The sequence below is a fragment of the Ictidomys tridecemlineatus genome, chromosome 6 (assembly GCF_052094955.1).
Source record: "Ictidomys tridecemlineatus isolate mIctTri1 chromosome 6, mIctTri1.hap1, whole genome shotgun sequence".
Lineage (NCBI taxonomy): Eukaryota > Metazoa > Chordata > Mammalia > Rodentia > Sciuridae > Ictidomys > Ictidomys tridecemlineatus.
Window position 1 is genome coordinate 165,267,100 of NC_135482.1, and position 144,179 is coordinate 165,411,278.

Consider the following 144,179-nt stretch of genomic DNA (forward strand, 5'->3'; position numbering starts at 1 on the left):
TTCAGTCTCTATGGGTGGGTGACAGTTCCTGGCCAGGTAAATAAAGCTCTCATTGATTTGAATTTGGACTAACTGAAAGAATCCAGAGAGTTTTTGCATCTACTCACCTCTCCTCACTAGTACCCCATTATCTGTCTTCCTCCACCAGATAAACCATTTCGGATCTGATCCTCTTTGGGGCATACCCTCTCCCTTACTCAATGACAAGCAAGATTCCCTTCTCTCATATCTCATCAATTTTTTGGCCTTGATCATTTTCAACAGCATCCTAATATTTCTTTTACTTTAAAAGCAAGCAAACAAATCAAACTTCCTCCCAACTTCACTTCTTTCTACTACCAAGCATTTCTTTGCTCTCCTTTACAGCACAACTCCTCAAATAAATAGTCTGTTTCTTATCTATAATCCATTTCCTCTTTCAATACCAATAAGAGCTTTTCTCCCTCTGTTTCTTTGGACACACTGTTATTAAGGCCGCCAATACCTCCATGTGGTTAAAAGCAGTGGTCAGTTCTCTGTCTACATTACACTTGAGCTGTGAGTCATACTGTATCTCTCCTCCTTTTTCACTTGGCTTCCAGAACACCACATCCTTCCTCACTGGTGACTCCTTCTTGGTCTCCTCTTTTGTGTTAATTTGGTCTAAATTAATATTCCTATGCTCTTTAATGGAAACTACAAAACTTTCATGAATTGTGATTTTCTTTACAAAGCCTCAACCAATCAGGAGAGAAAAAGGCTGGTCACATGATGTGGCGGCCTCCCACACATGCCTATAATCTCAGTGACTGACGAGGCAGGCAGGAGAGGATCAGAAGTTCAAGGACTGCTTCAGCATAGTGAGACCCTTTCCCAAAATAAAAAAAAATAAATAAACAGGGCTGGGATACAGCCCAGTGGTAAGGCACCCCTGGGTTCAATTCCCTATATATATATATATATAAAAAAGTTGTTGGGAATAGCCTCGTTGACAAATTAAAAAAACAAAAATAAAATTTTCAAGTATCAAAAGTTAATGAAAGCAATAATACCAATGTAGCATGGCTAGCTGGCTTGGGAAAAGATCAATTTGCTGCTTGCACAGCATTCTGGTTAAATAATTTCTAAATATGTAATAACTTTACGAAATTAATTACAAAGAGAGAAATATATCAGTTGTGGTAGGACAAAAAAAAATAGATGGTCCATTTGTGATGCAAAACATATAAATGAAATGAGCCAGCACCAAGGGTAAGTTTTTCATGGATAAGTTTTTCATGGTAAATTATGGGGGATCTCTATCTAAATAAATGTTCTCTAGTAATTTTATGAAGTCTGTATTAATATTGTAAATATCTAAATGAAGATGAGAGGAAAAAAAGAGGAGCACAGCTTTGCTTAACATATTGCTTGCGGGTATATTAAAACGATTCGTGCCGTATTCACTTGAGAAAAAAAAAGGTTATTATTTATGCCCTTAATGAACATTGCAACATGCTGGGCACTGATAAGAAAATCGCCACAAGTATGCAGGCATAAAGCACCAAGAGGAAATTCAAGCTGCAATCCGGGGTCAGGGATTAGGACGCTCAGACAGGGTTCCGGAAGGCTATCGGCGGATTGACCGCCAGGGGGCACTCTCCGCACGCCTCCACGTCCCCGGGCGCCCCTCGCAGCCGCGCTGCTCCTTAGGGCGCGGGGCCTGGCCGCACCCCGCTCGCTCCCTTTTTCCCTCCCGGCCTCTGCCCCGCCGGCCGCCAGGGGGCGCCGCAGGCTGCCCGGCGCGCGGCTCGCGGCCCGGGAGCGCCGGCGTTGGCGAGCGGCGGAGGCCGGCCTGGCGGCGGCCATGGACCGCTTCGTGTGGACCAGCGGCCTCCTGGAGATCAACGAGACCCTGGTGATCCAGCAGCGCGGGGTGCGCATCTACGACGGCGAGGAGAAGGTAGGGCGGCAGCCGTGCTTCCCGGTGGGCGCGCGTCCTGGCTGGGCCCGGCCCGACCCCGTTCTCGGCCCGCGGTGTCCCCGGCCTCCCCGTGCGGGGCGCGGCGCCCAGTCCCCTCCCGCCCGCCGCGGCCTGGACTTTGCGCCTCCCCCGCGTTGGCTGCGCGAGACAGTGGAGCGACTCTCGGCGGGTGTGGATGGTGGCCGCTTGCCGCCGCCCCAGCGATACGCTTCGGGGTGCACAGCCGGTGCTGTCCGTCACAGGCGGCGGGCAGGGACGGAGATGCTCGACTTTCTGGCTCGCTTCAGAGCCTTAGTGACACTGTCTCGGGCGTAATCCCCTGGGCAGCCCAGGTCCGCCTTCTGCCAGCAGCGCGGTGGGCGCACGTCCCCCAGCACCCTGGCAGCTCGGCTGCGACCCCAGAGGCGGAGGGCTTATCAGATCTGCGCAGAGGGGTGGATTGCTTTGAAGAGATTTCTGAAAGAGGTAGCGGAGCGTTCCTCTTTGAAACGCCCTTGCCAAAGACTTTTGGGTTTTTGTTTATTTGTTTTTGTAATTACTTTACGGAAGGGAGTTTTGAGCTTAGTCTTATAAAGTGATGTAGTTAGTCAACCTTGCCCTGTAATATAAGCATAAATCTTAGGAGATGGGTTTGCAAATTGAGAAATACAGATGGTAATTAAATATTTTGTTGGTACTTGGGGGAAAACTACAAAATATCCTCTTCCTGGATGAAATGTGCAATTTGGAATTAGGAAAAAAAAAAAAAGTAAACTCATTTACCCATAAGCATTTTTAGTTTCCGGAAGTTTTCACTTGCTACCTCTCTCCTTCCTTGCTATTTCTTAATTAAACTTCCTCCTACTTTGCTATACTTGGTATACTTGACCCACAGCTCTTCCTGGTCCGTGCACACTGCTATCTAGGGGCACAAGTGATGTGAAACCCAAGTCCTCTACTTCCTTTGGGCGATTTCCGTGGACTATGTTTCCTGTTATTAAATCAAGGGTTTTTCCTTAAGTGATTTGCTTGGACTTCATTTACTTCATTAGCACTTTCATTGACTTGATCTCAAATTGGATCTTGCATCGTTTGATTGGAGTGACAAGCAAACTTTACTTTTTCTTCCTTACCGAGTTTACATCTTTGGAACCACTTTGAATGAGAAGCTCAATCAATCCTCTCCTTTATTGGATTTGATTCTGCCCTGGCTTTAAGAACTGTATGCTGACACTGACATATGGTCTTCAGAGACTTTTCCAGTGCCCCTCCCTGAATGAGTACCTGGAAGTCAACACCTTGTTGTCTGTGGGACACCAGTAACAAATTAGGGACGCCTTTGCTGGCAGACTGTGTAGCTATTATATATGTGTGTGTATATATATATGTATATATTTAATTTTTTTTTTAGTTAGGTGGACCCAATACCTTTATTTAATTTATTTATTTGTATGTGATGCTGAGGATTGAACCCAGTTCCTCACATGTCCTAGGCACTCTACCACTGAGCCACAACCCCAGCCCCAGCTATGATATCTTTACAATAATATAAAATCACCGCCATTAGCACCTGTTTGTGGAAAAAATTGTTGAATCAGCAAAATCTAATTTTTCCTTTAAAATCTTGGATGCTTTTTCTTTCTTTCTTTTTTTAAAGCAAATACATAGGTATCAGGCTTAAGAAAAAAGTCCTGGGTAAGGCCCATCTGGAGACCCATTCATTTAGTCAAAAAACTCTTTAACTCTTCTAAAACCTGGGGCTGCCCAGAAGTGAATCAGTATCTTGAAATTAAAGTGGGACCCTACTTATCACTGTGTCCTGGGGGACCTAATCTATCACTTGCTGAGCTATTTGCAGCTGCTTGGGCCCTAGTGTGATTGAAGGCCAGATTGATTCCTGGGAGGAAGTGTTCTGATTTGGCTTACTCCTATCTTCTGGAAGATTTTCGACCTCAAATGATGCTAAAGATTCTAGTAGGCTGTACATGAGCCTTGAGATCTGATCCAGTTAGTCTCCCATTCAGAATCCTTCACAGGCTCCTTTGGTCCCCAACTACAGTGCAGACTGCTCAGCCCTCTTAGCTGTGTATACCAGCAGGTTCCGTAGGCAAATGGGCACATGGTGTTCTTCTAGACCACTTGGATCCTCCTGAAGGGTGGAAAGTGGATTTTAGTCTTCCTTTTACCTACTGGCTCTTTGTGGGTATGAAATCCATTTTAAAAAATCAGAATGAATTACCTATTCTGTGCTAGGACCTTATTAATGATCTCATTTACTCCCCTCAAAATGAGTATTTTGCTGAATGAGAAGATTTTCACTTAGAGTTATAGTGACTTGCCTAAGATGATCAGTTAGAAGGAGAGGATTTTAATCTCTATTGATGGACTCCCAGCCCCGTGCTTCTTTCACTGTGCTGCAGCACTTCAAAGTATAGCAGTCCCTAATGCCACTTTATGTAATGTTCATATAGCTGATCCTTCCAAAGATGAAGAAACTGAGACCCATAGTTGTTAGTTGAGAAAACTGTGAACTGTCCAGGGTCACATATCTAGTAATTGGTGGAACTAGAATTCCAAACCAGATCCAATGGACTATGATCTTTCTACTGCCCAAGTGCCTCTTGTGAATAAATGTGTGCTTGCTTGTTTATACAAGCACAGTTTGCATGGATGCATTATGACTGGATAATGTGTTGTTTTCATAAGCAGGTAGACAGGTCATTTGTTTCATTTCACAGATGCTTCTATAGCCTCAACTAATTTAAAAAACAATGTAAGATTACAAATGTATAAAGTGGTAAATTGGCTCTGCATACCAGAAAATTTACAAAATGTTTATTCTCTCTCAGCTATTTCATTTTATGAATTTACTCTTGGGAAATAATCAAGTATGTATAAAAATATTACACAGAAGGACACTCATCTCAGCATTATATATAATATTATTTAATATATGTTGGGAATTGGAAGCAATCTGAATGTTTATTACAGAGATTAGTTAAATTATTGCTTATCCTAATTAGCAAGAGAAATTGCTAACCATAGAGTGATAAGTGAAAAAAGTTGTAAAACTATAAATATCATGGTCTCATTCATTAAAGAGTATATATATACATAAGTATACACCCTCTGGCTAATGTAATTACAAGTGATTTCATTTTCTTTCATAGATTTAAAAATTTTTTTCCAGAGTTTCAACAATGAAAATGCATTACGTTTATAGTAGAAAAATATAAAAAGGAAAAAAAAGGAAAAGCTTATTCAGCAAGTACCTAAGTTTAACTTTTAAATAGCTAATATAATTCTAGCTCTGAGTACTAGAAGCAAACCAGCCTAAACTTGTCTTTCAGGTTAGATCATAATCCATTGGAACCCCTGAAGGGAACTATTACACAATTTCTTCACTTAGAGCAGCAACATCTTACATTTGCTCATTGTTAATTGACATAGCAATGGAACATACTTTGGCTTGAATTTTAAATTCCTACCCTTATGCTCAGATTTCAGTGAGTAAATGCAGTTGTTTTATTTTTTTTAAGAGAGAGTAAGAGAAAGAATTTTTTAATATTTATTTTTTAGTTTTTGGTGGACACAACATCTTTGTTTGTATGTGGTGCTGAGGATCGAATCCGGGCTGCACGCATGCCAGGCGAGCACGCTACCGCTTGAGCCACATCCCCAGCCCATGAAATGCAGTTTTTTAATCAGAGCTTTTATGTTCTAATGCAGCACCATGTACTCTCAAGTTAATGAAATATTTGCTTTTGGAAAAGAGAAATCTTACTCATTGGTAAAAACGAGATTTTTTAAATATCTTAAATTTAATTATTTGGTTTAGCATACATAAGATTAAACAAAACATTTGAAGCCAGACTGAATTATGTACTGGAAACACCTATGCTTTACTTTTGATTCATAGGAGAACATGGAAACTTATAAGGCTTTTTCCCTGTGTTGGAGTGTTGTGGAATATCTTTCAGAATGTATATAACTAAACTAGACGGTTCAGTAAACCTCTTATTGTTAAAGTTTGTCAACCATGTCATTATTTAATACTTAGCTAATATTACAAAACTTATGCTTTAAAAAGTGTTTAAAAATGTATGGCATAAAATGTGTTGGAGCCAGGGTGTGGTGGCACACACCTGTAATCTCAGCAGCTTGGGAGGCTGAGACAGTAGGGTTTCGATTTCAAAGCCAGCCTCAGCAATTTAGCAAGGGCCTAAGAAACTTAGTGAGAGCCTGTCTCTAAATAAAATACAAAAAGGGATGCAGCTCAGTGGTTAAGCATTCCTGCACTCAATTCCCAGTACCCAAAAAAAAGTTGTGTTTTTTTTTTTTGATACCTATTTCTGTGTGTGCTTGACTTAACAAAAACCAATTTATATATATTTCAGAGTTAAATGAAGTTATATATGTCAGTGATAAATTTTCTAAATTTTATTTGACAAAATTGTTAAATACAACTAAAACCAAAAGAAGAAACTTGGCATGATCTGTAAATCTACCCATAAAAATTACTTTTGGCACATTTTGTGTTTGTGTGATTATATATGTTTGTATATAATCAAGTTATGTATACTACTTTGAAACTTAATTTTTTCCTCTCTTAATAATACCATAGGTATCTTGTAATATATTTTTGACTACATGCATAATTTATGATTATTTCTGTTTAAGAATGATATATAGCTATGGGTGGTGGCCAGCTATCAGGAGGCTGAGGTAGGAGAAAAACAAGTTTGAGTCCAGCCTGGGCAACTTTGTGAGACTTTGTCTTAAAATAAAAACATAAAAAGGACTGGGGATGTAGCTCAGTGGTATAGCCCTTGGGTTTAATCCCCAGTACTGGAAAGAAAAAATAAAATACATATATATATATATGTGTGTGTGTGTGTGTATAGTTCTAATTGGTTATTTATTTGATAAACGTATTATTGTTGTTGTTATTATTATTTATGGTATTGGGGATCAAACCTAGGGCCTCAAGCATGCTAGCCAAGCATTTATACCATTGAGTCACACTTCTAGCTCTTAATCATTTTTTTTAAACTAAGAAGAATTTTAATAATATAAAAATATAATAAGAATTATAATTTAAGAATTATAATATTTAAGAATTATAATAAATTGGAGCCTCACCAAAACTCTTTCCTTAGAGTTTATAATATAAGGTAGACAAGTAACTGGGACTGGCCTTATAACTTCTGATATAACTAAATATTTTTTCATAGGATCTAAGCAAGGTCTAATCATGGCAAATTCTACTTTCTAGTAGAGTTAATAGAAGTTTCCAGTATATTTCTTGATTTTAACAGAAATGAAAGTATCTATCAATTTCTCAGATTCCAGCTCTAAAATTGACTTATTAATATTACTTTCAGGAATAATAACAAATTATGAGTGTTAAAATTTGAAACTAAAGAAGTAGCTGGAGTATTTTTGTGATTATATTATAGTTTTAAAGGACACTTTAAAACATATTATTTTGAGTTGTTGATACAGCCATAATACCCAGAAAGTAGTCTCAGCTCAGACTCCTGTAACAATGCCACAGACTGGGGTGACTTAAATAACTGACATTTATTTCTCACAGTTCTGTGGGCTCGGAAGTCCATGATCAAGGTGCTGGGGGATGTGGGTCTTCCAGGGTCCTTTTCCTGGCTTGCAGACACCACCATCCTGCTGTGTGCACTCAGTGGCCTTTCCTGGGTCCATGCATGTAGAGAGGACTTGTATCTTTTCATTTCTCACAAGGACTCTGATTCATCATAGGACCCCATCTCATGACCTTCTCTACATACACATAAGCACTTCCTAAAGGGCCCCTCCAAACACCATCACAGTGAGGGATAGGCCAGACATTCAGATTTAGTCCAGAACAGTTAGAAGTCTCCTTCCCATTCTGTCTCCCTCAGAGACCACCACTATATAATTCTAGAAAGCATGCATATTTGTCATACATAAGTATTTGTGCGAAGAGTGTTGTTTTTTCCTTTTTAAAATATAAAATTATATTATGTTATATGCAATGTGCTGCAAATTGCTTTTTCCCTATCAATTCTATACTATGTATACTGCTCTGTACCTCACTGATTCTAAGCTTACTTTTTTGTTCACATTTTAACAATTTTGAAATTAGGATGCACGTCACATTCAGTGACATCTTAGATTTTATCAAGTATTACAAGTATGTAAAGAGTTTCCATATTCTTTTTAGTGAAATGCCTATAATCTATTGTATATGTGTGCATTTCCCTGTTGATGGATGTTAGAATTGTCTCTCATCTTTTGCTCTTATAAACAGCAGTGAATAGCCAAGTACTGTATCACCTTGCTCATGTATGAATTCATCTGTGGGGTAAATTCCTACAAGTGCCAAGTATCCTTGGGTCAAGGGATATTTGTATTTCCAATTTGTTGTTGTTGCAGCATGGGAGATTGGACCCTGGGTCTTGCCCATATTAGGAAAGTGCTGTACCACTGAGCCACATCCCCAGCACTTATATTTGTAATTTTGTTAGAAAATAACAAACTGCCTTTTGCAGAGACTGTCCCATCAGGAAATATATTTTCCCAAATACCACCAGTAAAGTGTTACCAAACTTTTGGATCTGTGTCAGTCAAATTAATGAAAAGGGGTATCTTTTTTTAAAAAAAAATTTTAGTTACACATGGACACAGTATCTGTTAATTTTTATGTGGTGCTGAGGATGGAACCTAGTGCCTCTCATGTGGGAGGCAAGTCACTGAGCCACAACCCCAGCTCGAAAAGGAGTATCTTAATGATCTTTTAATTTTCATTTATCTGAGTATCAGTGAGATTATACATCTGTTAATATGTTTAAGAGTCATTTGAACTTCCTGTTTTTGTAAACTTTTCTGTTAATAGTCTTTGTTCATTTTTATAGTGGTTATAGATTATTTTCTCATTGATTTATGAGTGTTCTATATATTAAGGAAATTAGCTCTTTGTCTCTGATGTGAGTTGCAATTCTTTTTCCCATTCTTCTGTTTGTCTCTTGTTTTTGCTGTTGATAGTTTTTCCATGAAGAATTTTTGTGTGTGCATGTGTACAGGTGAAATTATAAGTCTTTTCCTCTAGTGCTAATGGGTTTAATGCTTTTCTCAAGAAGGCTTTCCCCACCCTGAGATTATTTTTATAATCCTTTCATTTTTTTCCTCTGTTTTTATGATTTGCCTCTCTTTCTTTACTTTCTTCTTTCTTTCTTTTCTCTTTAATATTTGACCTATATAGAACTTATTCTGGTGCAGTATATAATCCAACTTTGGTTTTTATCTTACCTGGAAACCCAGTTAGCTCAGTGCCACTGATTAACTCTCCATCCATACCTATTCTTGTATGTGTTTGTGTCTATTTCCGAATTTTCTATTTTAGAAATTAAACAGTTATAAAAGTAGTATACATGAACTCAGTCTCATTGTAAAAATATGCAATCTTTTTTTTTTTTTTTTTTTGAGGGGGTGAGTGGGATCTCACTAAGTTGCTTAGGGCCTGGATAAGTTGCTGAGGCTGGCCTCAAACTTACTCCTCCTGCCTAAACCTTCTGTGTCACAATTATAGGTGTGTGCCACCATGCCCAGCAAATTCAATCAGTTTCTAAAAGGTCCTTTGCTTCTCTTCCTCTTATTCCCCTCACCCTTTTCTTGAAAAAATCCATTATTAACATTTCACTGTGTATTCCTTTTAGAACTTTTTCTGTTACTTATGTATAGATGTGTGTGTATGTGTGTGTGTGTGCGCACACGTGTGTGTATTACAAACATGTCTTTTGAGGATTACATTATATGTTATATGCTGCAAATTGCTTTTTCCTCACCAATTCTCTTAAATTCCATGATAACCATAATGATTCTACATTGTCATTCATTTAACCTCTGCATGGATTCCATAGTATGAATGTGGTTGAATGGATGTGGCACACTTTTTTTTACCACTCGTCTATTATTATACATCTCAATTATTTCCAGTTTTCCCCTAATTATATCATGGCTGTTTTTATAGCTTTTATTTATGAAATGTGTATAGTGTTGATTCTTTTTAATTTGTGATAAGCCTAATTTGAAAATGTTCATGATTTAACTCATATTTTATGATTAAAGAGAAAAAAATCTGGACATTGAATGACATATTATTAATCTTTTATGATGATGGTCTTATCTTTCTAGATAAAATTTGATGCTGGGACCCTGCTCCTTAGTACACACCGACTGATTTGGAGAGATCAGAAAAATCATGTAAGATACAACCTTTAGCATCTGTTCTAGGTTTTAAATCATTCAAGTTTTTCGCTTCTTTTTTGTCTTTCCCCCTTGTCACACACTTTCCTTTTTAGAACATCAGAAGAGTGTGTCCACATGATCTCTTTGAATGGTGTACAGAGAGTGGAGTTGAGGGTGTTTTCTCTCATTCGACTTGGGAAAATGCTGTGTAGTTACTGAAAGGAGAACCATGGCCATTCCTGTGTTTCTAAGCAACAGTCAGGCTGGGTGTTCAGTATTTAGCAGGGGAGTTCTTCTCTCAGTTGTGAAGGATCTTTTTTTTTTTTTTTTTTAAAGAGAGAGTGAGAGAGGAGAGAGAGTGATAGAGAGAGAGAATTTTTAATATTTATTTTTTAGTTCTCGGCGGACACAACATCTTAGTTGGTATGTGGTGCTGAGGATGGAACCCGGGCCGCACGCATGCCAGGCGAGCGTGCTACCGCTTGAGCCACATCCCCAGCCCCTGTGAAGGATCCTTAAGAAAGACTTCAGCTGTCCCCCAAACAACCTGTTCTCCCGGGTTGTTGCTGAGAGTTAGGAGGTGAGACTGTCATGTGCTTCACCTGGACACTGAGGACTACCTCTTTGTCATTCTGAAAGAGAGGAACTCCTCCCAACCTCATTTTTATAATCTCTAAGAAGGGAGAGTAAGTTATATAGAGCTGATATCTTCATTGCAAAGATCTTTAACTTGAAAGTAAATATGTGACATAATAATTTCAGCGTTGTCAGTGAAATAAGCTATCTCATCTGTTTTCATTTTCCTGACCAGTTACTCACAGTGAATTAACTAACTATTTAATTAATTCATTTATTTATTTTGCTGGGGATGAACTCAGGGCCTCACAAATGCTCAGCACATCCTCAACCCCTGAGCTATACCCCAGCACCCATGAAATTGTAATACTACAGATAAACTGTATACTTTGAGAGCTTGTTTGGAGGTTCTTACAGGGGAGTGCAGCTACCCCTATACCTTGATGGAAGAATGGCCCTCCTCTACTGGGGAAGCTCCTCTATCATGAAGCTTCGGGAGGGATGCATGTGGAGCGGTGAGGGAGGAAGGAGACACCTCCCTAGCCATTCAGATCAGCTGAATCAACCCTGGTGATCAGTGGGAGGCAGATGTTGCAGCCAGATCACTCTCACATTCTATACTGTACTCTTTGAAAGGCCACTAACCATTACAATAGCTGACTTTTTTTGCCTTCAAGAACCAGTTTTTGCCCATATTGATAATGTATTCTTTTTTTAAAAAAAAAAGTTATTTTCTAATTTTTTTTTTAAAGAGAGAGAGAGAGAGAATTTTTTTAATATTTATTTTTCAGTACTTGGTGGACACAACATCTTTGTTTGTATGTTTGTGCTGAGGATCCAACCCCAGCCGCACGCATGCCAGGCGAGCGCGCTACCGCTTGAGCCACATCCCCAGCCCTGATAATGTATTCTATAAATGGCTAATGTTGTCTAATTCTTTTAAAATAATTATATATTCAGGAAATCAATGTTTTTAGGGGAAGGTGGGAGTCATTTACCCATGTTTGATAAATTAATGAATCAGTATAATTTTTTTGATCATGATGTAAAGAGGCCAATTTGGAGAAATCCTTAGACGGATTATATACCAGTCACGTAAAATAATTTTTAATCAATCAATCAATCAGTTTATTACAGCACTGGGAATCCAGCCCAGAATCTCATGCACAGTAGGCCAATGTTATACCACTGAGCCACATCCCCAGCTCACTTTATTTATTTTTCAAACAAGGTCTTACTGTTGCCCAGGCTGGCCTCAAACTCTTGGACTCAAGCAATCCTCCTGGCTCAGCCTCCCTATAGCTGGGTCTATAGGTGTGTGTGACTAAACCTGGCATTGAATAATAATTTTAAAATTATATGTACTAATAAAAGGAGGTTACATCAATATTTTGTTTTAGTGTGTGTGTGTGTGTGTGTGTGTGTGTGTGTGTATGAGTAAAGAATGGGAACTTATAAAGAAGAAAAGTCATCCATATAATGCACTCCTTGAAATTGTTTTGTCTATTTTTTCTTTTCTATATAAGAAAAATTACATATAAAAAGTTTTCATATAAGTTACTTTAAGAAACTATCCCCACTATGAAAACAAAGGTATAGTTATGGCTGCTTTTTTTTTTTTAATTTTTTATTTTTTTTATTGGTTGTTCACAACATTACAAAGCTCTTGACATGTTATGGCTGCTTTTGTACCTCTTAGGTTTGCCTAAACAGTAATATGCCACCACAGTATCATTTTCATTTAATCCTTCCTTAAGTTTATTTAAGAAATAAAGCAACATTTTTAAAATTATTAAATCCCTTAGAAATATAGGGCACTGATGTTATAAAACAAGGGTTGCTGACTAGTATTATGGATCTTGTTTCTACTGATTTCCTCCTAGGAGTGCTGCATGGCCATTCCTCTGTCCCACATTGTATTCATTGAGGAACAGGCAGCTGGAATTGGGAAGAGGTGAGGTCTACATGGTATAGCCTTTATTCATAAAAAATTCTTCCTCTCCTACTGTTAGTCAGGAAGCCCCCAAAGAAGGTTATTTTCCTCCTCTTAGACCAATTCTTTAAGTAAAAATTAAGTACTAAGGTTTGCTATGATATTCTTGGTTCATAATAAATAAATGTGGCCCTACTAGCATTGTGTGCATTTCCATAGAGACTTGGCTTTCACATCTGTGCCTGTCATTCAGTACTTGAAATCAGAAATGACCTATCTGAGAAAAATTACTGACTTTGGTACTATTTCTAGCTGATCATTAAATTTATTTTTCAGGTTCAAGTTGTTCAGGTATCAGAATTAAATAGAGCATCATAATAGCTATTTTGCAAAACAGAATATTTGAGCAGTAGGAGGAGGTGCATTTAACAATTAGGGAAATAGCATAATAATGGAACTTTCCCAGGCAGACTAGGAGATGTGGCCACTCTGGTGTGAAATAAGGTTCAGATGTTCTTATTTATTCAAGCATTCCCAAAATTTTGACTTTACATCTTAAGTGCATGTGATTCAGGATACTTAGAACAAATATTCTTGGCATGGGATAATGTTTTCTATCTTGGTCCCTCTTTAGGCTTAGCATAATTAGACTTTTTGATAGACGTTAAAACAATGTTGAACTTCACTGGAAATGTAGTGTATGCCTTAAACAATAATGATATGGCTACTAAAGAAGATTATGTGACATTAAAGAAACAAACTAACATTTTAAAAAAAGTAAGCCATAGATTTTTAGAGTAGATTGTTTCTGTAATTTGAATTTCCTCCTTTGCATGTTTTTCAATCTTATTACATTATAGAAAGTAAAATCGTAGGGATATTCCAGATCATTTGATCTTTCCTCTGCTGTTTTCCAGGGTAATCTACACTATGTAATAAAAATATTTAGAATACCTATGTTCAAAATAGTGTCTTATTTTAAAAAATATCTCCATTGAGGAGGAATTCAGTTACATGCTATGTTAACTTTTCTCAGATATCCCCCTGTAGTTCCCAGTCCCTCTTCTCAAATGATTAGAAGATTACATTGATATAAACACATATATATTTCAGTTTTTTTTTTAAATCAGGGCCTTAGTTAGGCAAGTGCTCTACCATAGAGCTATATACCAGCCCCTAACTTTAGCTCCTGAAATTGGGATTCTTTTTTCATTTCATAGGTTTTAAATTTGATGAAATGTGATAATAGAATGACTCAATAAAAAGATATGAAAAATTGACTTGGGTATTTTATGAAAACTTTGGAATTTTTAAACTTTATTTTGTATCATAATCTTACAGCTTTTGTTGGGTTTCCTTTGACAGAATCTGATAACAGGGCCAAGGGTTTTGAATAAGAGTGTGAAATGCTCTTGCTTAATCACTTTATCATGATTGTCATAGTTTTGTTGCTTTAGTTGATGGCTTATTCCATGTGGTCCAGTGATTCTGCTCACATAGTTTATTTGCTGACCTCGCCTGTCTTTAAAGACATTCACCACAAAGGAAGAGGAAAAGAATCTCATGAGGTTGGCCTCAGTTCACTTACAAAGCTTGTGTTAGTCTGAGGAGGCCCAACTCATGTTATTTTAATTTTATGGTGATATTTAGGCAACCATATGGGCCACACAAAGAAATGTTAAATGGAGTAATAGGCACATCTAGAACATGAGCCTAAAGGGCTCTTAGCTAGGTATCCAGGACATTTTGACTATATGTTTTTTTAAGTTTTGTTCATCTTTATGGGTTGTATATTGAGAAGGTTAAAAATTGGGAGGAAAACAGACTTATAAAGCTGAACAAATATGGTGGTATTTTTAAAAGCATAGAAAGTAATGTTGTAATAAAGATAATAGTAGTTTCTGTTTTACCATTGGATCTTTCTAGATCATGCTGCTCATTGAGTGGCATTTTCCAACAGATGACACTGTAAAATGTTAGTTTTGGATGGAGTTTTAATAAAATATCAGCTGGCCAGTTTTACAGATAAGTTTTCATATTTTGTTTTCAAATGAGTAAGGTAATATGCTTTGGCAGAAATTATAGGCACCCTATGATGACCATGTGGATGGAAAACCTTAAGTCAAAACTACTCAAAAATTTGAAAATTTATTTTGAACTTATTTTTTCAAAACTATACTTTTCTTTAATCTGTATAGCTGTAACTTGAAACTTTTTGGTTTATAGTTTATAAGTTTTAAATAACTGCTTGTAATTTTTTGGTATCAAGGAAAAGTTTCATTGACAATGAATTACTAGGAACTTTAAAAGGATATCTTTCGGGATATTCTTTGTTTCCACATGAATTTAAGAGTGATTTGGAAATATATTAAAAGTTATGAAAATGGAATTAGTCATTTTATTTTTAAAGGTAGTTAAATATGTTACGTTTGCTCTTTCTTCAGTGCCAAAATAGTGGTTCATCTGCACCCAGCTCCTCCTACCAAAGAACCTGGCCCATTCCAGAGTAGTAAAAACTCCTATATCAAACTCTCCTTCAAAGAGCATGGCCAGATTGAGGTAAGCTTCCATATAATAAAATTGAACTAGAAAAGTGTGTGTGTGTGTGGGGGGGGGTGTGGTTTAATATAATGGAAGGCAATATAACAGGTTTCTCCCATATTTTTACAGTAAAATCTTTTTACATCTTAAGCCTTATCGACAGTAGAGAATATGAATTTAGGTTTTAATGGGAATAGAAAGCATGAAGGTGTGGTCACAGGAGGGAGCTGAGGCTGTAAATATGCTAAGTCATGTTACTTGGCTACTAGTAAAGTTTTCAGTGGTGTAGTTTGATTAAAGAGTATGGGGGCTGGGGGTGTAGCTCAGTGGTGGAGTGATTAACTAGTGTGTGCAAGACCATGGGCTTGATCTCCTATACCAGAAAGAGTGAGGGCAGAAGAGAGAGAAAGGAAAGGGAGGGAAAACAGTGTCTTGTGCAGGGAAATGTTAAACTGAGGTAATATCTGAAAGCTCACCAGCCTTAAAGCAGGCTCCACAAAAATCTAATCACTTAAGTACTTATGCTACAGTATAGAGTCTATATATTCTGATTAATGAATTACTGTACAGGTGTTTATTTGCAGGTATGTTTATCTCCTCATGAATGTATATATTTTTTTCTTTTCAGCAGCACATACAGTAGTCACTAAGCAAATATAAGTGAGTGACTGAAGTCCAGTCTCACCATAGTTGAAAAATATATTCAATTTAGTGAGCATGTTTTGTCCCTAATTTTTGGCTTCACATTTTAACTAGACAAATTATTCTCTGTATCCTTCATGGAAAAAGCGTTGTGTATTTTTCCTGGCTCTGCGTTTCTTTCACTCTAGATTGAAAATAATCTATATATGCAGTATTGTTTAAAGTAAGTCTGATTTGTTTCATTGTCACTCATCTCTTTGTTGAAAGTAGTTCGCTTTATATAGAAGGTCAGTAACTTTTTTTTTTTTCCTGTGTGTTTTCTGAAGTTGAGCCAAGAAAAGAACTTCCTTTGATTTCCTTTGATGTCTCTGAGAATTCTAGGCTTGTTGTACAAGGCTGAACAACAGACTTTTATACTAATTTGTCCAAGGATGCCACAACTTTACTGACTCACTTAACGTATATGTCTGTACATAACAGTTTTACAGGCGTTTATCAGAGGAAATGACACAAAGAAGATGGGAGAACATGCCAGTGTCTCAGTCAATACAAACAAATAGAGGACCCCAGGTATTTTTAAAACTATATATTAATCCAGTATTTTCAGCTCTGTTCTTGCATCTTCATTGAGATTGTCCAGCCTGGGCAACTTATCGAGATCCTGTCTCAAAACAAAAATTTTTAAAAAGGCTAGGAATGTAGCTCAATGGTAGAATGCTTACCTAGCATGTGCAAGGCCCTGGATCCAATCCTCAGGATTGAAAAAAAAAAAAATACTCTGTAACTATAGAACTTGCCAAAAACAAAATAGTGTTATTTGGGTAAAAAAATTAATTTTTATAGCATTTAGTCTAAATCACAAACTATGAACAGGCTCTCAAATGTATGAAGTAGTTTGTATAACTGTCAAGTATCAAAAAAATTAGCTATAATTTTTTATACATTTGAGACCCTTTTAAACATTTGACTTAGCTTGCCGAAAAACAAACATGAATAGGAAATTTTTATTTAAATACAGAATAAAATGGTCATTTTTTTGTATATTTGCTTTTTCTTTACCGATTCAAAGACATTATGTACAGTCAGAAACAGAAAAATGTTTTGAAAGGAAGCTAGATGTAATTGTATGTTGTTTTTCTTTGGTTCTTTGTGGTCCTTTCCCGCCATTGAAAACACAATGTGGTTCACAAAAGATTTTGTTTCCTTCCCATTTAGTATGTTTTATGTTCTGTATTTTCTTTTTTTTTTTTCCAGCCAGGAAGAGTAAGAGCTGTAGGAATTGTAGGTATTGAAAGGAAACTGGAAGAAAAAAGAAAAGAAACTGACAAAAATATTTCTGAGGTAACTCTTAATAAGTTCCAGTCAGTCATCTTTTTCAGCTATTTGTGTTTATTCTTTTGGATACAGCTGTGACTAATTCCATTTTGTAATATGAATAATATTTAAATTGCATGCAACTCTGCAGTTTCCTCTTTCCTGTAATGGGTTTACCTCAGGCTGGCATTAAGTTAACCTAAACACATTTTAAAAGCTTTTTCTAAAAATAAAAAAGAAACCCAATTTTGTTTTCTGTTAGAGAACATCATAGAATGTTATATGCAAATTTTAAAGATGTAATTGATTAGAGGATACTCCTAATGAGTTCAAGGTTCTCAGTATAATTATTTGGGAAGTTTGATTAACTTAGTTGAGAGAAAAATGCTGTTCTATGGCCACTGTTCCCGGCTAGCCACCACACAGTTTTATACTGATGACCAATTAAGATGAGATACTAGACAATAAGAATGGCTCCAACCAGCCTATCACTCATACTCAGAGATAATACTGTCTATATATATTATGATGCTTTAAAACCTCATCATAAAAGAGGAAATTCAAGTAAAGGGAAAAGAACTCTAGTTAAGAAAGCCAGTTATGATTAGATTAATATATCTAAACATATCATGATCTTGTTAGTCAGCTTTGTGTTATACTAACAAGATACCTGAAGCAATCAATTTACAAGAAGAAAGGTTTATTTTGGCTTACAGTTTTGGAGATTTCAGTCCATGATTGGTTGCTCCATTGCATTAATCCAAAACAAATAATTTTTGAATACCTATTCTGGGATTGCTAATTGAAAATATATATTATTGTTGAGGAATTAGAACATTTGATCTATTAAATGCCCATGGTATAGTTTTGCTGAATACTTATTTATGATAAAGTTTTGGGTGTTCTTTAGCCATGCAAATTGTATTTTTATTTCCTGCAAATGAGCAGGTAAATCCAACACTCATGTTCAGTCTTTGGCAAGATGAGAGGCGATACTGTGTTCTTTCATCTTAAATTTTGTTGTTGTTATATTAGTAGCTATTAAGGTTCAATATTTCTTAGTTCATGGATGATTACAAATGGTGGTATTCTGTTTATTTTTCATACCTGTTAGTTAGAATATTTTTTATTTAGAGAGCTACTTCTCTTCAACTGCAATTTGGTTTTCCACTGACAGAGTTCATAAAGGAAAGGCAAGATAATTGGTCTTTTTCCTTTATTATCAACAGAATAAGTTAGTTCCTTATCATCCTTTGAAGCTGAGTAGATTTTTTTTAAAATGTCACCATGAATTTTAATGTATTGATGGGGTTCACTCAGTGGCAATTATTTATTCTGTTTGAAGCTGAGATCATTCTATCTTTGGCAAGTAGGAGCCTCTTCAGGTTGGCTCCTGAGTGCTTTTGACATGACCTGGTGGACTTTGGTAGTTTCCTTGATATATGATATAACAGAAGTTCCAGGGCCACCTTATACATTTCCTGCTGTAGATCTCAAATCAACATTTAACTGATAAACTGTTTATTTTATTTTATTTTTAATGATAAATAATATTTGAAAATCACAATCTGTGTCCACAGCTATTGAGTTGATATTTATTTTTCAGCCTTTTCAATAGTCAGAGCTAAGATTTTGTTGTTTATGAAGAGCCTCATGAGATTGTACCAGTTCTTTCAATTCAAATTCAGGGCAACACTGCCAAATAATTACTAAAATAGCAAAAAATAATATTTTTGTATGTGTTCTCCCCATTCTTTTTCCATTAAAAATAGGGGTGCTCCATCCATATCATCTAAGCATTCAGCCCCTGCACACATCCGTCTCCCTCATCCCCAGCTCCCATTTAGTCTCACTTTCAGGAGAATATTTAATACCAACAGTCCTTATGACAACTACCACTGGTCATTTTGGTTATCCCAGATCATTTTCTAGTAGATTTTACAGGAGGTGCTCGTGGGCACAGTATTCCTTGTATCTGTTATGCCTGTGTTCCCTATACTTGACAGCCACTTTTGCTCAATTTAAAATCCTTGACCATGTTTTCTTTTCCTTTAGTGCCTTTAGTATATTTCTTTCACCTTTTTTGTCTGGCATAAGTGTTACCGTCAAAGAGTGAGGATGGGGTTGGGGTTGTGGCTTAGTGGGTAGAACGCTTGTCTAGCATGTGCAAGGCATTAGGTTCGATTCTCAGCACCACATATAAATAAATGAATAAAATAAAGATCCATTAACACCTTAAAAATTAAAAAAACAAAGAATGAGGATAATTAATTTTTTTTCCTTTAAGAGTCATTTCTGTGTCTGGGGTTGTGGTTCAGTGGTAGAATGCTTGCCTCACATGTGTGAGGCACTGGGTTCAATTCTGAGTACTGCATATAAATAAATGAATAAAATAAAGGTCCATCAACAACTAAAAAAAATTTAAAAGGGAGTCATTTATTATTTTTCCTAAATAGACTAAATTTCCTGAAAGATTTCTTTTTTTACTTATTATTAAACCCAATAATAAAATGTGACTGCTATTCTGGATTATTATTCTAAGGTATACAATGTGCTTTTTCAGTATGTAGTTTCAGAAACTTTTTTAATTTCAAGAAGTTTTTCTGTTTAATTTTAAAGATTGCCCGGATGTTTTTCCCTTCTGAAACTCTATTAGCTCTGTATTGCAACATCACTGCCATTTTGAACTGTTTTTGATTATCTTTCAAATGCCTTTTATCTCTTTCTTTATTTTACTTTGATTTAGAAAATTTTCCTTTTTTAGACATGTCTCTTAAATTGTTATCTGTTGTTTTTATTCATTCTTGTGTGTTGTTTAGTGGTAGGCTTTATTTCAAAATGATTTTTCATGTTTAATCCTTTCCTGAACCTCTTCATCTAATTTCTGATTTATTGTCCTTTCATAGCTCATATCAGCTTTTATTAATTTATTATAGACCGACATAGTATCTTTCTTTTATTTATTTTTATGTGCTTCCCTTTTCTGTTTCCTGCCTAGTGCCAACATCATGCAGATCTTGTCACTCTTTATTACCTGCATATTCCTCCTGGGGTTATGCCAATATTGTGGCATTTAGCTTTGTAGTATATATTGCCTGTGTGGGCTCTTGGTTTTGTTTGTTTGTTTTGTGATACTAGGGATTGAACCCACAGGTGCTCTACCACTGAGTTTTATCCCAGCCCTTTTTATTTTATTTTGAGACAGTCTTGCTAAGTTGCTGAGGCTGGCCTTGAACTTGCCATCTTTCTGCCTCAGCCTTCTATGTCAGTAGGATTATAGGCATGTGCCACTATGCCTGGTGATCTCTGGTTTTAAGATGTAGTTGCCTGTCTGCCTTTATGTTGGGATTTAGAGAGATTCACTAACTATGCTGCCCCAGCTTAAATCTCTTCAGAATCCTCTATTCCCATAAAATTCTGACGTTTAACATATAACATTAGAAGAGTTTTTATTATTCAGAGAAGAAATGAGAGTAAGTGGCTAGATCTGGAGCAAGGGGGATGAGTGCCATGGTCTCCTGCCTGGTAGGCAAGGGCACAGTGCCACAGGGCCTCAGAGCATCACTGTTCTCTGGTACGATGCTCTTCTGTCACACTCACTGTCATCTTCTGTGTTAATACGTAAGGAGATGGCATGGAACAGTGAACTACTTTGCATTATTAGTATTCTTTTTTCTGCCATGCTCACTTGGTGTTATGTTCAAAATAAAGTTTTTCTTTTTAAAAAATATTTGGTTTTTAGTTGTAGGTGGACACAAATACCTTTAATTTATTTTTTTATGTGGTGCTGAGGATCAAACCCAGTGCTCCACACATGCTAGGCTAATGCTCTGCCACTGAGCTAAGTCCCAGCCCCTCAAGTTTTTCTTAATTTATGCATAAATTATTCCAGTTCAGTCTAATTTTCATGGAGTCACAAGCTCAAAGGATTCTCCACAAGCATTGTGCCTTGTCATGCAGACCAGAGGTTGGTTTAGCAGATTGTTCTTGCACTCTGCTCTGCTGTGGGCACTGTGGTGGTGCTCCAGGTATGGGCCAAGGGCCAGACAAACAGCAACAAGTGAGAGAGGCCTTGTGCAGAGAAAACAGGCTGCAGCAGGGACACCAGTTGACTCCTAATTTCCCTTGAGGTCAAGGAAGGCTTGTTAATAGCAGGAATATAGGGTTAAAGTCCTAAAAGACAAGGAGGTGCTAACAGTGAGCAGCAGGGAATAGAGGAATCCAGGTTGAGGGAATGGAATACTACTCAAAGGCGCAGAATCAAGGATGTTGATACTGAAAATTCAAGAATATATTGAGTTACTGAAACTAATAACTAAGGTAATGACTAAAAGCCAATAAGAAGGAGCTATAAGTCAGCTTAAGAGGGTACCCATCGTTTTTAAATAGATACAGTTTTTCTCAAAATTGGAGCAGAAATTTGGTTATAGGTACAGTAGATGGAAAGAAAGTTTGGTAAACCGACAAAGTAATAGAATTGGGTATGTGCATTCATCTTGCTTTACTGTGTATTATAATGGCTTTATCATCCCTTGTTTTTGATAATTGGTAATTCCAAATTTCAGAATAATAACAGAAATAGAAGTAAAAAAGCTTTTATTTATGTTTTATATTAAAATATTTTTTAAAAACTCTTATAAGAAACTAAAATATTTTTTATTGATCATTTATAAACAGTAGAGGCAATTGTATGTACTCCGTGTGGTCTCACCATTTTAGTATATTTTTTCTATGAAAATGTAATACAATAAAGTGATTTCAATTCAGATTTTATGTTATTAGTTTCCTTTACACAAGTATAAGAAATTTATTAACACTTTATATACTTAAAAATCTAAGTGTGTAAATGCCTGCTTTATTGTTGAAAACTCAGTTGGTGTGTGATTTGCCCCCATTTAAATGTTAGATTGACTTAGCTTCAGAGCTGGTGCCCAGAGCTTCCCACAGAAGGTTTCCTGCATTTGCTGGCTGTTGCTGATAAGAATTCAGTGTTTAAGCCTTTTGTTTATCTGAGGAAATTCCTGTTAGGTGTGTGCACATTACCCTTTGTTTTCAGTATTAACCTTGGTGCTGGCCATCAGAATCTTATACAACACTCTATTCTTTTAGCAAAATTCTTTTGCAGATGGAGGATACTTTTCTGCAGATGGGCATAAGCTGATCAGAGCCACTATTATATATATCCAGTCACTCTGGACCAATTTTTCAATTAATGACAAGTTGCTTGATTGCTTTTAAAAAGAGAACATCTGTACACGTAAATTCTGCACTGGCAGGATATTTTCAGTAACTTGAAATAATTTATTGGAAACATGTTTGATGAAGTTTGAAGAGTATTTTTGCTGTAGTAAATGAAACAACTGGTAGATTTTATTCAGATACATTTGGTGGCTTTGGAATACTTTTTGTGATATCCACCATATCCAAAGCTACAAGTATAAACATTTAGAAATGGCAGGCTGAGGCTGTTTCAGTTAAATCAAACCTATTATTGCAGCCAAAATACCTGAGCCCAAAAGGGTATTCATGCAGCTGCTGTTCAATGCCATTTTCAACCAGGAAAGCTTTACAAGGCCCTTGATTCTTGACCTCCTATCAAGAAAACCAGTGACAGATTATCTGATTTGTGTCAAGTAATAGTAAATAATATTTTAGACTATAATTTATGTTTCCTTTTGTTTGTTTAATCAATAATTATATTATTTTTGAAAATCTGAAAAGTTTTTGTTGCACTTTATTTTGAAAAATGTATGGCTTCTTAGGTAGAGTGGATGTTATAAGATAAGGTAGATGTACTTATATAATTATTTTATTAACAATTGATATTTCTAAGGAAATTTCATAAATTTGTATTATAGGGAAGAAAATAGAGGATGCTTCATTCATTTTCATTCTTTAGATGGATTCCAGTAAAAATTACATTTCTCATTTCAGGCCTTTGAAGACCTCAGCAAGCTAATGATCAAGGTATATGTCATTTACACCTCCAAAATTCATACCAGCTATGCTGCAATTTTGAAAATATGTTTTGTTAGAAGATACTTTGGGGACATTGTTTCTTTTTAGTCTTTTCTTTTGACAGGCTAAGGAAATGGTGGAGTTATCAAAATCAATTGCTAATAAAATTAAAGAGAAGCAGGGTGACATCACAGAAGATGAGGTAAAGATGCCCTTTAAGGTCTTACAAACCACGTGGCACCAATAATACACCCATATCTTTGTGGCTTTCCAGTTTGCTTGCTTGCTGTCTCTCTTCCTCCCTTCCCTTTCCTTCCTTCCTTTCTCCTCAGGATTGAACCCAAGGTCATCTTACCACTGATCTACAATCCTCAGATTCCCAGTTTACTTTTTAAAGTAACACTTCATTTCCTTTAGAACTTGAGGGTATGTGAAAGTGCTAAAGAAAAAGTGGACCATAAAAATTTTGTTAACTCTAGTAGGATTCAAGTTTGTTCAATGCCTTTTCTTGAAGTATAGAAAACATAATGAAAGATGTGAGGAGTGGCTATTTCATACGCCCCTAAATTTGATGTCTGTTCCATTAAATTTATCTACAATCTGGACACACCTATTTTCCCCAAATTTTCACTTGTATCATTTGGTTGATATTAAATATATTGTCATTATATAAATTTTCTCTCACATCAAACTTGTGATATAAACAGGATGAGAGATAAACATAGAAGGAAGGAGAATAATTCAGATTCCTGCAAGGAACTACTAGAAATCCACTGCCTTTTAGTTCATGGCATAGAAACATAGTGAAGAAATAGGTATATAGAGAAAATTGAGCAGAATTGAATTTCTGATGGAAGGATTTCAAATGTTGGGGTGGAGAAAAGAGTTCTACATTGTCTTCTCATGCATTTTCTCCTCTCATTATAGACCATCAGGTTTAAGTCCTACTTGCTGAGCATGGGAATAGCTAACCCAGTTACCAGAGAAACCTACGGCTCAGGAACACAGTACCACATGCAGCTGGCCAAACAGCTGGCTGGAATATTGCAGGTGCCTTTAGAGGTAAAACCAAACCTAAGTATACTTTAAAAACTATGTTAAGGGGGATAGTAGGGGATAGGAAAGGTAGCAGAACACAACAGTCACTAATATGCCATTATGTAAAAATGTGAGTGTGTAACCCATGTGATTCTGCAATTTGTATTTGGAGTAAAAATGGGAGTTCATAACCCAATTGAGTCAAATGTATGAAAGATGGTATATCATGAGCTTTGTAATGTTTTGAACAACCAATAAAAAAAAACTATGTTAAATTATTTCCATGATATCACAAAGCTTAACAAGAGCCTAACTCCTTTCATGATGTGGTTACTATCAATCAACATACTATTTTTTTTTTCAGGAATATTAAATTAGTCTAGTGTACTTATTAATGAGTCTTTATAATACTCTAAATTGCTTTCAATTTGCATTTCAGATATCTATAACTATAAATCTATTTACTATGCTTTTCTAATTTAAAAATGTATTATATTTTTCTATAGATGTTTCTGTTTATCTATCCATAATGTATATTATACTATTAATAATTCTGTAATGCAGATTCTTCTAGTGTAACAATATTCAGGTGACCAAAACTTTATTAAAGCCTCTGTATCAAGAAGTATTTCAAACATATGCCAAAATCAGTAATATAATGAATCCCCTATGTACCCATCACCCAGCTTCATCTATAAACCAACTTCCAAAGTTATTTTAAAGCAGATCCTAATATCACATCATTTTATCTGTAAATATTTCAGTAACTGTAATGATAGACATCTTTAAATGTAACTAAAATCCCATTTCACACCTAATGATCCTTAATATCAAATAACTAGTTTGTGTTTACATTTTCTCTTATAGTTTGTTTTTTCAAATCAGAATACATTATAATTAATTGATTTGTCTCTCAAGTTTTGGTTCATTCTCTTTAAGTCCATGGGTTTTTCATTGCCCTCTCTCTCTCCCTGCCTTCCACTCCTAAAATGTATTTGTTGAAAAATTGGTAGTTTAGTCCAGAATGTCTCATAGCTTGGCTGACTGTGTAGTTTTAATAAGGCTTCTATTTTACATATTCCCTATTAACTGTTATAAATAGAGCTTTTTTTTTTTTGTTCTGGAAAGAATATTTCATAGAGGGTGCTGTATACTTCAGGAGGCACAGGTTGACTTTTTGTCATGTCAGCAGCCACTGACAGTCATTATTTGGTCTGTCATTTCATTAGGGGCTGCAAAATGACAGTATTCTTATTTAATACTATGTTTCCTATTTATTACTTTATTTCACTTAATAATCATTGCCACTGCACCAGGTATATTCATGAGTATTCTGTGCATCCTAATCTTATACTAAAAACAGTTTAGTAATAACTTATTTTAAAGTAACACTGGCACAAAGTTTTTTAAAAAATAGCTTCACATAGTGATCACATTACAGATTTTTTGCAAAAATATTTGACATGAAATCTTCAAGGATTATGAAGTGACATGATAGGGATAGGTGGAATGACTTTACACATGTAAATGTACTAACATGTGCCTCTCCTTTTAAGTAAGTAAATGCTAAAACAGTAATAACAACATTAAAGTCCAAATACTGAAGGTGAAATGCCTCTTGATACCTGAATAGGCTCTCCTGTGTATAAGTCTAGTTTTTTAAAACTTCTTAAGAATTTTTCCTGATTTGTAATTTCACTCCAATTCATGATTTCTGCTAAGAAATGCTAACTGGTGCTAATTGTAATACTTTTTTTTTTTTAAATTTCATCTTAATAGGAACGAGGCGGAATAATGTCACTCACAGAGGTGTACTGTTTAGTAAACCGGGCTCGAGGAATGGAAGTAAGTACAGAATATTTAGATACTCTCTTAGCCAAATATAGACTTTCTTGATATAATACAAATTCCCCTAGAGTGAATACAATTTGAGGAAGGGTTGTGAATATCTAAGCTATTTTGAGAAATAGTGTAGTGTGGTGAAAATAATACTATGCTGGGATATAGGAGGTATATTTTGTATCTGGGTTTGCCAGTGATTGCTGAGTGACCTTGAGTAGCTTCACAACTTCACTGGGATCCAACTTACCCTTAAGATAAGGGTTTGGAATGAATGATATGTTTCATCTCTAATATTCTGCATTTTTGTTGTGAAGAATGAGGTTGTGCAGGAACCTCTTTCTCTGCAATAGTTAATTTGTTCCTAAGTTACAGTTAGATAGGAGGAAACAGCTCTGGGGTACTATTCGCATATTAACTGTAGACATAAGTATAGTCTGTTTAAAGAACCTAGCAGAAAGGATTTTGAAAGTTTTCTCCACAGAGAATTAATAAATATCTGAGGAGATAAACATGTTTAACTTGATTTAAACATTATGCAATGCATACACATACCAAAAATTACATGGTATCACATAAAGATATGCAATTTTTCTGGGTTTGTTATGTCATTTAAAAAAATAATTAATTAAAAATAAATAAATAAATAAAAGTGGGGGGGAAAAACAGTTAGATACAGATTGCTCCTTAGAGAGTGCAGAGGGAAAGCCACCTTCCTCCTCTGTTTGCCCTGTCACACCCACACATCCTTGGCCTCCAAGGTCCTGTCCAAGTTCCCTTTGTGTCCCAGCAGCCAAACACAGTCACCTCTATGCGGATGATTCTCACACATGTCTTTGCAGCCCTCACCCCAGCCCAGAGCTAAGCCTCCGTTGTGTGTGTGAACAGTCATCATAAGTGGCCTCAGCAAGTGCTCACTACCTGCCAAGGCCCTCTGTATGTGTTGCCTCGTTTATCCTCCCACTCACTCGGTGAGGTAGCTCCTTTACTGTCCCCATCCTAGGGATAATTTAGGGATGAGGAAATTGAGGCTTACATTAAATAACTTGGCCAAGGCCACACCTGGAGACAGTGGTTTGTCAGGGATTTGCACCCAGGCCTCGGGGCTGCCTCTGGAGCCATCCTGTATGATTCAGAGCTGTGCTTGTCCCTGCAACGGTTGTGATCTGTTAAAGCTGCACTAGCCAAAACGGTGCCACTAGCCAGCTACAGGTGATGATTGTGAGCTTGTAACATACTAGAGTTAAAAGAGTAGTACAAAATAAAGAAATGTTAAATGTCAGCATCTCAAAAAAAGGTTTTTTTCAATGCTGGGGATTGAACTCAGGACCTTGGGCACTCCTAAGCTATATTCCCAGCTACTATACCATTTCTTTTTTTTTTTCCTTTACTTTTCATGTTGCTACTACAATTTTAAAGTTATATATAGTATTTCTTTTGGAAGGCACTGCTTTAATGAATTGAAGCATTTGGCTCATTTGTTAGTTCCTTTTGCTTTGTAATGATTAAACCACATAATTTTCTTGATAAATGCTAATTTTTAAATTTCCTATTATGTTTTAGTATCATTACAATTATATAGCATTACACTTATTGACTTGCAGTGTAAACTGGATTTCTTTTCCCCATTAGTTGCTCTCACCAGAAGATTTAGTGAATGCATGCAAGATGCTAGAAGCACTGAAATTGCCTCTCAGGTAAAGGAACTTTCACAGAAGTTTGCCATCTGTAACCATGATTCTGCCCAGGAAAGAACCAAAAGCTCAACCAAGTTTACCATGCTGCAAAATGTTGTCCTCTTGAACTTATATGTTACTAGAGTTCACCTGACACTACAAGCATCTTCTGTCATCCTGGTTTTCATCCTATCATACTGGGTGTGTCCTAATGGGATTCCCAGATTCTTGTTGATTTGAGGGAAGAAGATAAGACTGTGAGTTCCTCCTAGGAACTCTGGATAACCAGCTCTTTCCTTTAGATGGTTTGTGTTTGACGTTCTGGAAATTCAGAAGTTCAGGTGTTCAGCTGTGGAGTTAAAAGAAAGTAGTCAGACATATTTTATTTAGCATGTAGATTCTAGTAATAATGTAGTAATCTTATTACCTGTTAATTCAGGAGCACTTTAGTTCTGTCATAGTTACTTGTGGTCATTCATTATATTTTAAATGTTGTGTGATTATCGTTGTCCTCATTCCTGGGCATAAAAGAAAATAAAAAGTGTGTGCTTCTTACTAGTTGAATATCCCAGATGATTCTTGATTCTGTTCTCACATATCTCGTTTTCAGACTCCGGGTTTTTGACAGTGGTGTCATGGTAATTGAGCTTCAGTCCCACAAGGAAGAGGAAATGGTAGCCGCGGCCCTGGAGACAGTATGTGAAACCAGTTTCCTCCATTCATTAAAACTCACCATGAAGACCCAAATGCTTACTGATCTGAGAACAAGATTTTCTTTTGAATTTAACTTTATTAAAAAATTAACATTCACAGACTCAATGATTTATTATACACAATGAATACATAGTAATCAAAGTCATTCATTAAAAGCTTTTGGAAGCTTATTGGCCCTCTTAAAATCTTGGAAGTAAGGAGAGTTAGAATTAGTGAAGTTCTGGCTTTTCTACTGAAGTTCTAACTTTCTTAATTAGAATGTTACACAAAATTAAACTTTTTTCTTTAAGTTAACACCTACATAAACAGCATTATAAAACATTAGAATTTGTTTTGTGAAATAAGTGCTTCAACAAATTTGAAGAGCGAATACAGTTTAGATGGATTTTAACTGGCCAAACTGCCAAAATTACCCATTAGTATACCTGAAATGCTATTGTTGTTAAGCCTTTAAGATGAACCTGTGTAATTTAATAATTCATAATTATTGTATGTTTCAGTTCAAGCTATATAAAAACCCCAAGACTATAGATATTCTGCCACACATTTTAAACTAAACCTATATATATGGATCCTTTACTAAAGCATATAGTACTAACTTGATTAAAATTTGTTATGTGCTCCTTTCAGAATATCCAGTAACTCTTTCTAGGCTTTAGTATAGTGTTTGGCTCTGTTATGTTATAAGGGCTTCATGTTGATATTTTAGCTTCTGCTCTATTTGTTCTGGGTCCATAATTTTTATAGATTTATGCACTTATTAAGATTTAATTTTAAGTGAACATTCTTTGGATTTTATTAGAAAAATCAGAACATTATTTCCTGTATATACAGTTATATATTCTGCCTAAGGTCAGTACAGAGGTGTACTAAACTAATAACTTTTTTTTTTTTAATCTGTTCTGTGGTTTTGATAGGTTTCAGAAAAAGGATCCCTAACATCAGAAGAGTTTGCCAAGCTCGTGGGAATGTCTGTCCTCCTGGCCAAAGAAAGGTAAGTTAGGCCTTTGCCGTTCTTTATAGTTTGTGTTTGTGTTTCTGAATGGACAGGTAATTAAAGTTTTCTTCTTTTTATTCCTAGGTTACTGCTTGCAGAGAAGATGGGTCATCTTTGCCGAGATGACTCAGTGGAAGGCTTGCGGTTTTACCCAAATTTATTTATGACACAGAGCTAAGGGTTTTGTATTTGAAATACTTTTTGTCCATACTTTTATCTGGTAGATTGTGTGACACTGAGCTAAGAGATAAACCCCGATAAATTGAAGATTTATTAGAATTTCACAGAATGATATAAAACTCTTTTAATCTCTCCCTAAATATTATGGTTCTGAAAACTTATTTAGGATACATAAAGGAAAATACAGAAAAATGAATGCCAATATGAATTTAAAATCATGCTATAGTTGTGCAAAATCCTCCGAGTTTAACTTGAAATACAGTAGATTTTGATTCCCAAAAGTAACCATTTAGTGAAGAAGGGAATTTAAGTCCTTGAAGGAGGAAAAAGATAAGTTGCATGTTTGGATAGGTTAGATTATTAATTTGGTATGACTAAAATTCACTGAATTATGAATGTTTTCCTCTGTGTCTAATGCACCCATTTTGGGGGGTTTTCTTGAAGGAAGTCATAGCTACAGTGCAGTTTAAGAACCTGACAACATTGAAACAAAATATCAAACTTTACTATGCCCCATGAGGCTCTTCCTAAGGGCTTTTTAAAGCAGTCATAGGCATGTCTTCGACAAACCAAACGAAACACCTTTAAAAAAGAAGAGGGCTGGGAGTGAGGCTCTGGAAGAGCTCTTGCCTAGCATGTATGAGGCCCTGGCTCATAGCTCTAGCACAGAAAAAAAAAAATTAAGAAGAAAATCTTATTTGACTTACATTTATATTCTAAATAGGTTTTGCTGTTTGTTTTTTAAGTGATGATTTCATGGCTGGCATTTAAAGAATGCAACTGTGTCATTTTGCCTAAAAAATGCTGTGGGATTTTGAAACTGAATTAAAGAGCTGTATAGACATGCCCAGAGTTACGATTACAAATTTGGAAGGTAGATGGCTTAGGAATTCCCTAGAATTGTTCTGCAGGTGGAAGGGCAATGGGAACCTTTAGCTAATTTCACAGGAACCTTAGTGCTCTATTACCTGGAAGCCAAGGATGGGAAGAGAAAGTGGAAAAGTAATATGCCTCCTTCTCCCTCCCTTAAGGAATCTTAACACTGAACTTAAAAAAAAAATCTTTCTATCATATTTCAGAAATATGTATTTCTTCTTTGCCCTACACATTATAAGTTGTGTGAAGAAACTATCTTGGTAAAAGGTGTTAATACTGAGACAACAATAACTGGCCAATGTTGCCTGTAGAGTGCTTGACTTTTTAAGTAGACTGGCTGACTTCATATGTTACTGCTCTACAGTGTACAGTGTATCAGCATTACCTCCAACTCAGGGACCCCTACGGGACAGGAGACCCCTTTCTGAGACTGAGTTGGACACAGAAGAGTAGCGTTGTTTTAAGCCAATTCTCCAGGGGGGATAGTATACGAATGGGGAAAACCCTTGGCACCAAGAGGAGGGATGCCCAGGTGCACACTCCAGGACTTTCCTACTAGGTGAGGTAGAGGCTACTGCAAATGCCCTCTTGGGAGGTGCCGAGGTCCTCAGCCACAGGTAAGGGGATTCCCTACCTCTAATCCCTTCCTGAAAAGTATCTGTTGCTGCTTGGTGTTTTCCAGTGTCATGGGAATGCTGTGGCCAAGGCATCCTGCTTTAGTCTTTGTTTTCCAAACCTGTCACTGACTCTTCATTGTGGTGACAGATCCCCTAATTACCTCATTGCTCAGCCTCAGGTTTATTTTGGAAGTATAGTGTCTGGCCACCCAAGTCTTTTAGGGGGTTAGTTGGACCATAATGTAAACTTGTTTGTACATCTCCCCTCTGGGTTGCACTCACTCTGTCACATGGCTCTGGCAGACTTGTGTGTACATACATAAGCACACATACACACAAATCACAGTATCTTGTCTGGCTAGGGATCTTAAAAATTAACAGAGATAAATAATAATCTGTTTCACATGTTGGAGTAGTTGCAGATAAGGTTGTTGGAGCTTCTGGATGTAGTTCTAATAGTTGGGATTCATTACAGCAAGCTGACATAATTCAACATACTATTTACTTTAATGTGACAACAGATGAAAAAAATGAAACAATATGAGTTGTTGAGAGTGATCTAAAGAAAAATGAGATGAATATGCTTTTCAGATGTCACATTAACTAAAGAATAAGTACAATTGATTTTATTATTTTATTTTAAAAATGGGCATTTTTCACTTTTTCCAGACCTCCATTTGTATTTTTATTTTTTGCCAAATGAGGTGTTATTTTTGTCTTTTATTGTTAGAGGTTATGTTTAGATACAACCAATCAGGCCCTAAGTGCAAAAAAGTTCTGCCTTGGTGCTTATCACTGGTATAATTATTTTTGTTCTCCTAACTTTGCTCATAGGAGCATGAATCTCTTTGTAGCTTTATGGTAATGGAGTATTTCTAGCATTCAATAAATATCACTTCCTGTCAAGAAAAATTTTTTTACATTGTATAAGTGAAGGTTGTTTTCAGGGTTAAATGACTGATATTAATGTATATATAGTAAAATGATTGCAAAATATTAAAATGATTTTCTTACGTTGGTGTTCTTTTATAAATACTTTGTGAAAATGATAAACTTTTAGTCATACCAAGCCAGTATGTTAAGAATTTTTCTTTTAGATTTTATAATTAAGCATTGCTTATAAATATTTATGACTTCAAGTGCTTACTATTTTAGTTTTCTTTAAACATGAGAAATGAGTCATGAACTGTTTTTTTTTTTCCTCCTCTTAATGCTGGATGTGAATCCCATCGTGTGTAGACCCTGTATGTTTGTGTGAATGTGTAGCTCTAGTTCCCTGTCACCAGACCAAGCTGATCAGAATGTCGATTCATCATTTCATCACTCTCAAACTCATATATTTAAAATGGTTCTCTTTTGCCCACCAATCTCAGCATTTTCAATGGAGTCACAGCTTAAAGGTGGTTAGGTTTTACAGATTTCGCCTAAGGACAAAATAGAGCATGCTCAACATGATCCTTGAAAATCTCTTAAATTGCCAATAAAGTTCTCTTTATAATCTTATAGTTTGAATCCCTGTGGAGTGATATGTAGGTGTGAATATGTCATGCATATAGTAAGTACAATATATAATAAAAACTGCATACCAACAATAGACTTTTATAGCATTAATAAATACACCATTTTAGGGCTAGAAGTATGACTCAGTAATACAGCACCTGCATGTGTGAGACCCTGGGTTCCATCCTCAGCATCACAGGAAAAAAAAATTACACTATTTAAATGTGTGCCTTTTTGCCAATACAAATGGTTGGATTTATGTAAATTTATTACTGATCCCATACCTTATAATAGATGTAGAGTGTAAGCTCCACAAGGGCAGAGATTTTTGTCTGGCTTGTTCGTAAATATATCCCCAGAGCCTAGAACAGGGCCTGGCACACAGTAAGCATTCAATAAATATTTACTGAATGAATTAGCTTTGATGTATATACCTATTTATAATTTGCCTCCACTTTATCCTACTTTAGCTCTCATTCAATTCAATCTAAAAGAATCTTTTTTTAAAAAAAAATACATACAGGTTTTCTGTGAGGAACTTTATGAAGCATTAGGCAAAGGGGTAGGATAATACAAATAATATACTGCCCTGCCTTGAAGAAGAGGGTGGTATTGTTGGAGAAATGGAAACAACTTTTCACTGACGGTGAAGTGCCATGGATAGGGCACAAGTACCATACTGTGGAGGACTGAGGGAGCCTTCAGTTTTTTTGTTTTTTTGAGAAGAGAGAGAGATAATTTTTTAATATTTATTAAAGTTTTCGATGGACACAACATCTTTATTTTATTTTATGTGGTGCTGAGGATCAAATCCAGCACCCTGTGCATGCCGGGAGAGTGCGTTACTGCTTGAGCCACATCCCCAGCCCAGAACCTTCAGTTTTGATGGAGTGCTCTGGGAGGCTTTGTGGGAGAAGAAGAACCTGGTAAACTAGACCCACAAAGACTGAGAGGTTGCCAGTAAGTGGAAGGCACTGGGTCAAGGGAATAGCACGAGGTGTGCCCATTCCCGTTCCTGGACATGTCTCCTTTGTTTGCCCAGATTTCCTTTCTTTAAGTTCAAAGACTGTCATATAGCTTTTTTTTTTTTTTTTTTTTTTTTTTTTGAGTCCTCACTGTCCTAGGCTAGTGACGTTACAAGTAAATTCTCAGTTAAATATTAACTGAATGGGTGGGCTGGGGTGTGACTCATTGGTAATGTGCTTACCAAGCATACATGAGGCCCCCTCAATCCTCAGTACCTAAAACAAAACAAAAAGTATTGAGTGAATTTCAGATAATAGTACCGTGTCTTAAGTTGACTAACAAACCTAAATCTATGTTCTTTACCTCTTTTCCCACAAGGCTTCTCAACCAGACTCGTTATGGGTCAGCCTGAGATTTGCTCTTATTTAAATTTTAAGACATGGGCCATATCCATGATGTGAGAGAGACTCCTAAAAAGTCAGGTTACACACATGTAAGATCTTGTTTTTATAAGCTGTTATTAGAGTGTGAAAATTGGATCATTCATGTTCTTCCTTGTGTGCTGATATGAAATCATGAGTCAGTTATGGCTTTCATCTCAGAGCACTAAGTTGGGAAATAAAACATCTCTCCATTTGTGTACAGGGAGTTACTGAGTCCAGATTTTGTAGTCTGCATAGATCATTAGATTAGTTGCTAGTCTAAAATAATTCAATGTGTGTGTCTTGAGAGCCAGTTTTAGTTCAGTATGATACCACCACACACCAGTGTTTTTTAAAGGCCTTTTTGAGTCTTCACTTTTATTTCAGAAAAGATTAAACTAAATCTTAACTAATAAAGACTGTAATACACTTTGGCAAGGAATTCTAAGTCAAAAATGATCAAACATCTCAATGAAACTATTATTTTAAAAATGACCAAACATATCTATAAAGGCTTGTTTCTGGATTTAGGTCCTCCCACTCTCAAATAGTGGCTTTTTGTGGGAAGAGTGTCTTTTGAAAGATTACCATAGAGCAAGTTATCAGGCATTCCTGCCTAAGAATCTCTTTTGTAGCCTCCAGTTTACTTATTCTTGGAAGTTACATTTAACTATTATTATTATTTAAAATGTCCAGGAATAGCTATGTTTTGGCTTTAGCTGTCTTTGCTAAGTGTTTAAGATGAAGCAAGTCAAAAATGACTTTTGTTTCTATCTATTGTTAACAGTCAGCTGTGTTTCCATGGGAGTCCTGGGGGAACTTTACAGCAGCTTCTCAGTTCCGCTAGTGCCATTTGCGCTAGGATGGATCCAGGCCTTGCTTGACCATGTGGCTTCCCTTGGAAGCATCAGGGATGTCTCCCTCCTCTGATGACCCTCCTCTTCATAGCAAATGCACTGATTGGCTTTCTGTCCTCCAGTGGTCTCATTGACATATTCCTGTGCTGTGGCATTTATTGCTGCATCAATCTGGTCCCAGTACTGATGAATTCTTGTTTCTCTTATAGACCACCCATCTACTCAAATGGCCCTGCAGCCTATTACTTCTCAATCGGACTTCTAACATGGACCACTCGATAGACCCGATTTTTAAAGGGGACTCCAAACTGCTTGCCCAACATCGTCCCTTTCAGCCTGAAGAAGCCAGAATAATCTTAGCCCCGTTTCCTTACAGCAGTAAGGAGTTCCCAAAATTAGAGGGGAGAATGAAGCCAGATTTAAAATTAGGTAGTCAGTGTAGTTAGGTAAATCGGGTCTAATATCGAGTGAAATCTAAATGGAGGCCATGTTGAGAATGAATTCCCAGAAAAGTTGAACTCTCCTGGAATGTTAATGAAGTCCAGGAAAAAGCCCTAGGCCTAAAGTCCATCCCAAAGAAGTGTTAATGAAGTCCTTCCATCCCAGATTACTTCTTGGTGCACCTGTGTCACCAAAAACTATAAAATGGAGAGACAACCGCACTTCCACGGATTCCATCTCTTGGGTCCCCTTCCTCCACCAGGAGGAGTCTTTTCTGCTGTCCTTTAATAAACTTCTAATTTTCCACTCTGACCTTGCCTCCCCATGCTTCTCTGGTGTTATTCTTCAACATTGGGGAAGCAAGGACTCGTCAACAGCGGCAACAATAGCATAAGTGAATAATTGTGCTGCCTTTTAGAAGATGATGAATTAAATGATCTGCAAATGACATGTTTTAAAACGTTTTGAAATTTTAGGTGATATTTACAAACAGTGAGATGCACATGTTAAGTCCCATGGGCTGTGACAAATGGGTAGTAAATCCACCTAACACCCTAACCAATAGAACAATGTATCACACTCCCACCCCAAAGATTCCCTGGTGTTTCCTTCTAATCCCTGGTTCTCCAGGGGCTGTGCTCTGCTATCTATTACCATACAAAATTAATGTTTAAATAATATGTTCTGCATAAAAGAAAACAAATGGTAACCCTCAGTGTACATTATTAATAACCGATGCTGATGTGGAACTCTATCCTCTTCGATTCTTTTAAAAAGACAAATTTAACACTCATCTTTTTTTTTATGCTCAGTTATTTTTAATTTAATTAAAAGCCAAGTCTGGCTCCAGGAGAAGAAAAAGCAATGTGCAATTTATCTGAACTTTTCCTTTGAAATTCTTCAATGACATTTGGGAAAACAAGTTTACAGCCCACACTTTATGCCACTTCAATGGCTTTTCTTTCGGTCTGACCCAGGTAAAGAAGTGATTGTATTTTAAGTGCCTGGAGACGGCTTACCCTTGAAACACTAGGTCTGGGCTGGGGGCTGGGGGTGCAGCGTAGGGGGGGTCTGCGTCTGGGGTGCCCCGCCCCCTCCCCGCAAAACCCTGCCCGGCGCGCACGTTTCCTGCGGGTTTCCTGTCCAGCGGCGGCTAGCCGGAGGGGGCAGGAAAGGATGCGCTGCCCAGAAGTGGCGGGGGCGGACCTCGCTGGGTCCGGAATGACCCCCGCCCTCCGGGTGCCCGCCTCCCCTTGTCGTCCGGGGCGGGTCCGGGCGGGGCTGCGGGAGCGGTGCACCGCGGGGCGCGGGAGCGCAGTCCGGGGTCGCGGGATGCTCCGCGCGCAGCCTCGCGGCCCTTGAGGCCTCCCTGCCGCCTCACCGCCTCTCCGCCTCTCCACCTCTCCCGGCCGGCCTTGAAACCTCCGTCCAGCCTCACCACCCTCGCCAGTCCCCAGAGGTAAGGAGAGCCTTGGGCAGCTGGATGCCCGCGCCCCGGCCGGCGCTCCTGTGCCACGGGGTTCGGGAAGTGCTGCCGGACCTTGCCTCCTCCTGGCAGCCTGAAAGCGCAGATGGATAGTGGCGTTCACTCCACCTACCGCTTTCAGTCCCCGGGGAACAAACTCTTAAAAGGTGTTGATTTTACACCCGGGAGTCTACCCTGAACCCGGCTCTTCCCGACGCTAGTGTGGCCGGTGTAACCAAGATCGGCTGTAGGCGGTATTGAGTCCAGGTGTTTGGGATCTTTGAAAAATCGTAGCTCTGAGACTAAGCGTGGCCGAGTAAGTTTGTTTCTTAACAAAAATCAATCTTTTCTGGGGTACAAATAACATGAGATGTAAGAATTTCAAGACGATCTTCATTAAAAGGGCTTTGTACTGACCGCTCCATGGCTGGAGTTCCTAGCATGAACTTGACCTGCTGCCTTTGGAAGCTGAGTAAACGGGGCTTGCGCAGCCTTCCCAGGGAACCCAGGCACCGCAGCCTCAACTGGATATGTAAACAAAGTCTTCATACAAACGGCTTTGGAATTGGATTTCCTCCTAATAAATATTATTCCTAGATATGTACAAGAGTATATGCATGTTTGTCAGAGGGACAAAAGACACTTTGTTTCTGTTTAATTAAATTAATTAATTAGTTTTTGTAATTTCAACTCTGGAAAGTCAGTAGAGAATTATTATTTTTTTCTTTTTTGGCAGGTGTGAAAGGGAATATAAAAGCGTTTACTTAGCTGTTTTAGCAAAAGCATGGGATCTAAGGTTGAGTGATGCCATTGAGAATATTCACAACTTGTCTTCACCCTCTTACCTCTCAGCAGATGCGTTTAGAATTTGTACTTGAATGCTATGTACAAGTTGTTATTTGGGGAAGTTGTTTTTCCCATTTATTTTTTCCGTGTGGGGATTCAACCCGAGACCTCCAGCATGCTAGGCAAGTATACTACCACAAGCTACATTCCCAACGCCTATACAAATATTTTAAAATGTGTCTTAAATGGACCTAACTTATTTTCTTGACATGATTCTCAAGCCAAACACTGTTAAGTAGTCAGTAGTGGAATTGGGAATAACATGTTGAAAGACAGCAAGGTAGACAAAAAAACACAAGGATGGATTCTGACTGTGAACGGAATACATATTATATTTATAGGTAGGCCAGTTTATTTTATAATTCTATTTCTGTTCAGTCTAAATATAGATTATCACACAATTCTGTGTTTTACTGGTCATTTTCATGAGATGGAAAATGTATTATAATCATAAAATTAGTTAAGATTAATGGCCTACAAAAAAAAAAAAAGCCAGTTCAGCTTTTGGAAGCTTGGTTACTGATTATCAGTGACTTAAATGAAGCATTTTAATTACCCTAAGTGCCCATACTTGCCCCAGAGATTGGATGATGCTGTCTTCCAGGGCCTCACCTACTGTCTTTGGTCAGGTTTCCCAATCTATGTTCAAGGTTAGGATTGGGTCAAATATGTGGCTAATTCCACCAAACCAAAATTTTCTTTTCTTTCTTTCTTTCTTTTTTTTTTTTTTGTGGAAGTTGAGAAAGGGAGGGATCCCTGCCCATTTGTATAGTTACACTTGAGATGTCTGCTTCCCTCACAGGAAGCTCACTTTCTTTTGTTCAACCAATTCTTACCGAAAGAAAGCTAAGGGACACACCAATTTCCTTTCCATTGAATTTTGGCTTATTGCAGCCTGTCTGCTTAATTCCATTAATTTCTGTTCTTATCTTCAGGGAGGTAACATATATTTCAAATGTAATATAATTGTTTTTTAAATATACATTAAATATGGGACTAGGAACGTAGCTCAGTACTAGAGTGCTTGCTTAAGTGTGTGCAAGGTCCTGGGTTCAATACCCAGTACCACAAAACAAAATAAAACAAGACAAAAAAAAAAGGAATAATAGGGAGACTGTAAACATTAAGAAATATGTATTTGGTTATGTTTAATAGATTTGCTAGATTACATAGTTTGCTAGATTACATTGGTTACATAGTTTGCTAGATTCTAATATGAAAAAAATTTGCTATAAATGCCCTGCATCTTTTTCTATAATCTAATGTTCTAGTATTTGTTTATTGGCCTTTTCCCACAAATCATTGTGAGCCACAGGCCAATAAGGTCTTCCCTGCCTTCTTAGGTGGTCTGGAAAGACTGCTGTATGAATCATCTATCTCCCAATATATAGCAGCAACAAGAAATTTTGGAAGACTGACAAGAGATGATAATTGTTATTTATGTTTTCTCCTTAGACTCTCCTAAATAAGGAAAGTTAGGGCCACATGGAGTTCAGATTTCCTATAATATATAAGGTATCTTTCAAAGGTTTGATCTTTTGGATGTAGTTCATAGGAATCAAAGAAATGAAGCAATTCAGATAACACACTCATTATTCAAAGAAATCTTAATAGCCTGTTTGTGGAATCCAGGTAGGGAATTCCACATAGCACTGATAAATGAAAGTTTGACAAATACTTAGTAAACCGATCAGTGAGAAATGCCCAGCATATAAATCATGTGGAAATGTGTTATGCAGATTGGCTATCAGCTTTGATAAAATTAAGCAAGTAACAAAAACTCTCTACTTAAAATGTGCTATAAAGATAAAAGATTTTCACGTTGTGCAAAGATACTCTTGGTGTTAGACATACCTGAATGTTCTGGACAGGTGAGCTCAGTTTATACGATTACAGGTCCTTGCCCCAGGGAAAATTATTGTTCTCTCTGGTTTTCTTTTAATATCATCTAGGAAGTTCAACTTCTTATAATGGCTTTGTCAGTTTATGATTTTATGAGTCACGTTGAATGGAGTCATCATTTTTTTGAGATTCTAATTTCAGGTATTTTTGGAAAAAGAAAATCACAATTCGGATGGGAGAAAGGACATGAGGAGACTAAAGACCTGGGATTTTGCTGATCAGAATGAAACCAATGTTGAAAGACTTTTCAAATCTATTGTTGGTGGTGCTCTGTGACTATGGTGAGTGTTGTGAGTGTACTTGATGCTAAAGGTATCAATAAACAAGCGTCAATGTGAAGATTATAATTTACTGATGTTGGTGAACTTCTATGGAAGAGGCAATAGGGTCAACTGTCTAGAACCTTTTAAATGGTGGCTTTGCAACCCTGGGTTCTCTTAAGGTGCTTCAGGAGTTCAGCATGATGGTTTAAATTGTACTTTAAATATATTTTTAACTCAAACATTTTTTTAAAAAAACTCACTACCATTTCAATAAATTGGAAACAATCTTGTTACCCTGAGTTCTCTTTGATTTCCCAGAAGTTCAGTACTATAAGTCACTTCACACACACACACACACACACACACACACACACACACACACACTGATGTTTTGTATATTGGGGTTCTACATGAGATTTTTCTTGACTTGAACTGGGTTTGTAGGTCAATGGTCAAGCATTTAACCTACAGTGTGCAAGGCCTTGGGTTCTATCCCCAGCGCTGAAAAAAAAAAAAGAGAGAGAGAGAGAGAGAGAGAGATTTCACTGGACAACAGAGTTTTGCCACTGGAGTATCTTTGGAACCAGTCTGAATTTCAGTTGTATGCTTTTAGACAAAGTTCTTAGTTTCTTTCAACCTTATCAATAACACTGACTTCACAGGGTCAGTGTTTTAAAAAATTAAGTATGTGGAACACCTCAAATGTCTGAGCATATAATAGGTGTTTAAAGTTACTTCTTTTTATTGTTTCATCTCAAAATTGAGTTCATTTCTCAATTATTGAAGTGGTTTTATGTATAACTGTTGAACCAATAGCATCAACAATGTGACTTAATCTTCTTTACTTTTGATGATTTCTTAATATTTCTAGACATCTAAGCACTTGATGGTATGAGAGTAAAAACTCTTCCGATTTGATGAAAGAATTGTGTTTCAAGAAACAGGTAACCCTGGCTTGAGTAATGTCAGTAGCAAAGCCAGTTAAATGGACCAGAGCTGGCTGGGGTTATGGCTCAGCGGTAGATCACTTGTCTAGCACGTGCGAGGCCCTGGGTTCGATACTCAGCACCACATAAAAATAAATAAACAATATAAGGGTATTGTGTCCAACTACTTTTAAAAAATAAATATTTAAAAAAAACATCAACAACAACAACAAACCAGAGCATGTAGAGGTCATTTTAGCCAGATCTCCTTTCTCAGACTTTTTTTAAAAAGAAGTTTATTTAAGAAAGATGACACTCGATTTAAGGAAATTTGGGGTTTGTTTCTTTTAAAGTAATTTATCACTACTTTAAACATGTTGCTTTACATGTAACAGCTTCCTACAAAAAACAATTAGTGTCCTTGGTTTCACAGTGATAAATAAGGCATCCAAATTCTCCATTTAAACAAACACAGTGATGTTTTCACAGTGATAAATAAGGCATCCAAATTCTCCATTTAAACAAACACAGTGATGTTTTCACAGTGATAAATAAGGCATCCAAATTCTCCATTTAAACAAACACAGTGATGTTTATTGTAAAGAGCAAAATATCATGCCAGAATATGCAGACGAAAGTTGAATGAGTGGCTGGGTATGGTGGCACGTGTCTTGTAATCACAGCTACTTAGGAGGCTGAGGCAGGAGGATCCCAAGTTTAAGGCCAGCCTGGGCAAGTTAAGTTAGTGAGATCCTGTCTCAAAACACAAAAAACAAACCTGGGGCTGGGGATAGAAATCAGTGATAAAGTGCCCTGTGTTCAATCCCCAGTACAAAAAAAAATGGAGAACAGAAGTTGAATGCACTGGTCACTCATGGAAAAGAAGATACTTTGAGAGATCTAGTTTTTTTCCCTTTAATGTGAATCAAAATACCATCACTGTTTTTTTTTTCTTTTTAGCAACACATTTATATAGAGCAGATCCTTTAAATACAATTAAGAAATGAAGACAGGGGAAATGAAAGAATAGAGAAGTCTACACTAGAGTAAGCAGGATACGCTATAACTAAATTATCGTTTTCTCCATGAAGGAATGGAGTTCATCTCTCTTCAGTGCATACCTCTTATCTGCCGCTGCTGGAACTCATCAGTTGCATCTTTGTTCTCCATTTCCAACTGTGCACGTGGCCTCTTTCCTTGACTGGCTCTAGTTGAATCAGAATCTGATCAGCCCATTGACAACCTTATTGTCATTTATGATAAACTTCCATTAGTTACTAAAGTGGACCACTTTTTTTTTTTTTTAATTGTTGGTCGTTCAAAACATTACACAGTTCTTAATACATCATCTTTCACAGTTTGATTCAAGTGGGTTATGAACTCCCAACTTTACCCCGTATACAGATTGCTGTTTCACATCAGTTACCCTTCCATTGATTGACATATTGCCTTTCTAGTGTCTGATGTATTCTGCTGTCTGTCCTATTCTCTACTATCCCCCCTCCCCTCCCCTCCCCTCCCCTCCCCTCCCCTCCCCTCCCCTTTTCTCATCCCTGTTTAATGTAAATCTTCTTCTCAAGCTCTTCGTCCTTACCCTGTCCTTGTTTTAAAGTGGACCACTTAATTTTTTTCCCATGATTTTACTGGTTCATTATAGTTGTAATAATAACGTTGGGATTTGTTCTCATGTCTTTGTACATGTGCATAATATAATTTGGCCATTATCAATCTCTAGTCTTTCCCCATATCCATACCTCCTCCCTTTCCCTGGTCCCTTTATTCTACTGATCTCCCTTTGATTTTCGTGAGCCCCTACCTCCTCCTTTCTTCTCCTTTTTTCTCTCTAGCTTCCACCTATGAGAGAAAATATACAATCCTTTACCTTTTGGTTTATTTCGCTTAACCTAATACTCTCAAGTTCCATCCTTTTCCTGCAAATGACATAATTTCATTCTTCTTTATGACTGAATAAAACTCCACTGTGTATATATACCACATTTTCTTTATTCATTCATCCACTGATGGACACCTAGGCTGTTTTAATAGTTTGTGTGCCTCTAATTTTAAAATGCACCCTAGAACCAACCTGTCCCTTTGAGATTGAAATTAATGTGACTTCTCTCAGTCTTGACTCCTTCCCTGGGCTATGGTGCATGCTCTTTACCTACTAGTTACAAAAGTTACCAGCTGGGCTCTGAACCAGCATATGACCTGCTCCAGAATCAGTCACCTTCCTTGACCTGAGCTGTTTCCAGACATAAGCAAACATCCTTCAACTTCCATTTTGCCTAAGTGGAAAACAACAAAACAAAACCCACCTTTATCCTAGAATGATTTTCAAGTAAGTGATGATCAAGCATTCAAGTCTATCCAAAATTTATGTATATTATTTCACCTCATCTCAAATAAGAAATAGGTGAAGTGCTGAGCTAATTAAAAAAAATAGTTCTATGTGCTAACATATTTATATGCTAATTCTAAGAATCTTTGATCAAATATATAAGGGTATTGTAAAGACTATAATCCAAATGGAAAACACATGAGCCCCTTTGGACATATAGAATATGTACACAGTATACATGGATGGGATATATATAATAAGAATAATAAACTGATAATTATACTAGTTCTTTTTCAAACCAAAAGGGCACTGAGTTGTTCATTCCCCAGTCATGGGCCAACTGATTGTCTCATTGCCAAATTCTGCCTCTTTGATGTGTATTTGGATGGGGTTCAAAATAGAAACAAGGATTCTTGTGTATCTGTGTTCTTTGTCCTATTCACTTCAACTGCTCTGCTGGATCTCTTTTTAAAAGATATGATTGATCCTAACTGTCTGATACTTGGGAGACTAGAAGTCATCTGTCCTATCTAGACCAATACCAATTGCTGTAATGTCATTAAAATTGCCAAGGACAAGCCTAGTTATTTCATAAATATTCATTCTATCCCTTGGGTGATTCATGCAAAATAAAGTGTCAACATATCTTATCCATCTAAAACATTCTACCTCAGATAAACCAAGAAGACTGGTTCCTTTCCCAAGCCCTTGTCTTGAATACTAGACAATAACAACTATGACATAAAATAGGGTCTTATATTTTAAATAATCTAGAGCAGTTGATTGTGTCAGTTGTATCAAGCTCTTGCTAACTTCACCATCTATTCATTTCCCCCACATACCTAAAAACCAGAACGTGATTAAAATAAGAAATGTGAGTTTTTTGATTTTTAACCTGAGAATTGTCAACTGTTATTCTAGTTTTGTAGAGTTTCACTTCGATATGATGAGAGTTGTGAGTTCAGAGTACTCATCACTAATTCATTATTCTAAATATCGTGAAAGGTGGTGAGAAAACAGAGCCACTTAACATGGCATGAGCTCAATGTCCGGAGCCCAGGAGCTGTCTGTTGTCATTTTACATGCTATTTCATCCTTGGCTGGGTTCCAGCTTCCCTAGTGTCTAAAATGCTGTTTTCATCAGTGTCACTAATAGTGCTGCTCAGATGCACCTTTTTAAACAATTTCCACCCATTTCATTTCAGTCCTTGGAGAAGCCGAGTATCTCCTCTTAGGAGAGCCAGGCCATGTAGCACTAAGCAACAGCACCGTGTCAGTGGATTTCCAGTATGCTGATGGTGCTAACGGGACGTTGAGGAATGTGTCTGTCCTACTGCTGGAGGCCAACACCAATCAGACTCTTACCACCAAGTACCTCCTGACCAACCAGTCCCAGGGAACACTGGAGTTTGAGTGCTTCTACTTCAAAGAGGCTGGCGACTACTGGTTCATGATGACTCCGGAAGTGATAGACAACAGTACTGCAGTCCCCTGGTGGGAGAAAAGTGCTTTTCTGAAGGTGGAATGGCCCGTCTTTCATGTTGACTTGAACAGGACATCCAAGGCAGCAGAAGGCACCTTCCAGGTGGGCCTTTTTACCAATCAGCCACTGTGTCTGTTTCCTGGTGACAAACCTGACATGTTAGTGGATGTCATCTTCACCAACAGTCTTCCTGAGGCTAGGACAAGTCCAGGTCAGCCACTAGAGATAAGAACTACCAAAAGGGCAGAACTCACTCAAAGTCAATGGGTTGAGTTTGGCTGTGCACCTGTGGGGCCAGAGGCCTATGTCACCGTGGTGCTAAAGCTGCGTGGCCAAGACTCGGTCATCACTTCCACAGGACCCATTGACCTGGCTCAGAAATTTGGATATAAATTGGCGATGGTGCCAGAGCTCACGTGTGAGTCTGGAGTGGAGGTGATGGTCCTGCCCCCACCGTGTGTCTTCGTCCAAGGAGTGGTGGCTGTCTTCAAGGAGGCCCCCAGACGCCCTGGAGAGAGGACCATTCAGCTAGCTGAAAACAGCTTGCCCCTGGGAGAGAGGAGAACAGTGTTTAACTGCACTTTGTTTGACATGGGCAAGAATAAATATTGCTTTAACTTTGGAGTTTCAAGGAGAAGCCATTTTTCTGCAAAGGAAAAGGAATGCATGCTCATTCAGAGAAATATAGGTTGGTATTGAGATTTTTAAACATTTAAAAGTCAGATTGGTGTCTCCATTGAATCAAAGTCATTATTTCGTATTTAGGTGAACTTTAGGTAAACTCTACCATCATTTTAATGGTTCATTCCTCAACCAATTGGCATTTTCATCCTTATCTGAAAAATTAAAAGAGTACAGTCACCCACTACCATTGTGGGGGATGAGTTCCAGGATCCCTGCAGATACCAAAAAGCCATAGTGTTTGCATATAAGTTAAGCATATCCTCCTATATATTTAAATTATTTCTAGATTACTTATGATACCTATACTATGTAAATGTATGTAATAAGTTGTTATACTGAATTGTTTAGGGAAGAGTGACAAGAAAAAAGTCTGTACATATTTAGTACAGACACGTTTTTAAATTTTTCTTTTTAGTTATAGATAAACACAATGCCTTTATTTTATTCATTCATTTTTATGTGGTGCTGAGAGTCGAACCCAGTGCCTCAAACATGCTAGGCAAGCGCTCTAACACTGAGCCACAATCATAGCCCCAGACACATTTTTTTTTCCTCTGAATATTCTCCATCCACAGTTAGTTGAATCTGTAGATGTGAAACCTGCAGGGAGTTGGGGGGCAATTGTACTGGTGGAAAACAGACCCACTTAACCTCTTTAAGGTTTCAGTTTCCCCATCAATAAAATAGGGATAATAAAGGTACCTGCCTCAGAGACTTCTAGAGATTTAACCAAGTAAACATAATGTTCTTAGCAAAGTGCCTCATGCATAGGAAGTACTCAATAAATGTTAGCTATTTTGTTTAAATTCATATTATTACATCATACAGAAAAGTCCATGGCAGAGATAATTGGATTTCCAAGCTAAATTCCAATTTGTATTTAGTAACTCCCTCTCTTCTGGTCAAGTCTTTTTTTCTTCATTATTCATTATAGCAATGAATCCTCTTTAGTGAGAAATTAAATCAAGATTTCTGAAAGTGTCTTCAGGTCCTATATTCCTTATGTAGTGCTCTGCTGAATCACTGGGAAATGGGGTTACCACAGTGCCATCCGTTCCTGGTACTGCTTGTCTGTTGTTTGGTGGTGGTACTGGAGATTGAACCAGAGCCTCAGGCATGGTGGGGAGGTACTTCAACTGAGTCACCCTTTACTCCCCTGCAATGCTGCTCTATGCCTTTTATTCCCTTTTCCTGGGGTCAAGCTTGGTCTTAACAAGTGACCTAATTTGGCTGAGATTTTTTTTGGTTCACTCCCTTCTGCTCTTATTTTCATCCCACTGAACCCAAGGCCCCCTGATTGCCCAAGCTTCTGATTGTTCATAACCCCAAGTGTTTCTTATTACAGATATACTCACTTCCTGTCCTTAAGAAGTCCCTTTCCTTGAATTCTTTCCCCTTCCACTGGCCACTTGGCTGCTTATACTCACCTATCTGTTCCACCTAGATTCTGTGAGCCATCCCTTTATCCATCCTCCTACCAATTTTCTGAACTCCTTTGCCCTATTTTCCTCTGGATGCACCTGCTAGGCCACGCCCCCATCTGCGTGGCTGCCCTCTGCACTCAAGCTGCTGAGGCTGCACAAGTTCACACCCAGGTGGACTGATGCCACTGTGGGCGGCTCATCCCTTCACCCTCAGCTGGGCCTCTGAGCTATTCAGCAGGTCACCCTGGCTGGCTCATGCTCCATTCTGTTCTGCACAATGGCTCATTTGTACCTCCTGCACTTTCCTCAGACCTCAACCCTTGCCCTGTGGTTAACTCTCAGAGCTGGCTTGTCTCCTACACACAGGGCAGCTGGAAGCCATTAGATGGGAACTCTGTGCCCCGCCATTAAATGATCTGTCAGATCTTCTGGCTTCAGATCCAGCCTCTCCCCTTCCTTTCCTGTCACCAATGGAAAAAGTGTCATTCCGCCAATATCAGGTCAAACCTGCCCTCCACTGTGGAGCTCAGCTCTTTTACTCATTCCAGGAACCCTCTGTTATCATGACCCGCCTCTCAACTCTTGTCCCTTCTTACAAAGGCTCATTCTCATCAGCTTTGAAATGTACTTAATTTGCTTGTCTAAAAACAACAACAAAAACTATCTGTCACTCAAATTCCTGCTCTCCAGGTATCAGCCTCTTTCTCTCTTCTTCCTTTTATAGCCAGTTTATTGAAAAAAAAAAGTTCCCTACACTTTGGGGTTAATTTCCTGACCTCATAGTCACATGTTAGCCTACTGAAAACTGACTTCTGCCCCCACTCCACTTCTGAAAATACTGTCACTAAAGCAGTTGGTGAATGAGTTTCAGGTCCCCAAATCCAAGTATCCTTTTCAGCCTGTGTGTCTTCATTAACCTTGATTCTGGGACACCACACCTGCCTTGTTTACCTCCCATCTACCTGGCTGCTCCCACACCTTCTCCTTGACCTGCCACTGCTAGCTTGTCTCATCCCTTAAGGATTAGTCATCTCTTTTCACTCTCTGCATGCCTACTAGGAGATTGCTGTCCTATTGCTGCTAAGTCCAGATGGGCATTTTTTCCCAACCCTTCACCTGCTAAATAGTGGGTATCCCAGAGCTGTCTCCAGGTACTTCAAAAGCATCATATCTGGATTTGGACTTATTATCTTACCCCTAACTAAACCTGATCCTCAATATAATATTTTATTTTGGGGCATGTGGTGTTGGGGATCAAACCCAGGGCATCCAGCTTGACAGGCAAATGCTGTACCCGTCAGCTGTACCCACAACCCAAAGCTGCTTTTCAGTACAGGACTCCACCATTCATCTCATTGCTTAAACCAGAAGCCTAAGATGATTCTTCTCCTTTATCTCCTATAAATAACGAAATCCTATGGCTTTTGCCTCCTGGGTGTTTGATTCTTGCCACTTCTTCCCAGTTGCATGACACCCCTTGGTTACCTGGACTCTTGCAACAGATTCCTGCTTGGCTATTGACGGTCCATTTCATTCTCTCACTGCAGCAGAAGGATCGTTTAAAGTTCAGGCCCACTGAGGTCATTCACCTGCTTAAAACCGTTCAGTCACTTTTCTTGGCACAAGAATGAAATCCACAGGACTTCCACAGTAGGGCTGTCCCTGCTTTCTCTGTAGTCAACAGGTTTCAGCTGGGGCCTGGGATACCTTTCTCCTCCAGCCTTCCCCTGCTCAATATTAACCTGTCCTCCAAGTCTCTACTCAGAGCATTCTTCCTCCACCCCAGGTTGGTGAACTTCCTTGCTCCAAGCTGCTGCATCAGCCTTCAATTCCTTTTTCATGTCACTTATCACTCCTATCATCGCTTGAAAAATGCCCCCTGCCATGCCTTTCCCCCCATGTCTCACTGAATGGGAAGCTCATTCAATGGCGAAATCTGACTTGGGTGGTAATAAAACTGTCTATGGTCTTTATCTGTTTCACTTTGCCTGGCAGCTTTTTTTTGGAGGAGTGGGGGAATACTGGGAATTGAACTCAGGGCACTTGACCACTGAGCCACATCCCCAGCCCTATTTTGTATTTTATTTAAATACAAAATAGAGTTGCTTAGCGCCTTGTTTTGAGGCTGACTTTGAACTTGCAATCCTCCTGCTAGGATTACAGGCATGTGCCATCTTGCCCGGCTGCCTGGTACCTTTAGTTGCTCAATACATGTTTATAAAAGTGGAAATTGAACTCAAGTCTGGCCTGTCTCAGCTAGGTATTAGAAAAAAAGATTGAACTGATTTGATCATCAAGAGATTCTTGACACTTCACAGGAAGATTTGTATTCAGGGGAGAAAATCTGAGTGAATGTAATTGAAACAAACCAAGAGAAATCAAGAAACGTGGGCCACTGGATTAAAGACGTTTGGGGCAGGAGGACCATCTTGTTGCTTCTCCAAGCTGTTGCACGTTCCACAGATGCTTCCATTCAGTGTCTACTGAGGGGTTTCAACAGTAGCAGCAGCAGCAGAGGGAAGACACTGGGGGGGGGGGGTCAGGGCAGGGAGTGGTGCTCTGGATGCCCAAACTGAGGGTGGTCAGTGTTTCCTTGCAAGGGAGCTACCCACAACCCAACAGCAGGCCTGACAGCAATAATCAGAGGAGCCAAACACAGATTTTTCTGTGTGGCAGACTGACAGTGACTGACTACTTGACTCAGAAGTGAAATTAATGTTGGAACTTCAGTGCCTTTCTGTCTTTTTAGAGTGATTGAGCCTGTACAAAATGTTCAGCATCCCTAATCTGAAAATCTGAAATCCCAAGTGCTCCAAAATCCCAAAGGTTTTGAGTACTAACATGATAGCACAAGTGGAACAGTCCACATCTGGCCTCATATGATGGATTGCTGTTGAAACACAAGTGCACTAAAAATGTAGAAAATTATAGACTTGATGTTTAAGATGTACTTGAAACATAAATGAATTTCATGTTTAGACTGGTCTCATCCCCAAGATATCTCATTATGTATAGGAATATATTCAAGAATCTTTTAAAAAAATCTTTTAGTGGTAGATGGACACGATACCTTTATTTTATTTTACTTTTAAATTTTTTTTAGTTGTAGATGGATACACAATATCTTTATTTTATTTTTATGTAGTGCTGAAGATCGAACCCAGTGCCTTTCATATGTGAGGAAAGGAGGAAAGTGATTTACCACTGAACTACAGCTACAGCCACTTTATTTTATTTATTTAGTTTTTTTTTTAACGTGGTGATGAGGATTGAACCCAGTTATTCACACATGCTAGGCAAGCGCTCTACCACAGAGTCACAACCCCAGCCTTCAAGAATCTTAAATGCTTCTGGTCCCAAGCATTTTGGAGAGGGGATACTCAGCCTGTTTATAAATTGATGAAGGCGCTGAGTTCTGTTCATTTTCTATTTAAATTGGCAGCTCTGGACAGTAGAGACTGACTTTTTCTTTATTTTTGTTTTGCCAAATGGCATCATTTAAGGGCCCTACCATGACTCATTGAAATATTGAATTTCTTGCTAGTTCTTTTTGACAATGGAAGAATTTGCTTTATGAGTTTATCTCTTTTTCCAAATATGTCTTAGGACCCTAGGATAGTATTTAAATACCAGCACAACAAATTTTGTATGTTGTCAAAAATGACTACTTATGATTTGAGCATAAAGATTACTTTACTCCAGGCACCCTTGCTAGTGTTTTGTGAATAATACCTGTTTAGTCCTTCTAACCCTATGACTTATGTTCATTATGTTGTTAATTTTATAGATGAAAAAATGGGGGCACAGGATGGCTAAATAATTTGCCCAGGGTCCATTGTGTTTGAATGTATAGCCAGAACATAGACCCAGGTAGACTATAAGATGGGTTCAGTGGTATACCTCTTGCCTAATATGCATGGTGCTCTGGGTTGATCCTCAGCACCATGAAAATAAACAAACAACACACAAAAAAAGCTAAAAGCCAGGTAGACTAGCTTCAGTTTGCATTCATTACTATTTTACAACAGCCTCTGACAATCAATCATCAGTTCATATATCTAATAATAAAAGGCTTTTAGGTTGAAAAAACAAAGATTTTATTTTTTTCTTCCCAGTTCATCTTGGGCTGCCTACTCCTCTTAGAAGACCTAAAACCACTTGGGAGTCCTCTGGCCCAGGCTTCTGTATGATTTCTTCAATATGAGTGAGCCTTGTTCTGTGCAAAGAAAAGCTGAACTACTTATCCCAGGTGCCTTTGCTCCTGCTGCTGCTTATAGCTACTTGCTTATTTTTATTTGTGGAATTTTCTCATAAGCATGTTTTGTTTAGTTACCTTGGTCTCTTCAGCAAAATGTCTTACAGATGTGATCATCTCATAGGCTTTATTCCTTCGGATAGTCTTGAAGGTAGAAACAAATTTTCCTTTTTGACACTCCAGACTAATTTTGCTCATTCAGAATTGATATCTTTTGTAGTGGCCCCAAAGGCATTCAACCTGGCCAGATGGGTTTGTTATAAAGGTATGGACATCTAACTAGGACCAAATGAAATAGCTTTCCATTCATGAAGAAAGACTATTTGGACTCTTAGTCATCTTGCCCTTTATTTCTAAAACATGTACTGTAGCCATCTAATGAATTTCCATCTTGCCGAGTATTTTCTTCAGAGTTATTAGCAGAGATCTTCAGGGATTAGATACTTAAAGCATTTTTAGAAAAAATTGTCTTATTAAATTTGATTTTTGTTTTATTTGAATGATTTCCTATTTAATTTTTTTTAGAAATAGACATAAAAATGTTACAGATTTTATTTTTTATTTTATTTTTAAATCAGCTTTTTTTTTTTAAACATTAACATTCTTGATATCAAAAGTAATTTTATTTCCTGGTCTCCACTAAGGGAATTTTTCTTTTAGTTAGACAAATGTCTATGTATTTAAAGAATTCATTTTTATATTTATATAAAGTAAGAGTTCAAAAAGAATAGCAAGAAGATTCTTAGCTTTTGTAATTGTCTGCACCTTTGTGTTAAACCAGAGAAGAAAATGCTGTATGTTGATTTAATTTTCAATTTAGATTTAGTAGTAATGGGATTCCCAGTAGATTTTTCAAAAATGAATCATGGTACTTTAACTCAAAGAGACTTCCATATGAGATTGCCAAGGCTGTTCAAGCACTGGGGGCTTAGTGCCTGAGCATCTCTGAAGTCTTGTGGACAAAGCCTGCTCATTGTTCTGCCCCAGCCAAGGAGCTGCAGTATGATCCGGGAGGCACAGAACCAATATTGTGTTCATTTGGACCTCTACTTGGAACATCATTACCACACCTCAGTTGATGTTGGTCCAGGATACTCGTTTGTAATGCTCCCAACTCTTGTGAAAATCCTGAGACTTTTAATTGCTACGAAGAACTCATATTCCATGACTCACTCCAAAGATTGCACCACTTGGCTCACCTGAGCCCTATACATTTTCCTTGTGTTTTTGTAGTGCTTTGTACACCTCTGCTGCATTAGAAGGTTTGTCCAAAAAGGATGGAGAGAAACTTTTATGCAGAGGATGCCTCATGTTGGCAGAACATAATAGGTCTTGGGGTTGGATGAGTGATCATAGAGAATTCTTTATAGGGAAATATTCAATTATTCTAGCTGGCAGTGATCGGATATCTGCTTGGAAGAAATGTTTGCATTTATCAATCAATCATGGTGGGTTTGGCTGGAGGTGTAGTTTAAAAGTAGAGTGCTTGCCTAGTGTGCATAAGACCTTGGGTTGGTACCCAGTAGTGCGGGGGGGCCGGAGGGAAGAGAGAAAGAAGAGGGCTGTTCGGGAGGGGTTTGTGTGTACTTTGAAGTTCTGTTGTTAGGTGGATCTGCATTTAGGATTGTTAAGGCTCCTTGCTGAATCGACTTCTTTGTTATTTTGTTATGTTCCTTTTTTATTCCTGGGAATGTCCCTGGTTCCTTAGTCTGTTTTGTCTGATATTAATGTAGCCATTCTAGTTTTCTTTTAATGTTCACAAGGTATATATTCTTCTATTCTTTTAATATATATATTTTTATCTGTAAATTGAGTTTTAAAAAACTGTATGTAGTTGGGTCATATTTTGTTTTTATTTAATTTTATTTTTTAAGTTGTTGATAGACCTTTATTTATTTCTTTATATGTGGTGCTGAGAATCAAACCCAGTGCTTCACACATGCCACGCAAGTGCGCTACCACTGAGCCACAACCCCAGCCCTTAATTGAATATTTTTATGATTTACCTTATCAACACTTTTGGTTGGTTTATTTATTTATTTGGTTGGTTAGTTAGTTTTTTGTTTCTTGATACCAGGGATTGAACCTAGGGGTACTCAACCCCTAAGCCACATCCCCAGTCTTTTTAATTTTTATTTTGAGACAAGGTCTCACTAAGTTGCTGAGGTATACACTTTTGGTTGATTGTTTATCTCTCTCTCTTTTTTTTAAGTTGGCTATGACACATGGTTGACACTTTTCCCTATTATTAATTATTATTATTGGTTGTAGATGGTCACAATACTTTTATTTATTTTTATGTGCTGCTGAGGTTTGAACCCAGGGCCTCACACATGCTAGGCAAGTGCTCTACTACTGAGCTACAGCCCCCACCCCTGATTGTTTATCTCTTAAAATGATTTTAGTGATTGTCCAATAGTTTACAATATACATCTTCTCAATCTGCCTTCAAATATTACATTGCTTCACATTTAGTGTAAGGAATTTTGAGCAGTATACTCCCAATTCGTTTATCCCATTATTGTGAGTGTGTTTGTTGCTGGTGATTGAATAAAGGACCTCACACATGCTGAGTTCCCTATCACTGCAGCTATACCTATTCTATGTGTGATTGTTGTCATGCATTTTACTTTTTTTTGTGTGTGTGTGTGTGTGTGTGGCACTGGATTTTGAACTGAGCAGCACTCTATGACTGAGCTATATCACCAGCTCTTTTTATTTTTTATTTTGAGACACTGAGTTGCCCAGGCTGGGCTCAAATTTCTGATCCTCCTGTCTCAGCCTCCCAAATAGCTGAAATTATAGGTGTATGCTACCACACCTGGTACATTTTGTTTTATATATGATATTAAACACATCACACATTGCTATAATGCTGGTGTAGACTATCAGTAGTATTTGAGAGCATTTAAAAAATAAGAAAAATGGATTTTGAATTTTATATTTACTTTTATATATGCCATTTTAATACTCTTATTAGTCTCTTTACGTAAAGTTTTTGTTCCGTATTATGATTCTTCTGCCTGAAAGATTTCAACAGTTCTTATGTTGAAGGCTTGCTGGTGATCAGTTTCATTTGTCTGAAAAAGTTTTATTTTCCCTTTATTTTTGAAAGGTGTTTTTACTGGGTATGGAATTCTGGGTTGGTAGTTTGTTGTTTTCCCAGCCCTTCAGCAGTGCCACTCCATTTCCTTCTGGCTTGCATAGTTTCAGATGAGAAATGTGTATGATGTGTTTCCACCCTCACCCTCCCACCCAGCAGCCACAGTCTTTAAGATTTTCTGATTGTTTAGGTTTTCAGAAGTTTGAGTGTAGTGTGTCTTAAGTGTTTTTTTTTTTTTTTACTTTTTTTATATTTATCCTTCTTGGTGTTTCCTGAGCATCTTGGGTCGATGGTTTAGTCTTTCATTAATTTTGGAGAGTTTTTGGACATTATCTATTTAAATATTTCTTCTGTCTTATTCCAATTACATGTACTAGAGACTATTTGATATCCTACAGTTCTTCAGACTTCTGTGGTATTCATTCTTCAGGCTCACCTCTTAGTTCATTTTGTGAATGGTATAACAGAATACCTGAGACTGTAATTTTCAAAGAACAGAGATTTATTTCTTACAGTCTAGAAGCAGGGAAGTCCAAGGTCAAGGGGTTTGCATCTGGTGAAGACCTCTTTGCTTCATCATCTTGTGGCAGAAGGCAAAAGGCAAAAGAATATGTGACTCAAACCCTTTTATAAACAGCATTAATCCATTCATGAGGGCCGAGCCCTCAAAACCTTAAAACCTTTCATTAGGTTCTACCTCTCAGCACTGTTGGGTTGGGGATCAAGTTCAAACACATGGCTTTTGGAAAACATATTAAATTCATAGCACTCTTAGTGTATTAGTTTGGGTGATTTCTAGTTACCTATATCCAAATACACTGTTTCTTTCCTCAGCTGTGTTGAATCTATTATGAGCCTATAAAAGGCATTCTTCAACTCTGTTACTGTTTTTCAATTCTAACATTTCCATTTGACTCTTTAGTTTACAACTCTCTGATGAAAATTTCCATCTCTGTACATTTTGTTCATCTTTTCACTAAAGTCTTTAACATTAATAAATTATTTTAACCTTCTTTCTAATAGGTCTAATATCTGGGTCATATCTGAGTCTGGTTCTCTAGATTGTTTTGTCTCTTGATAGCTTATTGTCTTTTTCCTTTCTTGTGCCTCTCATAATTACATTTTGAAAGCTACAAATTTGTTTGAAAATGTGGACACTAAGGCATGTAGTATTTATGTTGTAAAATGGGTATATTTCTGTTTTTTTTTCCCTAGGTCTTAATGTAGGTATTTCAATACCGGGTTTTGCTAGATCTTTACTGAGAGCATTGGGTTAATTAAAGATTTGAGTCATTCTTTGGATTTTTCCTGTTGTGGCTACCCTCAATACATCACAGATGTCAGAATTTTCTCGTGTTACTTTGTTTTTAGGGTAGGCATTAGATTGCCAGAGTGTTTTTCTCCATACTTCTATTCACCCTCAGCTTTAGACTTGAGTCTATGCATTGGAGAGGTTCTAGCTCTTGCCTCTCCCCAACCCACCCCAGCTCTAGACTATTGTTATTTGCTATGTGGTACTTGCTACCATGAAATGAGGAGAGGGCATTCTCTTGGACTGGGTCAACTCAGTCTTGGGCAAGTGCTGTATCCCTGTGTCTCAGGGATAGATAGGGCTTTCGTGATGATCCCTCTCCTCCCACATGGTGGAAGATTCACAATATCTGGGCCCACGACGTTTTCAGCTTCTCCTTAAGGGCACAGTTTCTTCATGCCCTAGTAGCAGTTGGCCTCACCCAATACGCTTAGGTTGACAGAGTGGCAGCCTTTTCCCCAGTGGTTAAGGATGCTGTTCTGTGAAGGAGGTGGGGAGAAGAATCTGGGTGAGGTTTCTGTCTTTTCTGTGGTGATGTCCCTTCTCTCCTTAGACTTCAACTGTGAGAGGGCTTTGTCTAGTCTTGCACCTGCACTCCTTCCTTCTGTGAGCATTTGGTGGGCTCTCTAGAAGAGTCTGCAAGTGGGTACAGATTCCCCTTGCTTTGTCATCCCCCCTGCCCCAGGGACTCTGTTCTCATGCTAGTCCACACACTAGGTTTTTAGCAATTCAGTACCTTTTTTAATGGAGTCTTCTCCCTAACTTGTGTGGGTGGGTCCTGGAGTCTGTCCCAGGTAAACAAATGCTGCATCACTCTCTCTTTGGAGGAGCCTGTCTTTCCTTACGTTGCAGGTTAGTTGGTTGCCCTGTGACCTCAGTTATCTGGTGGCTTCTAGGAAGGCTAAGATTTTATAGATTATACAGATTTTCTTTGTTTTAAGGCTAGGAGATACAGTCTTTGCAGCTTCCTCCTTTTCTGGGAATGTTTTTACTTACTGCCTTTTAAAGGTCTGAGATTTGAGTATTGCTGCTTCATTTGGGTGCAGTTAAATACTGATTCTCAAATGAACTAGCATTAAATACATGACTTTATGTCCTTGCAGAAACTTGGGGACTGTGGCAGCCATGGAGCCAATGTAGCGCTACGTGTGGGGATGGTGTCAGAGAACGTCGCCGAGTATGTCTCACTTCCTTCCCCTCCAGACCTGGCTGCCCTGGAGTGTCCTCGGAGGCCTCCCCATGTTCCCTGGAGGAGTGTGCTGGTAGGTACTCTTGCTCCCTGGGGAGTCTTCTCAGAGCCTTCATCAGAGGGAATATTGAACCCAGAATGGCCCGAGAACCAGCATTCTGAGTTCAGGAGCAGACTGGTGCATGCTGTGAGATGCCGCTGATTCTAATGCTGAACTCATTAGTGTATCTAAGACTGGGAGTGGCTGGAAAATGACTTGCCAGTGAGATGATGGGTTGAACACGTGTAAGAGGGACTTGACAAGGAAATATGTCTAAAGATTCAGACTAATAAATATTTTTTTAAATACAACAAATAAATAATTAATTTTTTTTTTAAATACAGGGGAGAAGTGTTATTTCTTCCTAACATTTTTGGTTGCTAATATTTCTCCCTCTGCTTTAACCCACAAAACTGTGGGAAAAAGTTTTCCCCTAATTTTTTTTTCCCTTCATCAACCCAGAGAAGCCCAAGGGGACCACGTAGACCATTAGTTGTCCAAGTGGGGCAAGACAGCCTGTCTTTACCTCCACATGATCTAAGTTTGTTACCGGGAGGTAGGGACATTTTTTTGCCATCACCTGGAGACTGGTCTTTGCCACATTTCCTCAGTGTCTTCTAGGCACACACTTGTAGGTGCTCCATGAGTTTTTGGTGGGAGTGGTCATGATGCTCACATGGCTCGGTTAGGTTTGCTTCAGCTTATGGAGCTGAATCCTGTCTATTTGCCACAATTATGGTTACAGTGATGAATAATCCTTGCTCTTCCCACACACAAAGCCACTCCCCGACGGGCAACTCCTGCTGAGTTCATTGGCCTTTTTCTCTGGTCCTGACCCTTAAGATAAAATCCCTCTGTCAAATCCTGCCATTCATTCTCAGATTCAAAGACCATCCTTACTTAGTTCCTTAGCTCTTTGGAATCTTGAGGAGTTAGGTGCTTGTCTTTGTTTGGATCTTAGAGAACCTTTTAGTCCAAACCACAGATACCTGGCAATGTTTCAACCATTGTTACTGCCTGTGGCATTAGAAAATCCTTGCTGTTTCGTCTTTGTGGCCAGTACCAGAGGCCTTATTCTGTTCATTCCAGCACCTCCAGAGCTTTATTCTCTCTTCTGACTTTTTCTTACTGGCTTCAAATCCAGGCTCATCTCCCAGCCCTCCCAGCCTGTCGTCTTTGACAAGAAGACAGGGCCCCGCTCTGAACCCATTCTTTGTTCAGCTCTATCTCATACAGTTTTCAGATCTCTTAGCCCTGTCAACTTATTTCTTTATAAGTCCCCTTCAGTTTCCATAGCTCTTTCCTTGTATATAACTTTCTTTGAATATACATCATCTTCTTAATTCTGGGATGGAGCATCGCATTAAGATAGTCCACCCAGAGTTCCATAATACTCACATGAATTTAATATCAGCCATTTATTGAACACCCACTGTGTGTCAACACTGTGTGTCAACACTTTGCAAGTGAGTATTATTGCAATACACTTGTGAGTATTATTGTAATACACTTGTGAGTATTATTGCACTTAAGCCCCACATTCATTCTTCCAGGTAGATATTATTATGCTGGGCTCAGATCTTGAAAGCATACTTGCCTGCTGGGCATTTTTCTAAGTATCTTACATGTAAGAAGTAGTTACAGCTGTCCCTCTGTATTTGCAGAATAGGAAAAAGAGAAGGCTTGGAAGTTCTGCATCTGTGGATTCAACCAACCATGGATGGAAAATATTCAGGAAAAAATTGCATCTGCGTTGAACATGTACAGATTTTTTTCCCTTTCACTATTCTGTAAACAACATAATGAGTTACATAGCATTGACATTGCATGAGATATTATAAGTAACCTAGAAATTATTTAAATTATATGGGAGAATTGTGTAGTTTCTATGCAAATACTAGACTATTTTATAGAAGGGATTTGTGCATCTGGAGTTCAGCATCCACAGAGGTCCTGGAACCAGTCCCTATCAGGTATCAGGGGACACTTGTATATTATTATCTCCACATTACAGAGAAAGTGAGGGCATGGAGAAGGCAAATAGCCTACCCAAGGTCATAAAGGAAAGAATCAGGAACAAGAGCTGACTCTGCATCAGGCTTCCTATCTTGACTACTTTACCTTTATGTACAGGCCAATCTGGCTTTCTAGAAGAAGCATCAGCAATTGCAATTAGCCATCATCTTTGAGGAAATGTAATCATATTTCATGTTCTGGCATCTTCCTGAACACTGGGTGGGATCTGGAAATGCATATGTTATTAATTTGCGAGAAGAGTAAGGGTCAAACTTCAATTCTAAGTGGAAATGATCCACCTAACCTTCCAGGCCTTCTCTTTTTCCCATTTCACCTATTTTCTCCTCTTTGGAAATGCAAAGATCTGTCTGCAGCACCAAGAGATCTTCACTTCGGGTGAATGAGGAAAGACTAGATGAGGCAGAGATACAGGAGGCCAGCAACTTTTGGACTTTTTTCCAGCTGTGGTTTTATAGGAGCCAGCTAACGTCAAAAGATAACAGAGCTGAGAGAGTGGTTCATGATGTGTGACGGCCCACTGATCAGCAGCCACTGCAGAGGAAAGAAATGATAAATTGGGAAACTATTTTTACTTGGTTTTATTTGGCTTTAAAACAATGCTTTTAAGCCAAGGACTGGGACCTCTTTGCACTAATTTGCTCTCTCTTGTTCAACAATAGAATAGGAGGATCCAGTTGCAGTGGTATCCTCAGTCCATCTGGTAGGATATTGATCATCTTGCTATTATTTTTTTTAAATATTGAATGAATCAATTAACTAAACTAATGTTTTTATTGAGTACCAGTTGTGACTGGGGTTAGGAATATATTACATATATTAAGAAGATGTGTCCTTGTCTTGAGGGGAGCTTAGGATATAGTAGCTCAGAAGGTACATAAACAGGCATAATACACAGGACAGCATAGGACCTGCAATGATAAAGGTATCTGAAGCCTGCTGCAGAAACTAGCAAGGATGATAATCCATGCTGGGAATATTTCCTTTCTTGGAGGAAGTGATATTTGAGCTGGTCTTTGAGAGCTGAGAAGGTGCTATCCAGGTAAATGAGGTAAGCAAGGGAGTTTTGGCAAAGGGAGCAATCAATGAATGAAGGCAGAGAAGAAGATGGCACAGTAAGAGACCTTGGGAGCTGCAAACAGTTTACTGTGGCTGTCGGATGGTAGGGAGGGGATGGAAAAAATGAGGCTGGACAATCAGGGGCAGATCCTCACAGATCCTAAAGGTTTGGACCTGCATTTTAGAGGGCTCCCTCTGCCTGTGGCACAGAATACAGATCAGAAAGGCAGGCTTGGCAGAGAGGTGCCTGGTAAGAGATTTTCAGTAACCCACATGAAACATGAAACACTGGCAGTGGGAATAGAGGAAGAAGAGGATGCATTGACTCTGGATGTGGCAAGGGATGGAGAGACAGGGATGAAAGATGAAAATCAGAATAGTAAGAGTAGCCACTGCGTGGACTGTAGTGCCGTTCCCTTGAGACTGGGTATAATGGAGTGAGAGGGGCAAATGCACCAGTGAGCTGTGAAGGTTGAGGTTTCAGGGGAGGAGAGGCTGCAGACACTGGGAAGGTGCTGTGTATGGGGGGATGGACCTTGGAGTAGCCCCAATGGTTCTAGCTCTAGGCTGGGGCCCAGGTGCTAGAGTGACTGTTGGCTGTCAGAAGGTTGGGAGATGACAGCAGAATGAAGGATAGTTTAGGTGAATGGCCTGCGCAGCAAAGGAATAGAGGTTTTCATGGGGAAGTGGAGGAGTGCTAGATGAACTTGGCAATCATGAATGCCATTTAGAGACACACCCTGCTGCTGGCTCTGTTTGCTTATAAATAAAGAAGCAATGACTCCCACCGGAGAGGCCTGGAGGAAGCTGTGTGCTGTGGGATCGCCAGGCCTCAGGTCAGGCCAGGAGACCAGGGACTGTTTTGGGGAAAGGTGGAGGTGATGAGTTAGTGTCCCAGAGGGTGCAATAGAAAGCCACAGGGGTACAGCAGGAACAGGAATTCAGGAGACAAAGCACAGAGCTGGTGGTGACGAGGGTCTGGGGGGAAAAAGTTGGGAGAGGTGTCTGGAAGGGCTTGAATGGTGGGCAGTGCCCCAGGATGAAAGAGGTGAGTTCACCGGGTCTGTGTCCAGGTGTCGTGTGGCATTCCAGGATCCAGGTGGCATCTGCATCTTTTTTCCCCCACATTTCTTATTGGTGCATTGTAGTTGTGCATAAGGATGAGATTTGTTGTTACATATTTGTAGATGCACACAACATAACAATATAATTTGGCAATATCCTTCCCCAGCCCTATCCCCCCCTCTTCCCTGCCTCCCACCCCTTGGCCACTTTTTACTGATCCCCCTTTGAGTTTCATGGGATCCACCTCCACCTTCCTTTTCTTTTTCCTCTCTGGCTTCCGCATATGAAAGAAAACATGACCCTTGACCCTCTAAGTTGGACTTATTTCTCTAGCTTCATCTATTTTCCTGCAAATGCCTTAATTCCATTTTTATTTATGGCTGAATAAAATTCTATTGAGTATATATAGGGATCGACACCTTGATTAAAAAGTTTTCAGGCTGTGGAACAAAGTGGCTTGAGAAAGCAGGGAAGTTGATGCAAAGCCAGTGCCACCTGGAAGGTGGGAAGAGGGGTGGAGAGCTGAAAACAGAGGGTGAGAGAGCACAGGGATCCATACTTAGAAAGACACCTTCTGGGTACTAGAAGGGGGAAAAGTGCACTGTATTATATTGTTGACAGTTTTATTTCCATCAATTAATTTAATGTGAAAGTTTATTTATAACCCATCTAGATGATTTTGTGTTTTGAGTCTTGGTATTTTCCCACGAGCCTCTCCAGTACCTGTACTACAGATGTCCTGTGTTTACATCATTGTAAAGGGAAAACCTTGATTTTTTTTTTTTTTTTTTGCCTTGACATTTTCTACACACTGCTTCTGTGTGGAAAATGGGTGGTGTCTCAGCAGGAGCTGGGGAGCACAGGAGTCTCTTTGATTGTGGCTTTCCTGTGTGTGGGTCCCTAGTTTTGCAGCTCTTCCTCTTTCTTGGTGACCTTGTTTGGCTTCAGCTTTCAGCAGAGATCCGGCAGACTAGAAAGCCCAATGCCTGTCCCTTTTCCGCCTCCCTTTTACTGCTCTGATTATTAAAACAAGCAACTCAGAGATCTCAGAACCATATAGAGAATTCATTTGTTCTTCCTCTTTTTGTAGCTTTCCGGCCAGCCAGCTCATCCCCCCTTCCACCCCAGGGTCCGGCAAAGTCCAACAACATCGTGACGGTCACCGGGATATCCCTGTGCCTCTTCATCATCATTGCCACCGTCCTCATCACTCTATGGAGGAGGTTTGGCCGGTCCCCCAAATGCAGCACCCCGGCTCGACACAACTCCATCCATTCCCCCAGCTTCCGGAAGAACTCGGACGAGGAGAACATCTGCGAGCTGAGCGAGCAGCGGGGAAGCTTCTCGGATGGGGGTGATGGGCCTGGGGGGAGCCCAGGGGACACGGGTATCCCTCTGACCTACAGGCGCAGTGTGCAGGTGACTCCTGAGGACGACGCCTCTGGCAGCGAGAGCTTTCAGTCCAATGCACAGAAGATAATCCCCCCTCTGTTCAGCTACCGCCTTGCCCAGCAGCAGCTGAAGGAGATGAAGAAGAAAGGACTGACCGAGACCACCAAAGTGTACCATGTGTCTCAGAGTCCCCTGACAGACACCGCCATAGACTCTGCGGCTGGTCCCCCCTTAGACTTGGAAAGCCCAGAAGAAGCTGCAGCCAGTAAGTTCCGGATCAAGTCTCCATTTCTGGACCAGCCTGTGGGGCTGGGGAGTGGCGGGGAAAGGCCTCCCTCCAGGCTGGATTTCAACATGTCTCAGGCCAGTTGTGCCATCAGCCCCAGCCAGACTCTGATCCGCAAGTCCCAGTTGAGGCACACGAGTGGCAGAGGGGCCTCATCAGAAAGGAGCCACCCCAGGAATTCCCATTTCAGGAGGACGGCGAGTTTTCATGAGACCAAGCAACCCCGACCATTCCGGGAGAGGAGCATGTCCACTCTGACTCCACGGCAGGCCCCCACCTACAGTTCTAGGATGCGTACCTGGGACCAGGCAGAGGACAGGTTTAGGCCTCCGAGTCGAGGTGCTCACCTGGTTCCTGAGAAACTGGAGCATTTCCAAGGAGCAGGTGGAATCAGTGGTCCATTGAGCCCTCTCCCTAAACCCTACACCATGGGGCAGCCTATGCGGAAAGCAGACCTGGGGGACCGCCAGGCAGGACTAGTGGCAGGAGTGGAGAGAACAGAGCCCCACAGAGCTCGGAGGGGACCATCCCCCAGTCACAGGAGTGTCTCAAGGAAGCAGTCTTCCCCCACGTCTCCCAAAGATAGCTACCAGAGGGTCAGTCCACTGAGCCCTTCTCCATGTAGGAAAGACAAGTGTCAGAGCTTCCCGGCCCAGCCTGAGTTTGCCTTCTATGACAACACATCTTTTGGCCTCACTGAGGCTGAGCAAAGGATGCTGGACCTCCCGGGATATTTTGGCTCAAACGAAGAGGATGAAACCACCAGTACCCTTAGTGTGGAAAAGCTGGTCATCTAGGTCAAGAATCTGCCTGAGACTTCACACAACAGGCGTCCTTCACCCAGGTTGCACTATCAACTGCTCCTGTAGCTCCGAGGACTATTTTGTGTAATGGTTCGTGAGGCAGAATGTGGGAAGGGAGTTGCTTACACACTGGGGGGGACACGTGCATGTGCACGTGTTTTAATTCATAAGGAAGAAGTTATTGATCCTGAACTTTTCTTTTTGCTACCCTATTTCTATTGGCTTATTACTAATAGCAATAATAAAATTTAAACTAAGGCAAATAGAACGTGACTTATCATGTGGCTATGAAAGACCACAAGATGTGCCTTGAGCATGATGTTCTTTGAACACTGCACTGGAAGTTTCCTGGCTTGAAGCAGATCTCTGGAAGCCTTAACTCATCAGTGCCAGAGTAAAGTCAGCTTGGTATCACAATTTTGAACTGTAAATTTTTAAAGTTATAAACATATAAGCATTGGCTCCTGCAGGAGCAACATTGAACAGGTTTTGTATCTGGCTGATTGAGTGAATTATGGTTATTAGACCACCAAGAAATGTTGACCCTACAAGTTATTCCAGAAGAACTTGCAGGAAAGATTTGGGTGACATCTTAACATTTTTTAATGCAATGAAGAGTTCATATGACTTGACAAAATTATGTGAATTAATCCTGCTTTAGAGAAATGACATAACCATTTGATTGTTTAGGTGGTGAATCAAATAAAGAACTAGCCATCATTGTTCTGGGAAAATAGTAAATGTTTCTGAAAGGAAAGCATTGTCTCATGAGAAAGGATCTGTTGGAAAATGGGCAGTAGGTGCTGACCAGGGACACTGCCTGACAGTAGGGTGCTGGTTGTATGTTCCTAGAATAAACTGGAAGCAGAGAATGCATTCAGGTATATAGGAAGCAGGTAGACCAGTTTACGATTTTTTATAGTTTAAGCTTTTTTAATTAGAAAAAAAAATAATAACAAAAGAAAAGAACTCTTTTTGGAAATTTAGAATCACTTTTTAAATTGGTTATTCCATCTTTCTACTGCATTTTACAGATGAGGAATTTGAGGCAACAAGAGTAATTAACAGGACTGAATAGAAGATAGACTGATCCTTTATCCCAGATGCCATACCCTTTGCACTCAACCATGAGTCTTTGTGTCATGGGAGAAGAGATGTCTCCAGAGCAGGGTTCGAGAAGTTCCCAGAGAGAAGGCAGAACTTGATTGGACCAGCCTGATTCTTGGCACGCATGAGGGGAAAGATTTTCAGCATTTGCCAGACAAAGGGATACACGAGGTTTATTTAGGTACATATTCAAGGGAGAATGCAGGCTATCTCCAGAGGGAGAGACAGCCATCCCTTGTTGTGTATTTTATTTTTCAATAAAAATGGTACGAACGAAGTTTCTATGCAACCAATACAAGAGAAACTTTTAAAACTGGGGTGTTAATATTTCTAGTGGGACGGTTGTTGGGGGCTGCACTAGTCATGGAGCCAGGGTGGAGTTACACAATTTCTCGCCAGTTTTCCCTGTCGAGAAATTTATAATAATAATTTTATTATTATGCATTTCTCTCATTTTACAAGGGCCTGGGCCAAGAGTGTGTCGTTCAAGAGTTACAATTTTTCCTGAGCACTTTCTGCATCTGGGGATCTCTTTTTATTCTAAATCTCTATCTCATTTGCAAGTCTTCTCCAATAGCAGAACTTCAGGAGATAGCCAGCATTTTTTTTTTTTTTTTCTGTAAGAGGGTATAAAGTGGCCCTTCTGCTAGCATTTCCCAAAGGATGGAAGTTTTCTGCTGCTTGATGAAATTTAGGACTGGTGGTGCAGCTTACTTTGTTTGAAGGTAAGGGATACACCAAAGAACCTAAAGATGGGCCTCTCCTCTGGAAGACTGTCATCAGGTATCCTGTGGGTGCACTTTCTATCCACCCCTCTCCTGGTGACTAATCAGCAGCCACTGGAGTAGTTGCACTTCCCTTCTTTTTCACAGGGACCTCCCTGATGCCACACCCATCCTGCTGGTTCCTTTTTTTTTTTTTTTTTTTTTTTTTTTTTAGAGCTTATCAGAATGTCAGCCTGCTGGTGAGGTTACAGGGATCAGTGGAATTAGATGGGAAAATTTTTTGAAATGCCAACATTTCAGTTTTAAAAGTTTCTCTCCTATTTGTTGCAATGAAACTTCGTTGGTGCCGTTTTTATTGAAAAATAAAGTGTGGTTTGGAAATGCTTTAATAATAACTCTACCTTTCAGGAATAGGAGGGGTCGATTATTCAGAGCTGTCTGACAGCTGGTATGTGCTGATGCAAAGAAGAGGAAACCAAGCTTTTTAATCTCCATTTTCTTTGTTTATCATACTAGAAAGCTTTGTTCTTTTTCCAAGTTTATAGGCCTGCATGCCAACCTTTGAACACAAAGGGTACGTGCTCACCCGTTCCAGTACTAGGAGAGGTGGAAATTAGAGGGAAACACTAAGGACAGAAAGCTTTTCCTTTGAAATTATATTCTTTTCCAGTATATTCTACATCTAAATTAATAGCGTAGTGAACTAACACCAGCATATAACATGTTCACCATCTACTGAGCTCAGTTTTCTGGGCTTGATCAAGAGTCAATCTCTACATTTTCAAGTTAATCAGTTGACCTATCTATGCCTCTGAGAAAGAGAAAAGAATTTGCTTTAGTGTTCTTTGGTGGATACGTGGTAAATTACATTAGAAATGACCTACTTTGGGCTGGGATTGTGGCTCAGCGGTAGAACGCTTGCCTAGCACGTGCGAGGCCCTGGGTTTGATCCTCAGCACCACATAAAAATAAACAAAATAAAACTATTGTGTCTAACTAAAAACTAAAAAAAATAAATAGTTTTTTAAAAAAGAAATGATCTACTTTTCACCATTGTGTCCCTAGATATAGTAGCCACAGTGGCTATTACACATAATAGGAGCTCTGGTGGATTAGATAAAGGGGAATGAAGGGATGGGGAATGGGAATAAGAAAGACAGTAGAATGAATTGGACATAACCTTTCCTACGTTTATATATGAATACACCACCAGTGAAACTCCACAGCATGTACAATCACAGAATAGGATCCAAATTAGAATAAGTTATGGTCCATCTATGTATAATATGTCAAAATACACTCTACTGTCATGTATATCTAAAAAGAATAAATTAAAAATAAGTTAAAAAATATATAGGAGCTCAATAAAAATTTTTTAAATAAATGACCAGCTACTCAAAAGCCTTAAAATTATATTTTTGGTTGAATTAAAATAATTCTATGTAATACTTTAAATCTTAAACCATTATGAAGGGGATATGTTTCTATAGTGTGGGATTTTAATTTTTAGAGGTCTCCACAAATAAAAGGATCCTTATCTTTCTGGGCTGGTAACCTTGGTTGAAGGTGGAGGTATCTCTGTACATAGTAGTCACTTAATATGTGTATTAGTCAGCTTTCTCTTACTGTACCTGAAATAATCAACTTAAAAAGAGGAAAGGGTTTTTTTTGGCTAACAGTTTTGAAGGTTTCTGTCCGTGGTTGGTTGGCCCCATTGTTTCTGAGGCCGTGCTGAGGCAGCAGCAAGAGCATGTGAGAAACCATTCACCTTGGGGCTGGGGATGTGGCTCAAGCGGTAGCGCGCTCGCCTGGCATGCGTGTGGCCTGGGTTCGATCCTCAGCACCACATACTAACAAAGATGTTGTGTCCGCCGAGAACTAAACATTAAAAATTCTCTCTCTCTCTCTCTCTCTCTCTCTCTCTCTCTCTCTCTCTCTCTCTCTCCCCTCTCTCACTCTCTCTTTAAAAAAAAAAAAAAAAGAAACCATTCACCTTATGGCTGAAAGGAAAAGAAAGAGGGGAAGTGGTTTGGGGCCCAATATCCTCTTGAAGGCTCCCCAACTTCCTTCCACTAGGCTCCATTTCTTAAAGGTTCCACCATCTCCCAATAGCACCACAGGTTGGGGACCAAGCATTTACCACATGGGCCTTCAAGGGACATTTATCCAAACCTAGCAATAAGTATGGAAGGTATATGACAGACTGGCCTGCAATAGATAGGGTGTTCTGCCTTCCTAACAGTGTCTACCATTTTGCTCCACCTCTTTGAGGCAAGTTTCCCAACCAGAGCTTCTGCCTAGGTGGGGTTTATAGCTGGGAGCACTTAGTGTGCCAAGCCCTCGACACCGCTGTGTAATGACAATCCAGCCCTTCCTACTAATTTTTCTACACCCAAACCTGACCCACTAAATGTATAAAACTGCAGCTTTATGATTTTGATAATTTCTCATGATAGATATGTAACTACATAAAATAATATTCCATAATATGTAGTGTGGGCAATTTCTGGGTCCTTTTTATCCATAAAGGCAGCATATTTAAACTTAGAGTATTATATAAGATTTTATTTCTCTAGGTCATACCAGCTGAGTAATGGTTTGAATAAAAAGAAATAGTTTGGCATAGTTGAAAGGATAAAAATTTAATCCTAGCCCTTCCCTTCCTAGCTGAATGATGGTAAGTCACTTAATCATAGGATCCTGTTTTCTAAATCTAAGGTAATAACAATGTCTACCCTTGCTATTGGTTGAAGATGGGGACCTGAACACACATATTTATTTTCTCACCCTCCTAGGACTTAAAATTATAATAAAGAAACATAAAAGGTGTAATGTTGAACACTGTTTAGGGAACAAGAGGGTGAATTGGCAAATTTATGGAAGACAAAGTTCATGGAAGGACTCTGAATGGAAGAATTTTAGCTCATTTCAGAGTTCTGCAGTAGACAAGGGAGCCTCTCCATGTGGTAAAACCTTGCAGAGGTTAGGGAAATTACTGGAATGAACCGAAGACTGATGACAGAGATCTGTCTAGAAAATGGTCATTTTTCACATCCCTCCTATTCTGGTGCCAAGAATCTGTGGAAATTGAGAGTTCAACAGATATAAACAAAACCAACCAATCAGCAAATGTCCAGAGCAATCTCTGACTACTCAGCCTGGATTGAAGCCCGCCAATCAGCAAGCTCTACTCACGTGCTTGGGGCTCCTACTTGCCCTACTTTTTTATCATTCTTCAAAAATAACAAAAAGGGTGTAGTTCAGTGGTAGAGGGCCCCTGGATCCAATCTCCAGTAGCCCCCAAACCAAACCAAAACAACAACAACAAAATAACATGACTATTAGAAATCAAGAAACATTTGATGAATGCCTACAGTATGACAAAGATAGAAAAATCAACCCCAGAAAGAATAGACATGATTCAGAGAATACAAGGGAGTCAAATAAAAACTTTACAAAATTAATTATCCCTAAAGAGAAGTAAAATGATATTACATCTGTCAAACAAGTCTGAACACAGTGCAACAGAACAGAAGACCCAGAAAACTGGAAGAAATCCTCAAAAATGAAATAGTCAACAGAGGATTGTAAGATAAATTAGAGGAAATCTCTCAAAATATGTATAAAAATATGAGGGTATAAAATACACAGAGGATCAATCCAGAGAGGACCCAATAAGAGATTAAAAGGAATTCTTTAAGGAGCAGAGAAGATAGAGGAGAGAAAGATACCAGGAAATACTACAGTGAAAATCACTAGAACTAGTAAAATTACTAGTGGGCTCTTCTTGAATATTTATCAGTGGGATGGAAGAGATCACACATCATTTAGAGATTTCAGAACAGGTTTTGTAGGAAATATTCGAGAAGCATTGTGGGAGTGGGGGCATACAAACCTCTGCAAGAAACAAAAACCATGTGGGCAGTGGATTTCTCATTAGATACACTAGAATCAAGAGAATAAAAGGTGTAAAATGATTTTTCAATGTGAGATACCTATCCAAATTACAAGACTCAGAAAGCTCACCTGCCATACAAATTTTTATTTATTTATTTATTTTTTTGGTACGGTGAGGTGAAGGGTAGTGTGGTAAAAAGCTTTGTAGCTTTGTGCATGCTAAGCAAATGCTTACCACTGAACTGCACCCAACCCCCACACACCTCCTTGAGGAGTTATTTAAGCATATATTCCACCAGTGAAACAACAAAGAAACAAAAGGAAGCCATGGAATTGAGGAAGCAGATGTGACCAGGACCAGGAAGATTAGCTCTATGGTTGACTTAGTCACCACCAGCTGACAGAGGGACAAAAATGGGGGCTCCAGGTAGGAAAGGAATTTCATAGAATATAGAGTTGAAAAAACATGAAGACAAAATGCAGGTCAAGGATGAATGAAAATAAGAAAAGCATCTAGAAATTATTTTTAAGAAAGGACTCTATTGAAAAGTCATAAAACAAATGAGAATCAAGCTAAACTAAGAGGTCAGTGGCCTTCAAGAAAACACTAGGCAATGCAAAATAAATAAATAAAAATACACTAGCCATGATTTTAAGCAATTGAGCTTCTCAGGGACGCAACACTGGTTTCAGAGAAGGAAAATTCATCATAGTTTCTTAGCTCTGCTGTGAACAAATGTTTTCATAAACATAATAATGTTAAGGTGTCATTGGTTACTGTCTGTTTGATTCAGCCCAAGGACATATCATAGAAAACTTAATTCTAGTTGCAGAAGGGAAGGTAGATTTCACTCATGGAAATCTAAGAGAATATGGCTTTAAAGAAATATGGAGGCAGAAGAAGAGATGAGCAGTTTAAGAGAAGTACAAGCTCAAATATCCTCCACTCCCCAAACAGTCAAGAAATGCTGTCTGATGTGAAAGAACAAAACCCAAAACGCTTTAAAGATATTAAAGCTGCAGAAGTGAATCATAGAACTAAAAATAAGATGTGACTTGTGTGTGCACATATGTGTGTTGGAGGGCTGAGTCAAGTACATCAGGCACTGTAGGCCAATAATGTCTTAAAATAGCAGATCAATCATACTTTCACAGTTGAAGATGTTTAGCAGAGTTGAAGTGGTTGTCCTTGGAAGGAACTGGGGCTGGCGAAACAAAACTCAACTGATTGTTTTCACAAGGAACAAAAACAATGTTTTTTGTTTTAAATCTTTCTTTACCGCTTACCTTTCCTTTCCTCTCTCCCTCCCTTCTTCTTTCCATCCTTCCTTCCACAAAACAAAAAGCAAACATAGCAACCCCTACATAATTATGGTGAGAATCAAGATAATCAATTTTCAGTGCCTGGAAATATAACTGGCCAGCCGACTTCTGCCTGCTCCCGGTGTTACTGGGTCTCCAGACCGCACACCACTCCATTCTTTTTCTTCTTTGGGGATACTAGATGGCTCCTACCCTCAGCTGCTGTGTCCCACCTACAGTCTGTCCCCTCTTTCAGCTGCAGCTGTCTCTCATTGCCCACATCTCAGGATGTGTCTCCACTGCCGGTGTGGGGGCCTCGGATCCTGCAGTACGGCTGTGGTCAGGATCTCCCCCACCTGTTGCCAAAATCCACCTGTTGCCCAGCAGCACTTGATGGATAAATTGATTTTATAAGTTCAAGTATATGGATTTTAAAACTTAATACTTAGTTCATAGTTAAATAATAACTCAAAACCATATCTCCTGTAAAACTTTTGCTATTTCTAAGTTATCATACCACAGAGCCATATCAAAAATAATTTTTCAGAGCTGCGCTTGTGGCTCAGTGGTACTTGCTTAGCATGTGTGAGGCACTGGGTTTTTTGATCCTCAGTACCACATAAAAATAAATAAACAAAGGTACTATGCCCATCTTACAACCAAAAATAAATAAATAAAAATAATTTTTCCTCAAAAATAAAGCAATATGTGCTTATATAGATATAGAATATCTGAAAAATAGATATCATTGCTCTGCTTCTCTTCATCAGCTCAAGATCCACAAATGAATCCCGTTTAGTCCATGTGAAACCCCCAGGGATGCTTCCTTCCGCCTCCTCTTCCTGAGGTGTCACTCTGGCCAGAAATCTGGAAGTCATCCTAAATTCCTCTTTCCTCTTTATTCTTCAGATCTGCTCAATACTGAGTCCTTAGAGATATTCACACACCTACCCAGGTCACGTAGTATCCGGTGAGTAGGCCTTAGGAGCCAAAACTAGTTTAGGAGGCTTGGGCTAAAAGCACACTCTGCTTAGGTAAGGTTATGCTTGTTCGGGTGGTGTGGGCGGAGGCCGAATGGAGGCCAGGGATAGAATAAAGCCTTCTCTGTCCCCACCCCAAGAACCTGCTCTTGGCATCAAAGCTGTCATATAGCTACTAAGATGTAAAAGCATTTTTTCATATATTTGTTGATTGGTTGTATATCCTCTTCAGAGAAGTGTCTGTTCAGGTCCTTGGCCCATTTTGTTGATTAGGTTATTTGTATTTTTGGTGTTTAGCTTTTTGAGTTCTTTATATACCCTAGAGATTAGTGCTCTAACTGACGTGTGAGGGGTAAAAATTTGCTCCCAGGATGTAGGCTCTCTGTTCACCTCACAGACTGTTTCTTTTGCTGAGAAGAAACTTTTTAGTTTGATTCCATCCCATTTATTGATTCTTGGTTTTAATTCTTGCCTATAGGAGTGTTATTAAGGAAGTTGGGACCTAATCCTACATGATGAAGATTAGGGCCTACTTTGTCTTCTATTAGATGCAGAGTCTCTGGTTTAATTCCTAGATCCTTGATCCATTTTGAGTTAAGTTTTGTGCATGGTGAGAGATAGGGGTTTAATATCTTTTTGTTGCATATGGATTTCCAGTTTTCCCAGCACCATTTGTTGAAGATGCTTGTTTTTGGCACCTTTGTCTAATATAAGATAATTGTAATTTTGTGGGTTAGTCTCTGTGTCCTCTATTCTGTACCATTGGTCTACCAGTCTGTTTTGGTGCCAATACCATGCTGCTTTTGTTACTGTTGCTCTGTAGTCTAGTTTAAGTTCTGATATAGTGATGCCCCCTGCTTTACTCTTCCTGCTAAGGATTGCTTTAGCTATTCTGGGTCTCTTATTTTTTCAGATGAATTTCATGATTGCTTTTTCTATTTCTATGTGGAATGCTATTGGGATTTTGATCGGAATTGCATTAAATCTGGATAGCGCTTTGGTAGTATGGTCATTTTGATAATATTAATTTTGCCTATCTAAGAACAAGGGAGATCTTTACATCTTCTAGGGTTTTCTTTGATTTCTCTCTTTAGGGTTCTGTAGTTTTCATTGTATATCATACTTTTATACAAAGATATGAAAAATTGTGCTGTGTATGTGTAATAAGAATTGTAATGCATTCCGCTGTTGTGTATTTAAAAATCATAAAATCAATTAAATAAATAAATAAAGTTGTAAAAGCAAGATCCACTTCCTAAGTGAGGGTTTCCCCCCCACCTTTGGCCACGCATTTTTTTTCCAAAAGTTTTTAATAAAATCTCTAAATAATCCAAAAGGCTTAAAGAATGGGATAACATCCAGTAACACTCATATCCAATCACCAGACTGAAACAACTACGAATATTTGCTATACTTGTATTGTTTCTTAGGTTGAACCATATGAAATTGTAATAGAAAATTGTTTAATAGGAACAGTTTTGTGTACTTCAATCTAATCGGTGGGGGTGGTGGTAACAATTTGAAGATATGTTTCAGGCTTACATATACTTCAGAATGTACCTTCTAATGGGGCTGGCTTGTGGCTCAGTGGTAGAGTGCTTGCCTAGCATGTGTGAGGCATTGGGTTCAATCCTCCACACCACATATAAATAAATAAAGGTATTGTGTCCATCTACAACTAAAAACTATTTAAAGAATTTTAAGAAGAATGTACCTTCTGAGAGTACAAATATTCCTCTACAAAACTCATAATACTAGATCACACCTCAGAAAGCAATTCCCCCAAATAATCAAATATCCTGTCTATGATCAGATTTCCCCAATAGTCCACAAAACGTCTTTTATAGTCATTCTTTTTTGATTCAGAATCTAATCAAAATTCATGCACTGTACTTGATTATGTCTTCTTTTATCATAAATCATCTCCCCACATAGGTTTTTATAATACTTAAATTTTAGTTGTAGTTGGAGACAATACCTTTATTTTATTTATTTTATGTGATGCTGAATATCGAACCCAGGGCCTTGCACTTGCTAGGAGAGTTCTGTACCACTGAGCCACAACCTCAGCCCCCCAACATAGATTGTTTTCTTTCTTTTTTTTTTAATCACTCAAACCCAGCATTGCTAATATTGGAACAACTATATCTCCTGATGTAATGCAACCAAACATGTGTAATTCTGCATCAGTGTTTTCACAGGTCTTCCAATTGTATCTAAACAAGTCTTTAGACATATCTTCCAAGTTATAGAAAACACAGGGATAAAGGAGCAAGTTAACACTACGAGGAAACAATCAGACAGATCTACCTTTTCCAAGGCAACTGGCTGGGTTGATTAAAAAAGCCAACATCACTGCAAACACACCAGTCATCCCAACTACTTGGGAGGCTGAGGCAGGAGGATCACAAGTTACAAGTAGAGTGAAAATATGCAGAATCTGGCCAGCCTCAGCAACTCAGCAAGATCCTGTTTCAAAATTAAAATTAAAAGGGCTGGGGCTGTAGCTCTGTAGTAGAGTGCCCCTAGGTTCAATCCCCAGTTTCCCCCAAATTTTTTAAGTGTGTCATTTAAAACAAAAGTAAAGGATCTAGCTTAAGTTATCTTTAAAATTATTTTTGTCCTTAGAATATATAGCACCAAGATGACCAGAGTACTATATTAAAAAATTTATTGATTCAAAATTCTGTGTGGTTATCATTTGACACAGTTTGGGTAATTTGTTTCAATATGTTTTTTATTTTAGCATTTTCTTATGTTTTTAAATATATAAATCCTGGATTGCATATGAAATCTAAGAAGATATACTCAAAAAATTCTTACTTCCATTTCTTTGAACCCATTCCCCACAATTCTACCAGGGAATTTCTGGTAGGTCTTTACACAAAACTATGCTGTTTTCCCCTTCATTCCTTATACTTAAGAAATTGCACATTCCAATTGGTAAATGATGAATAACTATTTAAAAATAAGATATTAGGCCGTGAAGGCTCCCGATTGTATCATCATGAGAATTCATTGTTATTTGCCTTTGTCATTCCTGTTCTTCCTCTTTGCCTCCTGTAAATATATGGCAGCCTGGGAGAATTTACAAGCCTATATTCCCACAGCACTTTGCTCATAAACCAGTCTCACATTCATCTCATTGTTTTCTAGTTATTTATATGCATTTTTCCCCAATAGTGTGTGCTATCTGAGAGGAGGGCTCATATATCCTAATCCCTTTTGTATCTGAAGCAGCACAATGTAGGGGAAAGTTCATTGTCTTGGGAATCTTGGCTCCACCACCTCCCAGCTGCATGAGCTTGTACATGTTACTTCATCACTGTGGACTTCTATAAAGTAAGAAGAATGACCTCTTGTAGGACTCTTGATAATGTTAAGTGAGGTAATGTGAGTGAGGGGCCCCATCATCCTCTGGACTCTCAGTACCACATGGCCACCATTTTACTTTTTCCTAGATTCAACTTCTTTTTCTATTTGTGACATCAGCACTTTTGATACATTTTTACATATTTTTTAAAAACTATTGTTTAGTTTTCAATGGATCTTTATTTTATTTATTTAAATGTGGTGCTGAGAATCGAACCTAGTGCCTTACACTTGCTAGGCAAGCGCTCTACCACTGAGTCACAACCCCAGCACCCATACTGATTTGTTTATTGTCTGTATCCCAACCAGTGAAAACCACCCATGATATGCCTATGCCCACTCTATTGAGAATAGATATTCCTATTTCCTAATTTGTAGCATAAATGGAGTCAACAGAGGTGATGAGTGGGAACACCTGTTTCGCTTCTCCAGGGAACAACCTATTCACAGACTACACAGTGAATGTTCCCCCTGAGGTTGCACAACTCCATAGCCTTGCTTCCTGACCTCCAACCTACATATCTGTTTCCAAACTTGGTCTTCTCTTCCCCTGTCCCTTCTATCAGTGCTTAGCTTCTCATTCATTCCTTACTTAGCATCAGGCCTCTTGAAGATGTTATTTACTCCATTTCCTTCTCTTGTATCAGCGTGTTTCTTCTTGCTTTTTTCTGTTCACTATTCAGTTAATTGCAGTCAAGCTTTTGCCTTCGCTAGATGGAAACTGATCTCAGTAAAATCACTGGCTTCTGCACCTGCCTTTCCCTCATTCTGTTTCATGTTTCATCCATCTCTCCCAGCACAAATCCATGTCCTCTTTATCTATTTTATTTTTCTTCATGCTTCTCATCTAGTGTATTAAATGTTCACATATTTATTTGTTTATTGTCTGTGTCCCCCACCAGAATGTAATCCTAAAGGATAGGGAGTTTTCTTTTATTTCTCTCTCTCTCTCTCTCTCTCTCTCTCTCTCTCTCTCTCTACTTATCCCCAGTGCCTTCAATAGTCTAAGCACATAATAGGTGCTTGCACATTCATTGACTTAAATGAGTAAATGATTCTGACTTCTAAATTCCTTGTGTCTTTCCTGAAGATGTCCTATGTGACCTCTCAGGGCCTCGCTGTACTTCCATGATCATCTTCTTTCACAAGGTTCCTTCGGTTTTCAGACCACTTGTTTCCCTCTCAGCTTTTCTTCTTACTGTTAAATATTGGTCATCTTGGTATTGTCCTTGTCACTTTTCTCTTCTCATCTTACATACTTTTCAAAGCAAGTTTACCCAACTTAAGTCTTCAAAAATCATCCTTAGGATGACAATTCTCAAACATCTGTTTCCAGTTCTTGACTGGGTTCCTTCTGTCTTCAGAGTGGTCATCCTACCCTGGATCCCAAAACATCCTTTTTTTCTCCTGCAAAGCATCAACATTCAACTTCTCCCCCAGGTGTAAACTTAGAAGTCACTTTGAACTTTTTCCTTTCATCAGGTCTCTGCATCTAGCAGGTCATCAAACGGTGTCAGTTATTCCTTCTTGCTCTGTTCCCATAGCACTAATGTATCATTTCTTGATAGATATGATTTCTTTAATTTTCTAAAATCCCCAACTCCATCGTTCCCCCTCTACTTCATCTGAACATGGTATTCTTTGTAAAATGCATATCTGGTCATGCCACTCCCTTTAAAGAACCCCTTTTTTTGTGATTCCCAGCTGCATTAATCATCCAAATTTCTTGGCATGATATGGAAGGCCCTTCACTATCTAGCACACCTAATATCTTGCCCACTGTGGAAATTCTTGCAGTTCCTTAAAAAAAAAAAATTCTTCCTCATCTCCAAGGCTTCTCATGGTGTTCCCAATGAATGCCTGCCTTTCCAGGCTTTGCCATCTGGTGAACACCACCCACTCCTTCTTCTCTGATATTCCAGTGCAGAGACACAGACTTCCTAAGAAGTGTCCTTTTCCATCACTAAGCGCCTCCCGGTCAGCACCGATTACATTGCAGTAACTGCTCTTCTTTGAGCCCCATAGAGGAATGGAGTAAGTTCTAATTATCTCCACTACCTGAGTACTTAGGGTAGGAGCTGGCACAGTCTTTTCGCTCAAATTCATTAAATCAAACAATACAAATATTACTATTCATCATCTCACATTTAACATGAGATTCACATAAACACTTTCTGGGTGTCCCAGTTTGGGGCAATTCTTACTAATGCCGAAACTGGGAGGCCTTCTAAGGGCTGCGGCAGAGTGCAGCTCATCATCCAGAAGCCTGAGCTCTTGTCTCTTGACCTTTGTAGGCTTTATGAGCATTTAACCCTCAGCTGTAAAATGAGAAGAACCTTCTGAGATCAAACAAACAAAAAGAAAGAACTAATGTAACAGCCATGCCTGTGATCTCATCACCAGTTTATAAACTTTACTACTCTAAAATGGAATTACAATGCTGCATACCCATTTTATGTGTAAAAGCATCAGACAGTCATTTTAGACAGAAAACTTCCATATGGATATACATATATATATATAGAAATATATATATGTGTGTGTGTGTATAAAAATATTCTTTATAGCAAGTTCCAAAATGGCAAGACTAGAAGCAGATCTGCTGGTTTGTGTGTGTGTGTGCCCAAGTGTGTTTGCATGTGCACAGGTGCCAATACCTGGGAATGAGGCTCTAATTTTACTTCTAAGTAACAAAAAAGAATGTTTTGCTCTTGGAAATGGAAATAATCAGTTTATCTAAAGGAATAAGAAAGAAAATTGATGACTTAACTTGTTATATCCAAATTTTTTTAGTAAAATAAGGGCTGCTTAGACGAATTTGTGATTCTTTGTCATGCTCAGGGTAGGCACTCTGTAAATACCTGGTTGATGAATGTTGTATGAATCCAGTTAATTCCATCAGATACAGCTTTAATGAGTTCTTAGGAGTAGCTAGCCCCAACCCTTAACATACCTACTGCTAATGGCTGCAGGTTATGCATGGCATGGGCGTGGGTGATTGCTAGATGATGCAGGGGAAATGTCAATCCAGAACAAACATCTAGGAATTTGAGGAGAAGATTAGTAAGGAAGTGTATACAATAGCAAATGAGAAGACTGAATTCCAGTTAAAGTTAACTTCCTTCAGTTAGGTCTATCAGTTTAAGAAAAAACAAAAGCTGAAGTCTGGTGGCCTGTACGCTGACTCCAGCCTACAAATGAATTTTGTACCAAAAAATGTTAATTCAAATTCTTTTTATGATTGGGCCTATACAATCCAGTTTTCCACAGTTCCTAACATTCCCTGTCATCTTTCTTCATTGACATAACCTTCAGTACTCCTAAAGGCTGGGACCCCTGGCTTAGAGGAATCAAAAACCAGAAGGAAAGATCTTTGGGTCCCACACTGGCCTCAAGTTAGAATTTAGTTTTAAAGTCAGTTTAATCAAGATTTCAGAACTGGTGGGCTTTTTTTCTTAATCTGATTCATCTCAGGAGCTTTGTTTACTGCTACAATCTATGAAGGCATTAAAAAAAGGGGGGGGCTTCTTATGAAGAATTTTCCAGAGGAGCTTATAGGTATATATTTTTCTCAATAATTAAAAACCACTTATGTTGTGTGTTCTATGCATCAGCCTTCAGCACATAGGTGTATGGCACCTCATGGGATTTATACAACTGCGGCAGGTACAGAGTAAGAACTTGTTCAATGGCAGAGTGAGAGTTCACCTCTGCTGACCTCTTCCCCATCTTCTTTCCACTGGTCTATGATGCGACAAGGACTTCCTAGTGACTGAGGTGCTGGAAAAAAGGCTAGTAATTTCATGGTCTATAAGTGATCAACCTGAAGAAAGTCCTGCTGCAAGATTACAATAAAATAAAAAATAGGTAACATTTATTGTGTGACTACTATGGACTTACATTTAAAGTGCTTGCTGTGTTAACTCTTTAATTCTTACATGAACTCTAAAAGATATTATTCTCATTTTGCATACAAAAAAGTGAGATACCAAGAAGTTAACTTGTTTATCCTCAGGCACAATTGTATGAATCAATGGCTGAACCAAGATTTCAACCCAGGTAGTCCAGCTTAAACTATATTATAGCTATTTTCCTTTCATTTAACGGAGATAAGGGGATGCAAGACAGAAAATTACATACTAGCCTGTGTTCAAAATATGATGAATTATTTCCAGTAACAAGCCAATGATGTAATCTTTATTGGTATTTTTGACATTCAACATTTTATTACTATGTCATTCCATGATACAAATGTACGATTACTTTGGAGAATTATAAATATTTTTTTTTTAGTTCATTAGATGGAGATAGGCTTCCTTAGTTAGGGAAACAACGATGGGAAATATAGCTCTCAGCAGAAGAGCCCCAGCTCTTGCATGAAGCCACCATCTGTTTCTACTCTATCAAGGCTGAATCCAAATGTTCTCATCCTCTCAGTGAATGTTTTCCAATTGGAAATATTTTTCAATTGTTTTCCAATCGTACAAGCAAATCAGAGTGGAGTAGTGTTTTATGTGGGTTGGACTTTGGCTGTTTTGAGCCATTCCTTATTAAAAGGCATGCAAGGCAATTATGTTGCATTCATGCTGTGATCTAAACCAGCAACACAGCACTCTCATTAATTAAATTAAACTTTGGCTTTTGTATCTCAGAAAAAAATTAAATTTCAAATCTGAGATGGTACAGAAAAAAAATTCTAAAATGTTAGAGGAAGCAGGAACTTGCTATATATTCCCCACTCATGGATATAAAAAGAACTTTATAACCTGGTGCAGTGGTGCAGGTCTGTAATCCCAGCCACTAGGAAGGCTGAGACAGGAGGATCGAGCACAAAATTCAAAGCCAGCCCCAGTAACTTAGCAAGGCCCTAATTTAGTGAGATCCTGTCTCAAAATAAAAAATAAATAAAATAAAAGGGGATGCTGCTATGGCTGAGTGGTTAAGCACTCCTAGATCAATTCTCGTTACCAAAATAAATAAGTAAGTAAATAAATTAAAAGGGTTGAGAATGTATCTTGGTGATCAGTGATAAAACACCCCTGGGTTAAATATCCAGTAACATGCCCCCCCCCAAAAAAAAGAGTATTGGAACAGATTTAGACTCAGAATCTGAATTCTTTATTTTAAAAATTTTTTAGTTGTTCTTTTTAGATAAACATGACAGTAGAATGTATTTTGACATATTGTACATACATGGAGTATAACTTCCTATTCTTTTGATTGTACATGATGTGGAGTTATACTATTTGTGTATACATATATGAGCATAGGAAAGTAATGTCCTACTCATTGTATTGTCTTTCCTGTTCTCCCTTCCCTTCATTCCCCTTTGTCTAATCCAAAGAACTTTTATTCTTTCCTCCCACCCCTCCTTATTGTGTGTTAACATCTGCATATCAGAGAGAACATTCTACCTTTGTTTTTTTGAAATTGGCTTATTTCACTTAACATGATGGTCTCTAGTTCCATCCATTTACCAGCAAATGGCATAATGTCATTTCTCATTATGTCTGAGTAATATTTCATTCTGTACATATACCACATTTTCTTTACCCATTTATCTGTTGAAGGACACCTAGGTTGGCTCTATAGCTTAGTATTGTGAATTGAGCAGCTATAAACATTGTTGTGGCTGCATAGTTGTAGTATGCTGATTTTAAATCTTTTGGGTATATTCCAAGGAGTGGGATAACTGGGTCAAGAGGTGGTTCCATTCCAAGTTTTCTGAGGAATCTCCATACTTTCCAGAGCAGTTGCACTAATTTTCAATCCTACCAGCAATGTATGAGTGTACCTTTTTTCCCACATCCTCACAAATATTTATTATTACTTGTATTCCTGATAATTGCCATTCTGACTGCAGTGAGATAAAATCTCAGTGTTGTTTTAATTTACATTTCTATAATTGCTAGAGATGTTGAACATTTTCTCATAAATTTATTGACCAATCATATTTCTTACTCTGTTTGGTTCCTTTGCCCATTCATTATTGATTGGGTTATTTGATTTTTTTTTTTTTGGTGTTAAGTTTTTTGTATATCCTGGAGATTAATGCTCTATCTGAGATGGGGGTGGTAAAGATTTTCTCCCATTCTGTAGGCTCTCTGTTCATGTTCTTGATTGTTTCCTTTGCTGTGAAGAAGATTTTTAGTTTGATACTATCCTATTTATTTATTCTTTTTGTACTTGTAGATGGACAGCATGAATTTATTTGTTTTTATGTCATTTTTTTATGTGGTGCTGAGGATCAAACCCAGTTCTTCATACACTTTTGCACTGAGCTACAGCCCCAGTCCCCATTTATTGATTCTTGATTTTACTTCTTGTGCTTTAGGAGTCTTGTTGAGGAATTTGATTCCAAAGCTGGCATGATAGATATTTGGGTTTAATTTTTCTTCTAGTAGGCTCAAGGTCTCTGGTCTAGTGCCTAAACTCTTGATCTACTTTGAGCTGAGTTTGTGCAGGTTGAGAGATAGGTGTCTAATTTCATTTAATTACATGTGGATTTCCATTTTTCTCAGCACCATTTGTTAAATAGAATATCTTTTCTCTAATGTGTGTTTATAGTGTCTTTGTCTAGTGTGAAATAACCACATTTATGTGGGCTTGTCTCTGTGTCTTGTCTTCTGTTCCATTGGTCTTCATATCTGTTTTAGTGCCAGTACCATGCCATTTTTGTTACTATAGTTCTGTAGTATAATTTACTGGTGTTTTAATGCCTCTTGCTTCACTTTTCTTGCTGAGGATTGCTTTGGCTATTCTGGGCCTCCTTATAAATAAATAAGGAGGCCCAGAATAAATTTTTTCCAAATAAATTTCATGACTCCTTATTTATTTCTATGTAGAATGTCATTGGAATTTTAATAGGAATCACATTAAATCTATATAGTATTTTGGTAGTATGGCCATTTTGACAATATTAATTCTGCCTATCCAAGAACATGGGAGATCATTTCATCTTCTAAGATCTTCTTCAATTTCTTTCTTTAGTGTCCCGTAGTTTTCATTATAGAGGTCTTTCACCTCTTTTGTTAGGTTGATTCCTGAATATTTCATTTTCTTTGATGCTATTGTGAATGGGATAGTTTTCCTAATTTCCCTTTCAGTTGATTCATCACTGAGTATAAGAATACAATTGATTTGTGGGTGTTAATTTTATACCCTGCTACTTTGCTGAGTTAATTTATTAGTTCCAGAAGTTTTCTGGTGGAATTTTTTGGCTCTTCTACATATAGAATCATGTCATCAGCAAATAGTGACAGTTCGTGTTCTTCTTTTCCTATTTGTATCCCTTTAATTTCCTTCTTCTGTCTAATTGCTTTGGCTAGAGTTTCAAGGACAATGTTGAATAGAAGTGTGAAAGAGGGTATCCCTGTCTTTCTCCAGTTTTTAGAGGGAATGCTTTCAATTTTTCTCCATTTAGAATGATGTTGGCCTTGATTTTAGCATAGATGTTTTTTACAATGTTGAGGTATGTTCCTACTATCCCTAGTTTTTCTAGTGTTCTGAACTGAATTGATGCTGTATTTTGTCAAATGCATTTTCTGCATCTACTGAGATAATTATGTAATTCTTGTCTTTAAATCTATTGATGTAATGGATTATGTTTATTGATTTCCATATATAGAACCAACCTTTCATTCCTGGATGAACCCCACTTGATCATGATTCACTACCTTTTTAATATGTTTTTGTATGTGATTTGCATATATTTTATTAAGAAATTTTGCATCTATGTTCATCAGGGATATTGGTCTGAAGTTTTCTTTCCTTGATGTATAACAGAGTAATACTGACTTCATAGAATGAGTTTGGAAGGGTTCCCTCCTTTTTTAAAATGAAATAATTAGTTATTCCTTGAATAGTTATTCTTTTTATATTTTTTTATTTGTTCTAGTCAGTTACACATGACAGCAGAATGCTTTTCAATTCATTGTACACAAATGGAGCACAATTTTTCACTTCTCTGGTTGTACATGAAGTAGGGTCACATCATTTATGCAATCATACATGTACCTAGGGTAATGATGTCTGTCTCCTTCCACTATCTTTCCTACCCCCATACTCCTTCTTCTTCCCTCCTTCCCCTTTGCCCAATTCAAAGTTCCTCCACTCCTCCCTTGCCTTCCCATTATGGATTAGCATCCATGTATAGAAAACATTCTGCATTTGGTTTTTTAGGATTGGCTTATTTTGCTTAGCATTATATTCTCCAGCTCCATCCATTTATCTACAAATGCCATGATTTTATTCTCTTTAAATGCTGAGTAACATTCCATTGTGTATATATGCCTCAGTATCTTTATTCATTCATCTATTGAGGGGCAGCTAGGTTGGTTCCACTGTTTGGCTATTGTGAATTGAGCTGCTATAAACATGGATATGGCTGTGTCACTGTAGTATTCTGTTTTTAAGTCCTTTGGGTATAGACCAAGGAGTGGGATAGCTGGGTCAAATGGTGGTTCCATTCCAAGTTTTCTAAGGAATCTCCATACTGCTTTCCAGAGTGGTTGCACCAATTTGAAGTTCACCAGTTATGTGCCGCAGTCTTGGCTGGGCACACATGCCAGGCGAGCACACTAACGCTTGAGCCACATCCCCAGCCCTTGTTTGTATTCTTAATAGCTGCCATTCTGACAGGAGTGAGATGAAATCTTAGAGTAATTTTGATTTGCATTTCTCTAATTACTAGAGATGTTGGAACACTTTTTCATATATTTATTGGTTGATTGTATATCTTCTTCTGAGAAGTGTCTATTTATTTCCTCAGCCCACTTATTGATTGGTCTTTTTGTTTTGTTTTGGTGTTAATTTTTTTGAGTTCTGTATATATCCTGGAGATTAGTGCTCCATCTGATGTGCATGTGGTAAAAATTTGTTCCCTTTCTGTAGGCTCTCTCTTCACCTCATAGATTGTTTCCTTTGCTGAGAAAAAGCTTTTTAGTTTGGATCCATACAGTTTATTGATCCTTGATTTTATTTCTTGCACTTAGGAGTCTTCTTATTCTTTGAAGTTCTGGTAGAATTCTGCTGAGAATCTGTCTGATCCTGGGCTTTTCTTTCTTGGTAGGCTTTTGATGGCATCTTCAATTTCATCACTTGAAATTGATCTGTTTAAATTTCTTATGTCCTACTGATTCAATTTGGATAGGTCGTATGTCTACAAATTTGTTGATGTGTAGATTTTCTATTTTATTGGAGTATAAATTTTCAAAATATTCCTGATTATTGCCTGTATTTTAGCACTGTGTGTTGTGATATTTCCTTTTTCATCATGAATTCTATAATTTGAGTTTTCTCTCTTTCTCTTCATTAGTGTCACTAAGGGCTTACAATTTTATTTATTTTTTCAAAGAACCAACTTTTGTCAATTCTTTTAATTGTTTCTTTTGTTTCAGTTTCATTAATTTCAGTTCTGATTTTAATTATTTCCTGTCTTTAGTTATTTCCTACTTTTGGTGTTGATTTCTTCTTCTTTTTCTAGGACTTTGATATGTAATGTTAGGTCATTTATTCATTGACTTTCTATTCTTTTAATGAATAAGATCAAGGCAATGAACTTTTCTCTTTGCACTGCATTCATAGTATCCAAGAGATTTTGATGTGTTATATCACTATTCTTATTTACCTCTAAGTAAAGGACATTTCACACTGCTTAAGGGAATTATACATCAACAATAAATATTTATGCCCCAATGGAGCATCTATGCACATCAAACAAACCTTCTCAATTTTAAGAATCAAACTGATTACAACCCGATAATACTGGGTGACTTTAACATACCTCTCTCACCACTGGATAGATCCTCCAAAAAAGAGAAAGAAAGAAAGAAAGAAAGAAAGAAAGAAAGAAAGAAAGAAAGAAAGAAAGAAGGAAGGAAGGAAGGAAGGAAGGAAGGAAGGAAGGAAGGAAAGAAAGAAGCTATAGAACTAAAAATACAATTAATATTTAGACTTAACATATATTTCATCCTTCAATGACTGAATATACTGTCTTCTCCGCAGCACATGGATCCTTTTCTAAAATAGACTGTATCTTAGGCCACAAAGCAACTCTGAGCAAGTACAAAAAGATAGAGACAATACTTTACATCCTATCAGATCACAATAGAATGAAATTAGAAATAAGTGATAAAATAAAAAATAGAAGATACTTTAATACCTGGAGACTAAATAATATGCTATTGAATGACCAATGGTTAGCAGAAGAAATCAGGGATGAAATTAAAAAAAACACACTTAGAATCATAAGGTTTTCATTTATAATTTCAGATGTAAATATTAAAAGAAAGAGTTAAATGGATTAAAGGAAGTTTCCGCTGGGGAAAAGATTGGGAAATATTCCTCTGGGGAACAGGTTGGGAACTGGAAGATAGGGGACCACAGTTCTATTAGAAGTCTTGTAGTTCTATTAGAAGTCTTGTGATCTTTTAAAGATATGTACAGGAATTAATTTAAAAACAATGATTTATTTAAAATAAAATGATATTTTTATACATGGGTGTTCATACATTGTGCCTGTCCCAGGGTAAATGTTATGTAGTTGATGGTGATATGTGGTGTTGTGGTGACGTGTAGATAACAATGGAGAGACAGTTTCTGAAGCTTCTCTGGAATTTCTATAGGAGATACTTGTAAACATTATTCTGTTTGAAAGGTAGATGTAGTGGGTTGACACATCCAAAAAAGATGTGTCTGAGTCCTAACCCTCAGTACCTGGGAATGTGACTTTATTTGGAAATAAGGTCTTTGCACATATAATTCAATTAAGGATCTCACAGGAGATCATCCAGGTTTTAGCATGCACCTGAAATCTTATGGCACAAGTACTTGCAAGGGACAGAAAAGGAGAAGACTAAGAGACATAACAACCGAGGTCATGGGAGGAAAGAGGCAGAGATTAGAGTGATGCGTTGCTAAGTCAACAAATGCTGAGGATTGCTGATAGTCACCAGTGAGGTAAGGCATAGAACTGATTCTTCCAGAGCCTTCAGATGGAACCAGCTCTGCCGACACCTTGATTTCAGACTTCTGCATTTTGGAACTCAGAGAGAGAATGAACAGATTTCTGTTGTTTTAAGCCACCCAGTTAATAATACTTTGTTATGGCAACCCTGAAAACTAACTCAGTGGGGTTAGATGAACCTTGCAGCTTCATCAGCAGAGCAGGCATCTTATTCTTCAGATGGTATATTTATTTGGAAGCTTTGATGTGGGAAGTTGATTGGAGATTTTAGGGGTGACTTAAACCTTCATAAATTACCCCTTGACACTGCAGCTGGCTCGATCCCAAACTGGATTAGTCCAGGGGAATATGTGTGTTTTATATCTCACGCGCATAAGCTTATTACACAATATATTTTAGGGGCAGTAACAGCTGTACCACTGTGTAGTAAAGGGCTTGAGTGTTTCCCTAGTTTATCCAAGAGGCAGATAGGAAGCTCAGTAGGTTTCTGAGTCCACCATTTCAATGAAGCTTAAGGAGATTGGCTGCAGTGAGACATCACTCACTGATATCTCACTTCTCCATTTTAGGACTTGTGGGAAGCCACTCTAACACGTGATTGGGTGACTCCTGTTAAGGGCCTGAGGCGCTTTGGCTGTGTCGAAGCTTTCCCGACCCTTTCCTGATGAGAGAGCCCATCCGTGTGGGGGTGTGCCTGACCACTGACCCCGGGGACCCAATCACTGACCCTGACCTTGGAGTGCAGCCCCCCCTCAACCTTCATTGGATGGAATTCTCCCCTGAATCTCTTGTTCCCTAATAAAAGGCTACTCCCAGGCGTGTTCACTCTCTCTCTGTCTCTCTCTCTCTCTCTCTCTCTCTCTCCTGCTAGCCCTGAGTAATCCTTGCTGCCCTGCTGGGCGGCTAGAAAAGCGAACCAGAGACCTAGCAATAGAATTAAGGTAATTGAGTCTGTGTGTTTTATTTCAGTCTCTTCTAACTTAATGCCTAGAACCTCATTAATGAAACCATTGCACAGGCCGCGTGGTAGAAGGATTGATACTGATACTTGAAATCAGATGAATGATCTCTTTTTCTACTTCATTCTTAGCTTTTAAAATTTCTCTTTTCTGAGTTTCATTTGTCTTAGCCGTCCTGGAAGTACATTTTAATGACTCAGAGAAAAGTCATCAAATCTATACCAATGGGCTGTGGGGGAGGAATGAAAGAAGAAGGGAGAAGAAAAGATAAATTAAGATTTTAAAAATAGCACTTGGTAAATTACTTAAATTTTGTTGTTTTTTAAATATAGAAATTAATTGTTCTAGTAAGTTCCAAATTATGCTTTCATGCCATCTCTGCCCTAATGAAGGGCATGCCCATCTCTTCAAAACGCTACTGCAGGAGAATTTTCTGTTTCCCCTTTGACATTTTTATCCCCTCCACAGTAAATAATGGACCATATTACTCTTTTTTTTTAGAGTAGAAACTTTTATTTTAATTGTCAAAAGAATGCAGTAAATTCAATGTATAATGATTAACATCAGGTATGCATCTTTACCTGAAACTGCTATTAGTTTCTGACAGGGCTAAATGATATAATTTCTGTAGGCACTACCTATGAATTTTTTTTAACTCTGATATACAGTGTAAGTTTGCTTCTTCCTGTGGCTGTCTAGTAATGAGAATCATGTTTACTGGCCAGATTCCTTTATAACTAAAGGCTTCTAGATCCTCAGGCTGCCTATACTACCTTAAGACCATATTTTACATTCCATAATATGCATCTAATGCTTTTCTGTCAATTATTTTTACAAGATTAACAATAAAAAAACAGAACCAAATACACTTATGACCCTCAAACCTCACACAAAACAATTGGTCTTTGTTTATTCTCAGATGACACGGTGTCCCACAAGTGACAAAAGGCTGGGGAGCCAATGCCCCATGGTCAATTCTTCAACCATCCCATCAACAGCTTTTCCTCTCTTGAACTACCTTCTTTTTCCAAAAAGGTAATGCTGAGATCAGCCAGAAAAGCTTTCTGAGAAGACTGGTTTGGATTTCTGGGTCTGTTCCAGTCGATTCAAGATGAATTGGCTCAAATCAATGAAGCGTTGAACATAATTCTCAAAACAGGCCTCCCACCGACGGTCCAACTTTGGCCCGGGCTTGTCCATGCATTTCTCCCAACAAAGTCCAGTCGTCTGGTGCACCAGCTGCTGGAAGCACTGCTTCTGAGTTTCCACCTCAATGAAATGCTACAACTTTAGCTCCACTGTGTTCAAACTGGCTACCGAGGAAGAAGCAAGGAATCATCCTGGTGTGACCACACTTGAGACAGAACTCTGCGGCAACTCCAATGATAAGTAAACTTTAATCACTGAATATAAAAATTATCGACATCAGAATAATACCCACCTAATTAATATACTCATTAATAAATTATTATGTTTATTTCTTTTTGAGACTAAACCTATACTGACCTTGAACTCCTGGTTCCAGTGATCTCCCTGCTACAATGCTTTTTTTTTTTTTTTTTTTTTTGGTGCTGGGGATTAAACCCAGATACTCATATAGGCTAAGAGCACTCTCACTGAGCTCTATTCCCAGACCCATGACTAAGTATTCTGAAAACAAGATACGGTTAGATCCGACAGCTTGATTGAAGTAAAAGTGACTACAGTAAGATATTTTAGGTGAACAGTCAAGGTTTCTGTGAAGACGATAATTGGAGGAGATAACTGAGCTGGGTCAAGTGGAGGAAGGGGCTGTGTATAGTACGGCAGGAAGAATATTCCAAGTAAAGGAAGCAGTTGCTGAGGCTCTCAGTAGAACAGCATCAGGCATGATAAAAGGAACCTCAAGAAATAAAGTGTGCTAGTGAGGTATGAATGAGGCAAGAGCAGTTGGAGATGGGGTGACAAGACCTTTATCATGTAGGATCTTGCAGACCATGTGAAACATTTGCTTTATTTTTCCTAAATGACATGGGAAGTCACTACAACACTGCTTTTGTGCATATCATTGGAGGGAAGATCAGCAGCATGATATCTTAGTCCATTTGTGTTGCTATGACAAAATACCACAGATTGGGTCATTTATAAAAATAGAAATTTGTTGCTCACAGTTCTGGAGTCTGGGAAGTCCAAGAACAAGGCACTGGCAGTTCTGTCTCTGGTGAGGGCTGCTCCCTGCTTCCAAGATGGAGCCTTTGTTGCTGCATGCTCCAGTGGGGACAAATGCTGTGCTCTCACATGGCAGAATAGATGGAAGGGCACAAAGGACATGAACCATATTACTCTTACTTGCTGAATATGGCTGCTAGGCTCTTCAAAATCTGACTCCAGTCATCCTCATCTTCCACCACCATTCCCTTCAAATATTGCACTTCAACTAAAAGACCTTCTTTCAGGTCCTTAAATACAAATTTTCCTCCTCAGGGCCTTTGTACCTGCTATTCCTTTTATTTATTTATTTATTTTGCTCTTAGAGTTCATTTTCTTATTTATACATGACAGTAGAATATATTTTAACATATAAAAATAGAGTACAACTTCCCATTCTTTTGGTTGTACATGAAGTGGAATTACATTTGTCGTGTATTCATCTTTGGTTTTATTTTATTTTATTTTTTACTTATTGGTTATTCAAAACATTACAAAGATTGCAGAATCACATTGGTTACACATCCACATTTTTACATAATGCCATATATATATAACATATATAGTAGCAAAGTGCTTTTGGAACTGTTTGAATGTGACCAAATGTGGTTCTAGTTGACTAGTGTTCACTTTGGTTTATATCAGCTCTTCAGATAAATCCACCATGAGACTGCAAGAAACTGTAAATGGTCTCTCAACCTTACTTTCTGATTACACACTATCTCCTGCTAGGGGAAAAAATAATAATAGTGAAGAACTGACAAACTTGAAAAAAGAAAACAAAAATTGAATGCCTATAATGCTGTAGTGCCACTTTGGTAGAGTCTTAACTTTAAAATATGAATTGCCTGGCAGAAACCTTTCAGTAGGTATTTCTTTGTATTGCCTTTGTGAGTTTATTATGAAAATGCTGTAGTCACATTGAATGAAAAAGACCCAAATTATTGTTTATAAAAAAAATAAAGCCAGCATTGGCACTTAATCTTGTTTCTCATGTCCAGCCAGAAAAAAACTTCAGTGAAGGTAAGATAAGTAAATATATATATTTGGTTTTTTTAATTTGTTTTGTTTTGTTTTGGTAAGTAATAGCTAATTACATGTATGTGATGCTTTATTAAAGCTCTAAAACATTTGTCAACTAAGATTTTCTTTTTGGAAATCCTTCGATATTCAGATATGTTTAAATGTTAACATGATTAAAAACTAATACAAAGAAAAAAAAAGAAATGACAGTTACATTTCATTTGCTTTGTATGTAGGTTGATTCTAAAAGTTAAAAGCCAATAAATAGCACTTAAGAAATAATTCCGTGCATTTGAGTCATTATAAAAACAAGTGGTAGCTAGGCACGGCGTTGCATGCCTGTGATCCCAGGTACTTGGGAGGCTGAGGCAGGAGGATCACAAGTTCAAGGCCTGCAGGGGCAACTTAGCAAGACTCTGTATTAAAAAAGAAAGAAAGAAAAAGAAAGAAAAGAAAGGGCTGAAGATATAAACTAGTGGTAGAGTGCCTACCAGGTTTAACCCTCAATACTTAAAAAGAACAAAATGTAAGACTGGACCCATTAAAAAAAAATCACTCGTAGGTAATTACCCAAGAGAAATAAACCCATATGTTCACAAAAATCTTGCACTTAAATATTTATGGGGCTTTATTCATAATAGCCCAAGCTGGAAACAACCCAAATTCTATGAACAGAAAAAATGGATAAACAAATTGTACTATATTTACACAAGGGACTATTGCTCAAGAGTAAAAACAATTGAACATTAATACCCACAACAACTCAACAACTTGAACTTCCTGATCATTATATTGAACAAAAGAAGCCAGACACAGAAGAACACAAATCGTATAATTTTGTTTATATAAAGATCAAGGGCAGGCTGCTGGGGGCAGTGATGCATGCTTGTAGTCCCAGTGGCTCAGGAGTCTGAGGCAGGAGGATCTCAAGTTCAAAGCCAGCCTCAGCAATTTAGTGAGACACTAAGCGAGACTCTGTCTCTAAATAAAATACATTAAGAGGGCTGGCTATGTGGATCAGTGGTTAAGCACCCCTGGGTTCAATTCCCAGTACATACATATATATTTATATTTCAAGGGTAAGCAAAACCCATCTACAGTGATAGAAGTCAGAATGACATACCTCTGGGTATGTGTGTGGGTTGGTCATTGGCTTGAAAAGGTCCAAGGGAGCTTCTTCACAAGGAAGCTTCTTCCAGGGGTAATGAAAATACCCTGTATCTTGCTTTGGGTAATGGTTACCAAGATGTATACATTTGTACAACTTATTAAACTGTAGCATTGAAGATCTGTGCATTTTATGGTGTACTAAATACATCTCAATAATTAAGAATAATAAAATCTTATGTTTTGTAACTTGAATACTCAAAAGAGACCCTTTGAAGAACCATGTCCAGGAAGTCATTTGACTTTTCTCCTAGCTTCCTTCACTTCTTCTGCATGTCTGGATGTTAATGACCTGAGAGCTTACCTCACACGCCTCCCTCCAGGTCCGCAGACTCCTACGTTACGTGTTGTTTTACGATCCCACATTTCTCATTCCCAAGCCTACATCAGATTAGAAATAGCTGAAACGTACTCAGACAGGCACATTGGTAATAGCGAGTGGGCGGATACCCTGCCGGTGAAGTATGATCTAAGGATTCAAAAAGGTGTGGCGTGGGATTATTGAGACAAAATAAAATGAGGCTATGTGTTTCCCTAGCCATAGGGTATCACATTTTAAGATAGTATCCTTTCAGAAATGTTAAATTTTATAAAGTATGCTCTGTTTTATGTGCAAGGAAGGAGAAATACATGAAAATTTCATAGAGGAGGAAGGGAGGAGGAGGTGCCAGGGGAGTGATATTGGCCAAATTATATTGTGATATTGTGTGCATGTACAAATACGTAACAACATCCCATCCTATGTGCCATTATAATGCACTAACAAAAAGTGTGGGGAAGAAAGAATATTCCATAGAGAAGAGGTTAAATAATATTTTTGTTTTGGTGCTCAAACTTCAGCTATCTGGACTGATTTAGGCAGGGATTAAAGCCACTCTATAGTAGAAATTAGCAGCAGAAGAAATACAAATGGTCAACAAATACCTGAAAAAAAATGTTCAACTTTTCTAGCAAGTAGAGAAATACAGATTAAAACTACACTGAGGTTTCATCTTACTCCAGTCAGAATGGCAGCTATTAAAATCACAAACAGGGGCTGGGGTTGTGGCTCAGTGGTAGAGCACTTGCCTAGCATGCATGAGGCACTGGGTTCGATCCTCAGCACCACATAAACAAATAAAGATATTGTGTCCACCCAAAACTAAAAAATAAATATTAAAAAAAAAGAACACAAATGACAATAAGTATTGGCAAGGATGTGGGCAAAAGGCACACTCATACATTGCTGCTGGGACTACAAATTGGTGCAAGTAATCTGGAAAACAGTATGGAAATTGCTTAGAAAACTTGGAATGAAACCACCATTTGACCCAGATATCCCACTCCTTGGTCTATACTCAAAGGACTTAAAAACAGCATATTTATTACAGGGACACAGCCACATCAATGTTTATAGCAACTCAATTCCTACCTAGGTGCCCTACAACAGATGAATGGATAAAGACAAAAAAAAAAAATATATATATATATATATACACACACACACACACACACATACACACACACACAATGGAGTATTACTAAGCCAGAAAGAAGAATAAGTTTATGATATTTGCTGGTAAATAGATGGAGCTGGAGGCTATCATGCTAAGTGAAGTAAGCCAGTCCCCCAAAACCAAAGGCCAAATGTCCTCTCTGGTATATGGATGCTAACTCACAACAAGGGAGGGTATGAAGGGAAAGAATAAAATAACATTGGATTAGACAAAGGAGAGCGAAGGGAAGGGACGGGGATGGGATTAGAAAAGATAATAGAATACATTGTACTTAACTTTCCTGTGCTCATATACGAATACACGGCCAGTGAAACTCACATCATGTTCAACTGCAAGAATGGGAAGTGACACTCTGTGTATGTATAATAGGTCAAAATACTGTCACGTATAACTTAATGCAACAAATAAATGGAAAAAATAAAGTAGATATGACCACAATACCCATTTTACAGTTGAAGAAGAACTTCCTTGGAATAAATGGCTAACATTAAACCACGAAGCAGAGCTCCAGGCAATTATAATCCCAACAGGTGCAGATCTAGACTGTTCCTGTTGACGTGTCATTTCTTAGTGTCATAAGGAAGCTGAAGAACGCAGAAAGCATGTGCTTCCCTTGGGCCGCGTGGTTATGTGTACTCAGAGGGTCAGGCCATAAAAAGGTCTTGTAGTTCTTCTGGAAGCAAACCATTCTAAATGGGATCCCAGAGATGTTTCTGGATGATTTCTACTCTACAGAGATTTGGCTCAGAAATTTTCCAGTAAATGTGGAAAACAAAACAACTTCCTATAAACACTTAAAAACCATACCAGGTGGGGCAAAGTATTAAGAACGCTTCATTATTGCCTTGAAAGCAAATCTTCATGAGTAGAATTTTGATACGAGAGAATAAAGTCGAACTGTGAAGAGGATGAGATCTGACTGTCCCAGACCAAAGGAAACCTTGCTGACTTGGGGATCATAAAGAAAAGAGGGAGCCCTCCTTGTTGGAGGCTGTCCTTGAACTTGGGTTCCTGCTTCAATCAGATGCCAGGTTTCTGCAGGGAAACACACAGAGGGAAGCGGATCCTGTTGGAAGGAGAGAGTCTGGAATGTCCGACGCGGTCAGGAGAAATGAGCATGTGGGTGTGTGGGAGGGTATCCAGGGAAATGATCACTGCCAAGCTGACTTGCTTTTTAGCTGCCAAAACATTCCTGGGATATTCTGCTTCGTTAGACTGGAGAACTGGTGATTTTCGACAATACTAGAAGTATAAGCTTAAAAAAAAAAAAAAGGATATATTTAAAAATTTTAAAAGACAATAACAGTAAGGAAACTTTGAAACAAAATGATCCTTCTTAATTCCACTACTCTTTAACAGGTGTGATTGTAGTCTTATGTTTTCTTCTAGTCTAAAAATTCCCCTTAGCAAAATTTACTTGGCTGAGTAAGTTTCCTTTTGCCATATAGCTAGCTGTCAAAGCAGCTTCTGGTCCTTCACGTGCGGGGAACAATTCTCCAGGCCTGTATCATTCCACCTTAAATAGGCAAATTGAACCTCCGAGATGATTGACCTCAACAATTTCATGACTGTTCTCAAGACACCTTTTTTCAGCAACTGTGGATCAATGGTCCTTTGCTTTCCTGAAGTAAATAGACAAACCCCATAGGTACAAAAGCCACTTTACAGTTCTCCAAATGGAATCGAAGCAGCCTCCATCCTAATTCATTGTTTAGCAAGGAAACTGAGTTACAGGAAGGTCACAGAATTAACAGATGCTAGAAGCAAGACTTGAACCAAAGTCCTACCAATGAAAGTGTTGATTTAAAATAACTTACATTTATAGAAAATTTGCCCAAAATAGTAGAGACTTCATGTATATCCTTCACCCAGTTTTCATGTCATAATCAGAGCTCAGTTTTCAAAACCAGAAAATTAACATGGATATGATACTATCGACTCTAGACCTTATTGTAATTTTTGGAGTGCTCCTCTCCTGTCTTTTTTCTCTTGTTGGGAGTCTGGATCCAATCCAGAGTCCTACACTGCATTTAGGAGAAGTCCTCCGTCTTCTCCCATCTGGGGGATTTCCTCAGTCTTTGCCTTTTATGACCTGAACACTTTTTAAAGAGAACAGGTCAGGTCTTTAGCAGAATATTCTTCAGTGAAACTGACTAATGTTTTCTCATGATTGGATTGAGGTTATGGATTTCTTTTTTTTTTCACCAAAGATTGAAGCCGGGGGCTCTCAACTACTGAGCCACACCCCTCCGCCCTTTTTATATTTTATTTAGAGACAGGGTTTCACTTAGTTGCTGAAACTGGCTTTGGACTTGCAATCCTCCTGCCTCGGCCTCCTGAGCTGCTGGGATGACAGGTGTGCGCCACTCTGCCCTGCTGAGGTTATAGATTTTTGACAAGAATATCACAGGTGGTGTGCCCCTCTCGGTGCATCACACCAGAAAGCACACACTGTTGATATGTTCTGTCACCACTGACATTAACCTTGATCACTTGGACAAGATGACATCTATCAGATTCTTCACTGAAAACTCAGTATTTTTCTGTTTATAATCAGTGAATATCTTGAAGGAGATACATTGAGACTACACTAATATTATTGGTTTTCCACAAACTTTCACCTGTAACTTTCAGCATTTATCATTGGGTCTTGCTTCCAACAATTATTATTGTGATGGTTACCCTCATTTCTCCTAAATTTATTAATAAAATTCTCCCATAAAGAATAACTGGGTTTGATTCTCAGCACTGCATATAAATAAATGTCTATCAACAAGTAAAAAAAAAAAATAGTTGTCCCTTCTTCCTTATGTGTTATTTATTCATTTAGCTGTTTATTTATATCGATGTGAATGGATTCGTGAATACTTATTTTATTCCACTCCATAATAATACAATTCTATCTTTACTTATCTCATTGTTCAAATTGTTTCAACTTTGGACATTGGGAACTCTTGATATACGCCACTATTGTGAGGTTCTTATTCTTTTGAGTCCTTATTTTCTGATGCCACAAGATTTTCAGGTTCAATTAAGTTTTTCTTGTCCCAGGCCTGGTAATCAACTATTTCTCTCAGAAACCCTATGAATCAAAATCTTCTTAACCTTTTAAGTTCCTTCCATCAGCTCATTATGCATTGTAAACAGTTTTGACTTAAGCCCTTTATAGATTTCCTTGGAAATAGACCATAAAGGTAGATGGAGTTTGAACTTGAGTTTGTTGTAGTCATCAAACATCAGCTGCAGTTACCCCCAGTGCTCTTCTGTCCACTCTATTTGTACTGGTGAGACACTCTGGGCATGAGGTGGCAGGAAGATGAGAAGCTATGGAAGTGGATTTCAGTTTGGGTAAAGTTTAGATAGAGAAGAGACGACATGGATGTAGAGGAAGATTTGGATAGGGGGACTGAAGAACCCTTGCATGGGATTCAAATATGCACATCTAAATTGTTTCTGCTTCACCACTATGTAATACACACATACACACACACACACACACACACACACACATACACACACACACACACACACACACACACACACACACACACACACACGGTTTCAAAAGCCAGTCAGAATTCAGAATTTTGAAGTTAATTTTTTCTGACACTTTCCTATTCGGCCTGTAGGAAAGTTGCTGTTTGTGACTTTCGCTTCTCATCTCTTAAATTGCCTCCAGCAGCTGTTGGGGCTGATTTATGGGGTCATGGCAAGCCTGATTCTCACAGAGTCTCACTGGGAATGTATTATTGTACTCCCTGGGTTAGGGATGGATAAAATTAATCACATGGATGTTAAATGAAAACAGAGCTGAGTTCACAGTAGAAATCAAAAGAAAGACTGGAAACAAAAACTTTAAAATCCTAATCTTTTTGCATGAATAATAGGATTTAAAAAAATAACTCAGAAAACCATTCCAAACAGATGACTATGTATCATGATTTAAATGCCTACAGTGAGGCCCACATTCTATTCCAGAATTTAAGAACACTCAAGGGTAACCTTTGCACAGTATCCTGGGGTCCATTATGAGTGAAAGATTGGTTTTTCTTGCTCTGTTGATAGTCATTTCATATTTTTAATTCACTATTTTCTACAAATTACGAATTTTTTCTAAGTATTTGTCCCAGTTTGTGTGTGCATGTATGTGTGGGTTTTGTGTTGTGTGTTTTGTATTGTGTGTTTTGTGTTGTGTAGTGTGTGTGTGTGTGTGTGTGTGTGTGTGTGTGTGTGAGAAAGAGCAAGAAAGGGAGAAAGGAGAGGGAAAGAGAGGCAGGGAAAGAGATATGACCAACTACTTTCTTACTTTTACAGGAAATCTAATACATGCCAGCACAAATCTAGACTGAGACTGACTCATTGGCAGGAAGAACAAGTTTATTCACTAGAGTAAACAGAAAATGGGGTGAGATTTCTTCTTCTAAGAAGAGGGAAAGAATGGGAAAGCAGTTTCCAATTTAAGATAGGAGGAAAGGTCCTTTATTAAAATGATTTTGGGGCTGGGGTTAGCTCAATGGTGGAGCTCTTGTCTAGCATGTGCAAGGCCCTGGGTTTGATCCCCAGAACTGTAAATAATACACATATTCAAATATAAATACATATATATATACACACACAAACATATATATATTTTTCATTTTCTCTTAGTGACCTTGAATTTTTATCCTAACCTCCAAGTTCTTGTTTCAGACTACCTAGAAAATTTCCCCCTCCCCTTGGACTCCCACAATCATTTAGCCTCTCAGTTCAACCCGTTCTTCCTCTCTTGTGCATATATCTCCTCCTTTCTATTCCTACAGGGCACTCATTCAGTCAAGTCATCACCAAGCTTTGTCTAGATTATTGCCTCAATCTCATTCCTATCCTTAAATAAGTAATTCCTGTCTCGGAGTTACTTCTTAAAACTCATCCCACTCATCTTCTACTGAGTGAAGCATTTCTTTCTTGATGCCACCACTGAACCCTGTGTTAGCCCATTCTGTAGTTCTGCCACAGATGTAATTCTCATTGAGAGCTCATATCTTTTCTCTCCTATTCAACTGAGAACTATCTTCACTCTTCTATGAGGTTAATTCTGTTTACTAGATGATGGTAAAGAATTCTCAACCAAATTCAGTCTTGTCTCTCATCTCATTTGGATGAATTCCAGATTATAAAATTATTCCATCTATAATAGCTCTAGGGATGAAAGATTCCACTAGATGCCAAAGTGCTTGAAAAATGGGATTATATTCTTATTTCTGTATTTCTAATCCCTAGAGATGTTGGGCACATTAGATGCTTAATAAATGCTTGGTCAGGTGGAGGCAGGAAGACCTAGAATTCAAGGTCAGCCGTGGCAACATAATGAGACCCTCCTTTCAAAACAAGGAGGGGGGAAATAATGAACAATGAACAAATAGTGAATAAACAAGGAGTCTACTCAGTTCAACAATGAAATATTAACTAGTAAACTAATCATTGTTAATATCCAGCAAACATTTCTCCCTAGGGCGATTATGTGGAAGATCATCTCCTTTAATACAACAATTTACAAGTGGTAGTTTCTCTTTCTCAAAATATCAGAGTTATTTTTCCCTTTTTGAGGGCATTTAAAAAAAAAAACCTAATAGCGCCATCTAGTGAAGAAAATTGGTAAACAGCAATTACGATAGCCTTGTATAAATATAAGAAACACAGTTGTGAAAATTTATTTACAGAACATTAGGGCTGGGGGTATAGTTCAATGGTTGAACAATTGCCTAACATGTGCAAGACCCTGGATTCAAACCCCAGTACCACATACAAAAAACAGAACTACCTCCTTTGCAATTCAAAAGACTTTAACTGTACCTACTCTGTTCTGCAAGCTCTTTCTTGCCAAAATAACTTATTTCTAAATATCTGGACAGAGTTAGGCTGCTGGAAAATATGTGGGTATATAAAATATGTATTATAATTACCTTGTCTTTCACCATTTTAAAAATCAAAGAACCATCAATGTTTGTTAACAGTGTTTAAACATCAAATAGAGCACCATTTTTGTAAATAATGCAAACAATCCTAGCAACTTAATATTTATTATAATAAATATTATTTGAATAATATATATTTATTATAATATATAATATAATTATTTATATAATACATACAAAAATATGGAGTGGTGGGTGGTTTTTAATGATCAAGAAGTGATTTAATTTACCATTTTAGCATAACATATTTTTATAAAATTTAAAAATAAATTTAACAAATAAATATATTTATAGGTATATCTATATTTATATTTATTTATTTCTATACATGTACTTTTGATTTAATAATGGGACATATATAACATTTTCGTGGTACACATGAGGTAGATACACGGAGCATTAAGATTTATGACTAGCTCATTATTATCCAAAGTACATGTATGAAGACACGAATTGGTGTGAATATACTTTGTATACAACCAGAGATATGAAAAATTGTGCTTTATATGTGTAATAAGAATTGTAATGCATTCCACTGTCATAAATAAATAGAAAGTCACTGTAGAGGGTCCCAAAAGTATTCATCTATTGAGAGGCAGAGAAAGACAAGTTGATTCTGAGGTTCTTTATAAATGGGAGTGCTATGGTTTTGAATGTGTCCCTACAGAACTCGTGTGTTGGAGATTTAATCCCCAAATTCATATGTCAATGCTACTGAGAGGTGGGGCTTTCGGGAGGTAATTAGTATTAGTTTCAGTCATGAAGATGAAGACTCCATGATGGCATTAGTGACTTAAAAAAAAAAAAAGAGGAAGAGAGACCTGAGATAGTATGCTTGCTCTGTCCCACCATGTGATATCCTCTGCCATGTTAAGATGTAGCACAAAGGCCCTCACTAGATGCTAATCAGAAGTCCAGGCTCTTGGACTTTTCAGATTTTAGAAGCATGAGCCAAATAAAACTCTATTCTATTAAAAAAAAAAGATTTGTGACTAGCTTTCTGTGGGTTAGATGTAGAACCCACATATTTTAATATTCATTATTTTAAAGGAACAGGGGAATGCAGTGTCAGTACATGGTCTGTTTTTTAATTAGTTGATACCCTAGTTGTACCATTCAATATGGTTGCTTTTAAAATAAGTAACTGTTACTGAAAGCTCAGTCCTTCCTGTAAAGGATGAAGGAAAAGCTCCGTAAACTCAACAAGTCAAAACAACCATTTACCTGTCCGAGATTTTATTAGCAGGACCTTAGTGGTCAGTTGCAGAAGAGAAGGGGGGAGAGAGGGGGAGAGGAGAGAGAGAGGAGAGAGGAGAGAGGAGAGAGGAGAGAGGAGAGAGGAGAGAGGAGAGAGGAGAGAGGAGAGAGGAGAGAAGAGAGAGAGGGGGGGGAGAGGGGAGAGGGAGGAGAGAGAGTAAGAGTAAGAGTAAGAGAGGGGGAGGGGGAGAGTAAGAGAGGAGAGACAGGAAGAGTAAGAGAACAAACACGAACAGGGTATTGATATTTATGGGCTTAACGCAGGATGAGGAGGAGCAAGAGGAGTGGGCTGTTACTTCTTCATTGGCTGAGAGTTCGCGCCACATCAGGGATTGGAGGTGCACCATTCAAAGTTCGTGCCATTCACAGGGATTGGAGGTGACTGTTCGGGCGCCATTCAGTGCGTCATGGACCTGAGCTCGGGCGCCATCTTTCCTGAGCTCCCGGAAGAGAAGCACTCCGGGCGCCATCTTTACCAACACTTCCCCTGACGCCTTTCCAGTAACAGGGATATCATTTTGAGAAAAAGGAAAAAGAAGTTTTATTGCTTTGCTAGCAAAGGAGACACATGGGACTCCAGTCCCAGAGGCTGTGATTCTGCCCATCAAGTGGAGCTGGATCGTTTTAAAGAGGTGGTTCAAAGGTTACATTCTGTTCTCTGCAGGGTTGTAATTCACTTGTTAATTTGGTGCTATTCCCCCCCCCCAAAGTCTGAATTAGTTTGTTCAGTGGTGGGTGTGTGCTCAAGGACAGATAACTTTTTCTAGGATGGGGAAGAAAGATATTCCTGCTTCCCCTAAAATTAAGGAGGGGTTAAGATTAGGGAGGAGAAGGGAGAGAGGAAGAGAAAGAAACAAGCCCTTTTAAAAATAAGTCACAGTGAGCTGGGGCTGTAACTCAGGGGCAGAGCACTTGCCTTGCACAGGTGAGGCATTGGGTTCGATTCTCATCACTACATAAAAATGAACAAAATAAAGACATGCTGTCCATCTACAACTACAAAAATATTAAAATCTCAGTGGCAGAGCTGCAAAGGCTATATTCAAAGCTTAAAGTGGACCACTGTACATTGATATAGCTCTAACACTTCCAGAGGACTATCTTCAGTCTTCTACGAGGTCAATTCTGTTTACTAGATGATGGTAAAGAATTCTCAACCAAATTTAGTCTTGTCTCTCATCTCATTTGGATGAATTCCAAATTATAAAATTATTCCATCTATAATAGCTCTAGGGATGAAAGATTCACCTGAACAAATCACCTTGTTGTTCACTCAAGAAATTACACACACGGAGTCGGAATCTGACCTTGGGCTATTTACCATGGCACTATGCTGATCACTATGGTGATCAACATAATATTAAATAAATAATTAAAATATAATTATAATTAGTAACAAATAATTAAAGTTAATATGGTAGTATGATATGTTTTGAATACAGAATCAAATACAAAAAAAGGCTTCATTCTTACATGCCACAAATAACCATTTAGAAAATGTAATTTCAAGAGAGACACTATGTAAAACAGCCAGACAATCTTTATGTAAAAAAGATGGCAATTCTCCCAAAATTAATCCATGAATTTGATAGAAGTCCAATAAAAATTTCAAGAAGAATTTATACCATACTGGATGAGCTAATCCTACAAGTTATGAGAAAAACAATAACTTTGAAAACAGGTGCCAAAAATGGGAGACCTGTTCTACCAGGCTTAAAAAGTTATTACAAAGTTAAATATCTTGGTATTGGTGCAAAGTGAGATGTATAAACCAAGAAAATGGAACAGAGAGCTTAGAATGTGTCCATATATGAGAATATCTGTAACAGATATGGCATCAGAATTCAGTGGTGAAAGATTAAAGTAATCAACAAAGGCTGTTGGAATTTTGGGTTATCCACAGTGTACTATAACCAAAAAAAGCATATATCTGATCTTTGTCCCTTGTTCTTGGCACACATTTCCTAAAACCCTTGGAATCTCCAGAGTGATAGATTGAGTTAATTATCAACAAACACTGACAGTGATTAAGAGTGAGAACCAAATCATCTGTAGGCTCAGGGAAGAAGCCCAGGCAATGAGCCAAGCTCTTTCTTTGAGGCCTGTCATTTAGGACTTTCTATGTCATGAAACTAGGCTTGAATTAGCCTGTCACTTGCTTTAAGTTCCCAGAACAAATTAGGTGTTTTTTAAAAATTTTTTTTGGTTGTTGTTGTCAATGTACCTTTATTTTATTTATATGCAGTGCTGAGAATCCAACCCAGTGCCTCACACATGCTAGGCAATAGGCAAGTGTTCTACCACTGAGGTACAACCCCAGCCCCAATTTGGGTTTTAACAGGGAGGCCAAGTAGTAGTTCAAGGATATATGGCTGTTGTCCCCTGCTGAGAGCCACAGTGGAGTTGGAATGGCCCCTGGCATTTTGCCAGAAGTAATGGTTGAGAGGCAAGCCATTAAGATGATGCTGGGGGCTGGGGATGTGGCTCAAGCGGTAGCATGCTTTTGAAGCCAGATTTAAAGTTAGGTAGTCAGTGTAGTTAGGTAAATCGGTCTAATACCGAGTGAAATCTAAAATGGAGGCCATGCTGAGAATGATTCCAGGAAACGCAGGACAACTCATGGAATGTCAATGAAGTCCTGAAAAGGCCCTAGGCCAAAGTCCATCCCAAGGAATGTTAATGGAGCCCAGGAAACAGCCCCTACAGATTTGGAGATAGCCATCCCAGAGAAGTGATAATCTTATCCCAAAAGGTGATAATTAAGCCCACCTGTGTCCCACCCCTGGGCCTTCTGACCTACATTCCATAACCAAAACTATAAAAAGGGGAGACAACCGCACTTCCACGGAGTCCACCTCTTGGGTCCCCTTCTTCCTCCGGGAAAAGTCTTTTCTGCTGTCCTTTAATAAACTTCTAATTTCTACTCTGACCTTGCCTCAGCGTGCTTCTTTGGTGTTATTCTTCAACATCGAGGAAGCAAGAACTCTCACTGGTCAACAGCAGTAACACTTTCCTGGCATGGGTTTGATCCTCAGCACCACATACAAACAAAGATGTTGTGTCTGCCGAAAACTAAAAAAATAAATAAATATTAAAATTCTCTCCCCCCCCTTTCTCCCCCCCTTCCCCTTAAAAAAATGATGCTGGATTGATTCAATTGTATATTAGACCTTTACACCAGTAATAGGGCAGCTCTTGCTGCCTCGGGCGCCCCACTATGTGGAGTGCTGTGGGAGTTCGGAAATAAAGTTTGTTCCTGCTTGAGTGGCTCGTGATTTGTGCCCAGTCAGACTGCGGCAGTCCCCAAGATTCAATATCTGTTATTTCTCTTAGAAATAAGGATGGACACATTATCATACAATTTTAGGGAGGGGCTGTTGGGAAAAGTATAAACGGCAGCCGCACCCCAGAGAAAAACCACAACATGGTGCCTAAGGATATCTTCTTCTACCTTCCTCTTTTCTGCAGTGGCACGAAAAGTTCCCACCCTTGTGAACTCTCTCGCCGGCACCAATTTCAAATCTCGCTGGCGGGGAACCTTAGTCCCAATGAGAACTAATTCCTGGGCGTGGGAGCTGATATCTGGAAGAACTTGCCGATAAACGGGTGGCCTGCCATTTATCTAAGCCCTACCATCTCCCCTTAGTTCTATATAAGCACACAGCCTTTTGCAATAAAATTGGAATTCTCCTGGCGAAGTGTCTTTGCGTGGGGAATTCTTTCAGGGGCCATGGCAATATTTCAGTGCAAGAGGAAATTTGGGCTAGCAAGATCCCGGAGGGATATTTTTCCCTCTATGAGGATTCCTATTCTACCTACTTGATGTAGAAGTGAAGTGGTTATGATCTAATTAGTCTTGTTTATAGTTGTTTTCATAACTGTACACTTATGATTCTATCTGCTAACAATTATTCTTGGAAATAAAATAAAAACTAGTGGTATTGGTGCAATGTGAGATGTATAAACCAAGCTTATAATATGTTATAAATATCCTGATGTTCCCAGAATCAAGTTTTGGAAGTGAATGAAATGCTTAAATTGGTCATTTGGACATATGATTTCATAGATCACTATTCATGGCTATTTATTATTATAGGCTACAGGGTTTTTTGTATGCTTATTTGTTTTTGTTTTTGTAAGGGTCTGGCAGAGCGTCGGAGGGAGAGACCACACAAGAGACTGGCTTCATGCAACTGCAGAAGGGGATTTATTAATTCAGCATGCTGAGGTTCCAGGCTCACTCAGGAAGATAGAGCAGCCCAGAGCCCAGAGCAGAGGTCAAGCAGAGCTTAAGTACACTTTTTGGGGAGGGCTGGGGGCTTTGTATACATCAGAACAAATCATCATGAGGCGTGGGAAAATTGAACAACAACTCTGAGACAGGATTAGTACATTCATTGGCGGGAACAGTCTGGGCAGGGGTGATTGGTCACTCCTAAGTGGGGTACACATTTAAACTGATTGGTTTTGGAGCCTGGATGCTTACTTGCTGAGCTACTTGGAGCCCTTAGCTAACAAACAACTAGGGAATCAATGGAAATATTTACTGGGCAGTTCAGGTATTGTCCTAACAACTACAGAGATTACAGGTAGCAGAGGAATTTTAACAATACCTGGTCTATTATTTTTTTTAGCCCAAGCCTTTCAATTTAGAAACTTTACAATGCCCAGTCTTTTACACTTTTAACTCAGACTCTTGCAGCTTAGAATCAGCTTAGAAATTTTACCTTTACATTTTTTGAGGTGGGGTCTGGCTAGGCTGTCTATGCTGGTCTCAAACTCATGAGCCTGACTGGTCTTTCTGCCTCAGTCTCCTGAGCTGGAATAATAAGCACAGGCTGCCAATCTCAGCCCTAGGTCAGTTTTTCTTTAATTTTACTGTTTAAAATTTCATATTTTATTAAGATACATAAAAAAGTGTTATAGAAGTACAAAATAACTTATGATTTAAGAGGTTCATAAGAATTTACATTTTTTATTCTTGAATCCTAGAACTTACAATTCTTTTGTGTATACATTTGAAAACTCTCGGGGCAACTATAATGAACTGATGACTATTGGCTTTTTTTGTTGTTGTAAATGAACAGAATACTTTATTTTTTATTTATTTTTATGTGGTGCTGAGGATCAAACCCACTGTCTCACACATGATAGGCAAGAGCTCTGCCATTGAGCTACTGCCCAGCCCAACCACTGGCTCTTTTGGGGGTGGGGGAGTGTACATACCATGATAAAAAGGGATAAAGGTCTCTGATAATGCCAGAAATAGAATATCTTCCCACCTTCACCAATGGCATAGAGCTAGATTTGATTTAGAAAAATTAATGTGATATTTCTTGCACCTCAGTGTTGTGGAACAAATTCATGTTTTAAATTTTATCATTCATTTAATCTTACAACTCCATGCATTAGGCATTCCCTTTGGCAGAAAGAAAAAACTGGAGCACAAAGAGTTAATGCACATTTAGTGGGCTAGTTCAGAAGGAGTGGCAGGGAATGGAGAATCTCCCAATATTGTGAGGAACAATCTGGATAAGTGATAGAGAAAAGCATCCAATTAACCTAAACACAAAAGGGAATATGTTTACCTATGTTACTGAAAAGTCTAGATACAGACTAGCTCTAGGCAGCAACACTGAGATAGGGCTCAATGACATCATCAGGATTTAGTATTTTTCTGTTTCTTGCTTCTCTGTCTTCTGTGCTGACTTTGTTTTCTCAGACTTTATATGGTGGTGGGAGGGCAGCCAGCAAATTCAGGGCAATGTCTTCCCAGGTTGAAAAGTAGCTGCAAATATCTTTTAGCTAATCATGGAGGCTAGGGGAATGGAAGGTTCCTTTTGCAGGCCTAAGTCACAGGGGAGCCCTTGTGAATGAGTGTAGTATAGTGGTGTAGACCTAGACTGAAGAATGGGATTAATTCTCAGTGTCCTCTTTCTCCGAAGAATAACAGAGAGAAGGATAATAGAAGTTCGAGGACAGACTCAGAACAAAAACAATGCAGAGCTGGGCATGGTGGTACACTCATATAATCCCAGCTATTGATGAGTCTGAGCCAGGAGGATTTCAAGTTCCAGTGAGGCCAGCTTTAGTCACTTAGCAAGACTGTGTCTCAAAAATAAAAATTAAAAAATAAAAAGGACTGGGTATATAGTTCAGTGGTAAAACGCCCCTGGATTCAGTTGCCAATATTAAAAATCAAATCAAGGGGGCTGGGGTTGTGGCTCAGTGGCAGAGCGCTTGCCTCGAACACGTGAGGCACTGGGTTTGACCCTCAGCACCACATAAAAATAAATAAACAAAGTAAAGATATTGTGCCCATGTATAACTAAAAAATTTATTTTTAAAAATCAAACCAAACCAAACCAGTGGTCCACTACATTCTTTTCTCACCATCCTGTTTGTGTATTTTGGTCCAAAACCATAATAACACTCCTTCAGGCTCTCAAACTTACAATAAATGTGAGTGCACATTCTGTGGAGGTCTTGGGAAGCAGGAAAGGATTGTAAAGAGAAATAAAACTTCTCAAATATCCCAACACCTAGGCGAATGGACCATTCAATTACTCAAACTCTCAATTAATACACCTTCTTATCTCCGGGTAACTTTATTTCCATTTTAACTCAACTATGGATTATCTTAGACCTTATTACTTGGAAAAGCTCTGATTTCTAAATAATAGTTTGGCACCCTACTATTTCATCTCAATCTCTAGTTTTTCCAGCACATATGTCAATATGCCAATTATTCAACTTTGTTAGGATCTTTGTTAGGATCTTCCCAATTACTCCCTGACCACCAAGAACCCCTTGTCTTTATTTTCTTCTTGTCTGTGGAGATTGTTGGGAAAAGTATAAACGGCAGCCATACCCCAGAGAAAAAACCCCAACATGATGCCTAAGGACTTCTTCTTCCTACCTTCTTCTCTGCAGTGGCGAGAAAAGTTCCTGCCCTTGTGAACTCTCCCGACGGTGCCAATTTCAAATCTCGCTGGTGGGGAACCTTAGCCCCAATGAGAACTAATTCCTGGGCTCCGGAGCTGATATCTGGAAGAACTTGCCAATAAACGGGTGGCCTGCCATTTATCTAAGCCCCACCATCTCCCCTTTAGTTCTATATAAGCACACAGCTTTTTGCAATAAAATTGGAATTCTCCCGGTGAAGTGTCTTTGCGTCGGGAATTCTTTCAGAGATCTCGTTTTTTTTTTTTTTTTTTTTTTTTAAGAGAGAGACAGAGAGAGAGAGAGAGAGAGAGAGAGAGAGAGAGAGAGAGAGAGAGAGAGAGAGAGAGAGAGAGAAATTTTTAATATTTATTTTTTAGTTTTCGGGGGACACAACATCTTTGTTTGTATGTGGTGCTGAGGATCCAACCCGGACGCATGCCAGGCGAGCGCGCTACCGCTTGAGCCACATCCCCAGCCCCATGTTTTTTGTTTTTTTAAACTGACATCTGATTCCTTTGCTTCGTTCCTGAAGGCAAATCCAAACCTGCCTCTTTCATCCTCTATTATCAAAGCTACCATAAACTCTTAGTCACAACTTATGATCATCTCTATGGCAGGTGGAAATCATTTATTCATCTATATCATTCATCCCATAAATATATTAAGTACCTGCCACCTGTTAGGCATTGTACAGAGAAAACATTCTGTTTCTGGAATTTATATCATGGTCTCCTTAGTCAATCCTCTCTTCCATCCCCCTCAAGACCATTTCAAACCTGTCCTTAAACATTTGCTCCCTAGTTAATGGGCTGAAGCTCCACTTCAAAGAGGAACCAGATGCCATCAGATAGGATTTTTTAAAATCATCAACACTTCAGTGAGGGGCTAGGGTTGTAGCTCAGTGGTAGAGCACTTGCTTAGAATATATAAGACACTGGGTTTGATTCTCAGCACTGCAATTAAATAAATAAATAAGAGTCCATCAACAACTTTAAAAAAAAAAAAAAAACTTCAGTGAGACTTGTATCTCATGCCTTCTTTTATTTTGATAGAGATGTCCCTCTGGGAGGCCTCCTGGTCCCTTGATTCGTCCCAGCAGTTTTAACACTGTGGTAACATTTTTGGCAAGCTTATCTGTCTTCCCCAAGTATCTGTTCTGCGTTGGGTCTCCCAGTCTTGCTGGTACTCAGGGCGTCTTGGGAGCAGGAGGGAGGTAGGGGAGGAAACTCCGCCCCATGCACCCTGGGGGTGGGACTAATGCTGGAGTGGAGCCAATCCAGGGCAGGGCCAGTACTAGGGCGGGGCCAGGGCTAGGGTGCGCCCAGTTTCCGGGGCGGGGCCAATGCCCGGGCGGGGTCTGACGTACGCTTCCTTCAGTCATCTTGATGGCGGTTGCAGCCGTTTTTGCCTGAGGTAACTGAATTCCGTCCCCTGACTTTCCTGGGATCAGAATTGGGAACATACCGGGGCGCACTGGCGCATGCCTTTAATCACAGTGACTTGGGAGGCTGAGGCAGGAAGGTTGCAAGTTCGAGAACAACCTCAAGAATTTAATGAGGCCTTGTCTTAAAATCAAAAGTAAAAATAGGCCGGGCATGCAACTCACTAAAGGCGTCCCATGTTAAATTCCCAGTACAAAAGAATAAGAAGAACTGGGGAGATAACCTCCCAAATAAGGGGTCAGGTCAGCTTTCTGGGTGCCTGAGAGACCTTTCACCCTGTGCTGCCCGAGGAGATTTTCCCACCGCCCTGTCGCGTCTACGCGACCCACAAGCCCAGAGAATGCGCGGAGCCTTGCTCTGGGACTGGGCCCGCTAGGTGGAACCTCTTTCACCTGGAATTCATGGAGATAGTGATAAAAGATAGTAATAATATTGACGGCTGGTTGTCGAATCTCCACTTCTTGGGGCTGCCGGGGCTTGGGTGAGTGGTAGAACCCAAGGCCCAGATTTCCGCTGCTCCAAGCGTATCTATTAGTACCTAGCTAACAGTTATGGTGATACACGTAATGAACAGGAAAGGCACTTTCGACAATGCCAGAGTTGAGGATTTGGTTGGTGGTCCCGTTGCTGTTGCCACCTAGTCTTTGTGAGCAACCCCATTCAGTCCCGAGAGCCTCAGTGTCCTGGAAGTGCCAGGACTGGTCAGAAGGATGATGAATCTTCAAGGTGCATGTTCCCACACACCAGGAAAGGTATGTGGGAACCCAAGTTAAAGACCAGAATCAGGCCTACCCCTGAGGGGCCAATATGAGAGCACCTGCCGTGCCCTGCAGACACCAGGACTACATTTTTTTTTTTTTTTTTGTATCTGGGATTGAACTCAGGGGCACTCAACCCCTGAGCCACATCTCCAGTCCTATTTTGTATTTTATTTAGAGACAGGGTCTCACTAAATTGCTTAGTGCCTCACCAGTGCTGAGACTGGCTTTGAATTCACGATCCCTCCAAAACAGCTGGGATTACAGGCGTTTGCCACCGTGCCAGGACTACATTTTTAAAGGCCATCTTGACACTTCCAGAAGATAAGACTAGGACAGGCTGTGTACTAAGGCAGAAAATCAGAGGCTAATGTCAGGAATTGATACATTCTCTACTTGTCGATAGCATATTATATGTCAGATGGGATTTTAGATGGGAAATGTAGTTATTTTCGTGTTTCCTAGAGGTGAAAGGAAATGATTTTTAAGCTTTAAAATTTGAGATATAATTCATATACCATACAATTCACTGTTTTAAAGTATGTAGTTAAATGAGTTTTATTTGTGCTTATAGAGTTGTACAGCTATCACTCTCTATAGATAGAGTTTTAGGACTTTTTCATCATCTCAAAAAGAAGCTTCATCTCTATTGCCAATCACTCCCTTTTTCTCCTCCCAACCTCACTCCTGAGGCCCAAGCAACTACTGATCAACTTTCTGTCTCTACAGATATGACTAATCTGGAAATTTCATATAAATGAAATACAGCAATTTGTGATCTTTTATGCATAATTTCTTTCAGCATGAAGTTTTTAAGATCCATCCAGGGGCTGGGGATGTGGCTCAAGCGGTAGCACGCTCGCCTTGCGGCCCGGGTTCGATCCTCAGCACCACATACCAACAAAGATGTTGTGTCCGCCGAGAACTAAAAAATAAATATTAAAAATTCTCTCTCTCTCTCTCTCCTCTCTCACTCTCTCTTTAAAAAAAAATCCATCCAACTTGTATATATCAGTACTTCATTTCTTTTTTTTAATTTTTTTTTAATATTTATTTTTTTTAGTTCTTGGCGGACACAACATCTTTCTTTGTATGTGGTGCTGAGGATCGAACCCGGGCCGCATGCATGCCAGGCGAGCACGCTACCGCCTGAGCCACATCCCCAGCCCTCATTTCTTTTTATTGTCAATAATATTCCATCATATATATATAATACAGTATTTTAAATATTCATTTATCAGTTGATGGACATTTGAGTTTCTGCTTTTTAGCTATTATTAATGATACTACTGTGAATATTTGTATATAAGACTTTGTGTAGATAATGTTTTCATCTCTCTTGGGTATATATACCTTACCTACAAACAGAATTGCTGGGTCTTATGGTAACTCTATGTTTAACATTTTAAGGAACTGCCAAGCTCTTTTCTAAAGCAAGCTATACCACTTTATATTTTCATTAGCAGTGTTTGAGGTGTCAAGTTTCTCCACATTCTTATTAGTACTTGTTATTATCTGTCTTTTTGATTATAGCAATCTGACAGTGAACTGTTATCTCATTGTGAGGAAATGTGCAGTTAACAAATTTCCCCCATTATAATAATATGATATAGGAAATCTGTAATAATTTGAAAAAATTACCTTTAATGCTTTGGTATATTTCTTTCCAAACTTTGCTATGTATATCATTACATTGTTTCCACAATCATCTTTTTAAAATGAGGAAAATTCCTAATATTTACTTATAAACTTTAAAAAAAATAACTAGGATATTTTCTGAAGTGGATGGATCATATTAACCACTCTATTTTTCTTTTACATTTAGATAGCTTTTATATTTTGATATTGTGTTATTTGCTTATCTTTTTTTGCCTAATTATTTTGGCTTGTAAATTTTCTTATTCCAAAAAATCATCAAGCTTTTTCTGAATTTATGACTGTATATTAACTCAAGGTTGTATCCTTGAGACTACTGCTCTTTTCTCTTAATACTCTCTTTGAGTGAATTGAATTATCTATTCAAGTGATTTAGTTTTCATTGTTTATTTTCAACTCTGAGGTTCAAACTCATAAATTTAGTTGTTTGTTAAACATTCCCAATCTTGGTTTCCCACAGGTACCCCAAATATAACATTTTCAGTACATAACTCATTATCTTCTTCTGCTACCAAACTGTGTTTCCTCTTTATTTGTAATATCAATAAGTAGCACCCAGTCATCCAAGGAAGAAATCCTGTCTTCCACCACAAAGTTAGTCAGTCACAAGTTTTGCTGATTTTGTTTGCTCTTTCTTGACTCTGTCTCTGCTCTGATTCTTTACTCTGGCTTTTCAGGCCCTTGACGTCTCTTCTTAAGCTGTACAGAAGTCTTCGGACTGATCCATGACCCTTCAGTGTGGTCTCTCCTAAATTCTTCCCCTTAACAACAGCCAGGCAACCTACCTAAAATAAAATGCTCATGAAACTCTCCTTCTTAAAACCTGTAGTGGTTCTCTAGTGCATGGTATATAGAGTTCTCTCTGCAGCTTTTCCTGCTACTCCCTGTTCTGCATTTGTAACTGAAATAATAAATATTTTACCATTTTCCCTGATTCCCCCTGCTATTCAGTGCTTCCATGTATAGTATTTGTTCCTTATGACTTTTCTGTCTGACATCACCTTTTTTCTTCTAGCTAATTACCTATTATCCTTCAAGTCTGAGCTTAATCATCATCTCCTATAGAAAATCTACCTTGTAATCTCAGATTGGGTCAATAGTCCTTGTTTCTACCCCACATAGTTTTGGTTCTAACTTTTAATTTTAAACCTATTTTTTTAAAGGGGAAGGAAATGAATTTTTTTAAAAGAGAGAGGAGAGAGAGAGAGAGAATTTTTAATATTTATTTTTTAGTTCTCGGCGGCGGACACAACATCTTTGTTGGTATGTGGTGCTGAGGATCGAACCCGGGCCGCACGCATGCCAGGCGAGCGCGCTACCGCTTGAGCCACATCCCGAGCCCCAAACCTATTTTTAAATCTACTCCCTGAATATAACATTTCGTATAATTTTAATATCTGTGGTCTTTGCATGTCTTTTTGTTCTGATAATGGTTTTTATTAACTTGCTATTCATGGTAGTTTGATTCCTCAGATATTTACGAGGTCTTTTTTTTGCTGGGGGGGGGTCGGTGGGTACCAGGGATTGAACTAGGGGGCACTCAACCCCTGAGCAACATCCCCAGCCCTATTTTGTATTTTATTAGAGATAGGGTCTCACTGAGTTGCTTAGCGCCTTGCTAAATTGCTGAGGCTGGCTTTGAACTCGCTATCCTCTTGCCTCAGTCTCCAGAGCTGCTGGGATTACAGGCATGCGCCTCCGCACCTGCTTACTATCTCTTATTAATAGCTCATGATTGACAAACTTTAACTTTGGAGATGCTAAGGGACATTAATTGAGATGATTTGCCTTGGTTTCTGCTGGGTGCTGGGAGTCATTACCAATCAAGAACCACTTCACTTAAATTAATGGATTGAGGTTTCTTGGAACATGGGTATGGTGTAAATTCAAGTCCTAGCATGAGAGTCAAGCTGGTTACAAAATGTTGTGGAAGACTATTAAAATGATTAATGTTTTAAAATCCAGTGCCTGCAGAGACACTGATTTGTTTGTTAACTTTGCAAGCATACAGATTTTCTGAGCTTGTCTTTTCAATAAATGTATTGCCACCTGGATTTATGTGAAGGACTCATATTCCAACTTTGCTGAGTTAAATCCAAACTAGCAAAGCTCTAGATTCTCAGAAAAATGGCACAACATTTAAAAGTCCCCTATTGATATTTCTTTCCCAGAGTTTTTGAAAGATTTTTAATTATCTATTGTTCATATCAATCTCAGGCAGCCACAATACCAATAGAGCTTTAAGTTTTTGGTTTTGGCACACTTTCAAGGCACCCCTGAATTCTTTGTTCACTTATTATTTCAGCTTTCAGCTGTAGATGGTGTGTGTGTGTGTGTGTGTGTGTGTGTGTGTGTGTGAGAGAGAGAGAGAGAGAGAGAGAGAGAGAGAGAGAGAGAGAGATCATTTAGTATTTTCTTTACTGTCTGTGAGTTTGAGTTTGGCAATGTATTTTAAAAGTATTTGGGAGTGAGTGCTTTCCTTCATAAAAGCAACAAGAACATTGACAAAAATTGTTAGAATCAAATTTTTTTAGAACTTTGGAAATTATTCAAAGGTTTTTAGCAGTCTGAGAGCATTTATTTAAGAACATGGGCTGAATTTTGGTGATAACCAATGAGTTCTGTAGTGTTCTTTCTTGGCTCATGCCCATCATATTCTCCTCAGCTCTATGGTAACCTTGAAAACCAACATCTTGCAACCATGGTGAAAACTGGCCTACTGGAAGCAATTGGAGGAACAAAAGCAGACTGGAGTTTATTCAAAGCCTCATTTTCAGGAGAAATGTTATTATAAGACCTGACTAGGAGGTTCCTGGAAGACCCCACTCAGAAGACTATTGATCTGACTTGGAGCTCACCTGGCCTTCTGCCTGGGCATAATTACTGGAGACAGTAAATCAGGCAATTGTTAGGGCACACAAAAGTGTAACTGAAATGTTTTAAAGAAAAAATTGTGGAGTGAGATGTCCATAGGGGATTTTGAAAAGCTATGTTATACTGCTAGAAAGATAGAAATAAACATGACCAGAATTTTTCATACTTAGAAAGACCTGAAAAGGGACAAAGTTTTCACCTCTGACAAACCTTGAGGCTCTGCATAAGAAAAAAAATGTTAAGGCAGAGTTATAAACTGCCTGACCAAGTATTGAAGTCATGCTCCAACATGCACATAAAGTCCCTTGGCAAAAACTTAGAGACTTTGGTTTCTAAGGAAATCTATATCCAATTATTAACTGACTGCTATGTTACTCAAGTAAGCTTTAACATCCAGAGCACACAAAAAATATAGAATTTGCAGAATTCAGAAAAGTAATGAAACAAACAGCCATGGGGAAAGAGAAGAGATTAATTTCCAGAATCGTTACATTATATTATTTAAAAGGTCCAATTTTTTTAATGTCCAGTTTTTAACAACAGTAACAATGACAGAAGTGAAAAGAAAAAAGTATGGTCCACATGCCAGAAAGAAGCAGTCAATAGAAAATAACTTTTAGAAAGTCCAGATGTTGTCTGGAAAAATAAGAGACCCAGAATAGGTAAAGCAATCCTTAGCAGGAAGAGTGAAGCAGAGGGCATCACTATACCAGACTTTAAACTAGACTACAGAGCAATATTAACAAAAACAGCATGGTATTGGTACCAAAATAGATTGGTAGACCAATGGTACAGAATAGAGGACAGAAAGACTAACCCACAAAATTACAATTATCTTATATTAGACAAAGGTGCCAAAAACATACATTGGAGAAAAGATAGCCTCTTCAACAAATGGTGCTGGGAAAACTGGAAATCCATATGCAACATAATGAAATTAAACTCCTATCTCCCACCATGCACAAAACTCAACTCAAAGTGGATCAAGGACCTAGGAATTAAACCAGAGACACTGTGTCTAATAGGAGAAAAAGTAGGCCCTAATCTTCATCATGTGGGATTAGGCCCCAACTTCTAATAGTATAAGAATTAAAATCAAATATCAATAAATGGGATGGATTCAAACTAAAAAGTTTCTTCTCAGGAAAAAAAAATCTGTGAGGTGAATAGAGAGCCTTCCTCTGGGGAGCAAATTTTTACCCCTCACACATCAAATAGAGCACTAATCTCTAGGGTATATGAAGAACTCAAAAAGCTAAATACCAAAAAACCAAATAACCCAATCAATAAATGGGCCAAGGGCCTGAACAGACACTTCTCAGAAGATATACAATCAATCAACAAATATATGAAAAAATGTTCATCATGTATAGCAATTAGAGAAATGCAAATCAAAACTATTCTAAGATATCATCTCACTCCAGTCAGAATGGCAGCTATTATGAAGACAACAATAAGTGTTGGCGAGGATGTGGGGAAAAGGTATACTCATACATTGTTGGTGGGACTGCAAATTGGTGCAGCCATATGGAAAGCAGTATGGAGATTTCCTTGGAAAACTAGGAATGGAACCACCATTTGACCCAGCTATCCCTCTCCTCTGTCTATATACCCTAAGGACTTAAAAACAGCATACTAGCTTCCAAATTGGCTGCACTAATTTGCAGTCCCACCAGCAGTGTACAAGTGTACCCTTTTCCCCACATCCTCACCAGCACTTGTTGTTGTTTGACTTCATAATGGCTGCCAATCTTACTGGAGTGAGATGTTATCTTAGGGTGGTTTTGATTTGCATTTCTCTGACTGCTAGAGATGGTGAGCATTTTTTCATGTACTTGTTGATTGATTGTATGTCCTCCTCTGAGAAGTGTCTGTTCAGGTCCTTGGCCCATTTGTTGATTGTGTTATTTGTTTTATTATTGTTTAATTTTTTGAGTTCTTTGTATATTCTGGATATTAAGGCTCTATCTGAAGTGTGAGGAGTAAAGATTTGTTCCCAGGATGAGGCTCCCTATTTACCTCTCTTATTGTTTCTCTTGCTGAGAAAAAACTTTTTAGTTTGAGTAAGTCCCATTTGTTGATACTTGTTTTTAACTCTTGTGCTATGGGTGTCCTATTAAGGAATTTGGAGCCCGACCCCACAATATGTAGATCGGAACCAACTTTTTCTTCTATCAGACGAAGAGTCTCTGATTTGATATCAAGCTCCTTGATCCACTTTGAGTTAACTTTTGTGCATGGCGAGAGGAGGGGATTCAGTTTCATTTTGTTGCATATGGATTTCCAGTTTTCCCAGCACCATTTGTTGAAGATGCTATCCTTCCTCCATTGCATGCTTTTAGCCCCTTTATCAAATATAAGATAGTTGTAGCTTTGTGGATTAGTCTCTGTGTCCTCTATTCTGTACCATTGGTCCACCCACCTGTTTTGATACCAGTACCATGCTGTTTTTGTTACTATTGCTCTGTAGTACAGTTTGAAATCTGGTATCACTATACCTCCTGATTCACACTTCCTGCTTAGAATTGCTTTTGCTATTCTGGGTCTTTCATTTTTCCATATGAATTTCATGATTGCTTTATCTATTTCTACAAGAAATGCCATTGGGATTTTGATTGGCATTGCATTGAACCTATAGAGAACTTTTGGTAATATCGCCATTTTGATGATGTTAGTTCTGCCTATCCATGAACAGGGTATATTTTTCCATCTTCTAAGATCATTTGACCCAGCTATTGCACTTCTCAGACTATTCCCTGAAGACCTTAAAAGAGCGTACTATAGAGATACTGCTACATCGATGTTCATAGCAGCACAATTCACAATAGCTAGACTGTGGAACCAACCTAGATGCCCTTCAATAGATGAATGGATAAAAAAATGTGGCATTTATACACAATGGAGTATTACTCAGCACTAAAAAATGACAAAATGTCTTCTTTGCTATAAGGAGAGCAACTAAGAACAGAGCAGGGAGGAAGAGCATGAGAAAAAGATTAACATTAAACAGGGATGAGAGGTGGGAGGGAAAGGGAGAGAGAAGGGAAATTGCATGGAAATGGAAGGAGACCCTCATTGTTATACAAAATTACATATAAGAGGATGTGAGGGGAAAGGGGGAAAAAAAACAAGGGAGAGAAATGAATTACAGTAGATGGGGTAGAGAGAGAAGAGGGGAGGGGAGGGGAGGGGAGGGGGGATAGTAGAGGATAGAAAAGGTAGAAGAATACAACAGACACTAGTATGGCAATATGTAAAAACATGGATGTGTAACCGATGTGATTCTACAATCTGTATATGGTATAAAAATGGGAGTTCATAACCCACTTGATTCAAATGTATGAAATATCATATGTCAAGAGCTTTGTAATGTTTTGAACAATCAATAAAAAAAAAAACCCAGCATAGTACAGGGACACGGCCACAACAATGTAGCAGCACAATTCACAATAGCTAAACTGGAACCAACCTAGATGCCCTTCAGTAGATGAATGGATTAAAAAATGTGGCATATATACACAATGGAATATTACCCAGCAGGAAAAGAGAATAAAATCATGGTATTTGCAGTAATTGGATGTAGTTGGAGAATATCATGCTAAGCAAAGTAAGCCAATCCTCAAAAAACAAAGGCTGAATGTTTTCTCTGATATAAAGAGTCTGATTCATACTAGGGGTAGGGAGGGGGAGCATGGGAGGAATAGACAAACTCTAGATAGGGCAGAGGGATGAGAGGGGAAGGGAGGGGGCATGGGTGTTAGAAATGACAGTGCATTCTGATGAACATATTATCCAAAGTACCTGTATGAAGACTCGAATTGGTGTGAATATACTTTGTATACAACCAGAGATATGAAAAAAATGTGTTCTTCTATACGTGTAGTATGAATTTTAATGCATTTTGCTGTCATAAATTTAAAAAAAAAACAATAAAAAATAAGAAAGTCCAGATATTGTATTTACTTGACAAAGACATTTAATCAGCTACTTTAGATATGCTCAAAGAACTAAAGGAAACCAGGTCTAAGAGATTAAAGGATGCTATGAGAATGCTGTCTTTCCAAATAAACAGTATTAATAAAGAGAGGATAGAAATTATTAAAAAAGAACCAGATAGAAAGGTGCAGATGAAAAATATAGTAGTTTAAATTAAAAATTCATGGAAGAACCAGCTAACTTAATGATAGGTGATTTGGTCTTATCTAATCTGAGGAATACAGAGAAAAATGAGTGAATAAAAATAAACAATGCCTCAAAGATTTGTGGAACACCGTTAAGACTATCAACATTTATATAATGGGGGTCCTAGAGGAAGAGGAAAGAATATTTGAAGGAATAATGGTAGGAAAAAAAACTTTCAAAATCCAATAAAAAACACTAATCTGTATATTTAAGAAGCTCTGTGTATTCCAAGTAAAGTAAACCCAAAGAGATCTATGTGCAAACACATTATAATCAAACTAAGGACAAAGAATTTTGAAATAAGCAAGAGAAATAACTCATTACACACAAGGGGTCTCCATATTTTTAGCTATTTCTCATAAGAAACAATGGAGAGCAGGAGGCAATGGGATGACATAATCAAAGTGATGGAAAAAAATATTGTCAACCAAGAATTTAAATCTAGGAAAAAAGCTTTCAAAATTGAATGAGAAATTAAGAACTATCCAATAGACAATACATAAAATTTATTGCCAGCAGACATGTTCTATAAGAAATAGAAATGACAAAGCATTAGTAATTCAAATGCATAAGAATGCATAAGAAGAAATAATAAACACTGGGAAAGGTAATTACATAGGTAAATATGCAACATAAGGCATAAAGAAATAATTATAAATATTTTAATGGGTATATGTGTATAAAGATGTAGGTTAAGTGACAATAATAATACAAAGGAGGGGGGAGGGAATGCAGCTCCAGAGAAAAAAGGTTTTATATACAATTATGACTAAAATATAACATGTATTATTATAGTTACATAACTATAATTTGAACTACATAGTTATATATAGTTAAAATGTTAATTATAATATCCTTGACAACCACTAAGAAAATAACTAAAAATTATAATAAAATAAGCATGGGAATTAGAATTTTACACTAGAACATATCTATTTAGTACAAATTCCACATTATTGAATTTGTAATTAGTAATTACTAAATGTAAATGATTAAATGTTTTAATTAAAAGGCAAAAATTGGCAGAATGTTAAAAATGATTTTATTTTATGCTGTCTACAAAGACAAAAATAGGTTGGAAGTAAAAGGAGGGAAAAAGATATACGAGCAGACAATAGCAACTTAGCAGTCCTGGCCTATCACCTGGATCTGAGAGGTTGAATATATTCTAGTTCTCTTCCCCAGTAGAAGCATCTGGAAAATCTAGTGATCATTTTATGAGATTCCTTGTGTCAGAAATGCTCATTGCTACCTTTCTGGTGGTTGAACATTTTTCCCTGGTATTATTAGAGTATTCTGCACAGTCAATTCTGTTAGTCTTCTTGTTGAAAAGCAGCAGATACTTTTAGATAACTTTCTCTTTTTTTTTTTTTTTTGGTGTAGATGGATACAACACAATGCCTTTTTTTTAATGTGGTACTGAGGATTGAACCCGGGTCCCGCCCATGCTAGGCGAGCGCTCTACCGCTGAGCCACAATCTCAGCCCAGATAATTTTCTTTTTGTAAAAGTTTAGTCTTTTTTCTTAAGACTAAGAACTTCTCTGAGCTATGCTTCAAGAACATTTAAACACCCATCTAGAATTTGAAATGTTTTTTACATGGATCCTTAGCCTAAGCCAAGGGCATTTGATTATCTGAATTCTAGCCCTTCTTTCTTTATAGTCTCAAAGAAGAACTTTGTATTAATGTCCATCTGTGCTAATAATTTAACAACTTTTCTTACTGATTGCAGTAAGAAATTGGTTTACAGGAGAAGATTTTACCTAGAAATAAAGAATTACCATTTAACACAGTTGTTTCTAAAAGGTGTTTTCACACATTTCCACTGTAAGAAAGGGGTTCTGTGATCACATAAGTTTCGGAGCCTCAGAATACCCTGGTCCTTCTTAGAAATTCACAGTGCTTATTAGAAGCAAAGAGTCATGTCATCAGTTTCTCAAACTTATTTAAGCATTTGAAGTTAGGAAAATTCTGTGGCTAAGAGCATGGATTCTTGAGTCAGACTGATTCAAATCTCCAGCCTACCTCTTCCAGGAAAATGGGGATAGTAATACAATAGACGTCAATGATTATTGTGAGAACTAATGAATTATTTTATGTAAAATATTGATTTTTTTAGATTTATATTTTAGTTGTAGTTGGACACAATACTTTCATTTTATTTATTTATTTTTATGTGATGCTGAGGATCAAACCCAGGGCCTTGCACATGGTGAGTGCTCTACTACTGAGCCACAACCTTAGCCCCATGTGTAAAACATTTATAATAGCACATAGGTACCATTATTATTTATTCTTATTTCCTGTTAATATTTCCCAAAACTAGTGTCTCCTTATATATGTCAGGAAATGCTGATGTTATGGTTTAGATATGAAGTATCCCCCCAAAACTCATGTGTTAGAAAATGTAAGAATTTTCAGAGGTAAAACAATTGAGTTATGACAGCTTTAACCTAATCAGTGGATTAATTCACTGGTAAGGGATTAACTGGGTGGTAACAATAGGCAGATAGAGTGTGGCTGGAGGAGGCAGATCACTGGGGTATGCCTTTGGGTTTATATATTTTGTCCCTGGAGTTCTTTTTGCTTCCTGATTATCATGCCACCTTCCTTTACCACACCCTGCCTTCATGATGTTCTGCCTCACCTTGGGCCCAGGGCAATGGAGCTGACCTTTTATGGACTGAGATCTCTAAAACTGTGAGTTCCAAATAAACTTTTCCTCCTTTAAGATTGTCCTTGTCAGGTCTTTTAGTCACAGTGGTGAAAAAGCTGACTGAAACAGCTGGCTTAATGATACATTTAATATGACTCGAGAATGCCACAAAAACAGATGCTGGTGTGTTCACTTAAAACATGTCATAGAGAAAACATTTCTTGTGAAATTGATCTATTTATCCTTTGAAGATTTGAAGTTCAGTGACCTGTGATGTCTAGAAATTGAGTTGAAAAAAATTTCAATGCAAAAATTGTTGAAAAGTCAAATGTATGAAAATATTGGGAAAGAGAATCTCTAAATATTTCAGTTTATCACCAGGAAGATCTAATAGAATGTGTAAAGCCTACTTTTAGATTCCTTTGAAATGTGAGATGATTTAGTTAAAAAGCAAATTATGGGATTCAAATGTCTATTTAACCTAAAAATCTCAGCATTCATTTTCTTTCTTATTCTCAGTAATCATAAGACTTCAAAGACAACCTAAATGTAAACAAACAAACAAAAGGACTGGAAACATTTTTTTTGCTCATGATGAACATTAGCATTTTTACAACCTAAATACGTGACTTAGGATGAAATGAAGACTTTCTTATAAAGTCAAAGACAAGCACAATGATAAAAAGTTCAGACTGGTCAAGTCTCACTTAAACAACTTTTTGCAGTGTGACTTTGGGTGAGATACTTAACCTGTCAATGTTTCAATGTTCTCATTTTTTTAAAAAATGGGAAATTATTAATAGTAAATTATCTGAAAGGTTGTTCCAGTGCAAACTGATGACAATTGAGGCTGTATTTGAGAAGCATTAGGATAAGGCATAATACTTAGTAAATATCATTTTACTGTTTATTAAATGAAATGTCACAGATGTTTAATTCTGTGATATTAATTCTTTAATTCTGAAAAATTAATACATTTTTATACATATTTACTCTTCTCTATTTTTGCTTTTTATTTCTTCTAAGATCTCCATAATCCAGATCTTAGATTAATTCTCCGCATCATTGAGTTTTCTTTGGTATGTTCCCTCTCTATATTCTTTTCTACTACTTCCCGGGAGAGTTCTTAATCTGATTTCCCAACTCTGAATTAATTAGCTTTTACATGTATCCCACCTACTGTTTATCTTACAATAATTTATGTATTTCAGTGTTTATACTTTTATACCTAAGATTTCCTCTTGGATTTTTCCTCTAATTATTTTTTATTCTTGTTTTATGATTCAGCATCTTTCCTTATATCCTCTAATTTTTTTTGGTATATTTCTCATGCCCGTTTTTATTCCTTAGTGAGTGTATTCCAGGACTTCTGCTATATATTGTTCAGGGTGTACCTGTCAGTTACCTAATTATGTTGGCTTGTAAGCGCACATAACTTACTGGGTACTTTGTCTGGTGACCTATATTGGGGAATAATTGAAGGTCTACTTGGATAATTTCAGTCTCCAGTTGATGGCACAGGATAATTATTAATAGTGCTTCCTTTTCATTTTCAAAAGTATCCTTGGTTTGTGTGAGGAATTATACTGTCACTCTTGCTGAAAGCTAAGACTTAATCTGTGCCTTTCTCAGTAAGTTTAACATGAAGACAGGTGAAGAGCCGTTCGGGGAGAGTCTCAAAATCAAGGAAACACTGGGAGTAGACAACTCCTTTGGTCAAAGTATATCCCCTTAAGCTCTTGGACAGTGCAGGATTGGAGGTCAGTTTCATGAGGCCATTATGAGCCTTTTGAGAATGCATGGGTAGAGACGTAAAGTCCAGGGATTGCTTTTCAGCCCTTCCCTATTTTCAGGTGGTAGCCCACTGCTACACTAATTCTACCCTAAGTACACCTGGGAATTTACTGAGAAAGGGAGTGATGGTCTTCAACCAAATTAGGAGAAAAATGAGGATAGAACTTGAAAAACATTCCTTCTGCTTACCTCTCAAGATTTCCCCTGATGGCCCTGTTCCTGAGTGTGTTCTTGGCATTAAGGTACAACTGTGACACCTTGGTGTCTCCCAGAGCACATTGTTATTGTTATTTCTTGTCATCCATACTTTCATTCCATCCTGTAGTTTGGAGCAGAAGTTGCAGAATTTCATATACTATTTGTCATCTTGATAGGAATCCACCCTTTCTCAGGGTATCTTGATGGTGCATTACATTGATGAGAATGATTGCGTATTTGAGGGCTGGGGAAATAGCTGAGTTGGTAGAGTGCTTTCCTTGCATGCACAAGGCCCTTGGTTCAATCCCCAGCACTACCACCAAAAAAAATATATGTGTGTGTGTGTGTGTGTGTGTATTTGAAATTTAAACATATGTATCAGTTTATATTGTTGCCACATAGTTATTTTATGACTATATATTTTATAACATATAGTGGAAGGCAGGTTGTCAACAAATCAGCAATACTTGTAAAATGGTGAATATTCAGCATGACAGTTGCAAAGTGTGTTTTGCATGTGTCTTAATTTACAGAAGAGAGGTTTTCCTTGTAAAAAGGCTAACTTACCAGAGCCAGTGATTTGGATGGTCTTGATTGTACCTAATATAGCAAAATAAATTCTAAAAGTTGAATCCCAAATTAGTGAATATTTATGATGTATGGAAAAGCATGATATACAGTACAATCTCAATCACACAAAATGGGATGTTACGTATCTATGTGCAGGACCTAGGAGGACACGTCCAACTAAGCTGCTTGTGACAGGATGAATTTGTTCTTTGCTTTTGTTTTGGTTTTTCCTATAATGCACATATTAACTTTTTTTTAAGTTTTTTAAAATTTTATTTGTTTTAATTACATATTAACTTTTTAAAAATTGATTTCTCCCATATAAAACTCCAAAAGTTTTACAACTTTTTTATTTATTTTTATATGGTACTGAGGATAGAACCCATTGCCGCACATGTGTTAGGCAAGCACTGTACCACTGAGCCACAACCGCAGCCCTTAACTTTTAAAAAATAAAAGCTATTGAAAAAAAAAGAATTCCAAGGTAAAGAAAAAATCATTCTGAACATAAAACCTTTCAATTCACAAAACTTTTTTTTTTTTTGGTGGTGGTACTAGAGATTAAACTCAGTAGTGTTCTACCACTGAGTTACATTCCCAGCCCTTTTTATTTTATATTTTGAGACAAGGACTCACTAAGTTGCTGATCCTAGCCTCCAACTTGCAATCCTCCTCCCTTGTCTTCACAAGAAGTTGAGTTATAGAAATGTACCACTGCACCTGGCTTCACAAAAAAATCCTTTATTTTTATTATTGTTGTTGTTATTTTGCAGTGCTGGGGATTGAACCCAAAGCTTCATGTATGCTAGGCAAGCACTCTACAACTGAGGTATACTCACAGCCCCCACAAAATATTCTAAACATTATTTAGTACCCCCCCCTTGACTACCTGTTGTTTTCCTACAAAGGGTGACAGTAACTAGCCCTTACTATTTCAGTATTCATTTTTCTGGTGTTTTCTTTCTTTTCACTACATCCCCTCATCATCTACTACCTGATGCTCCTCCTCATCTGTACTAAATTGATTTACTAAATTGATTCCAGAGTGGCATCAGTAGTATACAAAATGGGGAAGAGAAGGTGGAGGAGGGATGTGGGGGGAAGTTAGGACTGCTATGCTTCCCTTCTTTTCTTCTTTATCTGTCGGGTGGACATAGTCACACACAAGCACCCACACCAGAGGTTGGCTCAGATATCCCGGTGCTATACTATGAAACTGTTTCTTTGGTTCCATCATAATTCCTTATGATTTTAATTTTTGTGTCCTGAAATCACGAGGGAAAGAGAATCTGATTGCGTTCCAAAGTGTCTGACTGTATTTTTTGTGTATGTTCTTTGGCAGAATTATGAGTGCTTTCACAGACTCCACGGTAGCCTCTGACAACAATGACAAGGGGTGAGTTGACTGAAAGGTATTGGGATCATAAGAAGCAATAATAGTTTATCTTATAGACACTTTAAGATTCTGTAGAAAACTTTTTATTTAGATATAAGTGGAAAAATAACAGATCATAAGAGGAAAACTTCTTATAGTCAGTTACTTAATAAGTAGCAGTCAAGACTCATAACCCACTTGAATCTAATGTATGAAATATGATATGTCAAGAGCTTTGTAATGTTTTGAACAACCAATAAAAAAAGACCTCAAAAAAAAGAATAAATTAAGATATGTATCTATATGAACACACCCATATATTTACTTCTATCAACATGCATGTGTACACACACACAAAAAAAAACATTAAACGATGGCATAGAGATTAAGATTTGTGAGATTGACTCTCAGGAGTATTTATGGCAAACAGTATCTTTTTAAAAAAATTTACAAATTTATAGGCTAAAATGTGATGTTTTGATACACGTGTACATTATGTAATGCTCAAATCAGGGTCATTGGCATATTCATTACCTCAAAACATTATTGTTTCTTCATGGTCAAGCATTCAAAATTCTCTTTTCTAGACATTTTGAAATACATAAAACATTATTTTTTGACTATAGTCACCCTATCATGCAATAGTATACCAGAAATTATTCCTCTTATCTAACTGTAATTTTGTTCCCATTGACCAAACTCTCTTCATCTCCCCATCCCCTTAGCCTCTCTCAGTCTGATAATCATTATACTATTCTCTACATCTTTAAGATCAACTCTTTTAGATTAGCCATACTAATGAAGTAAAATATCTTTTGTCTTTTTGCACCTGGCTTATTTCACTTAACATAATATTCTCTAAGTTCACCCATATTATTGCAAAAGACAGGATTTCACCTTTTTATGTCCAAATAGTATTCTGTTGTGCATATGTACCACATTTTCCCAGATTCATTCATTGGTGTACACTTAGGTTGATTCCATATCTTGGCTATTGTGAATAGTACTGTAATACCATGGGAATGCAAATATCTCTTGGACATACTGATTTCATTTCCTTTGGATATATACCCAGTATTGGAATTGTTGGGTCATATGTTAATTTTATATTTGATGTTTGTAGAAATCTCCATACTGTTTTCCATAATGGTGGTATAATTTATATTCCCCCCAACAGTGTACAAGGATCAACTTTTCTCCACATCTTCACAAGCATTTATTTTCTCTTGCCTATTTGATAATTACCATTCTAACTGTGCTGTGACAATATCTTATTGCTTTTTTATTTAAATTCCCCTGATGATTGGTGATGTTGAAGATATTTTTCATGTACTTCTTTGTGATTTATATATCTTCTTTTGAGAAATATCTATTCATGTCTTTTGCCCAGTTTTTAATTGGATAATTTTGGGTGGTTTTGCTCTTGAGTTCTTTTATATATTCAGGATTTTAATCCCTTATCAGATATGTAGTTTGCAAATATCTTCTTCTACTGTTTAAAGTTGTCTCTTGGCTATTATTATTTGTTTCCTTAACTGTGCAGAAGCTTTTTAATTTAATCTGCCTAATTTTGCTTTTTTTACCTGTGCTTTGGGAGTCTTATCAAAGAGACCCTTACTTTAAAAAAAATCCTCAAAGAAAAGAATGGAGCTAACAGCACTGGAAGTGTTCTTCACCCTAGAGACATCTCATACCATGTGAAGCTGATGCCACAAATTCAAACCCACATTGGATGGAGCCTCAGCCTCAAACAGGCAGTTTGTTGACTGTAGTTGTTTGCTAGCTATCTGTTGCTATAACAAAACACTTGAAACAATCAACTTAAAAGAGCAGAGGTTTATTTCAACTCATAGTTTTGAAGATTTTAGTCTATAGTTGGTTGGTTCTAATGCTTTTGGGTTTGTGCTAAGACCACACATCATGGTAGAGGGTGTATGCTAGAGCAAGATAAAGAAGCAAAGAGAGAGGAAGATACTGGATTACTACAATCACTTTCAAAAACATGCGTTCAGGGTGCCCCATCTCTAAGCACAGCTGCCTCCATCTCAGGACACTGCTGCTGCTACCATCATCACCATCTTGAGATGAAGCTGCCTTCATCTTGGGACATTCACCAGGGCCTGGAGGCCCAGTGTTGGGGTGCCTGTAGGTTTATTGCCACTGCTGCCATCTTAGTACATGGCTGCCTCTGTCTAGGGACACTGACCAGAGCTTGGAGGTCCATTGTCAAGGTGCCTACAGGTTTGGTTACACCTGGGGTCTTCCTTTTGGATGTCCTTATAGCCACCATCTTGCTACAGAGGTGGGAGAAAGCCAGGGCAAAAGCCAGGCTCTCCCCAGCTCCATTAGTCCTGAAGTGAGTGGGAACACAGGACTAGCAGCAGCGGGTTGGAAGGTTGGATGAGGGCATCTTGCTCTCAGTTTGCACATCCAGCCAGTCCAGCATTCACCAGCTTCCTGAAACCACTTAGGCCAGCACTCACTGGGCCCTGGCACCAGCCTGGCCCCCAACACCCTCACCAGTCCAGCATCCACTAATCCCCTTGTCTCAACAGGTCCAGCATCCATCCAGCACCCAACAGGGCCCTCTGGCTTGCGAATCTACAGACTCCCAACCCTCCCTAGCCACCAACCTGGCCCAGCACTTACAGCTACATGGCATACCTGCACTTTAAGTGCTTAGTCCTGATATGCCCCATACAGAATGGCTACATCTGTGTGATAGGTGCACAGGTCCCAGTGCTCTGCCCCCAGGACTGCCTGGGATAGAAGTGCTTGACATCTTAATAGGAGCTGTGTTTAGTTTAATGCTGTATTTTTTTCCATTGGGTGCTCTTAATGTTGATCTCCCCCTTTAGCACAATGTACTGGAGACCTTCAGGAACACTATAAGTCTATAGGGTAGAAACTATTCTACTGCAGACCCACACTGCTAGATGTGAAGACACATGAACAATATGAAAAAACAAGGGAATAAAGTGCCCCAAACAAACCAGGATGCTCCAATAATAGAATCCATTGACAACACAGTAGAAAAATATCAGAGAAGGAGTTCAGTATGTATATAATTCAACTGATCTTTGACATAAAGGATGATGTAAGGAGTTAAATCAGAGATAAATTTCAGGAGTTGAAAGATGACTTCAATAAAGAGATAGATATTATGAAAAAAATCAAGCAGAAATTCTTGAAATGAAGGAATCAATAAAAAAATTAAAAATTCAATGGAAAGTATCATCAACAGACTAGACCACTTGGCAGACAGAACCTCGGGCAATGAAGAAAAAAATATATAATCTTGAAAATAAAGTTGACAACACAGAAAGATGGTAAGAAACCATAAACAGAATGTTCAAAAATTATGGCATAGCATGAAAAGACCAAATTTAAGAGTTTTAAGGGTTATCAGGGTAGATACAAACCAAAGGAATGCACAATCTTTTCAATGAAATAATATCAGAAAATTTCCCAAACCTGAAGAATGAAATGGAAAACCAACTGCAAGAGGCTTATAGGACCCCAAATACACAAAATTACAAAAGATACACACCAAATCACATTATAATGAAAATGCCTAGCATATATGATAAAATTTTAAAGGCTGCAAAAGAAAAGTATTAGATTACATATAGGGGGAAACCAATTGGATCTCAGCTGATTTTTCAACCCAGATCCTTAAAGCTAGGAGGTTCTGGAACAGCATATACCAAGCTCTGAAAGAAAATGGATGCTGGGCTGGGGTTGTTGCTTAGTGGGTGGTAGAGTGCTTGTCTAGAATGTGTGAGGCACTGGGTTCAATTCTCAGTACTTCATATAAATAAAGGTCCATTGACAACTAAATTTTTTTTGTTTAAGAAAGAATTTTTTAAATATTTATTTTATTTTTTTTTAGTTTTTGGTGGGCACAACATCTTTATTTTATTATTTTTTTAATGTGCTGAGAATCGAACCCAGCACCACACGCTTGCCAGGCGAGCATGCTACTGCTTCAGCCACATCCCCAGCCCTAAATTTTTTTTAAAAAAAGAAAGAATGGATTCCAACCAAGAATTTTATATTCAGCAAAATTAAGCTTCAGGTTTGAAGATGAAATTAAAACCTTCCATGATTATAAAAAAAATTCAAAAGAATTCACAACTGGAAAGCTTGCACTACAGAACATTCTCAACAAAATATTCCATGAGGAGGAAATGGAAAAAAAGTGAAAACCATAAAAGGGAGGAACTACACTTAAGGAAAAGATAATCAAAGGAAAAACCAAGTCAAATTAAAAATGAGGGGCTGGGGATGTGACTCAAGCGGTAGCGCGCTCGCCTGGCATGCGTGCTGCCCGAGGTTCGATCCTCAGCACCACAAAAAAAAAAAAAAAACAAAGATGTTGTGTCTGCCAAAAACTAAAAAATAAATATTAAAAAATTATCTCCCTCTCTCTCTCTCTCTCTCAAAAAAGAAAATATTGTCTTAAAAAAATTAAAAATGAGAAATAAGCCAAAATAAATGGGAATATAAATCATATCTCAATAATAACCCTAAATGGTGAAATTGATGGTAGAAGTAAAAAATAATAATAATAATAATAATAACCCTAAATGTTAATGGCCTAAACTCATCAATTGAAAGACAAAGATTGGCAGATTAGATAAAAAAAATAAGAACCAACATTATGCTGTCTCCAAGAGATACACCTCATAGGCAAAGACACTGAAAGTGAAAATATGGGAAAAACATATCACTCACATGGGACTGTGTAAATAAGCAGGGTTTCCAGCCTCATATCAGATTAAGTGGATTTCAAGCCAAAGTTAGTCAGAAGGGACAAAGAAGGACATTTCATACTGCTTAACAGAATAATACATCAGTAAGACATAACAATTGTAAATATTTTTGCTCCACATAATGAATTATCTACATACATCAAGCAAACCCTTCTCAATTTCAAGAATCAAATAAACCACAACACAATAATACTGGGTGACTTTAACACACTTTTTTCACTACTGGATAGATCTATAAAACAAAAACTAAACAAAGAAACTATAGAACTAGATAATACAATCAATAATTAGACTTAATGGGCATATATAGAGTGTTTCATCCATCAACAAGTGAATACACTTTCTTCTCAGCAGCACATGAATCCTTCTCTAAAATAGACCATATCTTAGGCCACAAAGTAACTCTTAGCAAATACAAAAAACATAGAAATAATACTATATATTCTATAAGATCATAAAATGAAATTAGAAATCAATAATAAAAAATAGAAGCTTAACACCTGGAAGCTAAATAATACTCTATTGAATGATGAACAGATAGCAGAAGAAATCAGGGAGGAAATAAAAAAATACTTAGTGGTAAATGAGACCACCTATATAACATATCAAAATCTCTGAGACACTATGAAGGCAGGGCTAAGAGGAAAGTTCATTGCATTGAGCTCATTCATTAAAAGAATAGAAAGTCAATGAATAAATGACCTAACATTACATCTCAAAGCCCTAGAAAAAGAACAAATTAACACTGAAAATAGTAGAAGACAAAAAACAATTAAAATCAGAGCTGAAGTCAATGAAATTGAAACAAAAGACACAATTCAAAAAATTGACAAAACAAATAGCTGGTTCTTTGAAAAATAAATAAAATTGACAAACTCTTAGCCACCCAAAGAAGAGGGAGAAAACTCAAATTACCAAAATTTGTGATGAAAAAAGAAAAAAGCATGAATAAAGTATTAAAATACAGAAGACAATTAGAAACTATTTTGAAAATTTATACTCCAGTAAAATAGAAAAACCTCAAAGACACCAACAAATTTCTAGAGGCTTATGATCTATCCAAACTGAATCAGGAGGACATACACAATTTTAACAGATTAATTTCAAGCAATGAAATAGAAGACATCATCAAAAGCCTACCAAGAAAGAAAATCTCAGTACCAGATGGATTCTAAGTTCTACAAGACATTCAAAGACGAATTAACACCAATACTTCTCAAATTATTCCATGAAATAGAAAAGGAGAGAACCCTTCCAAACTCATTTTATGAGACTAGTATTACCCTCATACCAAAATAAGACAAAGACACATCAAGGAAAGAAGACTTCAGACCAATATCCCTGATGAACATAGATGCAGAAATTCTCAATTAAATTCTGGCAAATCACATTCAAAAGCATTTTCAGAGGATAGTGCCTCACGATTCAAGTGGGGTTCATCACACAGATGCAAGGTTGATTCAACATAATTCATCAGGTAATTTATCACGTCAATAAATTTAAAGACAAGAATCATATGATCATCTCAATGGATGCAGAAAAAGCATTTGATAAAATTCGACACCCCTTTATGTTCAAGACTAGAAAAACTAGGATAGTAGAAACATATCTCAATGTTATAAAACCCATCTATGCTAAGACCAAGGCCAATGTCATTCTAAATGGAGAAAAATTGAAAGCATTCCCTCTAAAAACTGGAACAAGACAGGGATGCCCTCTTTTACCACCTCTGCTCAACATAGTCCTTGACACTTTAACTAGAGCAATTAGAAGAAAGAAGTTAAAGGGATACAAATAGGAAAAGAAGAACTCAAACTATTCCTATTTGCTGAGGACATGATTCTGTAATTTAGAACATCCAAAAAAATTCCACCAGAAAACTTTTAGGACTAGTAAATGATTTCAGCAAAGTAGCAGGATATAAAATTAACACCCATAGATCAAATGCATTTCTATACATCAGTGATGAATCCACCAAAAGAGAAATTAGGAAAACTATTCCATTCACAATAGCCTCAAAAAACAAAAAACAACAACAACAACAATAAAAAGAAACTTGGAAATCTAACAAAAAAGGTTAAAGATCACAATGAAATGTAGAGAACATTAAAGAAAGAAATTGAAGAAGACTTTAGAAGATGAAAAGACCTCCCATGTTCTTGGATAGGCAGAATTAATATTGTTAAAATAGCCACACTACCAAAAGCATTATACAGATTTAATGCAATTCCTATTTAAATCCCAAAGACATTCTTCACAGAACTAGAAAAAGTAATCATGAAATTCATTTGGAAAAATAAGAGAATCTGAATAGCCAAAGCAATCCTTAGCAAGAAGAGTGAAGCAGGAGGCATCACAAACCAGATCTTAAACTATATTACAGAGCAATGGTAAAAAAAAAATGGCATGGTATTGGTACTAAAATAGACACATAGACCAATGTCACAGAAAATAAGACACAGAGACAAACCCACATAAATACTGTTACCTCATACAAGATAAAGATCATAAAAAACATATATTGGAGAAAGAATAGCCTCTTCAACAAATGATGCTAGGAAACTGGAAGTCCATATGCCGCAAAATGAAATTAAACATCTATGAACAAAACTCAAAGTGAATCAAATATTTAGGTACTGGAATAGAGACCCTGGGCCTAATAGAAGAAGTAGGCCCAAATCTTCATCATGTTGGCTTAGGACCTGAGTTCCTTAACAAGACTCCTAAAGTGCAAGAAGTAAAATCAAGAATCAATAAATGGGATGGTTTCAAAATGAAAATCTTCTTCTCAGCAAAAGAATTAATAACTTGAAGAGAGAGCCTATAGAATGGGAGAAACTTTTTACAACACTTACCTCACATAGAGCATTAATATCCAGAATATATAAAGTATTCAAACAACACCAAAAAAAATCGAATAACACAATAAGTGGGCTGAGGAACTGAACAGACACTTCACAGAAGAAGAAATACAATCAATCAACAAATATATGAAAAAAAGTTCAACATCTCTAGCAATTAGACAAAACTACTCTAAGATTTCATGTCACTCCAGTCAGATGGCAATTATCAAGAATACAAGTAACAATAATGTTGTCAAGGTTCACTCATTCATTGGTAGGACTGCAAATAGGTGCAACCACTGTGGAAAGCAGTATGGAGATTTGTAAGAAAACTTAGAATGGAACCACCATTTAACCCAGTTATCCCTCTCCTTTTTTTTTATACCCAAAGGACTTAAAATCAGCATACTACAGTGACACAGCCACATCAATGTTTATAGCAGCTCAATTCACAATAGCCAAATTATGGAACCAACCTAGGTACCCTTCAACAGATGAATGGATTAAAAAAGTATGGTATACATATATAATGGAATATTACTCAGCCTTAAAGAAGAATGAAATTGTGGCATTTGCCAGTGAATGAATGAAGCTGGAGAATATCATGCTAAGCGAAATGAGCTAATCCCACAAAACCAAAGTCCAGATGTTTTTTCTAGTATGTGGAAGCTAATTCACAATTAAGGGAAGGCTATGGAAAAATAGAGGTACTTTAGATTAGGAGGATGGGGGTATATGGTTAGGAACAGTAGTACAATGAATTGGACATACCCTGTGTATGTAACTGATGTGATTCAATATCATGTACAACCAGAAGAATAAGAAGTTATACTTCATTTATATATGATGTATCAAATGCATTCTACTGTCATGTGTAACTAATAAAAACAAATTTTTAAAATCTAAAAAATACATAACTTAGTGATCTTAAATCTCCCACTAGACCATACCTCTTAAATTTTTCATCACCTTCCAATAGAACCAACTTGAAGACCAAACTGTTAACATATGGGTCTTTGGAGGACATTCCAGATCCAAACTATGGTGTCCTATGTGAGACCAGAGAATATATTTGTGATAGTGAAAATAAGAAGTCATTGGACAGACCTGAGAATCAGGAAGAGAGATTAAGTAAAAGGAATTTATAAATAGGGATGATTGAATTAGAAACAAATTAAATCTCAAATGCCTTCACATTGTGGTTAGGTTCAAGAGCAAAGAAATAATCTGTTTCAGTGACTCAGGAGTCTGAGGCAGGAGGATCAAGAGTTTGAGGCCAGCCTCAGAAAATTTTCAGGTCTCAAAATAAAAAAATAAAATAGGGTTGGGAAGTAGGAATGTACCTCAGTGATAAAGAACCTCTGGTTTCAATCCCCAGTATGAAAATGACGAAGAAGGAGAAGGAAAAGAAGATGATGACACCAAAGAAGAACTAATCTGAAATCTTTAATGATTTAAAATTTTTAATATCTAAGGTATTCATTACAAACATATAAAGTTTCTGTGGAGAAGAGATATACAACTTCCCAAATAACTACTTACGTCAATGTGGATCAAGGGTAAATCAGATTGTAAGTTGTAAAGATATTATAGCTAATTTTAACTCCAAATGAAGTCTAGATAGTCAGGTGGTATCTGATCATATTTCTTTTCAATTATGTAGCACTTCCCTGTATGAATTCATATCAGTACCTTGTGACCTTCCAGTGAAATGTACACATACACACAACATATATAATCAAAGATAAATACACAGTCATAGAAAGATAGAAATGTACACTATTTACATATGTATAATCACACACGCATGTATTGCATGGATCCACATAAACATATAGAAAAAGGTAGAGATTGAGATTTGGCAAGTTCATAGTCCAGAGCATCCATGGCAACACAGAATATTTTTGACAGTGTCCCTAAATCTTGTCAGTGTAACATCTGTAGGTAATTTTCTATCTTTGCTAGATTGTATTAGATAAAAGAGAAATAGGTTATACTGGAGGATTCTTCCTATTAATGTGTAACACCTCATTAGTAGCAGGAAAACACTTATAAAATTAATATTTCCTGTGTATGAGATTCACTAGATTGGGTGAAGGGAGGAGACAATCATATTTGGAGCAAGAAGGAGCTAATAGTGGACTCATTAGCAGAAAGGGTGGAGCTAAGTGCCCTGGAATTGCTCCTGATCCTCCAGAGCTCTGTCACTTTGGGACAGATGTCCTAAACTCACACACACCAGAGTATCTGCTCCTTGCCTGCAGTTTCTTATCTCTGGGTGAGAGCAGAGGTGGCATCTATGGTGGTGAAAATAAGGAATGGTTGGTGGGATCTGTACTAAATGGCATTCACACTAAGAAGCTTCAGTTGAATTGGAAATCAAATACAAAGTGCTGTCCTTTTCTTCAACTGAGAGTAACTGAACAGAAATCTTTAATAGGTAAACTTTTTCACAGGCCAACATACCACCTGAAAAAAATAAAGATTCCTTTCTCTGAAGAACAGGTATCCAGGATTCCAAATAAATGGATTAGATGTTAGTGAAGGGTGAAACACTTTAGAAGATATACAGAAATTATACCTAATTTGAATGTAAAAATTAAAATTAGTAAGTCATAAAGTATCTAGCTATATTTACTTTTAAATTGTTTGGCACTTCTCATAAGAATTAAAATCAGTACCCTGTAATGAACCTAAGGGCAAAAATATACAGGATTCAATGAATATTTATAGAACAGTTGGAAAGGAGTTATAGGTATCATTATGTATGTTCATGGGAAGATATAGCTCACTGTTAGTGTATTTGCCTACCATGTGTAGGGCCCAGGGTTTCTTCCTTAGCACCATGAATTAGAAATCATACATAAACATACATACACACACACACACTCACTCACAGAGACAACTGACCTGACACACAGATGGAAATGAAGTTAATAATCTGGAGCATATATGGCAATACAAAGTGTCATTGATACTATTTCAAATTGGTCTCTCTCTAGCATATGTAGGTACTTTGAATCATTGGGATCAATAGGTATGACATAGGTACCTATCATGGAGAAATGCCTCTACTTCCTGGTGTGTTTAGCAGTGATAGTAACCATCAGTGGACCCCTTAGGACATTTTCAAAGTACTTCTCTGCATGAGACTGCATGGGTTCTTTTTTTTTTTTTTTTTTTTTTTTTTATTGTTGGTCGTTCAAAACATTACACAGTTCTTAATACATCATCTTTCACAGTTTGATTCAAGTGGGTTATGAACTCCCAACTTTACCCCGTATACAGATTGCTGTTTCACATCAGTTACCCTTCCATTGAGCATGGGTTCTTGAAGGGAAAAGAGAATCTTCTTTTGAACAAAGAGGAGGTAGCAGTGAACCAGAAACAGCACAAAAGGACCTAAAACTGTGTCTAGGACCCTGAAATATGTTTCTTACCCCTTGGAGATGTATCACCTGGAATGTAGGTGCCCAAATCCAAAACAATATTAATTGAATGGTGCTTCATTTCAGGCCTGTAATTGAGAGAAGGAATAGACAACCATGATGGATAAAAGTAAAGTGGAAATAAGTGATTTAGGAATCAGAATTTTAGATGGGATTAGAGGGATGAGTGTCTACACATTGAAATTGAATTTAAAAAAATTACATCACAAAATTCAGATTCAGTAGTGAACTAGTGCTACTTAAATATTCAATCATTACATTTTTTTAAAAAAAATTTTATTTTTTAGCTGTAGTTGGACACAATATATCTTTATTTATTTATTTATTTTTATGTGGTGCTGAGGATCAAACCCAGGGCCTCACACATGCTAGGCAAGTGCTGTACCGTTGAGCCACAATCCCAGCCTTCAGTCATTACATTTTTAAAAAATATTTATATTTTAGGTTTTTTTTTGGTGGACACAATATCTTTATTTTTTATTTTTATGTGGTGTTGAGGATTGAACCCAGCGCCCCATGCAGGCCGGGTGAGAGTGCTACCGCTTGAGCCACACCCCCAGCCCTCATTACATTTTTGATAGGACAAAAATAGTGTTGTAGCCATACATATGGTCATTTCTAGGGAGGATGGTATGTTTGATTCTGGATATTTATATGTGATATATTTTAGTTCTTAAAGTGAAGAATAATGATAACTGATTGGAACTAAAATAGTAAGTCTAGGAAGTCAGGTGGTGTCTTACTATGTACATTTTTAATCCCATAGGCCTACAGCATCTGACATAAATTCGGCAAGTGGACTCACCATTCCATCGTAAGTTATAAATTAACTAACACATGTATGTGTGTATACACACTCACACATATATCCATGAACACACACATATATACACACATAACATCTATGGAAGATTAGTTGTTGATGTTCATGGTCAACAGCATCAATGGGAATGCAGGTTTAATTTCATCTCTTTATGATGTCTTCTCAGAGTAAGTGTCTGTATATAATATACTATGAGTTTTCATTAAAGGTGACAGGAACAGGAATAAGTCACAGAGGAAGATTTTTTGTTGTTAGTGTTTGTCCCCTTTAGCTACTGCATATTAACATTCTGCTAGAGTGGACTAAGGGAGGGGAGAAACCTATCTGGAATAAGGAAGCAGTAGCAGTCAAGCTGTCAGAAAAGAACATATCTAAACAGAGCTCTGCCACCACGAGAGACTGGTACCTCAAACCCAAATCTTCCATCACTTTATTTTGTTTTCTTCCATTACTTTAGATGGAGTCCCTGCCTCAGGTCTGTTGCTGCTTGACACTGAGTGAGGATAGAGAAGACAGCTGTGATGGTGACAATAGGGAGTCAATGGAGAAACCTAAGAATCAGCATTTTAGATGGGGGTTTTGTTTCTAGAAGCCATAGTTAATTTTGAGATAAATTACTCCCAAATGCTTTCCCATTGTGGTTAGGTTCAACAGTAAAGAAATAATCTGTCCCAACAACAGAAGAAGTTGAGGCAGGAGGATCTTGAGTTTGAGGCCAGACTTAGAAACTTTGAAGGACCCTGTCTCAAAGTCAAAATAAAAAAGAGATAGGGATATGGAGAGATACCCCCAAACAACTTCTGGATTCAATCTCCAGTACCAAACCAAAGAAATAGGAGAAAGTGAAGGAGGAAAAGAGATGAAGAAGACAGTACTTTAAATTGTTTGACACTTCCTAATACCAATTCAAATGAGCACCTTATAATAAACCTTCTGGCAAAATGTGAGTCATATGCAGCATCCATATGAATTAGTAGAAGTGTAGTTTTATCAATATGTACTCTTCATGGGCGTACATATATAAACACAGGGCTTAGCCAATGGAAGAGAATTTGCCTACCATGCACAAAGTCCTGTGTCCTTCCCCATCAACACAAACTAGAAATCATGTAAATACACACACACACACACACACACATACTCACAGGGAATGGAAATGAAAATTGAGATTTGGAAGTTTTTTTTATCAGGAGCATGTATGGCAATAAAAAGTGTCATTGATACTGTTTCAAAATGGTCTCTCCATAGCATATGTAGGCACTTTGAATCATTGGGATTAATAGGGATGACAGAGATACCTGTCATGGAGAAATGCCTCTGCCTCCTGATTTCTTTAACAGCCTAAGTAACCATCAGCAAAATCCCTCAGGACATTTTCAAAATACCTCTGCATGAGAATTTATTAGACCAAGTGAATGGAGAAGAGAATCTTCTTTGGAGCAAAGAGGAAGTAGCAGTGAATGGGAAAGAGCACAAAATAACTTAGATAATTGACCCTGAAATGTCTCTTACCCCTCAGAGTTGTGTCACCCTGGGATATAGGTACCCAACCCCCAAACAATATTTTTAAAACATTTTTTAAGTTGTTAATGGACCCTTATTTTGTTTGTTTATAAGTGGTGTTGAGAATCGAACCAGTGCCTCACACATGCTAGTCAAGTGCTCTACGACTAGCTACAACCCCAACTCCCCCAAACAATATTAATTGGTTGGTGTCCCATATCAGGCCTGTAGCTACTAGACCCTAACTGAGGGGCAGGAAAGACAACCAAGATGGGTGACAGTAAGGAGAAAATGGAGGGATTTAGGAATCAGGAATTTAGATGGGATTAGAGGGCTGAGTGTCTACACATTGAAATTGAATTTAAAATAAATTACACCACAGAATCATCATATGTTGACTCAGGTTCAGTAGTGAACAAGGGCTATTTAAATCTTGAGTCATTACGTATTCAATAGGATGAATATAGTGTTGTAGTCATACATAGTGTCATTTTCAGGGAAGATATTATATTTTATGTTGGAGACAGATTTACATGTGAAGTGTTTTGGTGTCAGTCAGATTTTATGGTTAAGAGTAATGACAAATAATTTAAACTAAAATAGTAAGTGAAGAAAGTCATATTGTGTCTTTCTATGTATCTTTCCAATACCATAGACCTACAGCATCTAAATGGCCCTTTAGACTCACCATTCCATCGTAAGTTACAAATGAATTAACACAATGCAGGTTTATTTTCATCTCATATATTTTCAGAGCAAGCTTCTGTATATAATAAACTTTAACTTTTGGATAAAGGTGACAGGAAAAGGAATAAGTCACGGAGGGAGGATTTTTGCTTATTGTGTTTGTTCCCTTTAGCTCCTGCATATTGACACTCTGTAGAGTGGGCTAAGAGAGGAGAAAAACCTATCTGAAACAAGGAGGTGGTAGTTGTCAAGATGTTGGAAAATAACAGAGCTAAAAGCACTGGAAGTGTTCTTCACCTTCCAGTGCTCTGCCACCATGAGAGGCTGGTACCCCAAACCCAAATCTTTTGTCACATTGGATGAAGCCTCTGCCTCAGGTCCATTTCTGCTTGACACTGAATAAAGAGAAGATAGCTATGATGGTGAAAATAGAGAGTCAATGGTGAGATCTAAGATTCAGCATTTAGCTGGTGTTTTGTTTCTAGAAACTGTAGTTAAATTTGAGATAAATTACTCCCCAAATGCTTTCACATTGTGGTTAGGTTCAATAGTAAAGAAATAATCTGTCATGGGCTGGGGATGTGGTTTAAGCAGTAGCGTGCTCGCCTGGCATGCACAGGGCGCTGGGTTTGATCCTCAACACCACATAAAAATAATAAAAAAATAAATAAAGATATTGTGTCCACCTTAAAAAAACTAAAAAATAAATATTTTTTTAAAAAAGAAATAATCTGTCATAATGACACAAGTGGCTAAGGGAGGAGGATCGTGAGTTTGAGGCCAGACTCAGAAATTTGCTGAACCTTATCTCAAAATACAAAATAAAAAAGGGCTAGGGATGTGGGGATGTACCTCAATGGTAAAGAGCCTGAGTTCAATCCTCAGTACCAAAACAGAAAGAGGAGGAGGGTGCAGAGGAAGGGGAGAGGGAGGGAAAAGGAAGGAGGAGGAGAAAAAGAAGAACTGATTCCTTAACATTTTCAAAGTCTATATAGTCATTTCAAATATACAAAGTTTCTGTAGAAAAGAAATAAAAACATTGCAAATAACTGCTTCAGATATATATTAAGAGTAAATCAGATTGTGAGTTGTAAAGAAATTATAGCTAATTTTAACCCCAAAGTGAAGTCTAGGAAGTCATATGGTGTCTGATTATATGTATTCTAAAAACTTTTGCACTTCCCAGTATGAATGCATATCAGCACCTTGAGAACTGCCAGTGAATTATATGCATATATACATACATATATAATCAAAGATATATACACAATCATAGAGAGATAGAAATATACACTACTTACATATACATATTCACAGATGCATGTATTGGCAATGGAACCACATATGCATATAGAAAAAGGAAGAGATTGAGATTTGGAAAGTTCATAGTATCCATGGCAAAACAGAGCATTTATGACGGTATCCCTAAATATTGTCACTGTAATGTCTATACATCATTTTACATTTTTGTTACATTATATTATAAAAAGAGAAATAGGTCATACTGGATGATTCTTCCTGTTAATGTGTCATCCTTTTTTAGTAGCAGGAAAACACTTATGGACCTCAAATTTCCTCAAATTGGGTGAAATGAGGAGACAATCATATTTGGAGCAAGGAGGAGCTAACAAAGGATTCATTAGCAGAAAGGGTGGAGCTAAGAGCCCTGGAATTGCTCCTGACCCCCCAGAGCTCTGGAAACTGATGTCCCAAACCCACACCTGCTCCACTCCTGCAGTTTCTTGTCTCTGAGTGAGAGCAGAAATGGCTCTTGCCATAGTGAAAGTAAGGGATGGTTTGGGGATCTGAGAATCAGGATATGACATGGACTACAAAGCATTTATATTGAGAAACTGCAGTTGAATTGGAAATCAATCAAACCACAAAATGCTGTCCTTAGCTTCAACTGGGAGTAACTGAACAGAAATCTTTAGTAGGTAAACTTTTTCACAGGCCAAGATTCTCCCTGAAAAGGAATAAAGATTCTGATATATGAATAACAGGTGTCCAGGATTCCAAATAACTGGTTTAGGTGTTAGTTAAGGGTCAATCAGTTGGGAAGTTATACAGAAATTTTATCTTATTTGAATGTAAAATTTAAAATTAGTAAGTCATACAGTATCTGATTATATGTACTCTTAAATTGTTTAGCACTTCCTCGTATGAATTCAAAATAGCACATTGTAAAGAACCTTTGGGAAAAATGTGAAACTTACACAGAATCAAATGAATATATATAGATCAGTAGAAGTAGACTTATAAGTATCCATATGCACTGTTCACAGGCATATATTGATACCTATAACTATAAAATAAACACAGGGATTATGGTGTGCAGCTCAGTGGAAGAGCATTTGCCTACCATGCCCAGGGATCTGGGTTCCTCCCCAAGAAACACAAAATAAAGATCATATATAAACAAAACCTCCTCATACACAGGGGAACTAACCTGATACATTCACAGGAGAAAAGGAAGATTGAGATTTGAAAGTTCTTCATAAGCAGCATGTATGGCAATACAAATTGTTATGGATACTGTTTCAAGGTGGTCTGTTTCTAGCATATGTAGGTGCTTTGAATCTTTTGGATCAATAGGGATGACAGAGGTACCTGTCATGGAGAAAAACCTGGGCCTTGTATGTTTAATAGCCTGAATAGCCATCAGTGAACTCTCAGGACATTTTCAAGCTTGTGTAAATATGCATATGTAAATAGTGTATGTTTCTGTGCATGAGACTTTATAACATCGGATGAATAGAGAATTTTCTTAAGAGCATAGAGGATGTAGCAGTGAATGGGAAACAGCACAAAATAACCTGGATACAGACCCTGAGAGCTCTGCCAGCAAAGGAGATAAGTGCCCCCTGCATGGTGCCCCATATCAGGCCAGTAGCTATTAGACCCTAACTGAGGGACAGGAAAGACAACCATGATGGGTGACAGTAAGGAGGAAACAGGGATTTAGGAATCAGGATTTTAGATGGGATTAGAGGGCTGAGTGTCTACAAATTGAAATTGAATTTAAAATACATGGGCTGAGGATGTGGCTCAAGCGGTAGTGCGCTCGCCTGGCATGCGTGCGGCCCGGGTTCGATCCTCAGCACCACATACCAACAAAGATGTTGTGTCTGCCGAGAACTAAAAAAAATAAATATTAAAAATTCTCAAAAAAAAAAAAGAATTTAAAATACATGTGCCACAAAATCGTGATATGTTGGTTCAGGGTCAGTGGTGAACAACTGCTACTTAAATCTTGAGTTATCACATTTATTTATTTATTTATTTATCTATTTATTTATTTATTGTTGTAGATGGACAGAATGCCTTTATTTTATTTGTTAATTTTTATGTGGCGCTGAGAATCGAACCCAGTGCCTCATACATGCTAGACAAGTACTTTGCCACTGAGCTACTGCCCCAGCCTGAGTCATTACATTTTTGATAGGACAAAAATAGTGTTGTAGCCATACATATATGCTCATTTCCAGAGAAAATGGTGTATTTGATTCTGGATAACAGATTAATATGTGAACTGTTTAGTATCAACCAGTTTTTAAGTAGAAAAGTAATGTTAGTTAATTTGAACTAAAATAGTAAGTTTAGGAAGTCATGTGGTGTCTAACTATGTATCTTTTTAATCCCACAGGACTACAGCATCTAACATAAAATCGCCAAGTAGACTCACCATTCCATCGTAAGTTACAAATGAATTAACACATGTATGTGTGTATACACACACTCACACACATATATACATGCACATACACATATAAAAGCTTGGGATATTAGGGTTTTTTAAATTTTTTATTAGTTATTGATGGACATATATTTGTTTATTTGTTTAGATGTGATGCTGAGGATTAATCTCAGTGCCTCACACATGCTAGGCAAGTGTTCTACCACTGAGCCACAATCCCAGCCAGGAATATTATTATTTTTTAAAATTTTTTTAAAGAGAATTTTAATATTTATTTTTTTTAGTTTTCGGCGGACACCACATCTTTGTTTGTATGTGGTGCTGAGGATTGAACCCGGGCCACATGCATGCCAGGCGAGCGCGCTACCACTTGAGCCATATCCCCAGCCCAGGAATATTAGTTTTGATGTTCATTGTCAAGAGTATTCATGAGAATGCAGGTTTAATTTCATCTCTTTCTTATGTCTTTACATACTAGAATTCTGTATATAATATATTTTGACTTTTGGATAAAGACAACAATAGAGGAATAAGTCATAGAGGAAGATTTTCTTTTTGTTCCTAGTGTTTGTCCCCCTTAGCTCCTGCATATTAACACTCTTTAGAGTGGGCTAAAGGAGGAGAGAAACCTATCAAGAACAAGAAGGTGGTAGTAGTCAAGGTGTTGGAAAAGAACAGACCTAAAAGCATTGGAAGTATTCCTCATCCTCCAGAGCTCTCCCATCATGAGAGGCTAGGACTCCAAACCCAAATCTTCCATCAATTTGGATGGAGCCCCTGCCTCAGGTCTGTTGCTACTTGACAGTGAGGACATAGAAGACAACTATGATGGTGAAATAGGGAGTCAATGGAAAGACCTAAGACTCAACATTTTAGGTGAGGTTTTGTTTCTAGAAACCGTAGTTAAAAATTTGAGATAATTTACTCCCCAAATGCTTTCCCATTGTGGTTAGGTTCAACAGTAAAGAAATAATCTATCCCAACAATTCAGGTGGCTGAGGCAGGAGGTTCCTGAGTTTGCTGGACCCTGTCTCAAAATAAAAAATAAAAAGGCTAGGGCTATGGTGGTGTATCTCAATGATATAGAGCTTCTGCATTCAATTTCCAATACCAAACCAAAGAATAAGGAGAAGAAGAAGAAAAAGAACTAATTAGGAATCTTGAATCATTAAAATTTTCAAGATTACAAACATATGAAGTTTCTGTGAAGAACAGATATACAACTTCTCAAATAACTGCTTCAAAGGTAGATTACTGGTAAATCTGATTGAAAATTGTAAAGAAATCATAGCTAATTTTAACTCCAAAATGAAATCTATGATGTCAATGTCAATATATGTATTTTAAATCCTTTAGCACTTCCCAGTATGAATTCATACCAGTACCTTGTGAGCTACCAGTGAAATGTACATATATACACGTACATATACAATCAAATATATATGCACAGTTATATTTAGAGAGATAGAAATGTATACTATTTTGCATATGCATATTCACACATGTCTGTATTGGTCAAGGACCCACATGTACACATAAAAAAAAGTAGAGACTAATATTGACAAGTTCACAGTTGGGAGCATCCATGGTATCACTGAGTATTTTTGATAGTGTTCCTAAATCTTGTCACTGTACAATCTGTAGATAAATCTCCATCTTAGCTAGATTGCATTAGAAAAAAGAGAAGTAGGTAATTTTGGATGATTCTTCCTGTTAATGTGTCATCTTTCCTTAGTGGCAGGAAAACACTTATGAAACTCAAATTTCTTGTATATAAGACTTCACTAGAGGGGCCTGGGGTTGTGCTCAGCAGTAGATGGCTCGCCTAGCATGTGCGAGGCAATCTTCAGGACCACATAAGATTCCTTTCTCTGAAGAACAGGTATCCAGGATTCCAAATAACTGGATTAGATGTTAGTGAAGGGTGAAACACTTTAGAAGTTATACAGAAATTGTACCTAATTTGAATGTAAAAATTAAAATTAGTAAGTCATGGGGCTGGGGTTGTGGCTCAGCTGTACAGCACTTGTCTATCATGTGCGAGGCACTGGGTTCGATCCTCAGCATCACATAAAAAATAAATAAATAAATAAAGGCATTGTGTCCATCTATAACTAAAAACATATTTTAAAAAATTTAAAGTCATGAAGTATTTACCTATATTTACTTCTAAATTGTTTGGCACTTCTCATATGAATTAAAATCAGTACCCTGTAATGAACCTAAGGGCAAAAATGTAAGGAATAAAAAGGATCCAGTGAATATATATAGAACAGTAGAAAAGGAGGGGCAGAAAAGACAACCACAATGAGTGTCAGTAAGGAGGAAACAGGAATTTAGGAATCAGGATTTTAGATTTGATTAGAAGGCTGAGTGCCTACAAATTGAAATTGAATAGGAAGTCATGTGCTTTCTTATTATGTACTTTTTCTTGT

At 37.9% G+C, this 144,179-nt stretch overlaps 3 protein-coding genes across 8 annotated transcripts in view; all 3 read left to right on the forward strand.

Moving 5' to 3' along the window:
• The first annotated feature begins 1,742 nt into the window (after positions 1-1,742).
• On the forward strand, positions 1,743-32,569 carry Vps36 (vacuolar protein sorting 36 homolog). 3 transcript variants are annotated; one of them, XM_078016080.1, is made up of 14 exons: positions 1,743-1,921; positions 10,112-10,180; positions 12,625-12,695; positions 15,119-15,233; positions 16,338-16,427; positions 17,112-17,198; positions 23,106-23,138; positions 23,254-23,331; positions 24,057-24,191; positions 25,947-26,012; positions 27,639-27,703; positions 28,293-28,377; positions 29,314-29,390; positions 29,478-32,569. In XM_078016080.1, exons 1-14 carry the CDS (start codon positions 1,826-1,828, stop codon positions 29,569-29,571), a joined length of 1,161 nt encoding a protein of 386 aa, XP_077872206.1. In that variant the 5' UTR covers positions 1,743-1,825; the 3' UTR covers positions 29,572-32,569. The 3 variants fall into 3 exon arrangements, with proteins under 3 accessions (XP_077872206.1, XP_077872207.1, XP_077872208.1); XM_078016082.1 differs by lacking the exon at positions 1,743-1,921 and adding an exon at positions 2,275-2,407; XM_078016081.1 differs by lacking the exons at positions 23,106-23,138; positions 23,254-23,331.
• A 3,809-nt stretch (positions 32,570-36,378) lies between these two features.
• Positions 36,379-64,508, forward strand: Thsd1 (thrombospondin type 1 domain containing 1). 4 transcript variants are annotated; one of them, XM_078016077.1, is made up of 5 exons: positions 36,380-36,711; positions 39,594-39,746; positions 44,201-45,166; positions 56,360-56,518; positions 61,734-64,508. In XM_078016077.1, the coding sequence occupies exons 2-5, from the start codon at positions 39,689-39,691 to the stop codon at positions 63,116-63,118; spliced, it is 2,568 nt and encodes an 855-aa protein (XP_077872203.1). In that variant the 5' UTR covers positions 36,380-36,711; positions 39,594-39,688; the 3' UTR covers positions 63,119-64,508. The 4 variants fall into 4 exon arrangements, with proteins under 4 accessions (XP_077872205.1, XP_077872203.1, XP_077872202.1 ...); XM_078016076.1 differs by having other exon boundaries at positions 39,607-39,746; XM_078016078.1 differs by lacking the exon at positions 36,380-36,711 and adding an exon at positions 36,727-37,033 and having other exon boundaries at positions 39,607-39,746.
• A 43,309-nt stretch (positions 64,509-107,817) lies between these two features.
• Positions 107,818-144,179, forward strand: part of LOC144378425 (uncharacterized) — a 53,156-nt gene continuing 16,794 nt past the window's right edge. Inside the window, exons 1-4 of the mRNA XM_078052433.1 lie at positions 107,818-107,874; positions 123,935-123,988; positions 135,801-135,848; positions 141,694-141,741. Coding sequence (XP_077908559.1) covers positions 123,939-123,988; positions 135,801-135,848; positions 141,694-141,741 — 146 coding nt within the window. The 5' untranslated portion in view covers positions 107,818-107,874; positions 123,935-123,938. The remainder of the gene's footprint in view (positions 107,875-123,934; positions 123,989-135,800; positions 135,849-141,693; positions 141,742-144,179) is intronic.

Coding starts and splice junctions, on each gene's coding strand:
- Vps36 (XM_078016080.1), top strand. CDS start 1,826: ATGGACCGCTTCGTGTGGACCAGCGGCCTCCTGGAGATCAACGAGACC. Junction 26,013..27,638: donor ACCGGGCTCGAGGAATGGAA/GTAAGTACAGAA, acceptor TTTCCCCATTAG/TTGCTCTCACCAGAAGATTT. Junction 27,704..28,292: donor GCACTGAAATTGCCTCTCAG/GTAAAGGAACTT, acceptor TCTCGTTTTCAG/ACTCCGGGTTTTTGACAGTG.
- Thsd1 (XM_078016077.1), top strand. CDS start 39,689: ATGAAACCAATGTTGAAAGACTTTTCAAATCTATTGTTGGTGGTGCTC. Junction 45,167..56,359: donor GCTCATTCAGAGAAATATAG/GTTGGTATTGAG, acceptor ATGTCCTTGCAG/AAACTTGGGGACTGTGGCAG. Junction 56,519..61,733: donor TTCCCTGGAGGAGTGTGCTG/GTAGGTACTCTT, acceptor CTCTTTTTGTAG/CTTTCCGGCCAGCCAGCTCA.